The sequence below is a fragment of the Microtus oregoni genome, unplaced genomic scaffold (assembly GCF_018167655.1).
Source record: "Microtus oregoni isolate MIOR12 unplaced genomic scaffold, Mior012 000000F_ref0000247, whole genome shotgun sequence".
In the NCBI taxonomy this organism is placed as follows: domain Eukaryota; kingdom Metazoa; phylum Chordata; class Mammalia; order Rodentia; family Cricetidae; genus Microtus; species Microtus oregoni.
In genome coordinates, this window is record NW_024543059.1 from 43,703,982 (window position 1) to 43,837,475 (window position 133,494).

The 133,494-nt window shown below is 52.9% G+C and overlaps 13 protein-coding genes and 1 long non-coding RNA gene across 20 annotated transcripts in view; 5 read left to right on the top strand and 9 right to left on the bottom strand.

Moving 5' to 3' along the window:
* The first annotated feature begins 204 nt into the window (after positions 1–204).
* On the top strand, positions 205–26,988 carry Sult2b1 (sulfotransferase family 2B member 1). Its single transcript, XM_041649517.1, has 7 exons — positions 205–302; positions 17,631–17,773; positions 21,712–21,920; positions 22,412–22,538; positions 22,904–22,998; positions 25,597–25,777; positions 26,764–26,988. Exons 1-7 carry the CDS (start codon positions 241–243, stop codon positions 26,976–26,978), a joined length of 1,032 nt encoding a protein of 343 aa, XP_041505451.1. The 5' UTR covers positions 205–240; the 3' UTR covers positions 26,979–26,988.
* Positions 26,989–27,413: 425 nt separating this feature from the next.
* On the bottom strand, positions 27,414–36,719 carry Fam83e (family with sequence similarity 83 member E). Its single transcript, XM_041651156.1, has 5 exons — positions 35,317–36,719; positions 34,522–34,689; positions 34,181–34,305; positions 30,943–31,387; positions 27,414–28,069 (listed from the first exon to the last, which is right to left on the bottom strand). The coding sequence occupies exons 1-5, from the start codon at positions 35,782–35,784 to the stop codon at positions 27,827–27,829; spliced, it is 1,449 nt and encodes a 482-aa protein (XP_041507090.1). The 5' UTR covers positions 35,785–36,719; the 3' UTR covers positions 27,414–27,826.
* On the top strand, positions 32,442–33,291 carry Spaca4 (sperm acrosome associated 4). Its single transcript, XM_041651167.1, has one exon. It carries the CDS (start codon positions 32,683–32,685, stop codon positions 33,067–33,069), a length of 387 nt encoding a protein of 128 aa, XP_041507101.1. The 5' UTR covers positions 32,442–32,682; the 3' UTR covers positions 33,070–33,291.
* A 324-nt stretch (positions 36,720–37,043) lies between the features above and the next one.
* On the bottom strand, positions 37,044–39,859 carry Rpl18 (ribosomal protein L18). The gene is made up of 7 exons (XM_041666152.1): positions 39,787–39,859; positions 38,494–38,580; positions 38,277–38,384; positions 37,887–37,985; positions 37,552–37,675; positions 37,389–37,458; positions 37,044–37,158 (listed from the first exon to the last, which is right to left on the bottom strand). Exons 1-7 carry the CDS (start codon positions 39,787–39,789, stop codon positions 37,083–37,085), a joined length of 567 nt encoding a protein of 188 aa, XP_041522086.1. The 5' UTR covers positions 39,790–39,859; the 3' UTR covers positions 37,044–37,082.
* Positions 39,860–39,976: 117 nt separating this feature from the next.
* Positions 39,977–48,057, top strand: Sphk2 (sphingosine kinase 2). Of its 4 annotated transcripts, XM_041665864.1 has the most exons (7): positions 39,977–40,235; positions 41,645–41,795; positions 44,750–45,218; positions 45,770–45,919; positions 46,024–46,118; positions 46,202–46,317; positions 46,523–48,057. In XM_041665864.1, the coding sequence occupies exons 3-7, from the start codon at positions 44,813–44,815 to the stop codon at positions 47,601–47,603; spliced, it is 1,848 nt and encodes a 615-aa protein (XP_041521798.1). In that variant the 5' UTR covers positions 39,977–40,235; positions 41,645–41,795; positions 44,750–44,812; the 3' UTR covers positions 47,604–48,057. The 4 variants fall into 4 exon arrangements, with proteins under 4 accessions (XP_041521798.1, XP_041521866.1, XP_041521711.1 ...); XM_041665932.1 differs by lacking the exon at positions 41,645–41,795; XM_041665777.1 differs by lacking the exons at positions 39,977–40,235; positions 41,645–41,795 and adding an exon at positions 43,363–43,929.
* Positions 48,058–48,155: 98 nt separating this feature from the next.
* On the bottom strand, positions 48,156–52,815 carry LOC121457347 (D-box binding PAR bZIP transcription factor). The gene is made up of 4 exons (XM_041666052.1): positions 52,472–52,815; positions 51,253–51,663; positions 49,801–50,012; positions 48,156–48,653 (listed from the first exon to the last, which is right to left on the bottom strand). Exons 1-4 carry the CDS (start codon positions 52,608–52,610, stop codon positions 48,438–48,440), a joined length of 978 nt encoding a protein of 325 aa, XP_041521986.1. The 5' UTR covers positions 52,611–52,815; the 3' UTR covers positions 48,156–48,437.
* A 722-nt stretch (positions 52,816–53,537) lies between these two features.
* Ca11 (carbonic anhydrase 11) lies at positions 53,538–58,206 on the bottom strand. Of its 2 annotated transcripts, none has more exons than XM_041660448.1 (9): positions 57,709–58,206; positions 57,547–57,621; positions 56,687–56,829; positions 55,531–55,716; positions 55,230–55,325; positions 55,018–55,090; positions 54,522–54,676; positions 54,066–54,426; positions 53,538–53,736 (listed from the first exon to the last, which is right to left on the bottom strand). In XM_041660448.1, the coding sequence occupies exons 1-9, from the start codon at positions 57,773–57,775 to the stop codon at positions 53,711–53,713; spliced, it is 1,182 nt and encodes a 393-aa protein (XP_041516382.1). In that variant the 5' UTR covers positions 57,776–58,206; the 3' UTR covers positions 53,538–53,710. The 2 variants fall into 2 exon arrangements, with proteins under 2 accessions (XP_041516382.1, XP_041516391.1); XM_041660457.1 differs by having other exon boundaries at positions 54,261–54,426; positions 57,709–58,203.
* A 3,899-nt stretch (positions 58,207–62,105) lies between these two features.
* On the bottom strand, positions 62,106–70,075 carry Ntn5 (netrin 5). Its single transcript, XM_041658538.1, has 6 exons — positions 69,451–70,075; positions 65,340–65,528; positions 65,019–65,168; positions 64,684–64,737; positions 64,050–64,130; positions 62,106–62,480 (listed from the first exon to the last, which is right to left on the bottom strand). The coding sequence occupies exons 1-6, from the start codon at positions 70,073–70,075 to the stop codon at positions 62,119–62,121; spliced, it is 1,461 nt and encodes a 486-aa protein (XP_041514472.1). The 3' UTR covers positions 62,106–62,118.
* Positions 70,076–72,328: 2,253 nt separating this feature from the next.
* Positions 72,329–83,080, bottom strand: LOC121452407. Its single transcript, XR_005974848.1, has 4 exons — positions 82,957–83,080; positions 74,124–74,254; positions 72,545–72,597; positions 72,329–72,444 (listed from the first exon to the last, which is right to left on the bottom strand). It is a non-coding gene; the product is annotated as an uncharacterized LOC121452407 (long non-coding RNA).
* Positions 83,081–86,362: 3,282 nt separating this feature from the next.
* Positions 86,363–90,600, top strand: LOC121452406 (galactoside 2-alpha-L-fucosyltransferase Sec1). The gene has a single exon (XM_041658554.1). The coding sequence runs from the start codon at positions 88,743–88,745 to the stop codon at positions 89,592–89,594; it is 852 nt and encodes a 283-aa protein (XP_041514488.1). The 5' UTR covers positions 86,363–88,742; the 3' UTR covers positions 89,595–90,600.
* A 7,049-nt stretch (positions 90,601–97,649) lies between these two features.
* Positions 97,650–107,425, top strand: LOC121450863 (galactoside alpha-(1,2)-fucosyltransferase 2-like). Of its 2 annotated transcripts, XR_005974645.1 has the most exons (3): positions 97,650–97,761; positions 104,534–105,952; positions 106,349–107,425. XR_005974645.1 is itself a non-coding variant. In XM_041656214.1 (2 exons), exon 2 carries the CDS (start codon positions 104,536–104,538, stop codon positions 105,556–105,558), a length of 1,023 nt encoding a protein of 340 aa, XP_041512148.1. In that variant the 5' UTR covers positions 97,650–97,761; positions 104,534–104,535; the 3' UTR covers positions 105,559–107,425. The 2 variants fall into 2 exon arrangements, 1 of the variants encoding a protein (XP_041512148.1); XM_041656214.1 differs by having other exon boundaries at positions 104,534–107,425.
* Positions 107,426–110,868: 3,443 nt separating this feature from the next.
* On the bottom strand, positions 110,869–115,271 carry Mamstr (MEF2 activating motif and SAP domain containing transcriptional regulator). The gene is made up of 8 exons (XM_041657675.1): positions 115,223–115,271; positions 114,581–114,720; positions 113,056–113,240; positions 112,650–112,737; positions 112,271–112,465; positions 111,414–111,614; positions 111,268–111,322; positions 110,869–111,156 (listed from the first exon to the last, which is right to left on the bottom strand). The coding sequence occupies exons 3-8, from the start codon at positions 113,169–113,171 to the stop codon at positions 110,876–110,878; spliced, it is 936 nt and encodes a 311-aa protein (XP_041513609.1). The 5' UTR covers positions 113,172–113,240; positions 114,581–114,720; positions 115,223–115,271; the 3' UTR covers positions 110,869–110,875.
* A 2,815-nt stretch (positions 115,272–118,086) lies between these two features.
* On the bottom strand, positions 118,087–130,659 carry Rasip1 (Ras interacting protein 1). 2 transcript variants are annotated; one of them, XM_041650740.1, is made up of 12 exons: positions 130,579–130,659; positions 130,278–130,418; positions 129,105–129,766; positions 127,753–128,108; positions 124,015–124,668; positions 122,516–122,553; positions 122,186–122,337; positions 121,976–122,091; positions 120,568–120,811; positions 120,269–120,441; positions 118,902–119,049; positions 118,087–118,313 (listed from the first exon to the last, which is right to left on the bottom strand). In XM_041650740.1, exons 2-12 carry the CDS (start codon positions 130,412–130,414, stop codon positions 118,114–118,116), a joined length of 2,880 nt encoding a protein of 959 aa, XP_041506674.1. In that variant the 5' UTR covers positions 130,415–130,418; positions 130,579–130,659; the 3' UTR covers positions 118,087–118,113. The 2 variants fall into 2 exon arrangements, with proteins under 2 accessions (XP_041506674.1, XP_041507378.1); XM_041651444.1 differs by having other exon boundaries at positions 130,278–130,446; positions 130,579–130,623.
* A 285-nt stretch (positions 130,660–130,944) lies between these two features.
* Positions 130,945–133,494, bottom strand: part of Izumo1 (izumo sperm-egg fusion 1) — a 5,742-nt gene continuing 3,192 nt past the window's right edge. Inside the window, exons 5-10 of the mRNA XM_041675279.1 lie at positions 133,182–133,202; positions 132,784–132,864; positions 132,582–132,682; positions 132,101–132,254; positions 131,580–131,778; positions 130,945–131,140 (exon numbers count right to left, since the gene is read on the bottom strand). Coding sequence (XP_041531213.1) covers positions 130,945–131,140; positions 131,580–131,778; positions 132,101–132,254; positions 132,582–132,682; positions 132,784–132,864; positions 133,182–133,202 — 752 coding nt within the window. The remainder of the gene's footprint in view (positions 131,141–131,579; positions 131,779–132,100; positions 132,255–132,581; positions 132,683–132,783; positions 132,865–133,181; positions 133,203–133,494) is intronic.

The window sequence follows — 133,494 nt, forward strand, 5'->3', positions numbered from 1 at the left end:
GTACAGCCGGAAATCCCCACAGCTGGCCCTGGACTCCGGTCGCGTGGAGCCTCCACCCTCGCCTTGGGAGGGCACCAGCCTCTCCCTCCCTGCCGCCGGCAGGAGGCGTGGGCAGCAGCTGGGAGAACCGGCTGTGCCCCTCCCCTGGGCCGGCCTGGTAGGCACCTGGCACTGGCAGGCGCGGCAGACGCTGCGCACCTGGCCCCGACGCACGCCCGGCTAGCTCCTGCCCTGCCCGCCATGGATGGGCCACAGCCCCCGGCCCTGTGGGGCAAGTTCGAGAACAGTATCTCCGAAATTAGGTGAGGCGGCGTGCTTGCCAGGGCCTGGGGAGGGTGGGGTCAGGCCTTGGCCAGGGAGGGACCCTCACTGGATTCAGTCATGGGATGCCTCTCTCATGCTCCGTTTGTTCTGTCGTGGGACGGGGGCTGGGACCTTTGCTAACCTAAACTGGGTAAGGGGAACCGGGAGCCTGGTCTCCAGAAGCTTTGAAAGACCAAGGTTGATGGATCCTGCATCAGCTGGGGACTCTCAAAAAAAGCCCACTTCTCACGTGTGCCTACTCCATTTGGGAGACAACAGGGAGCATGGGATGCTCACGGAGGGGAAAATGGGTCTTGGACGCCAAGAGAACCCAGAGAGATTAGGGCCCACCTTGCTCCTCGTGTAGGGAGTGCACATAGTTCCTCTGTTCCTGGAGATGAGTCAAGCACTCAGAGAGTACCCACTTACCAGACGGAGAAATTGAGGCTGGTCGGGGAAGTGTCCTGATCACAGAGCCCCTTCTCCCGGAGCCTTTGTAACCGCTCCACACCCCTTCCCTTGGCTTCACTTCTTGGCTAAGCATGCCGAAAGACCAGAAAGGGCTCGCAGCCTCCTCAGATCACACAGTGAACTGCCGCCCTCATCACCAACTCTTTACACTCTTCCGCCCTCCCGGGACGCTCTGGTACCCTGGGATGCGTGTGGGGGTACGTGGCGGGGGCAGGAGGAGCAGCTAAGTCCTGTCCCCACCTTGGTTGCTTCACTTCCCCTGCCAGGGTGTGGAGAGGCATTAAGGGACCCAGACTCCGGGGTCCAGGTCGTTGAACCCTGATTGCTGTGTGACCTAGACAAGCTTGCTAGCATCCCTGGGGCCCTCAGCTTTGGTTCCACATTCTTCTCTGTGCTTCTCTTCAGCCCGACCTGGCGCTGTGCTTCTTCCTAGCCGGGTCACCGGGTCCCTGGAATGACTGTTCTCTGCAGTTGAATGTCGGTCACTTGCTCGCTCTCTCTCTCTCTGCACCTCAGTACCGACCGTCACTCTGGATATAGGCTTCAGTGCTTTCGGCTTTCCGTGTGTTCCCGTGTGTCTCCGGGGCTTGCTAGTCCCCACACCACACCCCGTCCCAGCCTGCCGACCCCAGTGGTCCCAGAGCTGCCTCACCCACCCTGACAGCCGCGGTGTGACTCCCTAGCATCCGGCCCCACCCCCACCCCGGCACTCTCCTCCTCTCCTACTACATTCCATTCACCCCACGACTTCAGGTTCCCTGGTCACACCCCACTCTTCCCTGCCCTAGTACCTTTGCACATCCAGTTTTTTGATTTTTTTTTCCTCTGTGGAGACTCCCAGAAACTTCATTTCTAAACCCCAAGTCCACCGCTGTCCCCTGCTTCAGTGTTTTCTATGGTTCCGCAGCACGCAGGGCAATGACCTCCAACGCTCTTTAAAGCTTAGAATTGTTCTGTTTAGAAGGAATTTCCTGCTCCAAAAAAAAAACTAATAGAAATCAGGACAGGATGGATCTGATTTGAGGTGGAGACAGGTATGCTCCCCACCCCCCCACCCCCACCCCCCTCGGCTCCCCACATCCCAGCTCTGCTCTCCCGGTGCATCTGAGCAAACTGAGCCCCTGTGCCTCTCCTCTCCCACCCCCATGCCCACAGCCCACCTCTGGGCCTGAGCACTTGGTCCTTCCTCTTCACTGGTAATCTCTGTGCTCCCTTTTACTGGTCAAACTGCTTGTCGGGGTTGAAGATGTAATTTTGGATTTCAGACCTCAGCTGTTTAGGGTTCCTGCAGGGGAGAGGGAGTGAGGGGTACACAGAACCCCGACTATCAGGGTCCTTCTTCAGATCTGTCCTGGGCACCATGACAGCCAGCCATGGCACAGGGAACTCGTGAGAACAGTGACCAGGAATGGATGAATGAATGAATGAATGAATGAACTGAAGAATGAGATTAGGAAACCTTTGATCTTGGGATGAGTCAGGACTACAGGAGGGGCCAGGCGTGGTGGGCAGAGGGCATCAACGGAATCCCATAGGGCAAAGAGCAGCACCTCATCCTACCACACGCCAGAGGCAACAAATGATTCCACTTTTAAGCCTCTTGAACAAGAACAGGTGAGCCATTATCTGTCCTAGATATGGGTCATGTGATGCAAACTGTCCAGGATTTAATCTGGACTAAAGGATAGCCGGCAAGATGCAGCCCTTGGACTGTTCTAGATAATGGCATTGGTCATTAGCGTGCCTTATATGGATGAAGCCTCACGGCCTCTTGTGGATCTGGGGGACCCTAAATGACAGAGCAAGCCTGGGGGCATGGCTCAGTGTGTGACGCTCTGGCCACCATCACCCTTGGCTACGGCGTGAGTTCAAGACCAGGCTAGGCCACATGAGGACCTTTTAAGAAAGGGGAGGAGGTGATAAGAGGACAGCGAAGTAGAAGGTGGGCAGGGAGCAGGTGGCAGGGAGCCCGGGTTTTTCATCCGCGCTAGCAGCCTATCTGCCCCTATCTGCAGTTGATCTTCCTGGTGAGCTGACCAGGTGAGAGGGAGTCAGATGAATGGCCGATCAGCATCCACCAAAGAGTTGAGAGCCTCAGCCTGAGAAAGTAAGAGGTCGCCAAAGGTCAGCTGGACATAATTAGTGTGAAGCCAAGATCTCAGTCACATAAAGCAAAATCTCTCCTTCCACAAATTTGGGTATAAGGAAGGTGGGGAGGAGGGACATAGAAGGTATGCGGTCCTCTGAAGCACAGAGGCTTAGTGAGCGCTACTGGGGAGTCCCTCACACCCTTGGGAGAAAGTCTAGGACCGAGAACCTGAGCCTCGGGCTCCTGTGCCTGCTTATAGAAAACTCCCCCCACCTGGTAATCTCTGTGGGTGCTTTGTCTTTTTCTGGTGAACATTGGGCCTCTCAGATGCTATTCAAGTCCCTACCATTGAGCCACACCACCAGCCTCCCACTGGGGGTTTCTACACAGGGGCTGGACCACCGAGCCACACCCCAACCCCTCACTGGGGATTCTAGGCAGGGGCTCTACCACTGAGCCACACCCCAGCCTTCTCTTTCCTTTACAAAATTTTTGTTATGTTTATTTCTTTCTTGTACACGTGTGTGGGCTTGTGACTGTCACTGCACACATATGGAGGTCAGAGGACAACTCTGTGGAGTTGGTTCTCTCCTTCCATCATGCTGGTCCCAGGGATGGAACGCAAGTCCTCAGAATGACAGCAAGGGCCTTTTTCCAGGGAGCCACTTCCCCATCTTTATTTTGGGACATAATCTTGCTAAGGTGTCCACACTGGCCTTGAACTTGGGATCCTCTTGCCCCTACCTCTTGAATAGTTGGGCTATCAGGCCTTCCAGGCAGCTTGTTTCTGTCTCTGGTTTTACAGTTCAACACTGGGGAGATTTCACAGATTTAACATGGAACACGGAGCTGGGTTTTCTGCTGGAGGCTCTCTTAGAAAGGTTTAAAGTATAAACACAACAGTGATGTCTGCCTGGGGCTTGAGCCAGCAGAGTAGAGGCCCTTTGGTAAGAAGCAAGAGATGCCCAGCACTCGGGAGGCAGAGGCAGACAGATCTCTGTGAGTTCGAGGCCAGCCTGGTCTACAACAGCTATTTCCAGGACAGGATCCAAAGCCACAGAGAAACCCTGTCTCAAAAAACCAACCAAACAAAAAAGAAAGAAAGAAAGAAAGAAAGGAAAAGAAAAGAAAAGAAGCAAGAGATGGCTGGGGGCTGGAGGCTGGAGGCTGGGGGCTGGAGGCTGGAGGCTGGGGGCTGGGAGCTGGGGGCTGGAGGCTGGAGGCTGGGGGCTGGCACCTTTGATCCCAGCATATGGGAGACAGAGGCAGGTGATTCTGTGAGTTTCAGGACAGCCAGAGCTACACAGAGAAACCCTGTTTCAAAAAATGAAAGAAAGAAAGGAAGGAAGAAAGGAAGGAAGAGTGAGCAGATATCTGTAGCCCATAAAGACCAAGGCAGTCCCCTCTGCCATGCCTCACTGTCCCTAGGGCGCACCAACAGGGCAGAAGCTGGGGAGTGGAAACTCCCAGTGTGTGTGGTCATTGTAGGAGGAAAGGTGGAATCAAGTGCTGAGACATCAAGGGGCATCCAACTAGCGGCAGGGAGATCTAAACCAGAAGCCTCAAGAGGGGACCAAGGCCAGCAAAGCAGGTGTGAGGAAAAAAAATCTTAAGACGAGCCGCTTCGCTGGTGCAAAGAAATCCAATCAGGTCAAATCAAACTGAATTAAAATGCCCATATTTTATTAAATGCAGCACTCTCGGGTGGCCGAGAGCATGGCAGGGGAGACAGAAAAGTAGGGAGCACGTGCAAAATCCGGGACCACATGTTCCTCTTCTGGGCACCCACTTAAATACCCCGGGGAGGGGTCAGGACCTGGCATGCTGGGATTTGGGGTCCAGGGGTCTGGAATGGATGCCAGGGGCTGGGGTGATGCTCCCAACTTAACATTACAGTAGGGACCAGGCATCCTGAGTTCAAAGGCCACCAGCCTTGCTGCCCAGAATAGATGGCCCAGAGGAGTTTCAGTGTCTATACAGTGGGTAACAGCTGGGGGATGAGATTGGTACCCATATGGAAGGGAACTGTCTGTTCCGAGGAGGGATTTGTGAGGGGAAGCGATTATTTGTTGTTTTTTTTCAAAGATTATTTATATTTTATGAATTTCTGTATATGTGTGTGTTTGTGTGCATGTGCCCAGGATTGTGGGCACCCATCAAGGCCAGAAGAGCCAGACTCACCATCTGTAGCTATAGCTGGTTAGGAGCTGCCAATGTGGGTCCTAGGAGTTAAGCCCCAATCTCCTGGATGAAGATTGGAGCAGGATGCAATTGCAGACACTGAGGCATCTCTCCAGCCCTAGGAGTTAAGCCCCAATCTCCTGGATGAAGACTGGAGCAGGATGCAATTGTAGACACCGAGGCATCTCTCCAGCCCTAGGAGTTAAGCCCCAATCTCCTGGATGAAGATTGGAGCAGGATGCAATTGTAGACACCGAGGCATCTCTCAAGCCCTAGGTCTTGGTTCTTGAGACAGGGTCTCACTCTGTAGCCCAGGCTAGCCTTGAATTCATAGCAGTCCTCCTGCCTCAGCCTCCTAAGCGCTGGGAAATAGCAGCATTTTTAGCTAGTTTGGAGATTTTGTTTTTCCTATTTCCTTTCCCAACTTCCAGTGAGTCCTTTTGAGCCAGGAAATGGAGGCAAGAGGAGAAAGAGAGACCAGGAGCGGCCTGAGAATGTGCTCTGCCATGCCTGAGTGCAAGGCCCTGCTCACAGGCTCATTCCTGGGTAACACAACCACCAACCTCCTCCTCCTGTTCTTTCTTCTTTTCCTTTCCTTTCTTTGTTTGAGACAGGGTTTCTCTCTGTATCTCTGGCTGTCCTGGAACTAGCTCTGTAAGACAGGCTGGCCTAGAACTCAGAGATCTGCCTGCCTCTGCTTCCTGATGGTGTGATTAAAAGCATGGCCACCTTGCCTGACTCTTTTCTTTTTTCTTTTTCTTTATTGTGTGGTGTGTGTGTGTGTGTGTGTGTGTGTGTGTGTGTGTGTGCTTCTGAATGTGATGCCCACCTGTCTGCTGGTCTATTTACCTGTGAATGTACAGGTGACAGTTGGAGGTTGGCAGCTTCTAATACTTTCTATATTGTTTATTTGTGTGTGTGTGTCCGTGTGTCCGTGTGTGTGTGTGTGTGTGTGCATACGCATTGCTGTGTTGGCGCAGGTGCCATAGGATGCCAGAAGAGGGCACTAGAGCCTTTGGAGTGGAGTTATAGGCAGTTGTCATCTGCCTGACATGAGTTCTGGGATCCAAACTTTTGGCCCTTGTAAGAGCACCAACTGCTTTTCACTGCTGAGCTGTCTCTCTAACTCCTCTACCTTGTTTTCTGAGACAAGGTCTCTTACACAAACGCTGGAGCTCTCCATTTTGTCTAGATTGATTGGTCAGAGAGTCCCAGGGGTCCGCTTTTCTCTGCCCTATCACAGCCCTGAGATACAGACAGACACACAGCACTGATCACACACACACACACACAGCACTGATCACACACACACACAGCACTGAGATACACACACACAACACTGAGATACACACACACAACACTGAGATACACACAGCACTGATCACACACACACACAGCACTGATCACACACACACACAGCACTGAGATACACACACACAGCACTGAGATACACACACACAGCACTGATCACACACACACACAGCACTGAGATACACACACACAACACTGAGATATACACACACAGCACTGATCACACACACACACAGCACTGATCACACACATACACAACACTGAGATACAGACACACAGCACTGATCACACACACACACACAGCACTGATCACACACATACACAACACTGAGATACAGACACACACATCACAGTGCCCAACTTCATATGGTGCTGAGACGCGAACTTAAGCGCGCCTGCTTGCACAGGCCATCCCCCCAGCTGGAACCTTCTTCCTGATTTCTGCTGTGTTAGGTGGCATGGAACCCAGGCCTTTGTGCACATTACTACCACTGAGGCACACCTAGCCCCCAACCCCAGTCCCCACACTGGGGGATTCTAGACTGGGGCTCCACCACTGAGGCACACCCAGCCCCCCACCCCAGTCCCCACACTGGGGGATTCTAGGCAGGGGCTCTACCACTGAACCACACCCTATACCCCACTGGAGGATTCTAGACAGGGACATTGCCACTGAGTCCTGCCTTCAGCCTTCCAACAACACCTCACTTATCCAGATACAGCATGAGCCCAGGTAAATGTTTCCTCAACGATGCCACAGCTACAAACCAGTGGAGGAGGAGGCACACACCGGGGTCTCAGTGTGTGGGAAGTGAAGGCTGTAAGCCTGAGGCTAGCCTGGGCTACAGAGTGAGACCCTGTCTTACACAAAAACAACAAACCACACTATTAAGTAGAGTTACTTCTTTCCCACACTCAGCCTGAGAGCTGTGGTTTGTGTTTTCTCTGTCTAGTAACCGCTCAGGCAGCTGCTCTGCCTGGGGAGAGATCCATTTGCATTTCGATCCCATCCCTGTCACGGCTGACAAGTTGGCTAGCAGGCCCTGGCTGTTCTCAGCCGGTTAACAGATCTTTCCCGGGTCAGAACTGACATTTCCTGAGTAACAGATGGGGAAGATGCAGAGCCGCAACCCCTGTCCCTGAGGTCACATTTCAAATACTCAGTAGCACACGTGGCTGGTGGCTGTGGCGTTAGACGGTACCTGGGTCTGCATGAGGCTCCGTGTAGTAAAGGCACACGATAGGGGTCTAATATATGGGGGTGCACAGCAGAGAGAGGTGGGAAGAGCCTCAGGCAAGAGGTCACTAGGAGACCTGGTGTGGCAGAGCGTGGAACATTTAGAGAACAGACTGAGCCGGTGAGAGCTGGTGGGGAGGAGGCCTTACAGGCCCTTCAGGGAGACAGGCCTGAGAGGACCTTGAGCAGGTATGTCTCCCAGCCTGTCCTCATCTCCCCAGTGGGCCAACAAGATGGGGGTATACCTCAAAACCTAAATTAGGTATTCTGTGGTCAGTCAGCTGCTGGAGATAAAAACGCCATTTAAAATTTAAAATTTTTTTGTTTTGAGTTTGACATGGTGGCACACACCTTTAGTCCAGCACTAGGGAGGCAGGGGGTAGGCAGATCTCTGAGTTCAGGGCCAGCCTGGTTTACAGAGTGAGTTTCAGGACAGCCAGAGCTGTTACACAGAGAAACCCTGTCTCAGAAAACAAACAAACAAACAAACAAATATTTGTTTTGTTTTTGAGACAGGGTCTATAGCCCAGGATGTCCTCAAATTCAAAGCAATCCTCCTACCTCAGTCTCCTGAGTATTGGGGTCACGGGCCTGTGTGGCCAGGTCCGTGGGTATTCCATTTTATGTCAGGACTGGAGCATTCTCACATTCTGGAATCTATACAGGTCCCGTCTGTGCTGGGGGTGACTTCATTTACATACCTAGGAAGCACCAACCATCTTTGCCTGAGCAAAACCAGCCAGATACCAGGGAATAGCTCCTAGGATGGGCTAGTCTCGCTCAGTCTGAGATGGAGAATATCAGAGCAGATAGGGCTTCTGTTTGTCAGAAATACTTTGTTGGGCATCATTCCTCAAAGTGAAAACGCTTTCTGAAGGACAAAGGTGTACAGTTTTATGTATATATTTATTTATTTTTATTCCATGTGTATGGGTGTTTCTTATGCATGTATGTCTGTCTACCACATGTACCTGGTGCCTACAGAGGGCATAAGACCCCACAGAACTGGACTTGTAGATGGTTGGGAGCCACCTTGTATGTATTGGGAATTGAACCTGGGTCCTCTGGTAAAGCAGCCAGTGTTCTTATCCACTGAGACATTTCTCCAGTCCCAGAAGACGGTGACAGGAGTGAGCAGGGTATTCTTTGCAAAGCATGAGATGAGGCTGGGGCATGACTCCATGGTAGAGCCCCTGCCTAGGGGCTGGGATGTGGCTCAGCAATGGGGCTCTGGTCTAACATGAACCAGGCCCTGTGTGCAATTCCATTTTGGGGCGGTGGATTGGGGGTGAGGTGAGATGGACCTCAAAGTCACCAAATAGCAAACACGGTGAGGAGTGAGAGAGGATATGAGTTTTACGGTCAGTGAGGCTGGGAGGAGCGAGAACTGGAGGAGAAGTCCTAGAGCAGCATAAAGTAAATGAGACACACACGTGTGCACATACACATATGCGCATGCACACATACATGCAAGCATACACATATGCACACGCACACACATACACACACATGCAAGCACACGCCCACACACATACGCAGGTGCGCACACACATATACACACACATGCACACACACATGCACAACGTCTTTCCTGAGGTTCACATGGTGATGACCTTGGCAGTTGCTCACTCATGAATAAATGGTTGCAGGCATATATGTGTGATCTACAGCTAGAAATACTTTATGACCTAAATAAACTGTTTTGGGTAGCACTGGGGATGACCCAGGACCCTTTGCATTCCAGGCCAATGCTCTGCTGTCAAACTGTGTTTCTCCCTTTCTTTTACTTTTTGGTTTTGTTTGTTTTTGTTTCTGAGGTAGGGTCTCTATGTGGAATAGGCTGACTGCCAGGCGGTGGTGGCGCACGCCTTTAATCCCAGCAGTCAGGAAGCAGAGGCAGGCGGATCTCCACGAGTTCAAGGCCAACCTGGTCTACAGAGCTAGTTCGAGGACAGGCCCCAAAAGCTACAGAGAAACCCTGTCTTGAAAAAAAAAAGAACAGGCTGCCTCTTCCTGCCAAGTGCTGTGTCACCACCAGACCCTTCCTTTTTCTGTTTTGAGACAGGGTCTCACTAACTTTCACAGGCTAGTCTTGTAATCAAATCCTCCTGCTTCAGCCTTTCAGGTGCTGGGGTGACGGGCCTGTCCCTCTAGACGCAGCTTCTCCAATGCTTTTTAATCTGAGCCATACACACCAGGACCTTTGACTCCCACGCAATTTACGCTGCGGATAACTAGAGTTCAGTTTGTTTCCCAGCTTTTTTTGGTTTTTTTTTTTGGGGGGGGGGTGTTTTTTTTTTGTTTTTTTGTTTTTTTTTTTTTTGAGACAGGGTTTCTCTGTAGCTTTGGTGCCTGTCCTGGAACTAGCTCTTGTAGATCAGGCTGGCCTCGAACTCCCAGAGATCCTCCTGCCTCTGCTTCCCGAGTGCTAGGATTAAAGGCGTGCGCCACCATCCCAGCTTTTTTAAAGCCAATGTTTTAGTGTAGTAAGTTTCAGAAATGTAAAGAATCAGCAGAGGGTACTGTCAAGATGCAAGCATGCCCAACCCCGCACGGCAGTGCACACCTTTAATCCCAGCATTCAGGAGGCAGAGAAGGTGGACCCTTGAGTTCAAGGCCAGCCCAGTCTACAGAACGAGTTCCAGGACAGTCAAGGCTACACAGAGAAACCCTGTCCCGGGGTGGAGGTGGCGGGGAGGGGGGGGGGGATGGAAGCATGTCTTTGTGAGGGGCTGGGTGCTAGACTTTACTGAGCGCTCATTTCCTCCCTCCTGGCTTCCGATTCTTCAGTGCTGCCGACAACACCTTGTGTCTTTCACTGGTTCTTGCTCAAGGTCTGTGTGTTCAGGGGTGGGGGACAAGTTTGTTCATCTAACAGAGACGATGAGTTCTGCCCCCGACCCTGCTGTTCCTGGTTCTTCAGGGAGGAACACCATCCCAGCTTCCTTATTAGTGGGGAAGCTGCGCTGAAAGAAGGAAACACACAAAGAAAACAGTCACTAAGTAGTAAGTGACGGCAGGGGCAGTAAACAAGGCGGAGACCCAGTGATGCGCCTGGGCTGGAGCCAGCGCGCATCACAGTGATGCTGGGAACGAAGCTCCCAGCGAGCCCAAGTCAGAGTCGACTCAGTAGATTTCCCCTGGCTCTGGCTACGCGTGAGTCATTCTGCCGAGTGGAGTTAGGGACGCTGGCACAGATGCACTCCGTGCCGCGGCCAGCGTGGAGGTGAGCATGGATGTGAGGAAGGGCATCCTGGAGGCACAGTCTGGGCGGCTGGACTGCTGTAAACACTGGCCATGATGTGACTGGAGCTGGCTCAGGCTGGGGGACTCTGAGGAGCTGACCCCAACGTGAGTCAGCAGAACAGCCTGGCGTCTGTGACAGTGGGGGCTGGCTGAGCGGGGGCTACAGCCCCGCAGCTGTGACAGTGGGGGCTGGCTGAGCAGGGCTACAGCCTGCCAGACACCCGAGTCCTCACGTGGCTCCTTCTGAGACCCCCACAGCGCATTCCTCAGAGGGGCGCCCCGACCTCCTGTGACCAAACTGGAAATGTCCTGTTCCAGAGCTCCCCATCTGAGATTAATCCCTTCTCCTCCCCTCCTCCTCTTCCTCCTTCTCACCTTCTTCCTTCCTCTCTCACTCCCTTTATCATGAGACATGGTCCGAATATGTAGCCCAGGCTGATCTCAAACTTGCAATCCTCCTGTCTCAGACCCACATGCCGTCACTTTCTGATGTTGATAATGCTGCCATCTGGAGCTGGCTGGATCAATCCTGTCATTAGAATTCAGTACTCTCTGAGCCCCGTCCCTTGCCCAGGGCTCATGGACTATGGATGGAAGAACAGACACCCCAGGGAAGGAGCCTGCTCACATGTCCCCCAGCAGTGGGGTAGTAGCATGGGTGTACTATCTTGTGAGATGTCTTCTCAAACATCCTGGGTAGACAGAGAGTCACCGGCCATCACTGTAATAGCGGAGCTTGCGTTATCTGAATGAGACTCGTAAAAGATGGAATCACAGCTGGGCTGTGGTGACACACGCCTTTAATCGCAGCACTCGGGAGGCAGAGGCAGGTGGATCTCTATGAGTCTGAGGCCAGCCTGGTCTCCAGAGTGAGTTCTAGAACAGCCAGGGCTGTTACACAGAAAAGCCCTATCTTGAATCACCGCCCTGCCTCTTACCTCCCCTCCCCCACCCCAGTAAAAAGAGAATCACAGGCTGAGTTGGCAAAGCACTTTCCCGGCACACATGAGGTCCTGGGTTCCATGCCAGCACCACATAGGCCTGGTGTGATGGTGACACCCGGAATCCCACCACTAAGGGCCTACAGTGGAAGGATTGCCAGGAATCTGAGTCAAGCCTGGGATACTTGGGCGAGCCTTGTCTCAAGAAACAAAACGACAGTAATACAGTAAAGTCAATGAAGGGGAGTTCTGTCACCCTCCAGAGATGTGACATGAGTTGGCCTCTGGAGACTCCCAAAGCCCCTCCAACAGCTGGGGCTGTCCCCTGACCCCTGCTTATCTGAGGATGTCTCTGTGCTTGCTTCCCGTTCCTGTCCTGGCACAATGTCCACACACACAGTCCCAGCTGGAAGTCACATAAAAGTGGTGGAGAGCCAGGTGTATGCAGAGCACTGTCCCGCTCTGTGGCTTCCAGGCTGATGGACGACTCCCCGCAAACCTTAGCACCACAGAGGCCCCTTCTCGTCTCCCGCTGCTGCTTCTGTGTGTGTGTGTGTGTGTGTGTGTGTGAACATGAAAGCCAGAGGTTAGTCTTGGCCGTCAGAGGTGTCACCCACTATGTACTTATTTCGAGTGTGTGTGTGTGGTGTGTGTGGGCGTGTGTGTAGAGTGGCATGTGCTCACAACTCAGGTTGTTAGGCCTGGCAGGGAGTGGCTTTACCTGCTGAGCAATCCTGCCAGATGCATCTGCCTTCTTTTGACAGGGTCCCTGGCTGATCCTAAAGATGGTCGTTTAGAGCAGGCTGGTTGGCCAGCGGGCTCTAGGGGTCCACTGTCCCCATTGTGCTGGACTGCAGGCCACCCACCAAGGCTTCCATGTCAAGGTTGGGAAACAAGCCCAAGTTCACGTGCTTCTGTGGCAAGCATTACCAAGTGTTTGTTTCTCTTGGATAAGCACCCGCGAGAAGCAATGTGCTTTGCCACCTGGATTGTTGCAATACTTCATTCAGGTTTATTAACTATAAGATAACATTGATCAGCTCGTGGGACCGACATGGTGGTGGGGTTGGGTACAGGTCTGACCAGGGCATCTCTGAACACTCTGGGTCCATTTTGTGTCTCCCTGACTTATGGAATTCAAATCTGTCCGCCCTCCATGGCTGTGTGTCATTAGCCAGGTTGCTCCACCTCTCTGAGCCTCCATTGTCTCCTCTTTGGGTCAGGGATCATCAGAGACCTCGTGGTGTTGCTGGAGCTCTCTCCACTGCTGGCAGCGCAGGGAGTATTTTGGAGACATTAACCAAAACAGACTGACCAAAAATAAACAGTCGTTGAGGCTGGAGAGTTGGCTCAGAGGGTAAGAGCGCTGGCTGCTCTTGCAGAGAACCCAGGTTTGGTTCTCAGCGCACACGTGGTGGCTTACATCTGTCTGTAGCTTCAGTTCAGGGGCTCTGGGGCCCTCTAGTGGCCACTGCTGGCACGGCACGTGGTGTACAGACACATATAACATAAATAAATTAATCTAAAGACAGTTCTTTCACTTTTGAAAGCCCCTGGACAATGAAGATAGTCAGAATATGCAGTGTGACTACCTTCACTCAGGAAATCTGAAGCCCCAAGCACCCTAGAATCCTAACCTATTTTAGTGCTGGCCTGACACCATGGGAGAAGGTTGCGTGCCTGAACTCATAGAACCCAGCGACAGACAAAATATGGGGAACAAAAATATTGGGTGAAATATCTTTGCGGCTGTGAGAGTGTGCGGGACACATCTGGAACTGGAGTTTAGACTCAGGTCTCTTCCAATGCACGCGCGCGCGTGTGTGTGCGTGCGTGTGTGTATGTGTGTGTGTGCAACTATTTCAAAAGACAAAGTCTCAAGCCGGGCGATGGTGGCGCACACCTTTAATCCCAGCACTCGGGAGGCAGAGGTAGGCGGATCTCTGTGAGTTCGAGACCAGCCTGGTCTACAGAGCTAGTTCCAGGACAGGCTCCAAAGCCACAGAGAAACCCTGTCTCGAAAAACCAAAAAAAAAAAAAAAAAAAAAAAAGACAAAGTCTCCAGGTGACATCTGTGAACCCTGTGTTTAGGGTAAGATGAGGCAATATTCAGCTTCATCTGGGTGAACTGAAACAGTTCAGAGGGACTCGTGTGTAGGCTTGGGGGCGCAACTGGCTGAAGGATGCATGTGTGTCCAGCCCATTGTCTACATGTGTCCTCCAGGGTGAGGTTCAGTGAGAACATGCATATTTCACACAGGGAGGTAAGAGTCTGGAGAGGAATGGAAGGTAAGGGGAACCCCACTGCAGGGTTGACTCGGAATGTGGGGCCACAGAGTTGATGGCACAGAGGGACAGGGCAGATGGGATGCCGTGTGGAGCCTTGTAATGACGTGGCTACGCCTTTCAGTAAGACAGGTGCTGCGGTGTGAGCAGGGAAGGGCAGAGCTGGTCCTCGGTGGGTCCTCTCCTGCTGGTGGAAAGAAATCACCGTGGGGGCCTTAGTGGAGACTGGGATGTAAAAATAGGTGATTTCAGCAGTGGAGGCTTTAGGTGATGGTGTCTCTTCTTCCTTCCACGCATCTCCTGACAGGGAGGCCTGTGCAAACTCAGCCTTTCTTCTCTCCCCGCCCAAGGGGCTGAGCTGACGGCCTTCAGAGGTCCCGTCCTCATCACTTTCAGTGCTAAGGTGGAGACCGCCTGCGGGTATTGGCACCAGAAATGAGAAAACCACAAGATCAAGATGTAGAATCCAAAGAGGCTGCGTGAGCCTAGGAGCCAGAGCTGGTGGGAAGGTGGGGATGAGGAGGAGGGCATGGGAAGACTGTGGAGGAGAGTGCAGGAGAATCTGAGTTCCAGTTCCTGGCTGGCAAAGTCTCTTCAGCCTCCAGGGCTGGAGGCACCGACAAGGGAGGGGACGCAGATGTCTGGGACTGTCCTTCACTTGGTCAGTCCTTCCTTCAGCCGTTCGTTCGTTTGCTCTCCCAGTCAGTCAGCTGTTTGTGCATTTTCTCATTCACTCATTCTCCCGCTTGTCCCTTCGTCCCTCCATCCCTGTACCAGCCATCCACTGTCTCCCTCACACACTCATTCGGTCACACGTATCTGAGCCAGAAGCCCTGGGCCCTTGCTGCTTGGCCCCTCAGGACGTGAGCTGCATTCAGAGAGTTTTGTTTCTGTTTTATCAGTGGAGTGGTGGTCCAGGTGTCCACTTTAATTTACTTACTCATCCGGGAATCATTTCAGGGTGCCTAAGGGAACAAGATTCTCCCCTGGAAGGTGACTCAGTTTCCCTCCCCTATAATGGGAAAGAAACAACTCTCAAGGAGCTGCTGAGATTAAAGACTAAATCATACCTGGGGCTACAAAGTGTCTCTCAAGAACCCGGTACTTAAGATACACAAGCCCTTATAATCCTCAGTAGGGTGGGAGGCTTGAAGCAGTGATTACTGCTGTCTGCTGATGACAGTTGAGGAAACTGAGGCTCAGGCAGCAAGGCGGGTTAGGCATAGCCTTGGGCAGGCATACAGCAACTAGTCTGCCTGGTAACTGGTGATATCACACATTCTACCCTCAGGCTCGACCTATGGGAAACCGATGACCTCACCTAGCAGATGAAGTAGCCGAGGAGTCTCCACCTCACTGCAGGCACACTGCACCGCAGGCTGGCTGCTGCACTGTTGCAGAAAGTGATGGTTTTAGTGCAGGTTTATAGGAGCTGAGCTTCCAACCAGGCTACCAGACCGCACACTGACCACTTCAGCCTCCTGCGGTTCTCTATTTAACCGACTTCGATAGCGCACTTTCTCTGAGCTATACAGAGGCTTGCGCTCCTTATAAAATACTACAAGGTGGCAGTTATGTGTATATATATATATATATTATATAATTTATAATATCTATCTATATATAGAGAGAGATATATCCCAAGACAGAGCGACCCACAGTGTGGACTCCTGAATGTGTTACCCTCCATGTTTCTGGGTTTCATCTATGTGTTCAGGACCAAACTCTCACCATCAACACCATCATCATTGCTGTTGCTGTTCTAGGGATGGGACCCAGGGCCTTGCCATGCCCACCCCTCATTGGGGGCTTCCAGCGGGAGCTCTGTTACTGAGCCCTACCCCTCACTGGGGAGTTTACATTCCAAACGTTCTTCTTTCTTTCTAAGATGTATTTTGTTGCATTCATCTATGTGTGTGTCTGTGTGTCTGTGTGGGTACCACGTTGGCCAGAAGGGGGCATCAGAAGGTATCAGAAACATTAACTATTTGTGCGCTGGCTTATGTGGGTCCCGGAATCAGAACTTGGCTTCTCTGAAACAGCTGTGAGTACTTCTAACCACTGAGCCAAAAGGTCTCCAGTCCCTTTTTTGAGGGGAAGGCAGGGAGATTTAAGGCAAGGTCATCTGTGTAGCCCTGGCTGCCCTAGAACTCACTCTGTAGACCAGGCTGGCCTTGAACTCAGAGATCTACCTGCCTGTACTTCCTGAGCACTGGGACTAACCGTGTGAACCACCGCTGCCTGGCAGCTTCTTACTTTTTGAGACTGAATTTCCCTGTGCTTTTGGAGTTGAACTTCAGCTTTCTGTTCTCACGTCTCAGCCTCCTTTGTCTTGGGAATGAACGGCTTGATCCACTGGTCACTCAAAGAGAGCTGGGTGTTTGAAGAGTATTTGGTGATACCCACAGTTCTGGCCATCCTAACCTCCCTGGGTCTCCTGTCCCTTCCATACTGACAGGGACAGAGATGGGGGACCCGCAACGGTAACATGCAGAATTTTAGTGGGACACGCATGGCATGCAGTTGCTACACAGAAGTGGAGTGTGGAAATTGCTCCCTGAGATAGAGTGACATGAAACCAGTGACAGAAACTGGACCTTGTAATCCATGTCTGAGCATGCTCAGTCCAGTCAGGACCTTGTAATCCATGTCTGAGCTTGCTTAGTCCTGCCATCAAGAGTCTGAAGCAGATACAGCCAAACACTGTTCTTATGAACTTTTAGTGGGAACTGTTCTCCAAAACAAAGCAATATGCTGTGGTCTCTTTTCCCCAGGAAACATGAATCCAAGGGTTGTAGCTCAGCGGCAGGACAGTGGGCTACTATGCCAGCTCCATCAGTATTAACTCATTACACAAAACCTATGTCCTAGATGAGCCTGGTGGCCCAGATCTGTCATCCTAGGAATTTAGGAGGCTGAGACACAAGAATCAAAAGTTCAAGACTATCCAGAACAGCTCAGTGAGACCCTGTCTCCAACAAATTAATAGAGGGCTGTGGGCATGGCTCAGTGGTAGAGCCCCTACCTAGAATCCTCCAGTGGGGCTAGGGCATGGCGTGGTGGTAGAGCCCCTACCTAGAATCCTCCAGTGGGGCTAGGGCATGGCGTGGTGGTAGGACACTTCCTGCACCATTCTGGAAGCCCGGGTTCAGTTCTTTCTTTGGAAAGTCAGTTCTGTGGCTGCATAAATGTGTCACGGCTTTAGAAAAAGCAGCCAGATCACTTTAGCTTCTCGGTGAGTCATGGGGGCTTTTCTCATGGGCTCTGCAGCACGCAGCACGGGCAGGGCACCTGCCACCTTTATAAGATGGCCTGGTGACACGGTGTCACCTTCCAGGGTTGGGAACACTGAGCTCCACTCACGGATAGGAAGCACTCTGCCTCCTGCCAGCTGCCCGGCTTTGGGCAAACCACTCCCACCCTCTGTGCCCATGAAGATGATAAACATGACATTGTGGGGTGGCTGTGGCTCAGAGAAAGGGCTCTCCTCAGCAGGGTGTCAGTGGAGGGGCCCTCAACTTGCCCCCTCCTTGCTCTCCCTCACGTGTGCCTTCCTCTCTCGCAGCCAGAAGCTGCAGGGGGAATATTTCCGGTACAAAGGCATTCCCTTCCCCGTCGGCATGTACTCACCCGAGAGCCTCAGCCTGGCAGAGAACACTGACAACGTGCGGGATGAGGACATTTTCATTGTCACCTACCCCAAATCAGGTACGTAAGCTTGGGCTCAGGGGAGAAGTGGGGAGGGAAGGAGCCCGCAACCTCTTCTGGAAGCACCATCCTGGGCACTGCCCACTAACTCTCTGTTACAGGCAGACTCCAAAGACCTGGCCAACTCCCTTCTCCTCCAGGGCTGCAACCGTCTCCCCAGACCTCCCCCATCTCCTCAACCCCCACAGCACTGAGTGTCCCCAGACCTCCCCTGTCCCCTCAGCTCTACAGCACTGAGTGTCCCCAGACCTCCCCTGTCCCCTCAGATCTACAGCACTGAGTGTCCCCAGACCTTCCCTGTCTCCTCAGATACTGTGTGGTCTGGTGAGTACCGTGTTTTTGTTGAGACAGGTTTTCATGTAGCCCACGCTAGCCTTGAACTCCTGGTGTCTTAGGTTCTGGGAGGCAGATGTGTGCCTCCAGATGGAATCTCTGCTTTCTCACTGGGAGGCTTTCCTGAATTTTCCAAGAGCTTTGTCCGCATTGAACATTGTTGTGCTCTGTGAGCCTGAACCATGCCTGCTGCCTAATGTGCTGGTGGGGATGTTCTTCCTCTCCACGTCATTCTGAACTCACAGATAAGGAAAGTCAGTGTTCTCAAGACAGTTTTTCTGTGTAACAGCCCTAGCTGTCCTGGAACTCACTCTGTAGACCAGGCTGGCCTCGAACTCACAGAGATCCACCTGCCTCTGCCTCCCGAGCGCTGGGATTAAAGGTGTGCACCACCACCCAGTTTGTTCTTTTCTTTGTGTGATAAAAAAAACACCTTGATGTGGGCTGGAGAGATGGCTCAGTGGTTAAGAGCATTGCCTGATCTTGCAATGGTCCTGAGTTCAATTCCCAGCAACCACATGGGGGCTCACAACCATCTGAAATGAGGTCTGGTGCTCTCTTCTGGCCTACATGAACACAGAATAATATATATATATATATATATATATATATATATATATAATATAAAATATATATTTAAAAAAAAAACACCTTGATGTTGAGATGGCTCAGTGGTTCACACTTCCAGGCCACACAGTACATCAGGAAGGGAAATCAGACCAGGAATCAGGAGGGACCTGAAGCAGAACCAAGCAGGACACTGCTTTCCAGCTCCTTATAGATCCCAGGACCCCTTGCCTGGGAGTGGGTTGGGCCCTTCTACATCAAGAATATGCCCACCCCAACATTCAGGAGACAGGGCAGGTGAGTCTGAGGCCAGCTTGGTCTAGTAACAAATTCCGGGCCAGCAAGAGCTAAATAAATAAATAATGAAAGGCCTCACAGACATGCCCCTGACGCAGTGCCCAGCGGAGACTTGGGTAACTCTGGACTGTGCAGACAGCTGCAGCTAACTAGAAGAGCTGGGTCGGGTCAAGCGGTGCACATCTGTGATCCCAGCAAAGCTACAGACTGGATTTAAAGTCAGCCTGAGGCACACAAGAGCAAGCCTTACAAAACCATCCTCAGAGAAATAAACCGGACCCAGAAGAGATCACATGAGGCCCTTAAAGTAGCCATGCTTGGACGGAGAAACTGAGGCAGAGACCAGGTATGGGGTGGCGTGAGGTGAGAAAGGAGGGCATTATTTAGTGATGGGGCCGACTTTTGCGAACAATGTGGTTGCATGTATGCTGCCAACCGGAAATGGTTAGGATGGTGAGGTCTGCGTCGTGTGTATTCTAACACAAAGAAGAGGGAAACTTGCCAGCATAGACTTTAATAGAGAAGCTCCAGACGCAGGAGTAACCCCCACTGTCTGCAAGAAAAGGGAACCCCAGGCAGCGGTAAATTGGAGAATGGGACTTCCCTGCTCCTCTCTCCGGATTCAGTTTCACTGGAGAGGTGGAGGATTCTTGTCATTTCATTGTATTTTCCCTGCGCTAGTGACGAGGCGCAGAAGAGGGCAGCCACCGAGAACAATGTCGGATAATTTATGTTCCTCTGGCGCCCCCTGCTGGTGCGTGAGAACTGGGCCGGCTCGCTAGGGAGCGCCTTCTCTGCCCAGGCGCCCAAGACCCTTGAAGGTTGATGGTGGAAGAGACTGGGCTCCTGGGCAGGGACAGGGACTGGTTGACGTGACATTCAGATAGATGAGATAAGCTGGGCCTGGTGGAACTGGCCTGCTGTCTTTGCTAGGCCAGGGTCTGTTTTATTTTCGTTTGGGGGTTTGGTTTTTTTGGGTTTTGTTTTGGGTTTTTCGAGATAGGGTTTCTTGAAAGCTTTCGAGAAAGGTTTCAAGCTCTTGTCTTGAAACAACTATAACAAAATTAATTAGTTAAGGAAATGAAGATGATGAAATGGCTCAGCGGGTAAATTCACTTGCCACCAAGGCTGCTAACCTGAATGTGAGTCCCAAGACCCACATAAAAGCCAAGCATGATAGGAGGCTTGTGCCTATAAGTTCAGTGCTGAGGGTAGAGACAGATTCTGGGTGCTCCATGGCCAGCCAGTTTAGGGGAGATGTTGAAGTCCATTTTAGTAGGAGACCCTTTCTTTTTTTTTTTAAATATTTTTATTTATTTATTATGTATACAATATTCTGTCTGTATGTCTGCCTGCAGGCCAGAAGAGGGCATCAGATCTCATTATAGATGGCTGTGAGCCACCATGTGGTTGCTGGGAATTGAACTCAGGACCTCTGGAAGAGCAGTCAGTGCTCTTAACCTCTGAGCCATCTCTCCAGCCCCGAGACCCTTTCTTAAACAATAAAGCAGAGTTATAGAAGAGATAATGTTTTCCTCCAACCTCCATACATTCAGAAGTGGGCATGCAGGCACCACACACACATGCACGCACTACACATAGGCACACACACATGCACACACACACAGGCACACATGCACGCACACACACAGGCACACACACACAGGCACACATGCACACACACACACAAGCACACACGCACACACACACAGGCACACAGGGAGGCAGTCAACTCGGAAGGCAGAGCTTGCATGCAGTATGCAGCTTGGTGACTGAATGCAGGGTTCCTCCCTGTCCGCTAGGCTGCAGCATGTCCTGCAGGGAGGCAGAAGTCAGTGAGGGGAAGGAATACACATTGAGGTAGCAGTGTCCACTCCCAAGAAGCCCAGGATCTCCGTAAGCGGCCAGCACAGGGACAGTCATAGCTCTCCTAGGACTGGAGGTTCAGGGCTATGTTTGCTTTTATTTTATATATATGGATGTTGTAGACACATGTATGTGCACAATGTGTGTGCAGTGCCCACAGAGGCCTGAAGAGGGTGTCACATCCCTTGGAACTGGAGTTACCAGTGGTTGTGAGCTGCCATCTGGGTGCTGGGAATTGAATCTGAGTCCTTTGCAAGGGCATCCTAAGCCATTTCTCCAGCCCCCTCATCTTCACTGGTGTTCTGTTGCTGTGAGAGACACCATGACCACTGCATCTCTTATAAAGGAAAGCATTAAATTGGGACTGGCTTACGGCTTCAGAGGCTTCATCCATTATTCTCATGACAGGGAGCAGAGTGGCGTGCAGGCAGACGTGGTAGCTGAGAGTTCTCCATCTGGAATCTCAGGCGGCAGGAAGAGAGAGAGCCTCTGGGCCTGACTTGAACCCCTGAAACTTCAAAGCCCACCCCTAATGATACACTTCCTCCATCAAGGCCACTCCCTGGTGACCGAACATTCAAATCTATGAACCTATGGGGGCCATTCTTAATTAACCACCACACCCCTGGGGTTTTGTTTTGAGACAGGGTTTCACACTACAATTCAGACTGGCCTCAGATTCAAAGTGGTCTTCTAACTTAGCCTCCAGAGTGCTGGAATGACAGCCCTGTCCAGCGTCTGGCCAGGCTGTTCCCTGCCTTGCCTCCTGCTTTCTTAGGTACCTTCAAACCCAGTGCCCCCATTGGGAACATGGTTCTGTTCCCACTCCTTGCCATCCTTTCTGCTCCCAGCTAACCTCTCTGTTCTCCCGGTAGGTACCAACTGGATGATTGAGATCCTCTGCTTAATTTTGAAAGATGGGGACCCCTCGTGGATCCGTTCTGAGCCCATTTGGCAACGTGCACCCTGGTGCGAGACCATCATAAGTGCCTTCAGTCTCCCAGACCGGCCCAGCCCCCGCCTCATGAGCTCCCACCTCCCCATTCAACTCTTCACCAAGGCGGCCTTCAGCTCCAAGGCCAAGGTGAGGTGGGCAGAGGGGGTGAGGCAGGGAGACTAATCCTGAGAAGCTTCATGGTGAATACACTCTTGACATGTGGCCCTGGGAGTCTGCCTTTTAAAGGGGAGCAGACTCTAGGCCAGATGTGGTCATATGTGCCTGTCACCCCAACACTTGAGAAACTGAATCAGGAGAGTGGTCATGATTTCCAGGGCACCCTAGGCTACAGAATGATGCCACTGCCTCCCCAGCAGCATGTCCCATGTCCTCATCCTGACTCTCAGGCCTTCCTTCTCCCTGCTTTGTTTCCAGAAACCAAACTGGCTCAGAAACAGGCCCTCCCTCCTTCTAATGTGATTGGAGGAGGCTTGGTCCCTAAGAATGGGCTGGGCTGAGCCCACTCCACCTTGAGTGTGTCCTGCCTGCAGGGTCAGAAGAGGGGGAGGAAGGCAGGCCGCCTGGGGGCAGGTCCCACCATACCTGACACCTTCTCCCCTCCTCGCCATCTTACACAGGTGATCTACTTGGGCCGGAACCCCCGGGACGTCGTGGTGTCTCTTTATTATTACTCTAAGATTGCAGGGCAATTGAAGGACCCTGGGACGCCTGACCAGTTCCTTCAGGATTTCCTCAAAGGAGAAGGTGAGGACTGGGAAGGGAAGAGAGATGGGAAGAGACAAAAATGGGAGAGGCAGAGATGGGAAGAGACAGAGATGGGGGAGACAGAGATGGGGAGAGACAGAGATGGGGAGGCAGAGATGGGGAGAGACAGAGATGGGGGAGGCAGAGATGGGAGAGATCAAGGAGAGCAGAGATGGAGATAGAGACCAGGTAGACAGACTAACCGGAGCAGACGTCTGGGTGGTAGCAGGAGGAACTGCACAGACAAGAGCTGGGGGAGGGGGGTCTCTGACCCTGGCTGAAAGGCCTTGGGTAGCCGGCACAGGTGGCCCGTGCAGCCTGGTCCTGAGAGCCCTGTGACCCTCACACCCCTCTACCCTCTGCAGTGCAGTTTGGCTCCTGGTTTGACCACATCAAGGGCTGGATCCGGATGCAGAGCCATGAGAACTTCCTGTTTATCACCTACGAAGAGCTGCAGCAGGTTCGTCTGGTGTATGCCCCTGGCACCTCTCCCTCGCCACACGCTCATGGATGCCCGCCAACCTCCTATCAGGCCTTGTCCTGGGGAAACAAAACTGATGGTGGTCTGGAGATGGGAAGTGGGGAACTCTAGGCAGATAGGGCTCTTCAGCTCACGATCAGATAGGTTGGACAACCTATGGTGGTCTGGAGATGGGACATAAGTAACTATAGGCAGATAGGGCCTGTCAACTCACGATCAGATAGGAGGGACACACAGCAGCAGATGGACAAGCGGCCAGGAGAGTCTGCAGCCAGAGCAGCCAGTGCAAAGGACCTGGGGAAGCGCCCCTCCCCCTCACTCTCTCCCCTCCACCACACTAAATCTCAGTAGCTCAAGTGTCTGAGGATGACCTTGAACTTCTAATTCTTCTGTTTCCAATGCCTGAGGTTACGGAAGTACCCCCCTGCCTGGCTCCTGCAGTGCTGGGGACAACCCAGGCTTCTAGCAGCAAACTCTCTCTTTTATTTATTTTTCCAGACAGGGTCTCTCTGTGTAGCCCTGGCTGTTCTGGAACTCACTCTGTAGACCAGGCTGGCCTCTGTCTCCAGATCTCCCTGACTCAACCTCCCCCAAGTGCTGGTATTACAGGCATATTCCATAACTGTCACCTTTTTCAGTTCTGAGGATTGAACCCAGGGCCTTGTATATGCTGGGCAAGTAACAAATGAGTCGTAACTCAAAATCCTTGCTGGGAAATTCTAGGCAAGGATTTTTTAATTTTAAATGAAGTTTCATTAAGGTTCCCAGGCTGGCCTTGAACTTTCAATCCTCCTCGGTCTCCAGAGTGACTGAGGTGACAGGCTTGTGTCACCAGGTCTAGCTTCCAGAGACACTTATGGTAGTTACAACCTTAGATTCTCAGTGACAGGGCAGCTCGGAGCACAGCCCGGAGGAGTGTGCCTGGCCCTGGTGTGCTGCGCCTACCCCAAGCCTGCCCAGCCCTGGGTCAGCCTGTGGAGTGTGAACAGCTAAGCTAGGTCAGGGTAAGGGCACGTGGGGCTGAGTCAAAGGCCTGGGTAAGGGCACGTGGGAATGGCCACCAGGAGAGCCAACCAGCACCTGCCACCTACTGCTAAGCACCAGTGAGAATCTGTGCACGGCTGCTCCCAGAGACCGGGCGGAGAAACCCAGGAAAGACTCACCCACTGGAGCCTGTCCCCAGCACTCAGGAGGCAGAGGCAGCAGAGCGAGTTCCAGGACAGCCAGGGCTACACAGAGAAACCCTGTCTTGGAAAAAAAACAAACAAAGAACAAACAACAACAAACAAAAAAAGAGTTGGCAAGTTGACTCAAAGGGTAAAGTCGCTTGCTACCAGGCCTGACGACCTGAGTTCAGTCCCCAGATGTGGAGAGAACTGACCTCTGCCATGTTTCCTCTGACTTGCACATGCACAGTGCACACACATGAATGTAATAAAAAATTTACATATATATGTACATATTCACTTAAAATAGCAGTAGACCACCAATTTTGAGCTGTGGAAATCATAATTCTTTAGGTTCACCCTGGGAAGTCCTCACGGCCATTCAGAGGAGGGCATGAGCTTTAGCACTCTGGAGAGTCAGGCATTTGCAGAAGACACACAGCAATTCCCCGCAGCCCCCATAATTTTTCCATCCCGATACTTTCTCCTGAGAAAGCTTTCGGCGCCATGTCTCCCTCCCTTCATCCAATCAAGTTTTAGTCTCCAAACCAAAAACTGGGCCACAGAGTGGAGCGCAGCTTCGGGGACTCTGCAAGGGTACGGCGCCGTCCACATGTGTGTTTCTGGGACAGGCCTGTGGCTCAGAGAACAAAGGCTTATGAAAGAGAAATTGACCTGGAAAAGCTGGCCGTGGGGCTATGCAGCCACCAGCTATGCCGAGCACCGTATGCCATGGCTAGGAGGTTGAGAGGACCGTGGAGCTTGGGGGGCTGAGTCTGAGTTTTGGGGTTATGTGACTTTGCGCAAGTATCTTCTATCTCTGGACCTCCGTTTGTCAACTAGGGTGTGACCTTTCTTGCAAATCTGACGGCAGGATCAGCACAAATGTGAACGAGGACTTGGGTCACAGTTTGGTTCCAGGGACTTGAGCCAAGTGTCATGAGGAAGGCAGCAATTGAATTTATCAGTGGCAAGGATTATCGAGAAATCTTGTGCTGAGCTGTGGAGGGGTGAAAGGTCGGGAGCGGCAGTGTGGGAAGCAGGGGCTCACACAAAACCACCCTGTCCTTGAAAACCAGGTCAGGGAGGACTCTGTCCCACGTACTGGGGAGCCACTGAATCAAGGGCGCCAGGGAAGTTGGCTGAAGTGAGGAGATGCCCCCCCCCCCGGCAGGCTGGGAGAGGGGCTGCAGTACGGAGGATGAGATGTGGGCCAGGGTGGGGATATTGGGGACACAGAAATGAAGACATGGCAAAAGAAGGCAGGCGGGACAGGAATCTGGGCTGAGGCAGCCGGGGAAGGGGAGGCCCCAGAAAGGGGCAGAGCCGTCAGCTTCTGATGTAAACTTGGAAACCACTGGCCTCCCTACCCAAAGTGGCCCCCACTCCACTATTCTTTTTCCCACCCCAGGACCTGCGAGGCTCTGTGCAACGCGTCTGCGAGTTCCTGGGCCGGCCACTGGGTGAAGAGGCCCTGAGCTCTGTGGTGGCCCACTCAGCTTTCGGTGCCATGAAGGCCAATACAATGTCCAACTACACACTGTTGCCGGCCAGCCTGCTGGACCACCGCCAGGGGGCGTTCCTGCGCAAAGGTACCACTGGGCGCTTCTAGACAGTTCACAGCTTGGGGGGGGGGGGGAGGCTTCATTTTCCCGGATGCCGCACGGAGTGTACAGGGCCACCTAGACTAATAGTCTTCGCTCTTAGTAGGAGGTCTGGCATTCCAGGTGCCTGCCTGCCTGCTGACCTGCCTCCTTCTGGACGTCCGCATGAAATCAAACATCCTGAGGGCATTCAAAGCCAAGCTCCAACAGCGTGAGGCTGAAGTCGCAGGAACCTTTGTTTTAGTGCGGAATAATTCAAATTCAGTGTTTAGTCAGGCGTGGTGGTGCTTGCTGGTCAAACCAGCTATTCAGAGTTGGGGCCATTCTGGGCTGCTTCAGATTCTGTCTCCAAACAAAGCCGTGACAACACAGGATCCCCAGGTGGTCCAGGCCTGTCCCTGCCCCCCGGATCCTGCCGCCATGTGATTTCACAGCCTAAATCCCAAGAAATGAGTATCTCTAAGGTGTAGCAGCCCCCTTCGGGGAGACTCGGGGAGACTCCTGATCTCACCAGAGGCGACATGACTGACTTGCAATAAAGTCTACAAGCTGTTTGAAAGGCCCCTGTCTGCACAGGCAAGAGAGGGACCCCTAGTGGTCCCTGTGATAGCAGGAACCAGCACTCAGCATTACATGCTTGGGGTGGGGGGCACCTTGCTGAAGCAGCTTCCAGAGTGCCTGACTGGGGTGCTCTGGCCATCCAGGCACAAGAATGCTGGAGGCCATGTTGGGTGTCTGAGGGGTACTAGGGTGAGAGAGCCCTGTGCCAGCAGAGGCAACTCCCAGAGGAGGTGATGCAGGCTGAAAAGGGGGGGGTTTGGGTGCTAAGAGGGAAGCGAGTTCTGGGAAGAGATCTGGAAGGTCAGAGGTCAAAGGACAGGGCGGACAAGGGTCACCGAGGTGTAAAGGAAAGAGGCAGGTGTAGTTGGTCCTGAGGGGAGTTCTTCAGTGGTCCCTTCCTCTGTCCCCCCCAGGCATCAGTGGTGACTGGAAGAACCACTTCACTGTGGCACAGAGTGAGGCCTTCGACCGCGTCTACCGTGAGCAGATGAGAGGACAACCAAGCTTCCCCTGGGACATGTCCCCAGAGGCCACCAGCCCTGATGGTGACCCTGATCCTGAGCCCAGCCCTAGTCCTGGCTCTAACCCAGGACCCTCTGATGACCCCAACGCAGAAGCCTCACAATAAAGTTGACACTCTGATTGTCCCTTCCTACTTGCTGCATTTTCGGAGGACAGCAGGGTGGGGGGGAGCGGGAGAGGAGAGTTGGGGGGAGGGGAGAGTGGGGGTGGAATACAGAGGACGGGGTCACGCACCGGAAAGGATGCAGAGGAGCTGCAGAGGCTCAGTGTGACTCACTTCTCATCCCAGTGCTTGGGAGGCAGAGGCAGTAGGATTGCAAATTCATGTCCAGCCTGGGTTACTCAGGGACCAAAACAGCACAAAGCGGGTGGGGGAAGACTGCACTGAGCATGAACGCAACAGGGACGCCAGGCTGGGCCTGACCGGAGGGAGGGGAGTTGGGGAGAAACCCTGGGTTTCAAGAAGAACTGGGGAGGATGTTGTCTGGAGTTGGGAAGTGGGGGGGGGGGGGGTGGAAACCATGGCGATTCATGTCTGTGTTCTCAGAGTTTAATCTGATCAGAAATAGAGAACGCTCTGCTACTCCCCATCGGCTCCCACAAAACATTCCAGACATACCCAATGTCTCAGTGTCCCCAGACTTTCTGGGTCCCTCCCCCCTAAACTCAGTCACTGCGAACATTCCTCTCCTGGACTCGGTTTACCCTCTGCTCCACACACGGGTGTGGGTGCTTCTCTGGGGTTGCCGCACGGTCCGGTCCTCCCTACAACAGTGGTGCAGCCAGGCCTGTCTCTAAGCAGTCCAGTGGAAGACCGGCTACTCTGGAACCTTCTGCCCGAGCCCTTAGCTCTGCTGAGTTCACCCAGTTCGAGAGTAATTAAGACCAATCCCTTCCACTGCCCAGCTCCCAGGCCAGTCTGGTAGGGTCTCTGAGCTGACCCACGTCTGGCCATCAGCGTCGCTTTCCAGGGCCTGAGCCAGAGGCCCAGTCTGAGGTAGCATTGCTTCCCAACCGCCTTTGGGCTGGAGATAAGTACCGCAGATGGCGGGCTGGAATCCCGGGGAGGGGGCCACTCCAGGGCTGTGACCGGGCTAGTGGGTGAGAATCCATCTCACCCCTGGGTCCCCCTCCAGCGCCCCTCTGCCTCATCAGGGCCCTGGCTGGAGTGTCCTTGTGGCCCCAGGACTTCTTGAGCTGTGAAGGGAAAAAAAAAATCTGGTGAGCAGTTTCTGGGGCTCAGGGGTCGGTGCTAGCCTGGTGTGCACAGGGCCTGTGTTTGGTTCTTGGCGCCACATAAATCAGGCACCACAGGCACACCATTGTATGGGCACTCAGGATGTAGAGGAAGGAGGATCAGAAGCTCAAGACCAACCTGGACCACGTGAAACCCTGTCAAAATAAGGAGGCAAGGTGGACGGTGGTGACACACGCATGCCTTTAATCCCAGCACTCAGGAGCAGAGGCAGGTGGATCTCTGTGAGTTTGAGACCAGCCTGTTCTACAAGAGCTAGTTCCAGGACAGCCAGGGCTGTTACACAGTGAAATCCTGTCTTGAAAAACAAAACAAAACAAAAAACAAATAAAAATAAAAATAAAACGTTCAGCATGGCAGCACCCATGGAAGTGGTGGTGTGTACGGACTCTGCGGTGCAGCTCTGGAGCTGCGTGGTGTGGGAGCTTCCTTCAGCACCCAACCTGCTCACCTACCACGGCGGACAAGCGGGGTCGCGGGGCCTGGCGCTGCTCAATGGCGAATACCTGCTCACCAGCAGGTAAGGCAAGAACTACATCTGTGCCTGGGAGCTGCAGCGCAAGGACCAGCTCCAACAGAAAATCATTGTCTGACCACAGCATCCAATGGCCTGTTTGTCCTGGCAGGAATTGCCGAGAGCATCTACCTGTGGGAGGCACCCAAGATGGCTCCTAGCTCCACCTACCACTGTCACCGATGGCGGTACTTCACCCACCAAGTCATCCTTGGTTCTCAAGTAGTGCAGACCAGCCTTGAACTCACTGTGTGGCCCTTGAGTTCCTCCTCCTCGTCACCACTTCAGTCCTGGCTCTCTCTTCACACCATCTCCCTACTGGCCCTTATCAGGGTGTCCCTGCGTAGCCCTGGCTGCCCTCAGACTCCCTAGTGCTGGAATTAAAGGTGTGTGCTGCCCACCCCCACCTCCCCCCAAAAAAATATAAATAAATAAAAGTAAGGAGGCCAGAGGCTGGAGAAGACTCAGAAGGTAAAATGCTTGTTGCAGAACCATGAGGCCTGGGCCTGGGCCCCCAGTGCTCACATAAAAGCTGGGGCTACCAGCTAAGCATCGGTAACCTTAGCACTGGAAGGAAGACGAGTGGCCCCAAAGCTTCCTGGCTGCTCTCTCTGTCTGTGCAGTCACAGACGCTGTCTTAAAAACATCGTGGAGGGGGCTGGAGAGATGGCTCAGTGGTTAAGAGCATTTCCTGCTCTTCCAAAGGTCCTGAGTTCAATTCCCAGCAACCACATGGTGGCTCACAACCATCTGTAATAAGGTCTGGTGCTCTCTTCTGGCCTTCTGCATACACACAGATAGACTATTGTATACATAATAAATAATAAATATTTAAAAAAAAAAAAAAAAAAAAAAAAAAAAAAAAACATCGTGGAGGGCTGGAGAGATGGCCCAGTGGTTAAGAGCATTGCTGCTCTTCCAAAGGTCCTGAGTTCAATTTCCGGCAACCACATGGTGGCTCACAACCATCTGTAATGGGGTCTAGTGCCCTCTTCTGGCCTGCAGGCATACACACAGACAGAATATTGTATGCATAATAAATAAATATTTAAAAAAAAAATCGTGGAGTGGAGCACACCTCTAATCCCAGCAGACGGATCTCCATGAGTTCGAGGCCAACCTGGTCTACAGAGGGAGTTCCAAGACAGTCAGGAAAACCTTGCCTCAAAACAACAACAATAAACAATAATGATAATAATGTGAAGAGTGACAGAGGAAGACCTCCAGCGGCAACATCTGGCCTCGACAGGCACACACAGTGAGCTTGCCTGCACACACAGGAAGCACACACCGCACACGTGCATAAGAGGAAAATTGAGCTGGGTAGTGGTGGTGCACACCTTTAATCCCAGCACTCAGGAGGCAGAGCTAGGAGGATCTCTGTGAGTTCGAGGCCAACCTGGTCTACAGGGGGAGTTCCAGGACAGGCTCCAAAGCTACAGAAAAACCCTGTCTCGGAAAACAAAAAATAAAAAAAAAGGGGGGGGGGAATGTTAGGAGCAAAGATCTTGGGGTAAGAGAAGACCTGGAACCCCAGACCCACATAGGATGCCTCTCGCCTTGTATCTGTGGAAGAACAGGAAGCAGCTGTGCCATCTTGGGGCCAAATATTTGTCAAGGGAGGGGAACCTCAGCAGAGGCAGGCAAGGACCTTGGCCTGCCCACTCCCTTTCCTCTGGCTTCACTGACAGAAGTAATTCTGCTCAATTTCCAGGGAGCAGATGGGGAAACTGAGGCCGGCAGGGGTTAGCTCACTGAGGGACGTAAGCCCACCTGCTTGCATCCTGGGGGAGGCTGTTTGTCTCCCTCCATGGCTCTGTTCTTCTATGCAACAACCTGTCTCACAGTGAGAGAAACTGAGGCTCAGAGGCAAAACCATTTCTAGCCCAGGGTTAACCAAGCAGCCCAGTGGATCCCCACTCTCCACGTACAGCTGCCGGAGGATCCTCAGTTCCCCTGATCCCCTCCTTTTCCCCAACACCCCAGGGACTACAATCTAGAAAGTGAACATGTCCCACTGGGAGGCAGAGCTGAGGTCCAAGCCCTCTCAGGTGCCTCAGTCTCTCCATCTGTGAAGTGGGTAGATTAAGTTAGCCCCACTTAGCCAGGCATGATGCAGTTCCCCTGACCCCCTGTCATCCCATTGGGGGAAAGTGGAGGCCAGAGAATTGGTTCAAGGCCAGAGACTCTAAGACTCTCGTTCAAAAAGAAAACTTGCTTCTTGCTTTGGGGTTCAGTGTTCAAACAGGGCCTCCCTCTCTCTCTGTCTGCCTCAGTCCTTATCAGGGGGGGGGGTCTCACCTCATTGTCACCATCACTGGAGCCAGAGAGCTGGGACAGGCGGCTGAGGTCCCACAAGGAGCGGCTGGGCCTGGTTGGGGGACCACTGGCTGTCCTGGTACGGTGGACACTCCTCAAGATGTCACTGAGAGCTGGCCCTGTGGTGGTGGAGGTCTCCTGTCTGTCCCCCTCAAAGATGTGACAGGCCGCCAGGCGGTGGGCCAAAGGCTTGTCAGACAGCAATGGGGCCACAGGGGCCACAGGACAGCGCAGGGCCACACGGTGTGGGCTTTGGGGCAGCCGTGGACCTTCAGAAGGGCTGAGCAAGGGGCTTCGAGCTGGTGCCGGTGGCAGTGGACTGGAGGCCGCATACAGGACTCGGAACTCCTGGCTAAAGGCATCTGCAATTTCTCCTGTGAGCAAGGTCACCAGGCCCCGATGCAGGCGTGAGTCACTCCACGTGAAGCTGGGGATGTAGGGTAACAGTCAGGATCTGTGCAGGGTGGCACCCACCCTAGTCCCCGGCCACTGTGACCTTAAGTCACGATCTCACAGGCCCTAGCCTCTCTGGTGAGTAGGACAAGAAATATCCACCCTGCTGTTTGTCACAACCAACCTGGGGACAACAGGAGATAAGACACTTATACCACCAAGCTGGGCCTAGTAACAGCATCTGTAATCCCAGCACTGGGGGGTTGAGGCAGGGAGATCAGGAGTTTGTTACACAGTTCCAGAAAAGCCTGTGTTATGTGAGACTATCAAAGACAAACAAACAAGCCACAGGGTGTGTGGCACAGGCCTTTAAGCCTTTAATCCCAGCACAGGAGGCAGAGGCAGGCGGATCTCTGTGAGTTTAAGGCCAGCCTCTGCTACAAGAGTTAGTTCCAGGACAGGCTCTAAAGCTACAGAGAAACCCAGTCTTGAAAAACCAAAACCAAACAAACAAACAACTAACAAACAAAAACAAAACAACAACAAAACCAAACAGTCAAACCTGGAAAGTCTTTATACGGATCACCTGAAGTCAGAAGAGCCTTCAGCATGGGCTCTGCTCTGTACCCAGGGATAGAAAGCTCGGTGCCTCAGTTTCTTTACCAGGAGATGGGGTTGGTCTTCTAATACCCAGGGAACTATTTGAATTTCCACAGGCTCCCCAGAAACGCTGCATTTATGTCCTAAGCATGTACACTGTGCACCAGGACCCAGGTAGCACGTCCGCCACACAGAGCAAGTGCCCTGCGTGGGCCTGCGGGTCGCATAGGGTGGCCCCTGCACTGCCCTCACCCTTCACAGATGTGACACAGCAGAGGTGTCTCTCGTTCGGGGGCCCTGCATGCATCAAGCACCCCACTGTGGCCTCAGTGCGCCACCATCACCGATAAAGCAAGATCGCCACGCGCAGGCCTGAGTGAGTTAGCATTACACAAGGGTCCTTCAAGCGTCCTTACCTTGGCAGGTGACAGTTCTGGGCCCTTCAGCCTGTGGTGGGACAGGCTATGACCCCTCCCCCACCTGCAGCAGTCAAGGAACCCTGAGGGTCTGTGAGGTCACTGAGTTCCATGGCCCAAAGGCTTGTGGAAAGGGGTGCTGGCCCATCTCCAACCCAAGGACTCGAGTTCCTGAGAGGGACACTTTGTATTGGGAACCAGGAACACTCCAAGTGCTGGCCCCCAAGGCCAGGACGAGGGTCAGGAGGTGCCATCCAGGAGGTCACGGGAGCCCCCGGCCTGGCTTGGGTGCTATCCACGCCGCCAGGCCATCATGGTCCTTGGCTGGCCACTGCTTCTGGTGTTGGTCCTGTGCCCAGGTGCGACAGGCATCAAGGACTGTGTCTTCTGTGAGCTGACTGACTCCACTCAGTGCCCAGGCACACCCATGCGCTGTGGGGACGACGAGGACTGCTTCATAGGCCGCGGAGTAGCGCAGGGTGTGGGGCCCATCATCAACAAAGGCTGCGTGCACTCCACTAGCTGTGGCCGCGAGGAGCCCATCAGCTACATGGGCCTCACTTACAGCCTTACCACCACCTGCTGCTCCGGCCACCTTTGCAATGGGGGTGCTGCTTCCGCCACGGGACCTGCCAGCCTGGCGCTGGGTCTGCAGCTGTTCCTGGGCCTGTTGCCGCGGCTTCAATACTGGCTGTGGTGACCCACAGGAACCGCCGGGCCTGGGGCTGTGCCCCGTGCCCTCACCTCCACCCCTTTCCCTCATTAAATGGCCAGAGGTGCCGTCTACCTCCTGTGGCCCTGACTTCCTCCATTCCAGGGCCCATGGGAGCCTGGCTGGCGTGCCCATTGTGTGGGCTGCGGCCTGTGACTCTCGCGACTCTGCCCTGCCCCGTTGGTCCTAAGATGCACGTTTTTTCATTTTGCCCGGGTGCTTCTTTGTGTCGGCGTCACCTTAGAGTTGGTGAAATACAGTACCAGTAATACCGGATGGGGTTTCAGAGTACTCTTTTGTTGGGCAGGGTGTTTTTCTGAGGTACAGTGTCTTGCATCCCAGGACAGCCTCCAATTCTCTACACAGTTGAGGGTGGCGATCTTCCTTCTCTTCAGCTATGTGCCACCACATCCAGGTCTGCAGCACTTAGGCCATGTGTTGGGCACTGCTCTGTCCTCTGGCAAAGCCAAGACGATAGTGACGCTGCAAAGCGCCGTGGTCTCAGGGCTGGAGGCTCAGCACCAAGAGGGAATGTACCAGGAATGCGTGCCCCCACCAGCAGTCAGGTGAATGTGGGCAGCTGTGTTTCAGCACCTTTCAAGAACAGTGGTTCCTGGATGGCAGGCACCTCATACCCTGGAGCACCTGGCCATGTCTGGGGGATGCTGATTGTCATGTTGAGAACGGGTAAGGGACACCTCTGACATCTGCTGGGTGGAGGCCAGGATGAGGCTCAGTATGCACATGGAAGGGGCCCTCAATAGTCTGATTCCTATCCTTTCATTCTGAAGGGAGGAAACTGAGGCAGAGAAGGGAGTAAGTTACCTGAAGACACACTGTTATAGCTAGCAGGGTTAGGATCTGAATCCAGACATCTGGCACCTAGAGTTCATGCCTCAGTTTCCCAAGTTGGGATTCAGCAGGCTAGAGAGATACTTCAGAAGGCCCTGAGTGTTCTCCGTAGCAGAACACTTCTCTAGGAAGGGCATATGGACCCATTTTAGAGATGAGCAGAAAGGGTACACCTCCTGCAACCCCTCCCCCATCACCTGAGCATGTTGAGGAAGGGCTGGGCACAGGGCATCATGAGGGGACACACCTGTAAGATCCCGAGATGACCCTGTCACCGTCCAGCAGCAGGAACTTCTCCCGCACGTGGCCGCTCACCTGCCTTCGCCTGCGACTCTGGAAGGTGTGGCCCTGCACCGTCCGGATGTCCAGATTCTGGAAAGGCAAACTCTATGATCCCATAGGGCCACTGATGCTAAGTCTTAGATTTGGGGATACCAAGCTCTGACTCAAGTATCCCTTTAGGACAGCCACCCCCTTCCCCAGTGACATGGGTTTCAGGTCTTAGGGAACCCCAGTGACTTAGGAACCCATGGAAAAGTCCCCCTCTGAGGGCTAGAGACATTTAGATGCCTCTGGCTTGGCCCCTACCTCAGTGGTCCAGGGGTTCACCCCTAGCTGCTGGGCTAGTGCCAAGAAGGCAGGCAGATACTCGCGGTCAAGCAGTAAATAGACAGGTAACCAGCGGCGTGTGGCAGCATCCATCATGTCTGTGAGCAGGTCAGGGTCGGTGAAGATGTCCATGACCACAGCCACTAACTAGGGTGGGGAAAGGAAGGGGCACACATGGGCTATGGAGACATGCTTCAAGACTTGGCTTCCTAGGGATGCTCAGGGGCTGCAGGGAGACACCCACGCACTCTCTCCTGCATGGAGTGTGAGTCAGGCAGCCCTTTTAGGAGACTCCTCTTCAAAAAGTTTCCAGCTCCAGGACAAGGCTGGGTGCTGGAGGTCAGGAAGGCTAGGCCACCAAGGCGTGCCTAGAGCTCGGCCTTGTAGGCAGGCGAGGTTGTGAGTCACCAGCCAGGTCAGTCAGTTTAAAGAGCACAAACTGAATCGTGAAAGGCTGTACATACTAACCTATGTAAACCACTTGGTATTGGAGTCAGGGAAACGCCAAGACTCCCTAAGAAATGGGGCTTCGGGGGGCTACAGAGTGGGGAACCACCCCCAGGGCTTTCCTGGAGGTTTGGTACAAAAAGGGGCAGACACCAAGTGGTCACAACTCAACTTCAGAAGCATGGACACCAGGTCTCAGTAAGAGGCCTCCAGGTCTGAAGGGAAAGGGATAAACCCTAGGTTCCAAGTCCATGGACCAGAGGAACTCAGGAACAGCCTTGCAAATTCCAGGAAGATATGGGGGACTGGCGATGCGATGACACCCACCTTGCAAGCAGCCTGGATCTCCTGGCGTACCAGCTCTTTAATAGGTGGCTGGCCCTCCCCTGGCGGCTGGGTATAGAGCTGAGCTCGGGTGATGCCCTTCCAGGCCGTGTCCTCAGGCCAACCCAGCCGCAGCACCGGTGCCGGCTCCTCAGACTGCCCGGGCCAGTAGGTCAGGCTGCCAATATCCCCATCCGTGATAGCAGTTCCTGGGCCTGCGCCACATGGCTCCTGGCTTGGTACTGTCCAGTCTTCAGCAGCTGCAGCCAGGGCCTGAGCCTCATCTGCACTCAGAAAGGGGGGCAGCTTCTCCTGCTGCACGCAGGCCCGGAAGGCCTCTTCCCCACTGCTCAGCAGTTCTTCAAGAGCTAGTCGCTGGCCCTCAGTGTACAAGCCAGGGCTGGCCTTGGTCAGGGCTGGCTCAGTCTCCAGCCCCTCTCCTTCCAGTGCGGCCAGCTGGGAGGCCGCCATTGGAGCCACACAGGATCTCAAGATCAAGAGGCCAGTTCTTGAAAGGTCTGGATGGCTTTTGGGGTATGAGCATCTGGGGTCTTGCGATACTGTGTAGCCACCCAGGGTAGTCCTGTCAACACCCAGTTCCCTGAAGGTGTCCCTAACTCAATTCCTGTGGACTGTCCATACTCCTTACACCATCTAAAATCCACGTGCCCAAGGGCCACCTGTCCCACTGTGCTACACTGAAGGGATGCCTCTGCCAATCTGCAGGACTACCTCTAATTTGGAGCCACAGTGGTCTAAGGTGACCTTTGGCCTGTCTGATTACCTGCCTGCCCTGGTAATTCTGGCTACTTGCCCAATCATTTCCAGGTAAATGGCTGTTTGCCTGTCCCTGGTCGTCCTACTGCCTATAACCCATAACTGGCGGCTCCAAGGCCTGTCACTTGGGCCGTCTATGGTGTATACCGAGTCTTCAGTGCTGCATAGCAGATCATGTTAACACCGGACGAGCCCACCAGCTCCCACAGGCTAATGACACTTCCCAGTTAGGTCCTCCATGGGGACAGGAATCCATGGTTCTCCCCCAGGCACTTGCCAGGCTCCTTCAGAGGACTTCCCAGGTTCAGGAGGTATGCCCCTGCCATGACCCCTAAGACTGGAGTGCTGTCTTCATCCTTTGACCCAGAACTTAGCCTGGGTATCTACCAGTCTCACGGTTTCCTGGCTGCACCCTACTTCCTGGACAGGAACCCTCTTCCACCCCATGTACCTTTCTGGCCTGGAGCTGGCATCACACAGCTCAGATGAACTGGAATAAGGCAGGTCTCCCCATCTGTGTGCGCTAGTCCTGCTGGGCCCCAAGGCCTAGGACCAGCTTAGAGCTGCCCTCCTCCTGTGCAGCTCTTCCGGGACTCCCCACCCAGCCGGGCGTTGTAGTCAGGACACAGCCCCTTGTGCAAACGCAGGGGAGGGCCTACTGGGCACCTCGCTCAGGGACTGGCCATTGTCTCACCAGCTTCCTGGGGAGTGCCTCACCTGTTCCCACGCCTCCCCCACACCCCAAGCACCAGGATCTCGGGAAAGACTAATCTTAGGAGGAAGCAGACACCTGATAGTCAGCATAGGCGGAGCTCTAACCACAGGCAGAGGCTGCACACTGCCCCTCCCCAGAGCTGGGCCTGTACTGACTGCCAATCAAATGTTCTGCCACCACTCACTGGTGGCTCTCAATTCATCCCACCCCATCCTAACTTAATGAACACACAGGACCATCAACATCCAAAGCCTTTTAATAACAGTAAGATCCAGGGTTAGTTTTTGTAGCCGCGGCTGGCCCTTCTGCCTCTGGCACGTTCAAACTTCCGGCCCTTGGAGCGGACATAGGGTCTGTGGGGAGAAGGTATGGGTCAGAGAAGCCCAGCCTACAGAGGCCAACAGGGCCTGTTCCTGTAATGCTGGGAACCTCTTCTGGGCTAGGAGAGCCTTCATGGGACCACATGCCAATCAAGAGTTTGGCACAGGCTCTGGGTAGCCCTTAGCTGTGACAACCCCCTACCAGCCACTGCAGCTAAAAGCTACACAGGGGACAAAGGCTGAGTCCTTAGCCTGATACTCACTTGGTATGGCTGTGTGGGGTTCCTGGGGCCTTGCCAAAATGCCGGTACACCTCTCGGCCCTTCCGAGGTCCTGGCCAGGGAAGGAGAGGTTAAGCAGAGACCAGGAACTCTTGACGACGGAAAGCTCCCCAAACCTTGGCACGCCAAAGCAGCCCTTACTTACCAGACAGGAGGACAGTGCCACGGCCCTTGGGAGACTCCAAGGCCAGCTGGTCAAAGGTGAGGATCTTACCCCCAGCCTTGAGGATGCGACTTCGGGCCCGGCTGCTCACCCGCAGTGCACACACCTGAGGGGGCAGACAACAGGAGCTGCGGAAACCATCACACACCCTCACACAGCAGACTCTTGATACCCAACTGCCAACACCCCCATGCTTTAGGGCTAAAGGGAATCCAAGCACCATACACAATGGTGAGGGAATGGCATGCTGCGAGCACCCACAGCAAAGCCTGAGTTTGGCTGGAGAGATGTTCTCTGGTTCCTCGCTGGTCATTTACCTTCAGTTTGGGCACATCGAGAATCCTCACGTCATCTGTGACCGTCCCCACAACCACAGCCGTCTTGTTTTCTCGACCGGGAAGCTTCATCTTTCGGATCTGAGAGGAGTAAACAGGTTAAGTCACTCTGAAGGCCTCACTAGAGGCCTGGGATCCCAGCTTTCTCTCCCTGCAGTCAGCACTGAACACAGACAGGAAGCCCCAGCAGTCAGCCAAGGCAGAGAAACGCCCAGGGAGAAAAGCACAAGTGACTGTCACTTGGGGCGGCAAAGCGGATCCCAAGCACAGAGTTCTTCACCCCTGCTGGCCTTGACCATACAGAGGGGGAGCCCTGTGATGTCTGGTGTCAAGCACCCACTCCAGACCCAATTCCCCTGCCCAGGTACTAACCATCCGGGACAGGGACAGAGGTGGCCGGTTGGTGCGACTCATGAATAACCTTTTCAGCACAACCTGATTGAAGGTGGAGTTGGTTCGCCTGGCCAGAAACCTGTACAGCTGGGGGTGGGGGGTGAGAAGAGCGATCACATGATGGCCACCCTCCAAACCCATCCCGTCCAACTTCTGGCCTACCCTCCCCTGATCCAATGGGCATCTGGAAGCTTACCTTGACCAGCAGCCGCAGGTAGATGTCCTGGCTCTTGGGCTCCTTGCGCCGAACCTTTCGGTCCTTGTTGTGGCGGATGTCAACACCCTGTGGGGAGGTCAAAGAATGCTATGGAGCCAATGCCTAACCCAGATAACTGCCCCACATCAAAACTTTTCTTTTCCAAGACAGGGCTGTCCTCGAGAGATCCGCCTGCCTCTGCCTCCCAAGTGCTCAGGTTAAAGGTGGGTGCCACCACTGCCTGGCTGCCCTTTACCTTTGATTGACTTACATAATGAAATTGTTACTTATCGTTCAGGCTATTCAGTCAACAAGTCAAACCCCAGGCCCACCACCAAGCAGTTTCAAATACTCATAAAAGTTCAAATCTCATCTTAGTGGTCCAGAGTAGCGAGACACAGCAATGGGCCTGGAATTACTGCCAGCAAGTTCCGCAAACAACAAAAAAATCCCAAAAGGACCCAGGGGGGATTAAAACTGGGGAGGACGGTGCTCCTACTTGACATCACCCACCCACGATATGGGATCATTCCTCCCAAACTCTCAAAACTCAGGGAAATCTGTCTTGGAATAAAACCTAAGATGTACAAAATGCTCAGTCTACCTAGCACACGCTTATCACATAAGATCCTGGGTTCTATGCCCAGTACGGGTGGGGGTTCAGATCCTCACAAGAATGCTCTCAAAACAGACCCCAAATCTGGAAAATAGTCAAAAGAAGCCAACAGTCCATTCTGGACACGGAAATATCTTTATGTACGACCAAGTGAGACTTTGTTATCTACTTCAAAACAGTCCTAGGAAGGCCAGATGCTGATTTTATCCCGCTCTTTGCCCAACAGTAGTTACTCAAATGCTAACAGCACGGTTTAACCTGCACCTTCGCGAACGTCTTCCCCACTCACAGGGCATGGACGGGATTACTACAGCCCCTTCCGCCCGAAAAGACAGCGGGCACTGTCCCTGTCCCAGTTAGCACAGCCCAGGCATGGAACACACAACTCCACTCTCCGTTGTGAGGAGGCCGGGGCAACGGGTCTGCCGTGAGTTCGAGGCCGGACTGGCTCCCTGGGAGCCTGGGCTACAGAGCAAAACTTCAGAAGAGCCTCGGAAGGCGCCCGTGGCCGGACGCCGCTGGCGGCGGCGCCACGTCACGGCCGGAGGCCCCTACCAATCCCCCGGCCTTGCTCGGCACTAGCAGCGGCCACCCGCACCCCTCCGGCGCGCTGCATCCCAGCTCCGCTGAGGATGGCAGCGGATGGGACAGCCGAGAGCGCCACTAGGCGAGCTCACCATGATGGCGCCTCCTGCACGGCCTGGTCCGGAAAGACAGAACTCCGCCGGAGTGGGCGGGGAAAGGGCTCCCTGCGGGACGCACTCGTGACGCACGCAGGACGCTCTACCCCGACGAGCGTATCTCTGTGGTGTATTGGTGACGTCACAGGGGCGCGACGTGTCGCTCTACCGCAACCTGGGTTTCTCTATGGTATAGTGGATGACCCATTACAGAGTCCCACAGAACCACCGAAGAGAAAACAATGCGACACCAGAGAAAAGGGCCGGCACGCAGAGAGCCTGTCTAGCCTGACCCAGTCCCTGTTCTCTGTATTCTTCAGGATAAAGGGACCCGAGAGCGAGAGATATGCTTGGAGTTAACAGGAGGAAGCTCGCGGTGACGCTCTGGCCGCAGGCCGACCGCTTCTCGGTGGCTCCCGGAGGACCGGGTGGGCTGTGTTTTCGAGGTGAGGCTTGTCCCGGCCTGAAGAAAAAGCTAATCTCACATTTCCGGAAATTTCCTTAAATCCGCAGCTGCCTTTCCCTTATGCTTAGTTTAATGGACGCAACTGAAGTTCAGGAAGCCCTACAAGGTCTCTAACCTGAGACTTTCTTCTGCAATTCAACCTATAGTTACCCCCACCCCATACGGGCTCAGCTTTTCCCCTGCCCCTAGTGGGCTCTTCCCCAATCTCTCCTTAGTTTCCTTCCTCAGAGAACGTATTTTTCTTTCTTTCTTTTTTTGTTTGTTTTCTCGACCAGTCAGTTTGAACTGGCGCAACATTTTCGATATACAAAGTATTTATGTGCAGAGAAGGCATGCGGAGCCTCGGCCGGGATCGGATCTGGGGTGGAAAGGCTGGATAACAGGCTCCTGAGGAGTGAACTGCCCCGGAGAGAAAGAGCTAGAGACCATGGCGGGGGTGGGGGGAGGGTGAGAAGGAGAAAAGCCCAGGGAATCCTCTGCCGAAGGAGAGATAGAGGAAAATTGGCAACTACTCAGACTAGGCTGGTTTTTGTTTTTGTTATTTTTTTTTTTTTAAGTCAAGGTTTCACAAAGCCGACCATTCTGGCTTGATTCAGTCGTTTTGCCTCAGCCTCCCTTGTAGCTGGTGTTATGCCCAAATCCGCGAAGTCCCCCAAAAGCCAACAGGGAGACCGAGTCCCATGTGTAAAAGAAAGAGCCTTTACTTTATACAAGTTTGCAAACTCAGTCTCTCCACATGTCCAACGTATTGGAATAAACGGAGAGCCCCAAACTCACTTAGAGTTGGGGTTTTATAGTAGTAAAGGTGGGGTGAGGGGTTTCCTCAGGTTCAGGGCCCCTGATTGGCTGACATCTGTCTAGGGGTGTCCTGGCAGGTGGTCCTATCTACAGCGGTTGGAAAGTTAGAAATTTCCTTTGGATGGTCTGTTTTTGGGTGGTGCTGGGTAATCTGAGTTTATCGTTCCTGCAACCAGGTATTGCTTCAGGGTAAACTGCTGACACCCAGGCCTCCATTAAACTTTTGGTGGCTGAGTCCTACCTACACTGGCAGATGATAATGGTTGGAAGCAAAGAACTTCCTTTGGGTGGTCTGTTTCTATTTAGCCTGTTATGGCTGGTTCCTACAGCTGGGACCACAGTTTTACAGCGCCTGACTCTGTTGTTTAAAATTATGACCTTGGGTAAGTCACTTTTCTATGTTTTTCCTCGTGATAATAATCCTAACAGGGTGTCTTCCCTGGTCGTGTCGGTCTCTAAGCATTCAGTCAACACTTTGTTCGCAGTGCTAGGTAGAATCAGTTACTGGAACTTGGGAGGACAAGGTGGGCTAGCTGGATGGGAGATGTTGGCTCTGGGACCCTGAGCCTGCAATGTACCCTTGGTCTTCAGAGCTGCAACCTGGGACTGTACAGTGAGAAGGCAGAAGTTTCCACCCAGACACTCCTGTGTAACCTCCTGTGCTGGGCTCAGGCCCTGCTGTGACAGAGCAGAGATCTGGCTGCCCACCTGACACCATGAATCCAAGGGGCAATGGAACCAGGTAAGGCTCTAGCTAGAGCCATGGTTCTCAATGTGTGGTCGCCCCTCCTGGACCGTTTCGCAGGGGTTGCATATCAGATATTTACATTACAATTTCTTTCTTTATTTTTTTTGGTTTTTTTTTTTTTTTTTTTTTTTTTGGTTTTTCGAGACAGAGTTTCTCTGTAGCTTTGGTGCCTGTCCTGGAACTAGCTCTTGTAGACCAGGCTGGCCTTGAACACACAGAGATCTTCTGGGATTAAAGGCGTGCACCACCACCGCCTGGCTACATTACAATTTCTGACAGCAAAATTACAGCTATCAAGTGGCAACAAAAATAATTTTGAGGGTTGGGGTCAGCACAGCATGAGGAACTGTACTAAAGGAACCACAGTGCCCCAGAGTCTCTATTATCCGCCTTAGACCTCCCCTCGGGCAGCGTGAGCAGCCCTCTTCTCTGACACAGTGAACTGAGGCTCTTCAGGGTGAGCGCAGGAGACTTTGTGAGCCAGCACTTCCCTTTTCTTGTTCCCTTTCTCTGCTGAGGTCTCAGCCCCTTCCCCTTTGGTCATGGTTTCTGCCATTGTTCTCAGAGCTCAGTGGTTGTGTCCCCAGTCCCCATTTCACTGGGGTCCGCCCCCCTCCTTAGCACTCATCTGGGGCTGTTGCTGCTGGGGATTGAATGCAGCATGTGGGAGGTGCATTTGGACAGGTGCACACACACACACACACACACACACACACGCACACACACGCTGTCGTCTCTCAAGTTCTGCCAGTCCCCAGCTGCTGTCCACTCTTTTGCTCTTTGCTTTCATTTCACCATGTCTTGCCTGTCTTTGTCAACATCTTTTTTCTTTCCCCTGGGCTTCCTTCGTCTCAGACTCTGGGCTTCCAAAGCTTTCTCCCTCCTGCCTCTCCGGGCTCTGTCTTGTCACATGGTGGTTTCCTGGGCAGATGTTAATCTCACTCTGCCTCCTCAATGTCTGGAGTCCAAGTAAAGAGGTTGTAAATTAATGAGCTTCCCCATTCTGGTTGTTATTCCAGAACTGTCTCCTATGGTTTGTTACTGTTACATTGTTACACAAGTTGTCACATAACTGTCACGTATGCGCAGCGAAGGCAGACTTACACTACATGCCTCGGCCTTAGCCTCCCAAGTACTAGAATTACAAGGTACCACCACACCAACCCCAATCTTAATGTTTTCATTTCTTTGTTTCTATCTCTGCTTTGCTGTGTCTCTCCCTGTTACCAACATTAACTAGAGTTGTTCTCTGCAGTGGAAGAACTCCTTCCCCACGCCCATTTTCTTTTTTTAAACTCTGTTGGGACAGGCCATTTTGACCTCAACAAAGATGGCGAGTTAAGCTTTGCCTCGAACCACGTCCTTACCTTTGCTGCGTGTGTGCCCTCAGTTATGATGGAGCCTCCTTGCTTGGCTGTAGCCCCTCCCGGTTTCCTCACTCGACCGGTCAGGTCTCGTCGCGTAGTTCCGGAGGCGGATGGCTCCGCCTCCCTGCTCTCTCATTAGTGCGGCTTAGACTGGCTGCGCAGGCATTGGCTGGGCGGGCGCACACCCTTCCCCCACCCCTAGATCTGATGGGGGCGGTAGTGCTGACTCTGGAGGGGCGGCCGGGAGGACACGGCGTGCGCGCAGGTTGTGGGGTTCCGGATGACCCTAGAGGGGCGGACACTCAGGCCCAGACGAAACACTTGGTGGGATCTGGAAACAAACCAGGGCCATGCCTGGGATAGAGACCCAGACCCGGGCCTGCGTTGCGGCCCTGGAGTAAGGGTACACACCAGGGACAGACGGAGCGGACAGCCGGGAACCTGTGGATGGAGGCCCAAATCTGGAGTCCCGGGAGGCCGAGACCCAACCCAGAATGGAGCATGTATAGGACTCTGTGCTGGTATCTGATTTGAGGGAGGTTTGAGGGCGGGGTAGATAACCTGGGCATTAAGAGAGCGGCCCAGGGCAGCGAGCGGACAGAAGTAGATCCCAAGAGACAGTGTCCATGGGGGCGTGTCCCAGGTGACGGGGTAAGATTGCCCAGAGGCGAGCAGTTAAGTGGTTGGACCTTCTGCACAGCAGAAGGGGCTCAGCCCTGGCTCCCACCCTCTTCTCGAAGAAAAGGCGGCTGACCAGCCAGGTTAGTGCTTCCCGACAAACCAGCTGGTGGCTGGCCACTCCCTTGGTCACTCCCATATGGCTGCCCTCTGACTGCTCTGGGTGTCATGCCCGTTCTCTCCTGTCTGTTGCTTTCTTCATTGGGGTGAGAAACTTTTAAGTGTCCTATTGGCCTGTGTTTCCTGCTTCTTAGAGTTGTCCCTTCCTTCTCTGTGCCTGTGTGTCTGCATGGTTCTCCACTCTCTACCTACAGTGACTCAGTGTGTGGGAAGGGACAGTGTCTTTCTGTTTCAGCCTATTTTTTCCTGTCTCTATCATGCAATTTCCCTCTGTGTCCTGTTCCCCTTCCCTCGAGCCCTTGCTATCACCCAGTATACCATGTATCTTACTTAGCCTTTGGCCACTTTTTTTTGGGGGGGGGGGGTCAAGACAGGGTTTCTCTGCGTATCCCTGGCTGTCCTGGAACTCGCTCTGTAGATCAGGCTGGCTGCTAATTCAGAGATCCGCCTGCCTCTGCCTCCTGAGGGCTGGGATTAAAGGCGTGCGCCACCATGGCCCTGCTCTTTCTTGTCTTCTGATTGGTGTGGGTTTTTTGTTGTTTCTCTGTGGGTGGGGTTGTTTCCGGAAATAAGGTGTCGCTGGCTGTTAACTAGTTGTTGCATACAGAGTCCTGAAAGATAGGTAAATGTGTCCATGCTTTCTGCCCTGCCTCATGTGGTCTCCCCATGCTCTTCTGAGTCTGTCTATGGTGCTCCCTTCCCATACTGTCTCCTTCTCACAGCCCCTCCCCACCTACGGTGAGGATGCAGGACTCTGACCATTGTCTTCCTCCCTCCCCACAGAGGCTGGACCAGAAGCTGACCACAAGCCAGGGGTCTAGAAGTGCTTGGGACAGGGCTGAAGTCATGGCCCCACCACCAGCACTGCCACTGGCTTCCAGTACTCCAATCCTGCACGGCGAGTTTGGTTCCTACCCAGCCCATGGCCCCCGGTTTGCTCTCACCCTTACAGTGCAAGCCCTGCACATACAGCGGCTGCGCCCAAAGCCAGAAGCCCGGCCCCGTAATGGCCTAGTCCCTCTGTCAGAGGTCTCAGGCTGTGGCACTCTGCAGAGCCGCAGTTCCTCAGACACTGCAGCCTACTTCTGTGTCTACACCTACCCACGGTGCCGGCGTGGGGGCCGATGCAGAGCTATTCGGACCTTCCGGGCTGATGGCGCAGCCACTTACGAGGAGAACCGTGCAGAGGCCCAGCGCTGGGCTACTGCCCTCATGTGTCTCCTTCGAGGAGTACCTCTGTCTGGGGAGCAGGGTGAGATGCGGGGCAAGAGTCACAAGGGGGTTTCTGTCTCTTTCCTTGTGTCGTTCTGGTCTTTCACAGAAGACTGAGGTCTTCTGCTCTAGGCTGTACTGTCTGACCCTCCCTGGACCACAGATGAGGGACAGCCTCCCAGGTGTGTGACGGGAGGCTGACTGGGGGTGGTGAGAGCTACCACACAGGTCTCCACAGGGAGGGCGCTTCCCAGCAGAGCCTTCCTCACCCAGGGCCCCACTTCCTGTGTGTGCCTCCCAGGCCCCAGAGCTTGTTAACAGGGCTGAGGGATCAAGGCTTCTTTCTCCACCTCCCACATATGAGCTCAAAGGGCACATAGTTGCTTTCACAACCAACCCTTTATCTCAGCACCAGTGAGAAACCTGGGCTGCCCACACCGGCCAGGTGACAGAAGGGAAACGCCCAGCAGGCCCTGGGCACCTGCCCTTGACTTATCAAGTCTCCTTGGGGTTCCTTTATCAAGAGGAGGAGCTCTGGTTTCTGGCCTCTGGCATGGTCAGCCCTTTCTTTCTCTCTTGCTATCTCCTTAGAAATCACCCCTGATCTGCTGCCCCGGAGGCCAAGGCTGCTTATATTGGTTAATCCTTTTGGGGGGCGGGGCCTGGCCTGGCAGCGCTGTATGGACCACGTGGTGCCCATGATCTCCGAGGCTGGACTGTCCTTTAACCTCATACAGACAGGTAGGGGCTTTGGGGTAGGGTGGGGAGGGATACTTTGGGATCTTCTGGAGGGGAGTGGCAGGATGAGGAGGCTTCTTGACTAACCCTTTTATTTGTCTACTTAGAACGACAGAACCATGCCCGTGAGCTGGTCCAGGGGTTGAGCCTCAGTGAGTGGGAAGGCATCGTCACTGTTTCTGGAGATGGGTTGCTTTATGAGGTAAAGCCACAAACACCCTAACCCTGCCCTGGGGGTAACCATAGAGGGTAACGAGGACCCAGGCAGCCCTATCCCAACCACAGGTGCTGAACGGACTCCTTGATCGTCCAGACTGGAAAGATGCCGTGCGGATGCCCATTGGGGTCCTCCCCTGCGGTTCTGGCAATGCCCTAGCTGGGGCGGTTAACCACCATGGCGGGTACGTTGACAGCTTCTGAGACAGCAGGGATACCTGCTGAAGAGAGGGATGAGTCTGGAGCTACAGGGTCCCGAGACATTTCAGCTTCCTGCCCCTCTTCCTGTTAGCGGGGATGGCTCCCTGGTGGGCACGGGCGTCCTTTTCCCTGGCTGTCACCCCCACCCCATTGCTCTTTCCCCTGTGACACCCATCTCTGGCCGTGAAGGTTTGAGCCTGCTGTCGGTGTTGACCTGCTGCTCAACTGCTCGCTGCTTCTCTGCCGCGGTGGCAGCAAGCCTCTGGACCTGCTCTCCGTCACACTAGCCTCAGGATCCCGCTGTTTTTCCTTCCTGTCAGTGGCCTGGGGATTCCTGTCAGATGTGGACATTCACAGCGAGCGTTTCAGGGCCCTGGGCAGTGCTCGATTCACACTGGGTGCAGTGTTAGGCCTGGCCACATTGCATACCTACCGTGGACGCCTCTCCTACCTCCCCGCTACTACAGAGCCAGCTTTGCCCATCCCAGGCCATAGCCTGCCTCGAGCCAAGTCAGAACTAGTCTTGGCCCCAGCCCCAGCTCCAGCTGCCACCCACTCGCCCCTACATCGTTCAGTGTCTGACCTGCCCCTGCCCCTGCCCCAACCTGCCTTGGCCTCCCCTGGCTCTCCTGAACCTCTACCTGGTCTTTCCCTCAATGGTGGTGGTCCAGAACTGACTGGAGACTGGGGGGGAGCTGGAGACGCACCTCTGTCCCCAGACCCACTGCTTCCTTCACCCCCCAATTCTCCCAAAACAGCTCAGCTTTCACCCATCAGTGAAGCACCCCCAGAAACGCCAGCATCCTCGGGGTCCCCGCCTCCCACCTCCAATACTCCAAAAGTCTCCACCTGGGGCCCATCTGACCACCTGCTCCCTCCCCTGGGCTCTCCACTGCCCCCAGACTGGGTGACAATAGAGGGCGAGTTTGTGCTCATGTTGGCCATCTTGCCCAGCCACCTCGGTGCAGACCTGGTGGCCGCCCCACATGCTCGATTTGATGACGGCGTGGTGCACCTGTGCTGGGTGCGCAGCGGCATTTCACGAGCTGCACTACTGCGTATTTTGCTGGCCATGGAGCACGGAAACCATTTCAGCCTGGGCTGCCCGCACCTGAGCTATGCTGCAGCTCGAGCTTTCCGCCTCGAGCCACTCACGCCTCGTGGCGTGCTCACTGTGGACGGGGAGCTAGTGGAGTACGGGCCAATGCAGGCGCAGGTACATCCCAGTCTCGCCACGCTGCTCACTGGGCCTGCGGGTCAAAAGCCGTAAACTTAAAGGAGCCTGAAATATTACAAGGTGGTGGGACCACAGTATCATAGGATATGGCCTGGCTTTTATAGGTAGAAGGGATACCAGGATTCACAGTAGCAGGGGTGGATACTGGTCCTGACCCTCAATTCCCAGAGGACCTAGCGGCTGAGGCTGGGGCCTGCCTTCTTTGCTGTCCAATGATGGGGCCTGGAATGTATGAGCTAGCAAGGCCTCAGCTCATTGGCCAGCCAGGGTTTCTTGCCTACTCGGTGCCTCCGTTTGACGGGCCAATCAGCCCTTGAGGGGCAGGTTCCCCCCCCCCCCAGGATTTGCACTAATGGCCCACCCCTTGCCGGTTGGGGGTGGGAAATTCACTTCTCATGTTGTATGTCTTGTGTGTCCCTGGTCTAAAAAGCAATTGAAAAGGTCTATGCAATAAAAGCGTCGCTCTCTTCGTCGCCCTTCCATCAGACGGTCCTTTCAGTGACATCTGTCCTTTACTCAACTTGCGTTGCCGCTGGCTTTGTACTCAGAGCCAGTAGCTGCTTTGTCCCCCACAAGAGCTGTCTCCTGGGTTCTCAAGATTTATTCAGGTTTGTGTTGACGGAGGCGGTTGGGTAGACAGGCTCCCCGAAGTGCTAAGAGCACACACAGGACCCTCCCCACCCCCACGAGGGAGGTGGGAGAAGGCTAGCTTTTTCTTAAAAATATAAATGTATTTGTCTGTATCATGACGTCCCTGGGGTCACCTAGCTGGCCAGACCATCGGCCACGGAACAAGGAGGGAGGAAGAGTGTCAGGTGCAAGTCTAAGTAAGGAATAGGGCACTGCCCAGGCAGGGTGGAAGGAGCCTCACAGTGTCCCATGCTGGGCCTGGTAGCGTGAAAGGACAGCGCGGTAATGGGACAGCTCCTGCCGCACAGCCACCACCTCCTGCCGCAATAGGGCATTCTCCTTCTCCAGGAAAGCTGCCCGCACCGATATCTGATTCTCTTTGAGTCTTCGTGCATCTCGAGATCTCTTGGCTGCCTCATTGTTCTTGTACCTTCGGCTCCAATACTTCTCATCCTGGGGACAGAGGAGTGGAAAGGCACTGAGATCCAACAAAGGAACAAGTGGCAGGTCTGGAAACACTCCCACAGCATAAGACCTAAATGTCTATGCTGGGATAGGTACCCAAGGTTCTGCTGTCTACTGCCCTACCTGCTAAGAGCAGATCCCTAGCAGAAAGTAAAACGCGAGATAGATTCCAGGCACACATACGTAAAAAAACAGACCTGGTCAATTCTCCACTGTGCAGAGCAAGCCTCCCACTTGACAAGGACCTATGGAAAGCTGGTTGCTATGGATGTTTGTTACCTAGCAACGAGACCTTCAGGGTCTAAGGGGCTTATCCCATGGAAGAGCACACTGCCCTACAACATCACCTTTCCAGACCCTGGTTGCTAAGAAAAGCTTGGTTAGCACCCCCTCCCCATGAGGTTTGATGTCCTGGTTGCCAAGGCAACCTCATCTCAGTAAGTAAATACGAGCTGTAAGTAGACCCAATGATCCGACCCAGTCTCTTTCCTTCTGCCCTTACTGATGGATGGGGGCTGTCTGCCCTCCCCTTTCTCCCTCCAGTAACTAACTGAAGGAAGAGCTGGAGGCTCATGCTTCCCCTGAGGATTATTCCAAGGGTCCTCCACCCAGCTTCCTAATTAAAGGTCCCAGCCTGCCAGGACTCATTCACATTCCCTAGCAACAGCTGAGCGCTGAAGAAGAAAGCACCACTTAAGAGGGAACTGGATGCTAGATGGCTATAATACAAGGTCGTGGCAAAGACGTGAGAGAAGCCTTCTTCGCTAGCAGAGACCCCAATAAGAGCAAAACCAGAACGTTAGGATTCATTTGCTGCTGAAACTCCCGCAAATTAGAACATGGCTGGTAACAGGTGACTTCCAGGCCCCAGGCTGCCAATGTCAGCCCCAGCCAGGCCAGCTGCTGAGAAGCTAATAGGAGGCTAAAGAAAGCTGTAGCAGGCAATGAGGTCTCTGATCCACATGGGGGTTCTAGGTCCGTGTGACTGGACTCCACAGTGACACCATCTCGGTGACTCTCAGGACAAAGCCTGTCCCTAGGAGCCTCATGAATCAGGTATGCCTATAGGGTTCTGAGACCTCATCCCAAAGAGAAGCTTCCTTCCTGATCAAGGCCATGCCTCACACCGGCTCACCTTCTGTTCCTCAGGCACCTGGACTTTCCTTGCCTTCTTCATGATTGGCTGAGGCTTCAGTTCCTCCTCTGAGAAGCGGTGTCTCCGAGGGTCAAAAGTCTCATGGCCTGGAATGCTTGACAGGGCAAGGTCAGCTGGATCAGGTTCAAAGGTCATTAGCACCTCCACGGAGTCTGGGTCCACAGGACTGGGTGTGTCCCTGGAGGTCAAGCCTGGAGAAATACACATCACTTGAGTTCCTGAGTATTCAGTTTGGGGACTGCTGTTTCAGAGGCACCCTCCATCTTAGAAACCGCTGGGCAGTTTCTGCACTTAACACAAAGCCTGCCGGTCAAGCATCAACCCTATGACAAAGACCCTCAGCCTCCATGAAAGTAATTCTACCTTTACGAGTAAGGCACAAACATCCCGTGAGTCTGCTAGCAGCTTCCAAAACCTCCAAACTTCAGATTCGGTATTAGCTTTGCTCCCACTCTCGTCTGAGTTCTACTTACTGAATCCTCTGTATGCTCAGAGTTTAAACCTGTTAGGCTCACTCCTAAGAGTGATGGAAAAGCAGAAGCTGCTCCGAGGTTCCAGGAGCTTGGCTTTAAAAAAAGCAGATGCCTGTGCCTTTAAGAACAGACAAGTCGGGGCCAAACGAGGACACCGGTTCAGGGCTGCATCACGTGTGGCCGACTGCTTCCCTTCTCTCCCCCCCACCCCACGCACCCTCACGTTCCCCGGCCCCGCCTCCTCGCGCGTGAGAGCGCGTGCGCACAGCAGGGAAGGAGGACTCACGTGGCGCGGGAATGTGCAGCAGTGTTTTGCCTGGAGGTCGGATCAGGGACAGGTGTACCCAGGCGTCCCACATCGAGACTCCTTGTCTTGATGGGGGGGGTCGCCTCCCCTCTTGTTCCTTTTGGTATCAGCTCCAACATCTCCAAGGATCCTACCTCCCCACCCCGCACTTAAGGGGGATCGCGGGGGAACCGGCTAACAAGCCCTTTGCCACAATTCTAAGATCCTAGGTGCCCGTCGCAGGAATATGGGGAGCTCCCTCTGGACAATACAGAATCGGGACCCCGACATTCTCTGCTTCAAGACTCTGAGAACCAGAATGCAACAACCTCAACTGGAAAGGAGGGGGTGGAGCCGGGAACCTAGCGCCCAGCTCTGGCCTGCTCCTATTTTAGGTGTCCTTTAAGTCCAGTCCTATCTCGTTTCCCAAAATCTGGACAGGGACTTTGAGACAGTCCGCTCCCCAGTTAACTAAGGTGTTCTGAGTTTCTAGTCTTGGCTCCAAGAGCATGAGGAAACTTAGTCCTAGAGAAAAATACATCCTCTCACTAGACAACCCTCTCGCATTTGGGGGCCCAGATGCCCTAATGGATCACGGCATCTCATCGGACAGACTTCTAAAACCATGGCGACGCCCGTCCCCTGCCCGCCAGCCCCGCCCCTTCACCGCACCTGCGCGGTGGCCGCCGGCGGCTCCCAGCGTAGCCCGCGCGGGGGCGTGCCCCGGCGACGAGCGGGGGGAAGAGGAGCCGCAAGAGCCGGGCCCCGGGGAGGGCGCGGGCGTGCGTGCCGGAGAGGGTACCGGCGACAGGGCCCCGGGGGGCGGCGGGCTCGGCGGGAGCCCGTGCTCCAGCAGGAAGGCGTCCAGGTCCACGTACTCCACGTCGCCGAAAGGCAAAGTGCGTTCCCACAGCAGCGGCGCAAAAAGACTCGGGCCAGCCGCCGGCCCTGAGCGCCCCCGCGGGGACCCACCGCCACCAACCGCCCCAGTCGGGGCATCGGCTGGGCCAGCCGTTTCCAGGCCCGGTGCCGGAACGGGAGCTGAGGGCAGAGTCGCCTTCCGCTCCTTTTCCTTCAGGAGACCTGTGGGTCAGGGAGAGACGGAATGGGATGGAGACACACAGGAGGAACCCCAAGTCACAGATGAAGTATAGAAACCCGCATGGCGAAAATACAAAGAAGTGAGGAGATGGGAGTCATAGGGCAAAGACCCAGAGAAGTGGGGACAAGGAGGGAAATGGGAACCCAGAAAGAGGAGGGGATATACAGACAGAGGATGGGGAGTCCCAGAGAGAGGGACAAGACGACAGGGACCCAAAGAGAGGAAAGAGGAAGTGTAGAGAGGATAATGTCAGAAAAAACCCAGAGACAAAAGATGCAAGTTTACAAAGAGGGATTTAGAGACAGGATGGGTGAAAGGTCGGGCAGGTGAGAGAGAAAAAGTAACAGCTCAGTAATTCCCCCACCGCTTGCACCCTCATCCCCTCCCCCACGCTCTTTTCGGGGCAGGAAGGGGCGCCACCGCTCAGGCACATTCCCAGTCTCTAGTCTCCACGTGACCCCGTGAGGCCCCGCCCAAGCCCGTGTCAGCACCGTGTGAGCATCCGACACACCCCCTCCCTTCCCCAGGACGCCAGGGGTCCAGACTCCGAGGCTAAGGGGAAGACAGAGGGGGCTGGCACCTAGATTGCGTCCTAATGGAGGAAGACTCTGGGGACTTGACTCTTGGGCCTTCCAGGTGTCAGATTTGGCCATGGACGCGGGGAGACTGAGATGGCTAAACACCTGAGTGACCGAATGAGGACTAGCAAAGACGAGATACCTAGCACACAGGTGCCACGAACCACCACCCCAACATTTGAGTCCTTAAGACAGTGAGACTAGAACTCACAGCTGGCCGGCTCTTTGGGCTTGCTGGTCCCCTGCAGAAGGCTCCGCAGCCCAAGCAACGCTCCCCCGCAAGGGGGGGCTCCGGCCGGGCCTCCCAACAGCAGGGGGCCCGGGGTCCTGTCGCTCAGAGGCCGCGCCATCGCCGGACACCTGCTCCCAGGTTCATGAGCTCATGGAGAGTCGACGATGATAGGCCAGTCACCTGCACACTCCTGCGGTTCGGGCGAGTGTGTCCCAGGGTCGGGAGCGAGTGGCGTGCAAGCCTCCAGTATCCGATCGCTGCAGATCCTAAGATCTCCGAGAGCCAGCCAGTCCTCTCTGCAGAAAGGTGCAACTCCCGAGTGTCCTGGGAGGATCCTATAGTCAGGGCGAGTGGGGGACCAAGCAGCCTCTTTGCAACTCAGAGTCCCCAAGAGACACCGGCGCGCGCTCCTTCTGTACCACTGGGCGAACCTCTGGCTCTTGAAAATTTTGCACTTCTCGCAAGGAAAGGCGCTTTGCAATCTGCACCCAGAGGTGTGCGCCCAGGGGCGGAGGAGGGGGGCAGGAGGAGGCGGCTGCCTTGAGGCGTGGCCAAAGCAAACTTCTTTCGCGGAAAAAAAAAAAAACCAAACCAAAACACCCGACGCCAGAGCGCGTGCCCCTCCTCTGGGCCCCCTCCCTCCTCTTGGACTGTGCACCCCAGCCTCGTGCCTCCCTCGGGCCTCAAGCAAGGGCCAATTACATCTCGAGCCCTTGAGACGCTCAGCCAATGAAGTGACGGGATCTGCCAAGACCCTGGAGGCGCGTGAGGGGTTCGAGCTTGTGAAGTTGCCTCTCCTTTTGGAAGGAGGCGGGACACTGACCTATATTTGGCCAATGAGAGGAGGCGCTGGGGGCGGGACCGTGACCCACTTCGAGCCAATGAGGCAGGAAGAAGGGGAAGCACATGGGCCTGCGCGTGCTGCCCGATTCGAGTGTGGGACAGGTGGGGGTGCCTCTTAAAGCAGCCGCGTGGACACGGGCTCGTTGCTTGAGGAAAAACGCAGAACACCAATTACAGCAGGTTAAAGCAGAAAGACGTGAGCTTCAGGAAAGATTTTTTTTAATACCCTGATATTTCTCAATCGCGACTGAAAATCAAACCACCGAGAAGCTGGACACATTCAGTCCCTTTAATAGCTTTGTTTTAGGGTGACTCCCCTTTCCTCGTGAGGAAGCTCAGAACAGGCGGGAGTAATCCTCTGTTGGGGGGGCGGTCTCAGCGACCATGAGGACCACCGTCCACTGCAAAAGAAGGCGTCGGCTTGTGGTGGGGAGTCTGAGCACATAAGGCTCTACCACAGTCTGGCTGCTAAAGGAGGCTGGAATAAACCAAACTGGGGGAAATAGCTCCTGGATCGGACCATTTAGGGAGGGAAGAGGGTCAGATGGGACGTGCAGATTAGGTTGTTGTACACGAAGGGGGGAAAAAAAAAAATGGGAGTCTGGACTGTACCATCGTACCCTGTTGAGAGGATTTCCGGGGGCAGTGAAGAAGACAGAGGGATTGTACCACGTTGACTTTGAGAAAGGGGATAGCCAAGACAAGACTCTAGCCATAAGTAGGGTCATACCATTTGTAAACAGGTGACTTGGACCGTACCATCTTGGAAAGTGCTGGTAGGCAGAGGGCATGGATGAGTATGTAATTGTACCACAAGGAAAACAGGTGTCTCGGTGGGGAGTAGGAGAAAGGACTGAGGAATGTGTCCCACAGATAGCCCTGGAATAATGCGGACTGTATCGAGGAGAGTACACATGAAGCATACCATGCAGGCGATAGTTGGGGCCTCGGCAGCGCCTCTCGGGGTGCCGGGGGTCCCTGTTGCCCCTCAAGGCTCTGTGGGCCAAGGGCTGCAGGGGCCGGCCATTACCGCTGAGGCTCTGGAAGATCTGGGATGGGGGGTTCTGGCTCAGGAGCCTCAGGGAGTGCATCTGCCTCAATAAGCGCAGGAAGACATGGGTGAGTGCGAAGGTCGGAGCCCAGGGAATGCAGTACTTAGGATGGGGCAGCATGCACACGTGGTCACCTGGAGGGAGGTGATATTGAGAGCCCTGTCGATGAGGATCCAGGTAACAGTCTCGGAGCACGGAGGGGTGCTGAGAGAGCCCTGATAGGTGATGAAGCCAAAGGAGTCTGGAAACAGGAGCTCCAGGCTCAGGTCTTGAAGAAAGTAGGCATCATCTGAGGGGATATCAAACCAGCATGAAAGGGTGTCCCCTGGGAACCCACCTGTGCACAAGCAATACATGGGGAGTTCGCTGTTTTGGTTGCAGTAGGAGATTGAACCTAGGCTTCAGGCATGCCAGGCAGGTACCACTGAGCCCTTCCCTGAGGGGTTCAAATCAGGATTCTATCACCACGCTCCATCTCCAGCCACTCTCTTCACTTCTTATCTTGACATTGGATCTTACTAAGTAGCCCAGACTGGCCTTGAACCCACTCTGCAGCCCAGATTGGCCTTGTCACCCTCCTTCCCCAGCCTCTCTCACAGCTGGGATTCCACCCCAAGCTTGGGGACTTACTCTTGTAGGAGATTCGGGTGATGGTGTCCCGGTTGAGGAGGCGACTGAGGAATGGGTTGGAGCTGCCAGCCACCTATGCAGGGGGCATGAGGCGAGGAGACAGCAGCCCAGGGCTCCCCAAAGGCCCACCACCCCAGAATAAGGAACCTAGCCTCCCAGCCTCCCTTGGCCCTCGCACCCTGGAAGCCAGTTGCCCATCTTGCCTCCCTCACATTGACAAAGAGGCTGAGAATAGCCAGGCCATTGGGGCCCCTTGAGGCGGCACTGAGATTCCCGTAGAGTTCTTGGTTGAAGTGGATTAGCTGCACCTGGGGGAGTAGGGGCATAAGGAGAAGGGGTCCTTAGCAGAGGAGTCGAGAGGATGGTTTCAACGCTAAGGCTTTTGGTGTTCAGAATTGCATTAGGGATAAGTACTTAGGGTGGGGACAGGTAGCCTTTGGTAGATGAATGAGGTAAAGATAAAAAAAAAATAGGGTGGCCTGGTGTGGAGGGTCATAGGTTAGAGGTCACCACCTCAGCAGAGAAGCCCTGGTGGTTGATCTGGTGTTCAGAGCCAGCCCCATCTCGAGATCCAAACAGCAGCCGAAGTTCACTGAGTCGGTGGCTATAAAGAAGAGGACCCCCAGACACGTTGACCACAGGGCGGGATGCAGGTAGGAAGGAGACGTGGCGGCCAGTGTTGTACAAGGTTCCCCGGAGCTGCAGGAGAGGCAGAAGCTATTGGGGACACAGAGAGAGATGGCTCCCCCCCATGCTCCACTCGTCCATTCCCTGAGTCCAACAATTTAATATTGATTAGGTAGAAGCCACTCCCCAGACTCAGACCATGTCTTCTACAGGTATTCAACACTGATGAATTAATTCGGTTAACAAGTACTGGACCAGGAGTACTATTTCAGGCTTGTAATCCTAGCCCCGAGGAAGCCGAGGCAGGAGGAGTGCCATGAGTTCAAGTCCAGACGAGGCTATAGAGTAAGTCTTTCCTCTTCCTTTCATTCATTCATTTATTTATTTTGTGTGTTTGTTTGTTTTGAGACAGGGTTTCTTTCTATAACAGCTCTGCCTGTCCTGGAACTTGGTTTGTAGACCAGGCTGGCCTCTAACTCACAGAGATCCTCCTGCCTCTGCCTCCTATGTAGCTAGGATGACATAGGAGTTGGGGCTTTAGTTTGAATAATGGATTACAGGCTATAGAGCAGAAGGCTAGACGAAGGACTGGGAGGACTGGATAAGGGCGGAAGATGGAGGGGCAGGAAATGAAAAGGACAGGAATGATTGTCATGAGCCTAGTGTGAAAGTAGATCTGAGGAACTGAGGGACAGACTAGAAAATGACTGAGGCTTTGGCCTTTCTTAAAGAAATGGTACCTAGGTGTGTGTAATATAGAAGATAGACTAAAGATGAGAAAACGGCACCTATAGTGTGGGTCCTGTGCACATCCGTGGGTTTAGCCTTTTCAAACGCTTGGCATGGGTTGCACTTTGTTTTCATCAGTTTTGGCAAACATGGGAAGTCGAGGAAACCAGTGGGAAATGGAAGAACAGGGGATCTGCAGAGAGTGAGGCGCCTCGCCTCTCTCCACCCAGCTGGTACCTTTTGTTCCCCACAGCTACCATCCGCCTCAGCACAGGCCCTCTGCTCAAACTCACCCCAATGCAAGGCTCCTTACCTTTTCTCCCCCGGTGCTGAGCCTGAGTGGGGGCAGAAAAGGGTCGTAAAGAACCCGCTTCAGCTCCACATCCACGGGGCTCTGCCGCTTTCCCACAGCGCATAGGCTCCAGGCAGCGTTCACCAGGCCCCAGAAGGGAGGCCCTGTGGGAACAGAAACAGACTGGATCCCGGTCAGGATCTGCTGTGCTGGACTGGGGCAGGGATAACCAACCCGTCTGAAGAAAGAGGGCAGAAATCTGAAGCTAAGAGAAAAGCACAGAAAAGCCAGAATCCTATTTCCTAAATGAATTTTGGAATCCTTTCCCAGAAGCTCCTAACTCCTCCATGTATTGTTCCCAACTTAAGGCTATGTAAAAACAGAACTACAACTCCCAATAGGCCTCAGAGGTGAAACCAACTAATTCATCTCCTGTCTGTCCCAATGCCCCATGGGAATTGTAGTTCTTTTAGTCTCCCAAGTCCCACAGCTGGATTAGAGTATTAGGGGAGAGTTGCAGAAGAGGGCTTGGAAGACACGGGTGAGGGGCGGGGCAGGGACGTGCGCTACCGCTACCGAGCCAGTGCTTTCAGCAGGAATAGGACCGGCCTCCGGCGGCAAACACCACCTCCATCTCTCCACCCCCACACTTTTCTTTCCTTGCACTCACTCCCACTCACTACTTGAAATGCGCATGTATAATGTCCCGTGGTGAGCCGCTGAGGTTCAGAGGCCGGGGCTCACTCCTGGGGGAAGAAAGAAGGGGCTGGGAGCGTTGGTCCTGTGGAAGATGAGAGGATCGAGGACCCAAAGTCTGGAGTCTGGGGAAAACAGCGCCTAGGAAAACGGGGTCGGGCTCCGGGTCTCCACCCTGTTTGCACCTGGCACGAAGTTTCCCTGGAGATTCTCCTTGTAGCTCCACCAGTCCTCGGGATCAGGTGCAGGTCCGATGTGAGCTAGGAAGAGAGCAGCCTGCATCCCTCTCCTAGGCACCCCACCCCGCTCCTCCCTTAGGGGCTACTGCCCGGACCCCCAGGTCTTACCTGCCGCTCCCAGTGCGGCCCAGAGTACCAGCGCTTGAGGGGCGCTCAGGCGAGCCGCACCCCCCATCCAAGAGGCCTCGGAGCGACCCTTTCCCAGCTCCCAGCCCCCTAGTTCTTCCCTTCCCTCCTCCTGGGACTTCCAGCCTGGCTGTCCCCAGCACGGGAGATCTAGCTCCCGAGATGCAGGGGCTAGGACCGCGCACCCCAGTGCCCGTTTGAAGCGCACTCCTCCGCCTGCCTGGGCCGGCGCCCTGCTCTCGTTCTATCTCCCAGAGCTGCGATCGGTCTCGCCGGCCCCGGGTCCCTGTTGGTGCCGATGCACACCCCCTCTTCGCTCTCATCCAGCGAACCCAGCCGCGCGCTCGCCGCGTGCACTCCCTCCGCCTCCTCCCTCACCCTGCCTGCTCTTCTTCCCTCGGTCCTCCTCCTCCCTGTTCGACTCAGCCTTCCTTTCTATCTCACCTCCTCCCTCGCCCGGTGCTGCCTCTCCCTTTCCATCTCCTCCTCCTCTTCCCACGTTCCCTCCCTATCCCCACCCCCATCACCTCTGATCCTGCTTCCCTCTTTCCCCACCCGCTTGCTCCCACTGGTTTGATATTTGACTGGGGGCCTCCGCAGTAAAAAGGGCCTCACCCGGGGACCCAGCCCTGGGAAGGGAGGAGCTGCAGCTGAGAGAGCCCGAGGCCCCCTGCTCCAGGTGCCAAGGCCAGAATGCCACTAGGCATTGGGGACCTGGAGTGCAGAAAGGCAGCTGGCCGGGAGGGGGAGGTAGAGGCTTAGGGGACTCGGTGTGAGGCGAAGGCTGGAGGCGAGCTGAGTGCTCAGAAAGGTGTGTGTGGGGGCGGGTGAGAGCAAGATGTCAGATAGGAGGGAGAGACAGAGAAAGAGAGACACAGAGAGACTTCATGTTCAGAACCAGGCAGGGGGGGGAAGACAAGTACGGAGACACATTAGAGTCATAGAGTCAGAGACATGCTTAGAGGAAAAAAAAATGATCAAGATGCCATGCAGAAAGATGAGATAGAGACAGAGAGACAAGAGCTCAGGCACACAGGGAAAGAGACAAAGACAGTAAACACACAGACCAAGCATGGCGGTTCCCACTTGTGACCCCAGCATTCAGGGGGTGAAGATTTGAAGCCAGCCTAGACTGCACAATAAGACCTTGCTTGTCTAAACAAAACAACTGGCAAGCCACAAAGAACGAGAACAAATGAGACACAGAAGGACAAAGAGGTGGGAAGAGGCAGGCACCAAGAGATAACTTTAGAAGTTGGAGTGGAGGTTCACGCCTTTAATCCCAACAATCAGAAGGCAGAGACAGGTGGATCTCTGAGTTTAAGTTCAGCCTGGTCTACAGAGCAAGTCCCAGGAGGCCAGGGTTACACAGAGAAACCCAGTCTTGAAAATGAAATTGAGACAAAGAAAGAAAGAAGAAAAACGAAAAGAAAAAGAAAAGAAATACATTAAAGTTTGAAGCAGAGTGACCCACCCATGGGATTAAAGGAGCCAGAAGGGCAGGCAAGAAGAGAGACAGAGCCAAACAGATACAAAGAAAGACATAGGGTGAGGCAGACACTAAGGGACGGATAGAAGGACCATTCCGGCAGGAAATGCAGGACAGAGATAAAAGACAGAAACATAGAAACAGACCTGGACATCAGGACCCTAAACATAGTTACTCATGCAGAGAGCAAAGACAAAGGCAGAGGCGAGGGCCAGTCACAGACCGAATGACTTGAGGAGGGCCTCTAGACAGAGGGGGGCAGGCAGGGAGACATGGAGGGCCTCTAGACAGAGGGGGGCAGGCAGGGAGACATGGTGGGCCTCTAGACAGAGGGGGGCAGGCAAGGAGACATGGTGAGTTGGAAAAGTTTATGGAGACCACCTGGGCCAGGTTTCAAAAAACAAAGGAAAAATGTAGACCAGGGCATGGGGAGCAAGCAGAACAAACATACCAGAAGCAGGAACACAGGCAGAAAGGCCCAGCTATGTCTTTCTCTCAGCCCCGAAGCTGTCCATAATGTGGGGTCAGCATCTGCCCGATTCCACAGGTGGAATGAGGAGCCAGCAAGGGTGTTATCTGCTGCAGTGTACTGACTAGCACTCACTCTGCTGCTAAAACGCCACAAACCCTGGGACCTAGAAGGCCTTATTTGACAAAGGGGTCTTAGCGTGTGTGATTAAAGTATTGTTTGTTTGTTTTCCCCATTATTGAGGATTGAACCCCAAGCTTTTATATAGGCTAGGCAAGCACTCTATAGGTGAGTCACGCCCCCAGCCCCTGGCTGCAGGAATTTTCGGCAGATGCTCTGCTGTTGCTCCAGACATAATAGGGGATTTTAGCATTCTGCAGATAAGGTCCATCTCCAGTCCTTTTGTAGCGTCCTTTTGATACAGTTTCTTAGTATGGAGTTCAGTGAGGCCTTGAACTCATTCTAGTTCAGAGAGATCTTGAACTTTCTGGCCTCCTGCCTCAATGTTCTGTGTGGCTGGGATGGCAATCCTGCACCACCTGAGTATTAACTTTTTTTTTATTTATTTACTTAACTTTATTATGTTTGTTGGTGTGAAGGTGTCAGATCTCATGGAACTGCATTTTCAGACAGTTGTGAGCTGCCATGTGGGTGCTGGGAATCGAACCCGGGTCCTCTGGAAGAGCAGTCAGTGCTCTTAAGCGCTGAGCCATCTCTCCAGCCCCCCACCTGAGTATTATTTGAGATATCACCCTTCATTATTATGATGGACCTGTCCTGGAACTCACTCTGTAGACCAGGCTAGCCTCAAACTTGGAGATCCACCTGCCTCTGCCTCCGAAATGCTGGGATTAAAAGTGTGAACCACTACCCGGCTAATACCTGTTTTCTTAAGCCATATAGTTTACTGTGAAAAATAGGTTTATGAGGCAAAGTATAGCCCAGGTTAGCCTCAAATCCCAACTCCAGCTCCTCCTGCCCCAGTTTTCCAAGTGCTGAGATTACAGGTGTGCACCATACCTGGCTTGGAATCTCTCTTCTGCCTTTAGTTGCTGGAGTTTTGCTGTTGTTTTGGAGAGAGGGTCTCATGTAGCCCAGACTGACCTCTAGTTCCTACTTGTAGCTCTCCAGTGCTGTGATGGTAGACTTTTACCAGCACTCCTGATTTTCAGCGGGGTAAGGGGGACCAAATCCAGGGACCCACGCATGCTAGGCAAGCACTCTATGAGTTGAGCTACAGGCCCAGCCCCAGTTTCTGAATCTTTCCAACCCCCCTCCCCTCCACCCCCCCTTCTAGGCTAGGTCCTCACAGAACAAATACAGGCTTCAGGAGATCCGCCCCCACCACCACCGCAGTGAAGTCAGTTGGCTATGCTTTGAGGTGGACAAGGGGCCTCCTTTGAGGTCTGGCGGCCACCTGTGCCACCTCCGTTATTGTGAACAGACAGGCAGGGCTGGCGCCTTGAGGGAGGGATGGGAAGGGTCTGGTCGGCAAGTGGCACAGATGTGGATTCCACGCCAATTTGCTTCGGCTGCTAGAAACAAAGTTTGAGTCACAAGAAACACATAAGGCTCCCTCTGAGCCACACTTTCATCCAGGCTCTTGGGTGGGAGGCATCACAGCCAGCGGCCCAATAGCTCCGAGGGTTCCCACAGCCCCTGTGAACTTCCTTAACTCTCTCTCCCTGCCTTCCACACCCAGCAAGGTCCTCCCCATCAGAGTACTCCAGGCCAGGGAGGCCTCTGGGTTTTCAAATAACTACAGGAAACTCATTTGGTGCTTGCTATGGGCCAGGCCCAGTCCAAATCCTTCATGTAGATAAATCGGTTTTATCTGCAAATAGCACTTGTTAGATAATCCTCGGGCTCCTAATCCTCCATCTGCCAAGGCTGAGATGTGTACCCCATGGCTCTACACCATATTTCAAGACCAGGTGATATTCAAGGTTTTTTCTTTTGCAGAGACTATCTTAATACCTATCAGAATACTAAAGTATCTGAATGCCAAACTTTCTAGATATATGAGACCACTGGGCACCTTTGTCAAATGTCTTGCCGTTCCCAGCCATACCTAGCCTATTGACTTTTGGTTAATCACGAAGCGACACGAATCCAACTAGCGCTCAGGGTCTCCACTGGAGTCCTTTCTAAGAGCGTTGGCCCCTTTCTCTCAGATAAATTATTTAGAACTTCCGCTGGGCAAATTTACTCAAGGCCTTCTTTATTCGCTTCCTAAAGAATATGGATCAGGGGTCTGTAGACACAATTCCACCGGACTTGAGGCTGTTCCGTGACAAGCCTTTGGCTAAACGTCGTGCGGAATGACGCCACGAGCGCCGCAGCTTCTGATTGGCTCTACAGAGAAGCGCCCACGTCGAGGTCGAGGCTCTGCCGACTCCCACCCCGCATGGCTTCTGGGGCGCTCGGGCTCAGCTTAGCGGCTGGGCCGGCTGGGTGTGGGAGGCCGCAGGCCGCGGCAGGCGCCACCGCGCTCCTTCTGCTGTAGGCGCCGCAGCAGCCGGGCCCAGTGTGACCTCCAGGGCAGCGCGAGGCCGTGGCGGTCCAGGACGAGGCGCGCAGGGTCGGGGCTGGCCGCAGCACTGCCCAGCAGCAGGTAGTCGACCCCCGGGCGCAGGCGCAGGCAGCCGCAGGCCAGGTCAGCGCGGGGCACCCAGGCCTCCTGTCCACCGCGGCGCACGGGCCAGGCGCGCTGCTTGTACACAGCCAGCACGTGCACAGCCAGGCGCCACCACTCAGGACCCACCGCCTCCGACGCTGAAACCTGTGCGTGCAGAACTGCGGGAAGACATCATGTCAGACAAGCGGGAGGGAGGCTGCCCCTGAGGGATGAGGTCAGGCCTGGTGGAGAAGACCCTACCGAATGGCGTAGGAAGAGGCAGGCAGGGTAGAGATTAGCGGTTCTCAGTCTGTGGAGTCTCGACTCCTTTAGGGTGGAACCCTTTCTCAGGAGTCTCTAAGACCATCGGAAAGCACAGATTTTTATATTATGATCCATAACAGTAGCAAAGTTACTGTTCGGAAGCAGCAACAAAAATAATTTTATGGTTGGGGGGCAGGGGGATCACCACAGCAGGAGGAACTGTATTAAAGAGTCCCAGCATTAGGAAGGTTGAGAACCACTCAATATATGAAGTAGAGGCCAGGATCAAAGCTGGGAAGGCGAGTGAGGTGGTCTAGGATGGTGGGCCCACGTCGAGGTCGAGGCTCTGCCGACTCCCACCCCGCATGGCTTCTGGGGCGCTCGGGCTCAGCTTAGCGGCTGGGCCGGCTGGGTGTGGGAGGCCGCAGGCCGCGGCAGGCGCCACCGCGCTCCTTCTGCTGTAGGCGCCGCAGCAGCCGGGCCCAGTGTGGTGTATGTGAGGGGGAGGGGAAGTCCACGATCAGGATCCTAAGGGCCCTTTGAAGTAGGGTTGTGGTTGAGAAAGATGAGGGAGGTGGAGGTTCAGGACTATGCTGCGAGTCAGGCACCGAGAGTTTGCTGAGAGCTTCTGATAATGCTGGCTAGAGCTTTTGGGACCGTGTTACTATTAACGGTAGCCTCAGGATTCCCTTGTTCTGGCAACGAGGTCACAGTGAAGTGTTGACGCTGGGCTAGGACTTACTCTGTAACCTAAACTAATCCAGAACTCATTGCAATCCTTCTGCCTCAGCCTTCTGAGAGCTGGCGACTTTGAGCCTGCACTGCTGTTCCTAGCTAAACCAGAGTATTAGTGGAACGCTGAGAAGGTCCCCAGGAGTGGAGGCCTCGGGAGAGATGGGTCTGGGGTGAATTGGGGGTCCAAAGGATGAACTGAGTGCCAAGGCCTGCGACTAGGTTAAGGTCTGTGGGTCAGTGCTCCTGAGAAGAGGCGGGAAGAAGTTCCACCTGAAAGGCTTGTGACAGGGAAGTCGGTTGATGATCCTGAGAGCAAAGGGGCCATGGTCCGGTACAGAAGGAAGTAACTGGGGTCGGTTTGTATCTCTTAGCTAGCCCTGACTCCTGAATGAGAGCTAAGTTCATGGGCCTCAGGACTGGGGACTGGTGTGCCCTCGTAGGAGAGGACGGGGCTCACGTCTGGAGCTGCAAGGAGGATAGGCAGAACAAGGGCCCTTTGTTCATCTAGGCCCCTCTTCCTCCAGCATTCCAGATGCCAGGCGGGCGACAGGAGAACACTGCAAGTGCCAGAGCATGGGGGACAAGGAGACACAGAAGGTAGGGGTTCCTCCCCACTGTCCCTCACCATTGTCTTCTGTTCTAGTACATCATGGCAAGGAAGAGTCCTTTGGGCTCTAACATTCTTTCCCATTTAAAATAAGAAAATGGCAGGGCGGGAAGAAAGCAGCCCCCTTTTCTCCATCACTTACCGTAATCCTGCTGGCAGTATCTCTGAAGGCTCATATGCACACTGGTGTCGGAAACATTGCAGTAGTTTTGACACTGTGGGTCTGGGGAGGGTCAGGCTCTCTGCAGTGGGCTCCATGGCCTGGCGCACAACCCTTCTCCCCACCCCATTTCCTCAGGCAGTTGGACTGTCTACACCTCAGTAAGGGCTGGAGGCCAGGCATGGTGGCACACACCTCTAATTCTAGCACTCAGGAGGCCAAGACAGGCCACTCTATGAGTTTGAGGTTAACCTGGTCTATAGACCAAGTTCTACCAGGGCTACCCAGAGAAACCCTATCTCAAAAAAAAAAAAAAAAAACAGAAAAATACACCGCTGGGTAGGGATAGCGCACACCTTTAATCCCAGCACTTGGGAGGCAGAGACAGGCAGATCTCTGTGAATTCAAGGCCAGCCTGGTCTACAAAGCAAGTTCCAGAACAGCCGGGACTGTTTCACAGAGAAACCCTGTCTCAAAAAACCAAGTGAAAAAAATAATAAAAATAAATGAATGAATGAATGAATGAATATTAAAAGGAGGGCTGGGTCCCTTCCGGCCCCGGGAAGCCCTTCCCAGATCCCCTTTGCTGCCCACAGTGCCTATGCCAGCCTCTTACCAGACCGAGACGCAACAGGGGTAGTTGCAAGGGCAGTTGTTGCCTCCAGAATTCCTGTCAGAGCAGAGGGGAAATTCAGTTTAATCTCTAGGAATCACCAGAAGGAATCCAGGCATGCCGACTCCAAAGGTGCACCCATCCTTTACCCTCCCCTTCCCTCTTAAGAACAAGGAGCCCAAAACCTTAGCCTTTTCCCCAAGGTTGAAGAGTCTGTAATGTAGTTTCAGACCCAGATTCTCTGAACAATCAGAGTTCATCCACTGACACCCAAAAGCCAAAGCCACAGTACAGTTGTCCCAGCTCAGTGTTTATGGGGTCAAGTGCTGTGGACTTACGTTGGCAGGGCATCCTGGGTGAGCGACTCTGCTGGTATCCAGGACCACAGTGACTGCATGTCAGGCCTGTGACCCCTAACTTGCAAAAGCACTGGCCACTGGTCTGGTTGCACATCCCTCCCGTTGCTCCAATTGGGTGGCACTGGCAGGCTTTGTGACAAAAGGAAGGAGCTATTTGGGACCAGTAGGCTCCCTACAGTCTGTGAACCATCCCCCAGACCTGAGCGGCTAGCCTCCTCCCTCACACCCACCTCTGTGTCTGCCAGTACAGAATCCTAGCGGTGTCCTTTCCCCTTTGGCTTGGCTTCCGGCCACACTCACCCCTGCATGCCTTGTGACTAGTGATGGGCTGGCTTGGGTCCCTCCAGAACCCTGGCTGGCAGTAGTGACAGTGCCGCCCAGCCGTGTGGTGGCGACACCGCTCACACACACCCCCACTACGGCCACCTGACAACCTGAATAGCTCGGAGTTGAATCGGCAGCGTCGGGCATGCTGGTTGCAGGAGCAGGCTGGGGATAAGATGATGTCAGAAACTGTCATACAGGCACATTAGGGCCAGGTCGACCTCCCGTCCCCAGCTTTCTCTCTACCATCCTGTTCTTGGAAAGAAGGTAGATCTGTGGTTTTAGAAACTGGCTTCGGCTCATTCCCAGGATGTCTTAATTCTCATGCTGAGCTGTGGCATTGGACTAGCCAGCCTGTGACCCTCCTGAGAGGCCATAGTGCTGAAAGAATGGGCTAGGTTGGGGAACCCCTGCCTCTGCATGAAGGGGACTACTCTATCCTGTAGCTCAGGATGACATTTGCTGTGTTTACATCCAAGGAGATTAAGATAAACATGCTCGGGGCTAGAGAGATGGCTCAGCGGTTAAGAGCACTGACTGCTCTTCCAGAGGACCCAGGTTCGATTCCCAGCACCCACATGGCAGCTCACAACTGTCTGAAAATGCAGTTCCATGAGATCTGACACCTTCACACCAATGAACTTAATAAAGTTAAATAAAAAAAGTTAAAAAAAAAAGATAAACATGCTCAACCTAGAACCCAGCATGGAGTGTGCGCTGAGCCTGTGGTGCTTCCATGCGCTAGGTACTATTTTCTGGTGTGTACCATCCTGGACACCACCATCCCATTTCATAGGTTAAATGACACACAGAGGTGGAGTCACCTGCTGGAGGCAGCACAGCCAGGAAGGAACAGAAGCAGCGTCTGGGCTTGTGCCCTAAGGGTTCCACAAAGCCCACAGATTGTTGATCACGTGTGTTTTCCTGGGAGCATTTTTCAGATTCGTGAAGGCAGTAACTATCAAACCCCGCTGCTCTGCAACCACCACAGCCAGCAGAGTAACGACCCGTGGGAAGCAAGAAAGTAGTTCAGTTCAACACGACTCAGTACTGGTGCTGGCTCAAGTTTTGAGAGTCTGACCCCGAGGAGTTTATTTTAGGCACAGTTAAGCACGACACAGTTTGGTGATGTTTCCTGGTGATAATGAACTCAATCCTGTGTGCACAACAAAGCTCAAGACATGACTACTTTGAAACTCTCTGTAAAGAACAAGTGACATCTTTCATAAAGATGGGTTCTGCAGACTGAAAACAATAAACAAGGGTCTGGGGGAGGACCTGGTGTGGTCTCAGCCACACAGATAGTGCAAAGGTCACCAGGATATTAACCAGGGCTGCTCCCAGCTTCTGGGTTATAACATGTGTAACAGGTTATCCCTCCCTCCCTTTGAAGGGACGACCCTGTGTTTAACATTCCTGGTTCTCTGGTGCTCATCTGTGAGCTCAAGGACCTTGGTATCTCACATACCCTACTGCTGATCAGAAACACTAGGAAACCTTTCATACATTTGTTTGGTTGGCTGCAGGAGAAACAGGGCCTCATGAAAACCAGGCTGGCCTAGAACTTACGCTCTTACTGCGTCCATCTCCTGAGTACTGGTATATAATAGAGTTTTTCCATGCCTGGCTAGTGCTTTTAGTTTTTTGAGACAGGGTTTCTCTGTGATGACCTGGCAGTCTAGAAACTCTCTCTGTAGACCAGGCTGGCCTCACACTCATAGAGATCCGCCAGCCTCTGCCTCCTGAGTGCATGGATTAAAGGCGTACACTACTAATGTCCGCTGCCTAGCTAGTTCTTAATCACGTAAATTGCTGGGCATGGTGGATCACTTTTAATCCCAGTATTCAGGAAGCAAAGGCAGGTGGGTCCTATGGGTTCGAGGCCAGCCTGCTCTACATATTGAGTTCCAGGCAGCTGAAGCTACATAGTGAGACACTGTCAAAAATGGGGGGAGGTGGGCTGAAGTGATGGCTCAGAGGTTAAGAGCACTGGCTGCTTTTTAGAGGTCCTGAGTTCAATTCGCAGTAACCACATGGAGGCTCAAAACCATCTATGATGAGATCTGATGCCCTCTTCTGGCCTGCAGGCATACATGCAAATAGAACATGGTATACATAATAAATAAATAAGTCTTTAAAAAAAACTGAAACAACAAAAGCCCACCCACATAAATTGAAGAATAATTCAGTCAGCATCACCAGGCCCAGGGATCGGTATGTGTAGCAGGAATTTCAGAGAGATATTAAATTAGAGTACCTGGGCCCTCTATGACAGGACCTGGATTTAGAGGCTGAGAGCCTGGGCTGGCAGCTCCCCTGGGGCAGAGCAGAGGGGCTATGTAGTAAAGGTAGAGACAGCTGCATGTCCTTGAGAGAGTGACACTCCTTCCCCCACCTCTGTTGCTCCCTGTTTAGTGAGGCTGCGTGCCCTCCCCAAGGGTTTAGATGGCTCTGCGTGGCAGTGCTGTTCCAGGACCTCTGTAGAGGCAGACATGACAGGTAGAGGACAGTGGAGCTGCCTCATCTGTAAAGCCACGGGAGTGTGTCACTGCTTTTCATCCAGGTCCCCAGGGCTGCACCTCTCTTAACTTGGGTAACTGTGATCATACTCAGGAATACAGCCTCCCTAGCACCCAGGCCCTATCCAAGCCCAGGATGGAGCCTGCCCCAGCCTCAGGACACGTGAGTCTCCCCTGCTGATTCCGGGGTGGTGGAGGGCAGAAGGCTGGAACTTGGCCTCCCTGAAAGGCTGAGGAATGTGTGCGTCTGTCTGCACCTGTCTGCCAGTGCATTGATCACCCACAAGGCTGAGGTACAGACAGGTGGAAACAGAGCGGACAGTGTGGCTGGAGGAATGGGGGTGACAGCGTCTAGGACAAGTCCCTCAGTTTTCTCAACTCTCCTTTCTGCCTGGGAGTGGTGTCCCAGGCAGCAGGTGCTCCCAAGTGAGGGATGAAGCTGTGCTCACTTTGTGCATCTGGCTCCCTGCTTCTCTGCAGCCCGCAGGATACTCTAGTCTCTGGGCACCTAGTATGATGGCGCCCTTGGGAGCTGAGCAGGAGGGGATCCATGCTCATACCTGGGACCTGTGTGACCTTGTGTAAGTGAATTGTGGTCACAATCTCTCCATGCAGACAGTGGTCCATCATAATGTTTTATAATTAAACATTTCTGTGCCGTGTCCCCTAGGAGTCAGGAGATGTATGTGCTTGGACCCTTGCCCGAACCCAGTGCCACACCAGGCCCTGGGATATGTTCTGCTCAGTACTGCTCTGGTGTCAGGTGACTGCTTGTGGAGCCCCTGACAGAGGGGTTCCTGTGTGTGTGTGTGTGTGTGTGTGTTTGCGTGCGTGGGTGTGGGTGGGTGTGTCTGCGCACATGTGTGTGTGGGGGTGGGTAGGTGTGTTTGTGGGTGTGTGTGTGAGGGGGTGGGTAGGTGTGTTTGTAGGTGTGTGAGGGGGTGGGTAGGTGTGTTTGTAGGTGTGTGTGTGAGGGGGTGGGTAGGTGTGTTTGTAGGTGTGTGTGTGAGGGGGTGGGTAGGTGTGTTTGTAGGTGTGTGTGTGAGGGGGTGGGTAGGTGTGTTTGTAGGTGTGTGAGGGGGTGGGTAGGTGTGTTTGTAGGTGTGTGAGGGGGTGGGTAGGTGTGTTTTGGAGGGTGGGGGTGGGTATGTGTGTTTGTGGGTGTGTGGGGGTGGTGGGTAGGTGTGTTTGTGGGTGTGTGAGGGGGTAGGTAGGTGTGTTTGTGGGTGGGGGTATGTGGGTGTGGGTGTGTGGGTGGATAGGTGTGTTTGTGGGTGGGGGTATGTGGGTGTGGGTGGGTAGGTGTGTTTGTGAATGTGTGTGGGGGGTGGGTAGGTGTGTTTGTGGGGGTGTGGGTGTGGGGGGTAGGTGTGTTTGTGTGGGGGGAGGTAGGTGTGTTTGTGTGTGTGGGGTGTATGTATCTGACATCCTTGGCCAATAAGGAAAGGGAACCAGGTCACCACACAGTGTGAGGCTGAGCAAAGCAAAGCAATTCTGAGGGGAGAGCACTCTGCATGCTTTGGGACAGGGGCGAATTGCTAGTTGTTCCAGGGGGCCAAGCGACTTACGCAAGCAAGCGTGAGGGTGCTGGGGTGTGGCAGGCCGCCAGGGCCAGTCTCGATGGGATGGACGGCAGCTCTCGCATCCTGGGCCAGTAGTGTGGTGGCGGCAGCGGCAGCGTGGGGGCTGGGCCTGGGCAGCACAGCGGGCTGCGTGGCCATGGCACTGGCAGCGGCCTCTTACCCCAGTGGTCACCAGCCCTGCCTGGCCCCCAAACTCCACACGGAGGTGGCTGACCACTATCTTGGCCTTGGGGCCTGGTGGGGAGCGAAAGGTAACCCTCTCGGGCCCCCCCAGAGCTCCAGTCCAGGCAGGCCTGCGCCATAGTGGCCTCCAGGGGCCTCCAGGGGCCCAGGCAGCAGAAATAACCAGGGCTGGAGGCCCTGGGGTGCAGAATCGCAGGGTGACAGATGTCAAGAGGAAGGGGCCATCCAGGTCCAGGGTCAGACTGCCGTTGCAGGGAGAGCCAGGGCTGGCTGCAGGGAGAGCACAGGTCTGAGGGCAGGGTGCTTCTACCCTGCGGGCCAGCCGGGTCACTGGTGGGAGGCAAAAGCGAGGGCGCCCTCCTGGATCATAGCATGGATCTGAGGTGGCCTGGCTAAGGAGAAGCCAGAGGACGAAGGCAATGGGCATGGCACCTGTAGACAGGTGGTAGATGGGGCCTCAGTCAGCCTCCACCCTGCTGAGGATCCCTGTGGGCCTGCGTCCCTTCCCGCCCTGCCTGAGCCCCCTCCCCAACTGCCTTGAAGCGAGGAAAATAGTTCCATCTGGGGAGAATTACTGTTTACATAACCCAGAGGGAAAAGAACGCAAGCAAAATCAAGAATTTTGCCTGAACTAATCCAGAGCTTAACACCCCAAAGTTATCCATCAGTGTCAAGGGGGTAGAGGCCCTGGGGAGAGGGTGAGGGGCAGATGAAGCAGCGGTACCAACAGATGTGAAAACCTAGAAGGGTGTGTCAAGGAAGAGATGGAGGGCATGGCTGGGGGAAAGCCAGATTGTAGGACAGAGGACAGACACCAGAATGGATAGTTGGATGGCATGAAACAAGGAGGACCTGGGGCTGAGAGGAAAGAGCAGGTCGGCTCAGAGACACTTGGGAAAGCCTGAGGACCGTGAGGAGCCTAAGAGGAAAGGGAGAGCCAGCCGGTGGTGCCCAATAGGAAATCAGAAGCGGAGACCAAGGCCTCGGCCCACGTAGATCAGAGTGGAAGCTTTTCCCACATGGGGTTCTAACTTTGTTCTCCACACCCTGTGCACGGAGAGGGATTATTGCCAAACAGCCCTGGCCTCTCTGCTGTCTACCCCAGCCCTTAACCCTTTCCCCCCCAGGTGTCCAGCCAGAGAACAGAGCTGAGGGAAGGATGGAGTACGGGGGCTGGAAACACGCAACACCTTGGAGCTGGAGAGCAGAAGCCTAAACTTCCGTTAGGACTCAGGGTTAGGACCCTGCAGTTAGATTTTTAGGGCCTTTCTGGGCAGGGATCCCACCTGCTACCCTGAATCTCAGGCATAGATCCAAATACCCACATTCCCCACAATGCTCAGGCCCTCAAAGCAGATGGGGGAGCTGATGTTGGGATCTAAATATGGGAGGAAAGACAAAAAGCAGGAAGTGGCATAAGGTGTGTGCCGGATGTCAGGGCACTTGGAAACCGGAAATCCAGAGTCCAGGAAGTGTTAGGACTAAGGGCTTCCACTTTCCCCACTGAGAACTGAAGACCTGGGGACTTCTCTGATCCTATGCATGAACCCTTACCTCTGAATCTGTAGCTGGGCTGAGAGCTACACAGACCTGTGCCCCACTGCCATTTATCAGACAGGATGCTTCCCCTGCCCATATCATAGGCCTGATCCCTACCCCAGGATTCTGGAGCCTTAGTGTAGAATTTGCCAGCTTCCCTAAGCCCTAGCCCCTCATGTAAGCACGTTTCTTGCTGGGTAATTTCCGAGTTCCACCTTCTGGTTCCTAACACCGTAAAGTATCAGGCTGTGAGTTCTCTTATGTTCTTGGGAGGCGGACAGAATCTAGCCCCAGCCCATCCGGGCCTACAGTTAGCCTTGCTGGACTGGTGGGATCTATAAGAAACCCTGCCTGCCTTCCCCACTTAGGCATGCATCTCCTACCCAGCTACTAGGGCCCAGCCATTGGTCAAACCTGCCTGAAGAAGAGAAGAGTGTCCTGCAGTCAGCTGTCCTCATAGTCTTCTGTAGGAGCGGCGCTGCGGTGGGCTCTCGGGAAGAACAAGCGTGGCTGTTCTCAGGCCAGGCTAGTGGGGGTTCTGGGCGGGAGCTCACAGCAGAGCCCGCAGAATGCAACTGCCCGCCCCAAACTCTGGCCAACAGCAGCCACGCTTTCCCCACAGGGACCCCTGCCAGCCACACCACCCGAGACTGCGTGGGACAGGAGCATTGTCGCCCCCAGCAGGCTTGCAGCCTGGTGGCCCTGGACACACTGGCTTAGAAGGATCCAGGCAGGTAGGAGGACAGCTGTCGGTGGGGGTCCTGAGATTGGGATCCTGGCCTGTTCCCACTTGCCCTATCCCCTCTTACCTCAGGAGTTTAGCTTGCCAGCCCCTTGCTTCTGGCTAAATTCCAGCAAGTGCCAGTCCTGCATCTTCCTGCCACGTGTGGGTTAGCTGGTGTTCAGGTCAGGCCGACTGCAGAGGAAGCGAGGCCAGGCTGTCTGCGAGGAGAGCGGTGAAAATGGGTCTCCAGCCTGGTAGAAGTGGGGAGGAAGAGAGGACAGCTGAAGTGCAATAGTGCAGCAGCTGATGTTCATGATGCTCACACAGTCGTCGTGTTCTGGGTACCGTGGCTTCCCTCTGGGCAAGGCACAGGTGTGTGCAGTTTCTCCTAGAGCCTTGGCCCTGTCAGGTCACCTACCAGACAGAAAGACAGGAAGCTAGTTTGTTCTGTAGACAATTAGATGTGGTTTGCTGAGTGGGAACAGGAGCTGGGACTTCAGAGCGATGGCCAGGAGAAGAGAGCCTTGTCCTGTCTGTTAGGACATTGGAAGAAAGTTGGAGTCTGCTGTCCGATCCTCCCCGACTGCCATGGTGAGTCCCTAAGTTGTCCCCAAAGGAACCATTACTCCTTACTTTGTTCTGGGTAGCCTGAGCTGGCGAGGTGATTGTCACCCAGAAGACATCCCCTGTGCCATGAATGAGAAAAGGAGCATTAGAAGCACAAGAGGGAGAGCCACACCTACCCAGGAAGTGGCGGGTCCCCAATTCAGAGGTGATATGGGGGCTCTCCAAATATGGGAACCTTAAGCCTCACAGGGCCTGACTTCAGGAGAGCTCAGGCCTTTGTGCCCACCACAGTGACTCTGGTGGAGGTTCAATATCACAGGCCTTAGTAAAGAAGCTGGGGAGGTCAGCCTCTAATCAGTCTGCCAGATGTGTTTTCTAGGTCTTGGGGCAAAACAGCCTCAAGAGGGCACTCTTGAGATAGCAAAACGAAGGCCAGGCCTTGCCTCAAGATGGCAGCAGCAGAGCCCTTCCCAAAGCAGCTGCATTTCCCAGGAAGTGCTTCAGAGGCCCCAAAGCTGCGCCCTCTCTGGAGCCCTGTGGCTTCTCCCTGACCCAGGTTCTCTGTCCGTGCTCTGCTCTGTGGTCCTGTGGCCGGACCGGAAGCTCCATTTTGAGTTGGGCAGAGAACCAGGAGATGTGAAAGAAAATGGTTGGGATAAATAAAAAGTTGTGTGTGTGAGGGGGCCTCAAGTAGATCACTGAAGGTGTTTCTAGCACACCTGCTGTGGATGCTGTGCGTGTCTTGTGGTCCAAGCTGGCTGACCTTGCTGGGGACCCAAGTTAAATGCCAAGAATGTTCACAGTTTCAAAAATGATCAAATTAATATTATGCCCGGATTATGGAGTTCCCCCAAAACCAACTAGGAGACCGAACCCTGTATGTAAAAGCAAAGAGCCTTTATTCTTACACAAGTTTGCAAACTCGGACTCTCCGTGTGTCCAACGTATTGGAGTGATCGGAGAGCCTGGAGCTCAGTTAGGGTTGAGTTTTTATAGTAACAGAGGTAGGGGTGAGGGATTTCTAAGGCTCAGGACCCCTGATTGGCTGACATTTGTCTAGGGGTGTCCTGGTGAAAAGCGATGGCTGTGTGCTGGCAGGTGATCCTATCTACAGTGGTTGGAACATTGGGAATTTCCTTTGGATGGTATGTTCCTGTGTGGTGCAGGCTTAGGGCTTTTCCTGGAACCCGGTGCTGCCTGCTATGGCAGCTGTGCAGCCTGGGCCCCACATGACCTGGGCCCCACGTGTGGTCAGGCTGCCCTGGGCCCCACATAACCTGAACCCCCCCCCCCCCATGTGTGGTCCGGATGCCCTGGGCCTCACATAACCGGAGCCCCACATGTGTGGTCAGGCTGCCCTGAGCCCCACATGACCTGAGCCCCACATGTGTGGTCAGGCTGCCTTGGGCTCCACATTCCCCCCTTTTCACAAGAACCAGGTGACAGGCATTTCAGCCTGTTTCGGGCAGGGAGCATGGGACAACATGTTCTTTTCTATAGTTACTTCGAACTGACACTGGGGCATTGTTATCAGGCCCCAGGAGGCTGAAAGGCTAGCCAAACTCAAGGAGAGAGTTCAGGCAATGGGGCATTCTTCAGAAGAATCTGGCTTTCAGACTCTATTGAAAAGACAGGGGGCACTCACATCAGCTGGACTGGTCCACGTCAGCTTCCAGGAAGTCCAGGGCTCCCAGTCATTTGGAGCAGGTTGTACTCAGCAACTGGTGCTTAGATGTGTCTGCCAGCCAAGTGGGAACCTATTGACACAAGTTTAAACTAGGAACAGAAGTTAAAATTTATGTACTTAAAGGAAAATAATACATTTGAAACTTTCAGGCCCATACTGAAATCCACATAATAGAAAAAAGCAGATAACGGGTATCTGTAAAACAGCAGGAATAAACTCATACCTTTGAGTCCTAGCTAAAACTACAGATTTTTTTTTTAAAGATTTATTTATTATGTACACAGTGTTCAGCCTCCATGCCTGCAGGCCAGAAGAGGGCACCAGATCTCCTTACAGATGATTATAAGCCCATGTGGTTGCTGGGAATTGAACTCAGGACCTCCTGAAGAGCAGTCAGTGCTCTTAACCTCTGAGCCATCTCTCCAGCCCAAAAAAACTACAGATTTTGGTTTGTATATTTTTCTATTGTCCAGACAGCCAGGTATGGATTGGTCAGAGATGTCCTTAGCCTGATGAGAAACATCTTAAAGTCTATACCTAGATGACAACCAAAATAAATGACCCAAACAGTAAGTAGTCATTGCTCTCTCAGCTTATCAGATATACCACAGAAGGGGAAAGGAATCAGAAACATTTTCTTGTTGGAGAAGGAAGTCTGCTTGTTCATTCCAGGCGCTCAGCCCTGAAATCATCACACAGAAACTGTATTAATTAAGTAATTGCTTGACCTATTAGCTCTAGCTTCTTATTGGCTAACTCTTACATCTGAATTTAATCCATTTCCATTAATCTGTGTATTGCCCCATGGCAGTGGCTTACTGGCAAAGTTCCGGCATCTGTCTCCTGCAGGCCTAATGGCTTCTCTCTTATTCAGCCATTCTTTCTTTCAGCATTCAGCCTAGCTTTTCCTGCCTACCTAAGTTCTGCCTTGCTATAGGTCCAAAGCAGTTTCTTTATTCATTAATGGTAATCATAGCACACAGAGGGGACTCCCACATCATCTCCCCTTTTCTGTTTAAATAAAAGAAAGCTTTTAATTTAACATAGCAAAATTACATATAACAGAAAAGGTATCAAACAAGAATTCAGTTACAATATTTATTTATTTTTATTTAAATTCATTTTATGTGCATTGGTGTGAAGGTATCAGGTGCCCTGGAACTGGAGTTACAGACAGTTGTTAGCTGCCATGTGGGTGCTGGGAATTGAACCCTGGTCCTCTGGAAGAACAGACAGTGCTTTTAACTGCTGAGCCATCTCTCCAGCCCCCAGTTACAATATTTATAGCTACTTTATCTTTTATCATAACTAAGGAAAACCATAACTATAAATTCTTCAACTCCATCAAAGACTCCAGAAGGATATAATATTTCCTAAGTAAACAGGAAGTACAGTGTTCGCAACTTCCGAACTCTAGAATTGACAGGGACATCTCGCTGTCTGGACAGTCACCCAGAGTTTTTCTGTACTGTTGGGACATCCATCTTCAGCCCACTGGCTTATAGTATCCAGCAGACTTTTCCATGAAGCAGGAAATTACAAAGACAGCTCCACCTGTATTGGCAGTTTGTCAGTCACTTTCTTCTGTGTCCTGCAGAGCGGGAGCGGCTGGTGGACTCTTTCATGAAGCAGGAACTCCGAAGGACCATCTCACCTTTAGGCAAGTTCATCAGTCATTGCAGTGTGGTCCTGCATGCCCAGTTTCTTGCCCACACGGCTAACCAACTCCTTAAGGAGCCTCTTTGATGCCCATCTTCCTCTTGAAATAGCTTGGTGCTGCCAGGAGCAGATGTGCCTCATTGCCATGAAAAGTCTTAAGTTGTTAAAACATTTTAAATGCCATATTCTGAAGGTCTCTGAAAGATTTGAAGAATACCTATCTGACTGAAATATATCTCTATACATCTAGAAAATCTAACTAACATGACTACAAGCTTGACTATTATAGATGAGTATATATTAACTTATATTTCTTTTTTATACATTTTTATTGATATTTATTGAGCTCTACATTTTTCTCTGCTCCCCTCCCTGCCTCTTCCCTCCCCCTTCAATTCTTCCCCAAGGTCCCCATGCTCCCAATTTACTCAGGAGATCTTGTCTTTTTCTACTTTTTACTTCCCATGTAGATTACATCTATGTATGTTTCTCTTAGTGTCCTCATTGTTGTCTAGGTTCTCTGGGATAGTGATTTGTGGGCTAGTTTTCTTTGCTTTATGTTTAAAAATCACCTATGAGTGAGTACATGTGATAATTGTCTTTCTGTGTCTGGGTTACCTCACTCGAAATAATGTTTTCTTGCTCCATCCATTTACCTGCAAAATTCAAGTTGTTGTTATTTTTTTCTTCTGTGTAGTACTCCATTGTGTAAATGTACCACATTTTCCTTATCCATTCTTCAATAGAGGGGCATTTAGGTTGTTTCCAGTTTCTGGCTATGACAAACAAAGCTGCTATGAACATAGTTGAGCACATGTCCTTGTGGCACTATTGAGCATCCTTTGGATATATACCCCAAAGTGGTATTACTGGGTCTTGAGGAAGGTTGTTTCCTAATTTTCTGAGAAATTGCCATACTGATATCCACAGAGGTTGTAGAAGCTTGCATTCCCACCAGCAATGTAGAAGTGTTCCCTTTTCCCCACAACCTCTCCAGCATAAGTTGTCATCAGTGTTTTTGATCTTGGCCATTCTTACAGGTGTAAGATGGAATCTCAGGGTTGTTTTGATTTGCATTTCTCTGATGACTAAGGATGCTGAACATTTCCTTAAGTGTCTTTCAGCCATTTTAGACTCCTCTGTTGAGAGTTCTCTGTTTAGGTTTGTACTCCATTTTTTTTTATTGGATTATGTGTTCTTTTGGTGTCCAATTTCTTGAGTTCTTTGTATATTTTGGAGATCAGCCCTCTCTCTGATGTGGGGTTAGTGAAGATCTTTTTTTTAATAATATTTATTTAGCTTTCTGACCTGTATTTGTGCCTTTAACAATGGTTTTCTACCTCTCTTTTTTTTAAGATTTATTTATTTATTATATAGACAGCATTCCTTCCATGTATGACCACATGCCAGAAGAGGACGCCAGATCTCATTACATATGGTTGTGAGCCACCATGTGGTTGCTGGGAATTGAACTCAGGACCTCTGGAAGAGCAGTCAGTGCTCTTAACCTCTGAGCCATCTCTCCAGCCCATTAGTGAAGATCTTTTCCCATTCTGTAGGCTGCTGTTTTGTCTTGTTGACTGTGTCCTTTGCTTTACAGAAGCTTTTCAGTTTCAGGAGGTCCCATTTATTAATTGTTCTTCTCAGTGTCTGTGCTCCAAATTGTACAAATATTAAAAGTCTTCCAAGTATGAAACAGGTGGAGATAAAACCAAAACTGGCATGGCGGCCATCATGCGGCTCAGGTTTGCTAGATTTTTGTCAAGCAGCTATGCTGGCTTCATGACTTTTGCCATTCCCATCAGATCTTAACTTATATTTCTTAATTATACATTATATTTCTTTAAAAAAATATTTATTTATTTATTATGTATACAATGTTCTGTCTGTGTGTATGCCTGTAGACCAGAAGAGGTCACCAGACCTCATTACAGATGGTTGTGAGCCACCATGTGGTTGCTGGGAATTGAACTTAGGACCTTTGGAAGAGCAGGCAATGCTCTTAACCTCTGAGCCATCTCTCCAGCCCTATACATTATATTTCTAAATGAGCTGGACAAACACAATACCTTAGTCAAGATCAGAAATATGCCAGGCGGGGCTGGAGAGATGGCTCAGTGGTTAAGAGCATTGCCTGCTCTTCCAAAGGTCCTGAGTTCAATTCCCAGCAACCACATGGTGGCTCACAACCATCTGTAATGAGGTCTGGTGACCTCTTCTGGCCTTCAGGCATACACGCAGAAAGAATATTGTATACATAATAAATAAATAAATAAATAAGAAATACGCCAGGCGGTGGTGGTGCACACCATTAATCCCAGCACTCACGAGGCAGATGCAGGTGGATCTCTGTGAGTTTGAGGCCAGCCTGGTCTACAGAGTGTGTTCCAGGACAGGCTCCAAAGCTACAGAGAAACCCTGTCTCAAAAAAACACAAAACAAAACAAAAAACCCAGAAATACGTATACATATAACAAAATTGACCTTAAATTTGTATCAATAAACCAAGATCCATACCAATGAAAATCTCTATAGCATATCCCCCTTTAAATGTAAGGAAGCATTAGCAAACAGTATTTGGGAATATGGGCATAGTTTTATCCAAACTTCTTCCTGCTGTTTATTGGGTGAAGTAATTTTGGGGGTGTTCATGGTGACCTCTCGGGGGGTCCAGATCTATCCAACCACATTAACCTGGAATGAATCCAGAGGTTCTCATTCTCTGTGAAAACAAAAGAAAAACCTCTTTTCCAAAACAACATATCCTTAGACCCAAATTTGCAAGTCATAATAACTTTATAATATTCATGCTTGTTTCAGTTAGCGGTCCATACAATGAAATGTCTCTCTGTACTTAGCTCTTTCACAGTCAAAAAATTCAAAGATAACACAATAATATACATAATCCAGACTCTGTGAATTTTCCATTTTTATGTGGCTTGTTTTTACTCTATTACTTTTTCTACAAGTTTAATATTTATTTTATTACCTTTACACCTTTAATCTATGACTATCTGGACTCTGTTTCTTTAAAGACTTTTTTTTTTTTAAATATTACCTTTTTTGTAACTCTCTATACTCATTTGATTCTCTCTTCCAAGCCTGCAAACATTTATCCAACACTGTGACACATTTAGGTTTTTTTTTTTTTACGTCTGATTCTGCCCTTATGAGTATCAGTAATTCTTTAATGTCCAAGAGTGCTTCTTAAAATACTAAGAGCCTCTTAAAGGCTTAAGCTGCGCCATTACTGGGGTATATACGGTACTTTCTGCTTGCCTTGCACAGCCCAGCATGGTGGAGCTGTTTGCTGCCTCTGAGAGCCATGTCCACAACCCCACTCTCAGGCACACAGCCAGTTCATGTCGCCATTCAGCAAGCAGCAGCAGTCTGCTCCCAAACCCCACTCAAAAGCTCTGTAGCCAGATCTCCTGCCTGAAAGAGTCAGAGTTCCCGCAGGCAGCATGGCCCAGAAATCTGGCATTTCAGAACTGCCACTTTCCTGCTGCCGCTGACTCAGGAAAACCTCTCTTCAAGGAGCTGCGGCACGCCACCAGCAAAATGCTGGCTGCAAGGAGCCCTGCTTAACTCTGTTCTTCTGTGTCTAAAATTACTTTTTAAGCTTTATCAGGTTTTAAGTGGATTTTAGTTTGCCACATTGGTGATGTGGGAGTCCCCTCTGTGTGCTGTGATAACCATTAATGAATAAAGAAACTGCTTTGGACCTATAGCAAGGTAGAACTTAGGTAGACAGGAAAGGCTAGGCTGAATGCTGGGAGAAAGAAAGGCAGAGTCAGAGATAGACCTTGAACCCCCTAGAGATGGATGCTGGAACTTTAGCTGGTAATACACAGATTAATGTGGCAATACACAGATTAATAGAAATGGATTAAATTCAGATGTAAGAGTTAGCCAATAAGAAGCTAGAGCTAATGGGCCAAGCAGTGATTTAATTAATACAGTTTCTGTGTGGTTATTTTGGGGCTGAGCAGCTGGGAACAAACAAGCAGCCTCTTCTTACATTTTCTATATCTTATACCGTTGTAACCTGTATTTACATTTTAAATCATTTTTGAGACCCTTAAAACTTTTGATCTTTTATATCCTCAGACCTTTATATATCTTAAAATACCTTTTTTTTTTAAATTAAGAGACCTAGTAGCTTTAGAGAAAGCAAGGCCTGATACATACATACATATATGTATATATATCTAACAAGTTGGCTATAGCTTTGTGGAAGGATTTGGATACCTGCTTTTGCTAAGCTGACAAAGTCATAGCTACCCTAGCCATTAGTACTATCAGACATCCCAGAAGGATAAATAAATTATATCTGAATACAGACCAAGCAGCTTCTGAATCTACTAAAAATAGCAGGGACCAGAGTTCATATGTTAGACCACAGTTAGCCATACACAGGTCTCCATAACATTGGAGGCAGAAGTATCTTAGCCAGGCCCATAAGGTGAATTTTTCTTTCCTGTGAAAGAGGGACATGGAAAAGTCTGACCTTATTTTGTCTAGGCAAAAGTTGTGCAATCAATTCTCCAATGTCCTGCTGTTTGCTCTCAGACTGGACCTGGTCTTGGCAACAGGTGTTGCACTGGGGCATCTCACCCAGTGGTCGGCATCATCATAATCCAGGTGGAGACCTCATGGTGTCCCATATTCTTCTCTGGAGACCTTGGGTCACTGCTAGGATCTGGAAGCCTCTGTCTGATAATAAGCTTTTTAATCATCATTTTAAATGCTATATTCTGCAGATCTCTGAAGTATGAGGGCTACCTAAGTATATCTGATTAGACAAATTTTGTTTCTAGTTACTTGTTTTTTTTTTAAAATATTTATTTTATTTTATTTATTTATTATGTATACAATATTCTGTCTGTGTGTATGCCTGCAGGCCAGAAGAGGGCACCAGACCTCATTACAGATGGTTGTGAGCCACCATGTGGTTGCTGGGAATTGAACTCAGGACCTTTGGAAGAGCAGGCAATGCTCTTAACCACTGAGCCATCTCTCCAGCCCCTCTAGTTACTTGTTTTAAGTTTGACTTTGAAAACATAGACAGGGGAGTGAATAAGGCTTGTCCCAGTAATTTATTATACCAGTACTTTAAGGATGACTGGCTATTATCTTGTATTTCCTAACAAAGTTAGCAGAGCTTTTATAAGACTAGAACTTTACATTTTGTCAGGTTTAGCCTTAAAAATAATGATTTTGAATTGAAGTTAATAAAGAAACTAAATTATTCATTCTGAGGGTAAAAAGAGAACAAGTTTGTGTCCAGCTGTTATGCTGTCTCCTGGGAAGGCAAGGAACAGGCCCCGGGTGAAATGGGAGCAGGGAGCCTAGGGGCAAGCATTGCCCTGACAAGTTCTAGGGCACCACAGCCAAGTGTTAATGCGGAGCCACCGAGCCACCGCCACCGGTTCCTTTGCCAGAGATAAGGCGGGCGCACCCTTTTTAGGGAGTAAGAACTTTCTCCAAGCAACCTGAGGGAATGGGAGCATTCTGAATGTCTGACCTTGGGAAAGGGACTTTGAAGTTTTATCCTTGGGGGGAGGAGGAATTTCCTCTTAGTATCATTGCAAAAATGACTCAGTTTATCCAAATAGGTTAAGCCCAACAAAGTTAGCAAAGCCAAGGAGGCTAAACATACATTTTTAAGCCTATATAGACCTTGAGCAAGGAAATGCATGCTTTAAACTGTTAGTTAATATTTTTTGGTTTGACCTATAATATAATTTCCCGTGATGTGATGATCCCCCCATTAGAAATTTTTTACCATTATTTTACAACTGCAGTTTTGCCGGTGTTAAGAATCTCAATTCAAGCATCTGACATGGAGGTGGTACTAGACTACTCCTGTACAACACCCCACGTGGTTACTCTCTCGTCATTGTGTCGGGGGCTCAGACTGACAGAGTGACAGAAGAAACTTTTAAATAAGCATGGGTCTATCAAAGGAAGAGCCATAATCCAACTCTAGAGCCAGATTTTCAATAAAGAACAGCATAAAACATTTTTAACATTTTATCAAAAAGTCATCTGAATTTCTACTAACTCAGATCCAGTAACCAGAGCTCAGAGATAAATTCTGAGGTCGAGCCCATAAATGTGGGTGGGAGACGACAAAAATATCCAAACCATTTCTGTCTCAGCTCCATGCTGCAACAAAACTACAGAGACAAACTTTTCAATAAAACAGGCATATATAATTTTCTTGAGAAACAGACAAAACCCTTTAATAAAACAAAACTTTTAAACCAGAATTAACCTAAAATGGTTAAATTTTTAACTTATATATTTTTTCATACCCTAACCAATAATAATTTGTAGCCAACCCCTCTAAATGATCACAGATGTTTATAACCCATTGGGTCTGAATGACCAAAGCAGCTCTGGTGGAGGGAAGTCTGGCTACAGAGTCACAGCACAGCCACCACAGTTTAACACCTATAGCCAGTGACTGTGACTCATTCAGCCTTGGCCAGGTTTGGCCAGAAGTCCAGGTGCACAGCACCCAAGGCAGGTCGAGGGAACCAATCCTCCAGCATGGGAGGGGGCAGGGTGACATGCAGCATGGGGGAAAAGATTGTTAACTTTTCCAGCTATAGCAATTGACCCCAGCTTCTCTTGTTCAGTGTTTGAAATCCTACTGGGGCACATTGGCCCCCTACAACTGTGGCTGGCGGCCTTGCTACATTGTAACAGCAGCCTGTGCTTATATCACAAACCTGTCAGCGTTGTACCTGCACTACAGGCCAGGGCTGGCTCCTTTCAGTGAAATATTTAAGGTGGGCAGAGGCTGTCTGTCTCATCCCTTTTAGGAAAATACACCCCTATGCTCACGACCCTATCTCTAAAGTCCTGGAAGTGATCCAACATCAAAGTCAAAGTAGTAGTGATTTGAGTCACATCAGTCTCGTAAGTCAGAAAGAGGATGCACAAAAGACAAAAACAAAACAGTACAGAGAACAAAACAGTCCTCCTGACGCCTGGAGGCAAAACTGTAAGGAAGACGACAGCCTCAAGCTGTTTTGCATGAGCATCTTCTGTGTCTTTCTACAGAAACCAGACAGATCAACTCATACAGAAGGGCCCTGGAGGCGTCTCCCCAGGTACCTACCTGTGATCTTTCTGCGTGTATACGTAGACCATCTACAGGTTCTCACAGATTCTGGGCCTATTTTGAAAGAGACACAAAAAGAAACGTATGCACCAGGGTTGCCGCTGGCAGAGGATGAGGAGGCAGTGAGGCGGACAGCAGCCCGAGAGGAGAGGAGCACAGTGCCACGGCCCGTGCCGGCCTGAGGAGCTCCCTCTGAAGCGTGGGAGGAGATGATGTGAGACGTGGATTTATGATATGAATTCATTTGAAAAGCCTCTTGGGGGTATGACTGTGATTTCTGATGAAACCAGGTTGGAATAATTTTCATGATATTTGTATATGTGTGCATATATGGGGTACTGTTGGATATGTTCCTGCTGCTGTACTTGAGTGAGTTCAACAGTGTGATGAGAAAAAGGAGAGAGGATTTCCTGCTGGGGATGGTCTAGAGCCAGGGCAGAATGAGAGGACTTCCTGCTGGGGATGGTCTAGAGCCAGGGCAGAAGGAGAGGACTTCCTGCTGGGGATAGTCTAGAGCCAGGGCAGAAGGAGAGGACTTCCTGCTGGAGATGTTCTAGAGCCAGGGAAGAAGGAGGAGGACTTCCTGCTGGGGATAGTCTAGAGCCAGGGCAGAAGGAGAGGACTTCCTGCTGGAGATGTTCTAGAGCCAGGGCAGAAGGAGAGGACTTCCTGCTGGGGATGTTCTAGAGCCAGGGCAGAAGGAGGAGGACTTCCTGCTGGAGATGTTCTAGAGCCAGGGAAGAAGGAGGAGGACTTCCTGCTGGGGATGGTCTAGAGCCAGGGCAGAAGGAGGGAGGACTTCCTGCTGGAGATGGTCTAGAGCCAGGGAAGAAGGAGGAGGACTTCCTGCTGGGGATGGTCTAGAGCCAGGGCAGAAGGAGGGAGGACTTCCTGCTGGAGATGGTCTAGAGCCAGGGAAGAAGGAGGAGGACTTCCTGCTGGGGATGGTCTAGAGCCAGGGCAGAAGGAGAGGACTTCCTGCTGGAGATGTTCTTGAGCCAGGGAAGAAGGAGGAGGACTTCCTGCTGGGGATGGTCTAGAGCCAGGGCAGAAGGAGGAGGACTTCCTGCTGGAGATGGTCTAGAGCCAGGGCAGAAGGAGAGGACTTCCTGCTGGAGATGTTCTAGAGCCATGGAAGAAGGAGGAGGACTTCCTGCTGGGGATGGTCTAGAGCCAGGGAAGAAGGAGGAGGACTTCCTGCTGGAGATGTTCTAGAGCCAGGGAAGAAGGAGGAGGACTTCCTGCTGGGGATGGTCTAGAGCCAGGGAAGAAGGAGGAGGACTTTCTGCTGGGGATGGTCTAGAGCCAGGGCAGAAGCCTCATGAAGGTCCTGGAGAAATGGGGAAATCAGTCATTCCTAAAGAGGATCAAGAAAAGATGAAAGAGATGTGTAAAATCAATCAGTTAATTTAATGGCAAGTGAGATGACTGCACCAAACAGATCTTTACCAGATGTGAGCTTAGAGGGGTACTTCTTCCACCTCCAGAGACAGCTATGGTTTTTTACCCCTTGTAGCCACAGAAGATATGTGTGTGTATTACATATGTGTATATGCATACATACATACACACACCTATATCTTCTCCATTATGGAAAAGAAGAGATTCTAGACCTCTATACAGCAGTACCAAATTGCATGCATAAAAGTTCTTTAAAAAGGAGCTGGAGAGATGTGACTCAGGAGTTAAGAGAGGGCACTGCGCTTCAGAGGACCCAAATATGACTCCATGCACCTGCAGTGAGCAGCTCACTGTCTGATGGAAGCATCACCTGAGATCCTGGCACCCATATACCCAAAGAGTTTGGGATGATTAGGCAGAAGCTCCATCCCCCTCTCTCCACCAGACTCTGCATCCTAAGAAAACCGGCCAAATAACAGCCCCTCCCCTCAGAAAGCCCATCAAGAGTTAGCCCTCTCCCCAAGGCTGCTCGAGACCATGTCTACTGGCTATTTAAGACCTGGCCCATAGATCTGCTGTGTGTGTCCTCCTTCCTGTTCTTCTTCTGCCTTCCCGAGGCCCACCTGGGAGCACTCTGCTTTGCATTGCCTTGTTTATTAGAGAGAGAGAGAGGGAGGGAGAGAGGGAGGGAGGGAGGAGAGAGAGAGAGAGAGAGAGAAACTGTATACACAAGAACACAGAAAACTTATCGGCTTACTGAAGGCTCCACAGGGCCGTGGTTCTGGTAGACTTGAGGATCCCAGAGAGCCCCTAAAATGTAATGCCCAGATCACAGAGTTCCCCCCCAAACCAACTAGGAGACCGAGTCCTGTATGTAAAAGCAAAGAGCCTTTATTCTTACACAAGTTTGCAAATTCGGACTCTCCGTGTGTCCAGCGTATTGGAGTGATCTGAGAGCCTGGAACTCAGTTAGGGTTGAGTTTTTATAGTAACAGAGGTAGGGGTGAGGGATTTCTAAGGCTCAGGACCCCTGATTGGCTGACATTTGTCTAGGGGTGTCCTGGTGAAAAGCGATGTCTGTGTGCTGGCAGATGATCCTATCTACAGTGGTTGGAACATTGGGAATTTCCTTTGGATGGTCTGTTCCTGTGTGGTGCAGGCTTAGGGCTTTTCCTGGAACCCGGTGCTGCCTGCTATGGCAGGTGTGCAGCCTGGGCCCCACATGACCTGAGCCCCCCATGTGTGGTCAGACTGCCCTGAGCCCCACATGGCCTGAGCCCCCATGTGTGGTCAGACTGCCCTGAGCCCCACATGGCCTGAGCCCCCATGTGTGGTCAGACTATCCTGAGCCCCACATGACCTGGGCCCCACGTGTGGTCAGGCTATCCTGAGCCCCACATGACCTGAGCCCCCCATGTGTGGTCAGGCTATCCTGAGCCCCACATGACCTGGGCCCCACGTGTGGTCAGGCTATCCTGAGCCCCACATGACCTGAGTCCCCCATGTGTGGTCAGACTGCCCTGAGCCCCACATGACCTGAGCCCCCATGTGTGGTCAGGCTATCCTGAGCCCCACATGACCTGAGCCCCCATGTGTGGTCAGGCTATCCTGAGCCCCACATGACCTGAGCCCCCATGTGTGGTCAGGCTGCCCTAAGCCCCACATGGCCTGAGCCCCCATGTGTGGTCCGGATGCCCTGGGCCTCACATGGCCTGAGCCCCCATGTGTGGTCAGGATGCCCTGGGCCTCATAGTTACTAATACAACAAGAGGCCCAGGGGTGCAGGAGTCGAGGGGCCGAGGCAGCTACTCAGCTCTGAAGCTTGTGCACAAAATCAATGAGAAAGCAGGTCACCGTGTGGTGGAGCAGACACCTACAGACTTTGAGGGGCCCTGGGAAGCTGGAGCTTGAGAAAGGAAGAGATGTCCTTCTGTCCTTAGAGTGGTGTGTTAGTTCGCTTTCTGCTGCTATGACATACAGCACGGCCAAACCTGGGGAGGAAAGAGTTTATTTCAGCTCATTATAGTCCATCATGAAGGAAGTCAGAGCAGGAACCTGGAGGCAGTGACTGAAGCAGAGACCACGGAGGAGTCCTGCCTGCTGGCTTGCTCTCGGTGGTTTGCTCTGCTTGCTTTCTCTACAATCCAGGAGCACCGGATTGGGGTGGCATTGCTCACAGTGGGGTTAATCAATAAAATGCCCCATAAACCTGCCTGCAGGCCATCTGATGGAAGCATGTTCTCAGTGGAGGAGGTATCCCGGGTAACCCCCCCACTCGTCCAGCTGACCACCACCGACAAACACTGACCAGCAGAGATGAGCACAGACAAGCCCAGTGGTGCCAAGGCAGAGCCTGCAGGTTAAAACACACGGTCTCCTTGGTCAGTCAGCAGTGGAGGGCAACAGATGGAGAAATGGAACCCTTAATACATTGCTACCACAGGGCCACATCTGAACTGGCAGTGCCACCCCAGACAGGTGCCCAAGGGAACAAAACAGGAACCACAAGGACTTTGTGAGTCAGGACACCATCGTCCATCACAGTCGGGGGATGGGAGTAACCCACACGTGCTAGTGGGGTGGTAGGCCACACATGGCCTTCCCACACCGCAGACCGTTGACAGCCACAGCGAGCGTGGCAGTTGGTGGCCAGTGCTACGTGGGTCCACAGACTAACCTCATGGCTAAGCAAGTCACAGAGACAAAAGCAGCTTCGTTGACTGTGGCATCAGGGTGGGAGATGAGCCTGTGTCTAGCCAGCTCTGAGCACACACTGGATGCTGACAAGGGTGGGTTCCGAGGTATGTAAATTATTTTTCAGTGAAATGGTTACCAGAAAATGGCCAAAAATACTAGTCCAGCTAGTACTGTAGAGTCTCAGGAACAGGAAGTAACACTGCCCATCCCTTGAGCTCTGGCCCAGAAACAGGTGTTGCATGCGACTGTTTCTGGCAGGTGCAGGGCCACCTAGGCCTAGGGAAGAAGGAACTCCAGGCAGCTTGAATCTGTGTTAGCACAGTGAGAGAATACAGTGTTGATGGGTACTGTGGCCAGTCTCTTCTTGCAGAAGAGATTACATGGAACAGTGAAGCCACGCCCGCACCTGACCCTATGCCTGGTCTCTGCCGCCCTAGGGCAGAGTTCTCGTCCCTCCCCCGTACTCTCCTGACCCACCAGCAGCTGGCATGTAGTGGAAGCACCCATTCCTTGTGGACTGGGCATGATGGGAAGATGTGAGAAATACAGCCATCAGCGGTGTTGATGTAGTCTAGGACCACAGGGGCCACCTGAAACCATGACAGTGCACAGCCCTATAGACGTTTTTCCATTTCCACAAATTCCCACAGAGCTCATAAATCAGGTTCAGTAAAAACAACTCAAGCAAAGTAGCTGAGCCAGTACTGGGGTAAAAGCTGCGGGGATGGATGTGAGCTCCCCGAGCTCAGCATACCCTGTGGCATGTCTAATAACACCTCTCTGGCATGTCACACCTCCATGATCACTGTCCCGGCCCGCCCTCTAGAGCCCTTAGGACCTGAGTAAGGATTCCCTGAGAGTAGCACTGCAGCTCTCTTCAGAGGAGTCTGCTCTCAGGAGTGGATTCTCTCCTGCCACCTAATGGTGTGCAGCCACCGCCCTCAGGACATCAGGCCTGCCTGGAAGGGTCTACCGGCTGAGTCACCTACTGGCCCGAGCACTGTGGTTCTAACAATGGCTGGGTAACAGCTAAGTAACAAAAGCTTGCAAAACTTCCAGCTTGATATGCTGGACCAAGGACGACTCATGAGGTGGGGGTGTCAAAAGAGCCCATCATCCTCAGTTTAAAACCTAAAGCATATAGATTGTTTATTTCTGGAATGTTCCATTTAATATTTCCAAACCACGCTTGATCCTGTTAAGTAATTAAAACTCTAGAAGGTCAAACTATGAATAAGGAAAAGCTACTGTATCACATTTAATTTTCATACACCCCCTGAGGTAGCTGTTAGGACCACAGAAATGGCTGTGATCAGGTAAGAGATGGTTTTAACCAGCTGTCTTCAGTGGTCAAGCCTAGTCAGGAGACAAAAAGATTCAGAGAGGTAGGGTACAGTACGCCCCATCCGCCCCATCACACTGCTAATTAAGGGTGGGGCTGGCCTCAGAAGCAGACAGGAACACTCCTGGAGGGGCTGTGCTCAAACTCCTGACTCCTGTCTTCTCTTACAGCTTTCCCAGGACTCAAGGCCACTTGTCCACCCCTCTCCACCTTCTACTTCCTTTTTGTGATCTTTGTGCTGTCCACCATCTTCTACTGCCACCGGCGCCTGGCTCTGGTGCCTGACCCCTGGGCCTCTTCAGCCCTTGTGGTCTTAGCCCCAAGAAACCTGCCCCAGGAGGGCATGTTCACCATCAATGCCAAAGGCCGCCTGGGGAACCAGATGGGCGAGTACGCCACCCTGTTCGCACTGGCCAGGATGAACGGAAAGCCCGCATTCATCCCCGCATCTATGCACAGCACCCTGGCGCCCATCTTCAGGATCAGCCTCCCGGTGCTGCACAGCGACACCGACAAGAAGATCCCATGGCACAACTACCACCTCAACGACTGGATGGAGGAGCGGTACCGCCACATCCCGGGACGCTATGTGCGCCTCACAGGGTACCCATGCTCCTGGACCTTCTACCACCACCTGCGCTCAGAGATCCTGCAGGAGTTCACCCTGCACGACCACGTGCGTGAGGAGGCCCAGGCCTTCCTGCGTGGCCTGCGGGTGAATGGGGTCCAGCCGAGTACGTTTGTGGGTGTCCATGTGCGCCGGGGGGACTATGTGCATGTCATGCCCAACGTTTGGAAGGGCGTGGTGGCTGACCGGGGTTACTTGGAACAGGCCCTGGACAGGTTCCGGGCACGCTATCGGTCTCCCATCTTTGTAGTCACCAGTGATGACATGGCCTGGTGCCGGAAGAGCATCAGTGTCTCCCGAGGGGATGTGTCGTTTGCTGGCAATGGCCTTCAGGGGTCCCCTGCCAGGGACATTGCACTGCTCATGCAATGCAACCACACTGTCATCACCGTGGGCACCTTTGGAATCTGGGCCGCCTATCTCACAGGTGGGGATACTGTTTACCTGGCTAACTTTACTCAGCCCAACTCCCCCTTCCACATTGTTTTCAAGCCACAAGCAGCCTACCTCCCCAACTGGGTAGGCATCGCTGCTGACCTGCCACAGGCCCAGCAGAGGAACCTTTAGTGGTGCCTCAACCTGGGCCCCCCAAGAGGCATTGGAGGCTGTTTTGTACCTACTCAGGTTGCCACGTGCAGTTCCAGCCCAGCCTTCTGTGTTTCTCAGTTTAGAGATTTGGGTCAGTGATGTCACCTCGCTGCCCTCCTGTGCTCCCTGAGTATGTGAGCTGCAGTCTCGAGTTACCTCAGCAGCGACAGGCACAGGTGACTGTTCCGCTGTGTCCACTGCAGGCCTAGCATGCTGCGTCTGGAAGTCTGGAATGCTTTCACCCGGAGGGCAGTGTCTTAGCTAGGGTTTCTGTGGCTGTGATGAGACACCAGGGCAGTAAACAGTCTGCAGAGGAAGGTGCCTATTTAAACTCATACTTCACAGTCCATCACTGAGGGCAGTCAGAGCAAGAACTCAACCGGCAGGACCCCGGGGCGGGAGCTGATGCAGAGGCCATGGAGGAATGCCACTACCTGCTTGCTCCTCATGGCTGAGCCCTCTGCCTTGGCTGACCCAGGACCGCCTGCCTGCACCGGCAGATCTGGTGGGAGTGGCTTTCCTGCTGATCCTCTCTCTTCAGAGAGCCTCAGCTCCTGTCAAGCTGACGTAAAGCTAGCCGGCAGAGCCAGCTTTGCGCTGTCCTTCCCGGTCACCCACCAGCATGTAGGGTCCTGGGGGCTGTTTGGTGGTGGTGCGGCTCCTGCCCAGGAGTTATGGGGCATGGCGCTTCCAGCCGGCATGACCTCATCAGGAAAGGGAAGTTGGAGGGGCAGGCCTGATGCAGGTGCCGGGTGGACAGCTGTGCGGATATTCAGTCACACTGAACTCCAGGCTGTGTTTGTGTTTGCGTTAACTAAATAAAATCAACCTTGGTTCAGGGGTGGAGTCAGCTCGTAGGCTGGAGCTGGCCACGGAGTCCAGAGTCCAGAGGAGCCAGAATGTGGAGAGAGATGCACAGGGAGGAGGGCTGGACTGGAGTTTCTTGCTTGCTTTTTGTTTGGGAATGAACGGAGAGACATGTCTCTTGCTGGGAAAAGAGGCCAAAAAGGAAGGTCAGCTGCTTGCTTCTCAGCCTCTCAGATCCAGCAGGTTTTCACCCCTACATCTGACTTCTGGTCTTTGTTGGTAAATAGACCTAGTTCAAACCTGTGTATCTCTCCAGTCTGAGTGGCCTGCAGGGCTCTGACTGCAGGGCTGTGGGCCACAGATGATAATTAAAACAGCAGTAGATTCGTGTGCAGTCACTAAGCCTACAGACAACCCCTCTGGTAGTGGGAAGAATCATGAAAGGGCACCCTGAGCAGCGGGGCCCAGGAGGAGCAGCAGGCGCTCCAAGGCACAGCTCTCCAGGAAGCCTGACCCTGGCCAGCCACAGCCCTGTCCTGCTGGAGCCTGGGCTTGAGGCTGCTCAGTGAGGCCTGTTGGGGCTGCCTGGTCTCTGTCTGCTTTCTGTTGCTGTCACCAAGTCTCTGCCTCATGCTGGTACACTAGGGCTGGGGCAAAGCAGAGCCCCAGACTCTTGTAATGCCACCACCTCACTGAGTTCTGTCTCCTCAGCCTAACCTGTGGCTTCTCTACAGTCATCTCCAGGGGGCTCGGCACACCCGAAAACATGGAGGTACTAGAATTTTTAATTCTCCTTTGCTTGCTCACACACACACACACACACACACACATGTTTTTTGTTTTGTTTTGTTTTGTTTTTTTCACAGAGTTTCTCTCTGTAGCCTTGGCTGTCCTGGAACTCACTCTGTAGACTTCAAACTGGCTTTGAACTCACAGAGATGCACCTGCCTCAGCCTCCTGAGTGCTGGGATAAAAGGCGGCACCACACCCAGCTGAAAGAGTCTTACCCTGTGGCACTGGCTGATCTTGAACTCAAGGTAATCCTCCTGCCTCAGCCTTCTGAGTGCCAGGATTGTAGTCAAGTGCTAACACACCCAGTTTCCACATGTCCTTGTAGAGACTCTAGTCGAGCTGGGTCAGAAAGACACACCACACCCTAGCACACACACACCCTAGAATACACACCCCAGCACATACACACCCCAGCACACACCACACCCCAGCCTTCCCCTAATCAGATTGCTTATCCTCCTCTTCTCAGAACCGCCCTGCCAGCTCCTTGCTCCCAGAGACTTCTGTGAGAACCTCCCAGCAGGCTGCAGGGGGCCCTTGGGGAAGCGCAGCTGTGTTTCCCACTGACCTGCACCCTCATGTTTAAGCTCTTCCCCTGAGACCACCTCCCTAGTGTTCTCTGTATCCACAGCCTATGGCTTCCTGTTGTCTTGAGAGGATTGAGTCCAGTTCAGAACTGGAGAGAGTGAACTTTTAGCATTTATCTTGACAGGGACAGTGGAGCTGTTCTTAGCCTCAGCCATGCTACTTTTCCCATGAGCTAGCTGTCCTGGGAAAATCACCTCATGTTCCTCACAGAGAGACTATATCAAAAAAGAAAGGGGGGTGGGGAGGAAGGAGGTAAGGGGCCAGAGGGGGAAGGAAGAAGAGGGAGGGAAAAGAGAGGGAAGGGGCAATAAATCCTGGTTGACCTTGCCCTCACTTCCTCGCCAGCACAAAGGTGTGGACACAGGACATTCTCAGCACACTTGCCTGCAGCACAAAGCCTCCAAGCCACCACAGCCCCTGGCTGGCAACCTGGTCACTTCCCTGCCCTGGTCTTTCGCATCAGGCCTGATGAGGGACAGATGTTGAGGTCTTTAGGAAACAAGTAGGTGGCCATGGGAGCCATGTGAAGGGCGCCCTACCCAGCTCCGTATTTGCTTGGCCTTGCTTGAACAGAGATACAAACAGCTTTTACTTTACAAAGCCCAAGCAGGGGCTGGTTGTCTGCCAACGGCAATAAGGGCCACATTCATCCAGCAAATATTTACCTGGCTCTTAAGTGGGTTGAAGACGCCCTAGTTCCTCAGCAGGGGAGAGGAAGGAAGCCAAATGAACCTACTCTGCCTAAGCTCAAGAGGGCCCAGCCCAGTGTCCACTCTTCCAACTCCTGTGATGAGACAATTTTCCTAGAAAACTGTCCCTGCAGCTGGGACTGGTGAAGAGCAGGTGATCCTCGGCCATCAGAACCACTGACTCCAGAGGCAGAGACCAACTTCTGAAAGGAAGCAGTTCTGCTTCCTGTTCTGCAGGCCTGAGTGCCCAGTTCACCTTACATCCCATCACACACTCGACCTCACCAGTGAATGATATGCATGCCAAGCGAGAGCCTCTTGTGCCCTGGCTGATGGCTACATGGAGAGTCTGCCATGGGCTTAGCTCTCAGAAGCCTTGACTTCCACCCTCAGCAACATACACCACACACACTAAAAGTTAACTTCCTGTTGGCCTTGGCTGAGCCCTGTCTTCAGTGATATCAAGTGATATGAGGGAATATTGGTGTGAGTCAGGCAGGGATGTGACCCTCGCTGTGCCAGAAGTGGTCAAAGCTTGGTAGGTTCTGCCAAGAAGACCCAAGAACTTTTGCTTATGTGACCTCAACTTCTGTGCCCATGGAGAGGTGGATTTGAGCTTTCTGAAATTGTTGCCAGGTGGTGGTGGTGGTGCACATCTTTAATCCTAGCACCCAGGTGACAGAGGCAGGGGGATCATTGTGAGTTCAAGACCAGTCTACAGAGAGATTTCCAGGACAGCTAGGGCTACACCATGAAACCCGAGAGAGGGGGCTGGAGAGATGGCTCAGAGGTTAAGAGCACTGACTGCTCTTCCAGAGGTCCTGAGTTCAATTCCCAGCAACCACATGGTGGCTCACAACCATCTGTAATGAGATCTGGTGCCCTCTTCTGGTCTGCAGCATATATGTAGGGAAAACGCTGTATACATAATAAATAAATCTTTAAAAAAGATAAAAAGAAAAGAGAGAGAGAGAGGAAGAAGAAGAAGAAATTGCTGTCTATCTGTTATTGCATCTGAGATAAACCTCATCCAGGTGGAGCCCTACCTGCTGGCTCATTCCAGGTGTTGAGCTCAATCAGACAAGGCTCTCCGTCCCTTCATCCTGCTGGAAGAGCAAAGGTTGTGATCCGACCCTGTGATCCACGTGTTCCAGAGTTACACTGTTAGTGCAGTGCTCTGCAGAGCCCAGCCAGGCTCTGCCTCTTGCTGTGTGTCCCACTGCACCCTTGTTAGCTTCGCGCTTCTGGAGCTGCGACTGCGCCCTGAGCGTGGGACCGGCCTAGGTAGAGGCACAAATGAAGTGATGTCCCGTAGAGATTCATAGAGATAGAAGGGGGCTGAGAAGAGATGGGGGAGGAGTTGCTCCATGGGCACACAAATTTTACAAGACAAGGTAGTTATGGAGGGCTGGCTGGACCAACAGTGTGAACACCACTCCGAGCAAACTGCACTCTTAGAAAACGACCCAGGAAACCAGACCTGGTGAAACATGGCTGCAATCTAAAATTGGTCAACAGAAGCAGGAGGATGGCCAAGAGTTCAAGGACTAAAAAGTGAGACCCTTGAGCCAGTGAGGTAGCTCAGTGGGAAAAGGTACTGACAACCTGAACTTAATCCCCGGGGCCTGTATGACAACGGGAGGCAACCGAGTCCCATATGACCTCTGACCTCCACTCAATACCACCTGATGCACATGCTCCCCTCCTTCCCACACACACAAAGGAGTGAGACTGCACTTGTCTCTTCATAACACCAGCAAAGCATACTGGTGGACGGAGCGCAATGCCCACACCACACAGGGAAGTCTTCCAACCCCTGGATTTGCAGCTGGGTGTTTTGTTTTCTTTCTCCTTCTCCTCCTCTTCCTTTTCTTTCTCCCCCAGCCCCGGTTCCCCAGCTCCTGTTCCCCAAGCTCCTGTTCCCCCAGCCCCGGTTCCCCAGCTCCTGTTCCCCCAGCCCCCGTTCCCTCAGCCCCTGTTCCCCCAGCCCCTGTTCCCCCAGCCCCTGTTTCCCCAGCTCCCGTTCCCCCAGCCCCCGTTCCCCCAGCACCTGTGTTCCCCCAGCTCCTGTTCCCCCAGCCCCGGTTCCCCAGCTCCTGTTCCCCCAGCCCCCGTTCCCCCAGCACCTGTGTTCCCCCAGCTCCTGTTCCCCCAGCCCCGGTTCCCAGCCCCTGTTCCCCAGCTCCTGTTCCTCCAGTTCCTGTTCCCCAGCTCCTGTTCCTCCAGTTCCTGTTCCCCTAGACCCTGTTCTACCAGTACCCTGTACCTGACTATCCATACTCCTCCTCGTCCTCGTCCTCATTCTCCTCATTCTCCTCCTCCTCCTTCTTCTCCTCTCCTTTCTTCCTTCTCCTCCTCCTCCTTCTCCTCCTCTCCCTCCTTCTCCTCCTCTCCCTTCCTCCTTCTCCTCCTCCTCCTTCTCCTCCTTCTCTTCTCCCTTCCTCCTCCTCCTCCTTCTCCTCCTCTCCCTCCTTCTCCTCCTCCTTCTCCTCCTCCTTCTCCTCCTTCTTCTCCTCTCCCTCCTCCTCCTCCTCCTCCTCCTCCTCCTCCTCCTCCTCCTTATCCTCCTTCTCCTCCTCTCCCTTCCTCCTTCTCCTCCCCCTCCTCCTTCTCCTCTCTCTCCTCCTCCTCTTCCTCCTTTATTTTCAGGCAGGCCTCAAACTCACAGCACTCCTGCCTCAGCCTCCTGGCTGGGATTTGCAGACAAAGCCATAGAGCCTGGCTGTCTATGTGGCTTTTGAAAAGTAGGTATGTGGGGGGAGGGGGAGATAACACACCTTTGGATCCCGGAGCTCAGAGTCAGCTTTGCACACTTGCTAAACACCTGGCTTTTTTTTTCTTCTCTCCATGGCATGAATGGATAGGAAAAATGGCCTTTTGTGTTTCAACTGCCCCACATTCTGGACTTGGCAGATGTTCTGGTGTCTACTCACAGCAACCTCATCCTTCTGTTGTCCCAAACCGAGGAGTGGGAGAAGAAAGGTAGCTTTGATGGGGACCTTTTATACCCGAGTTTTGTTTGTTTTCGATATGGTGGATTGAGCCCAATCTGGCATCCTAGACAGGCACAGTACCGTGCCATGCCCACATCCTTACTGGCGGATCCCAGGCACATGTTCTGCCACCTGAGCCAGGCTGCTGCCCTTTGCTTGACTTTTTATTTTATTATTATATTGTTTGTTTATTTATTTATTTAATTATTTTTCAAGACAGGGTTTCTCTGTAGCTTTGGAGCCTGTCCTGGAACTCCCTCTGTAGACCAGGCTGGCCTCGAACTCACAGAGATCCTCCTGTCTCTGCCTCCCGGGTGCTGGAATTAAAAGCGTGCACCACCACAGCCCAGCTGTGTTTATTCTTTAGTGTGTATGAATACTCGTGTGCATGTTCCTGTGTGTGCGCAGGCACATGTGGATACCACAAGTTAACATTTAGTGTCTTTTTCAGTTGCTGACTGTGCTGCTTAGTGTCATTGTCAGCCTGGCATAAGTTCAGAGTCATTTGGGAAGATGGAAGCTCAGTTGAGAGAATGTCCCACCAGATTAGCGTGGGCAGCTTGTAGTGCATTTTCTTTTTTTTAATATTTGTTTATTTATTATGTATATAATATTCTGTCTGTGTGTATGCCTGCAGGCCAGAAGAGGGCACCAGACCCTGTTACAGATGGTTGTGAGCCACCATGTGGTTGCTGGGAATTGAACTCAGGTCCTCGGAAGATCAGGCAATGCTCTTAACCTCTGAGCCATCTCTCCAGCCCCCTGTAGTGCATTTTCTTAGAGATTGATGTGGAATGGCCATGCTGGCTATTCTTGGTTGTCAACTCGACTATGTCTGGAATGGACTACATTCCAGAAATGGAGGGCGCACTTCCGATCTGGAAGAGGCAAGAAGTCAACACTCAGCCTCCTGGGACTGAGCAGCTACTAGATTCACAACTAGCCTTGTTGGACTGTAGCCTGTAACCCATTCTTGTGTGTGTGTGTGTGTGTGTGTGTGTGTGTGTGTGTAGAGAGAGAGAGAGATTGATTCATTCCATAAGTTCTGTGACTGTAACAGAACCCCGACTGATACAATGGCCCAGACCCCTGGGGGTGGTGATGCTTCTTGCCAGCTGATCTTGGATGATGTAAGAAAGCAGACTGAGTAATTCTGTCTCCAAACAAATAAACAGTAACTGAAACAAAGCGGAGCTGAGAAGAGTTGCTGTTTGTATCGCGTCGTTCTCCAAGCCCCAGCTTGCCTGGCTTCGCGTGGCTGTGTGACTCTGGGCAAGTTAACTTCTCTCTCTGGTGGCTGTGTGACTCTGGGCAAGTTAACTTCTCTCTCTGGTGGCTGTGTGACTCTGGGCAAGTTAACTTCTCTCTCTGGTGGCTGCGTGACTCTGGGCAAGTTAACTTCTCTCTCTGGTGGCTGTGTGACTCTGGGCAAGTTAACTTCTCTCTGGTGGCTGTGTGACTCTGGGCAAGTTAACTCCTCTCTCTGTACTTGGTTTCTCCTGTGCAAATAGAGCTCTTCAGAGGGCCTGCTATTAGGGCCAAGGTTGATGGTGCAGGCCTTTAATCTTAGCACTCAGGAAGCAGAGACAGGTAGATCTCTGAGTTCAAGGCCAGCAAGGGCAACACAAGTTCCAGGCAATCCAGGGCTACATAGTGAGACCCTGTCTCAAAACCAAACAAAGCGTGTCAGCCACAGGGGCTAAAAGTGTGGTGCACGAGGCCCTGGTTCAATTTCGTACGCACCAAAAACAGGGAAAACCCCAAAACCTTGTGTGCTGTTGGCTCTCAAGATAGGTCATTTGATAAAGTGCTCTCTAGGACAGCATTGAGGACTAGAGTTCAGTCCTGCACACATGCAGACAAATGGAGGAGGGCAGCCAGTGAGAGGGCTCCGCAGGTCCAAGCGCTCACGGCTCAAGCCAGAAGACCCCACATAGAAAGCCTGATGCCGGCCATTCCACTGTTGACTTGGGGGTCTGCAGTGCTGCAGGGGAAGGCAGGTACGCTAAACTCTCCCAACTCCTCTAACTGCCCCTCCTGCTGGCATCCTGCAGGCACCTGAGACAAAGCCAACTTCTCCTCTGGAAGCTTAGTCACACTGGTTCTAGGATGTCAGCTGGTCCACCCTGGGCGGGGTTTCTATCCAGGCCTATAGGAAGGCTCAGGAAACTCTGGCCCTGAAAGAAGGGGCAGGCTGGAAGGAACACTGAGCTACCTGCCTGCAGAGCCACCTCGTCATCCATTTGGAGGTCTTCTCTGTAACCACAGCCAGAAAAGGTGAGCACAGACCAGGGGGTTGGGGACAGGTTTCCCGTTCCCTCAACAAACCCTAGGGATCCAGAAAATGGACCGATTGGTCTCCGACCCACCCTAGGGCTCTCTGGGAGGAGAGGCCATTACTGGCAAACAGGATCCAGAACCTGGCTCTTCCAGACTCTGGATTCCCAGCCTGAGTTCCAGCTAGTTCCTTCAGCCCGAGCCCTCAGATCCTGAGTTCCAGCTTAGTTCCTTCAGCCCCCGAGCCCTCAGATCCTGAGTTCCAGCTAGTTCCTTCAGCCCCCGAGCCCTCAGATCCTGAGTTCCAGCTAGTTCCTTCAGCCCTCGAGCCCTCAGATCCTGAGTTCCAGCTAGTTCCTTCAGCCCCTGAGCCCTCAGATCCTGAGTTCCAGCTAGTTCCTTCAGCCCGAGCCCTCCAGATCCTGAATTCCAGCTAGTTCCTTCAGCCCCTGAGCCCTCAGATCCTGAGTTCCAGCTAGTTCCTTCAGCCCGAGCCCTCCAGATCCTGAGTTCCAGCTAGTTCCTTCAGCCCCTGAGCCCTCAGATCCTGAGTTCCAGCTAGTTCCTTCAGCCCCTGAGCCCTCCAGATCCTGAGTTCCCAGACCTTGGTTTTTCCAAACCCTAGGTCCCCCGGCCCCTGGTCCCCCAGCTCCTGGTTCCCCAGCTCCTCTTCCCCGGCTTCTGTACCCCCAGTTCCTGGTCCCCCGGTCCCTGGTCCCTGGTCCCCCAGCCCTTGGTCCCCAGCTTCTGTTCTACCAGCATCTGTACCCCCAGTTCCTTTTCCCCCGGTTCCTGTACCCCCAGTTCCTGGTCCAGCGGCCCCTGTTCCTCTAGATCCTGTTCCCCAGTTCCTGTTCTTCCAGATCCTGGTTCCCCAGCTCCTGTTCCCCCAGTTCCTGGTCCACCGGCCCCTATTCCCCCAGTTCCTGGTCCACCGGCCCCTATTCCCCCAGATCCTGTTCCCCAGCTCCTGGTTCCCTAGCTCCTGTTCTCCCAGCTCCTGTTCTCCCAGCTCCTGTTCTTCCAGCTCCTGTTCCCCCAGCTCCTGGTTCCCCAGCTTCTGTTCTTCCAGCCCCTATTCCCCTAGTTCCTGTTCCCCAGACCTTGTTCTCCCGGCTCTGGTTCCCCAGACCTCTCCACCAGTACCCCATTCCCTGACTTCCCGTACTCCCATGTTCGTTGGTTTCTCTCTTCACCTGCTCAGGTCCCTCCCTGCCGCTGACTCCAGGAACAATGTAGATGGAAGGCAGAGCTGGGCTCAGAGCAACCGGATTTTCCTGTTCCCATACCCATGGCTTCCACATCAGCCTAGGGAACCCTCAGAAACCTGTGGGTGCCCCCTGCCATGGGGGGACAGTAGGTCCCAGCTCAGTCCATCACAACACTCTGTGCCTGCTTGAGATTTCAGTTTGGCAGTTCTTTCATAAGATCCCCTGAGACCCTGAGAATCACAATGCCCTCGTTCTATGCAAGGGACCGAGCAGGCAGAGGGCAGTGCCAGCCACAGGAATGGCACTGATGGGGTGGGGCCAGGCATGAGGTCCTGCCTGTGGGGTGATGTGGAAGGTGTTGCGGGCAGGGCACTTTCTGGATGGAAAAGGTTGACCCAAAGGGGAGAGGAGAGGAAAGTGGAACAGCTTGTGTTTGTCATACTAGTACTCAAGAAACTGAGGCAGGGGGATTGCTGTAAGTCAGGTGTCAGCTTGGACGACACTGAAAATCCCTGATGAGGAAAGGAGTGAGGGAGAGAGGAAAGGAAGGTTTCCAGGGAACTGGAGAAGGATTGGAACCTCTCTGCCATACTGCACCCCTCTAACGGAAGGTCCTCAGGAGGCCTAGATGGAGGAAGGGAAAACCTGAACTCAACTTTTCTTCGTTAAACCCAGTGGCCCCCAGAGGTGTTGAAACAGTTGCAGAAACTGCGGCTGGGCTAGTGATAAACTTCCTGACCATGGAGAACAGAGGGGAAGTCTCCACTGCCACAGCCGCTCCGCTCCGGCTGGAGCCACAGCAGCTCTTTAGTCTCCTGTGGCCCCAGCACGCTCCCAGGTCCCCTCGCGGCCTTGGTCTTCTCACACTCATCCACGCTCCTCTCTTATCTTTTGGCCCATGGGTGCTATAAGTCTCAGCTCCATGATTTGTGATCCCTGAGCAGCTCTGGGGGGGTCTACCAGCAGGTAATCCCTCAGCCAACCAAATGCTGTCTGAAGCAGACAGGTGAAGGCCACGTAGCTTTGGCCACCACCCACATCTATTCCGCAAAGCTAGATAGAGACTTTACGGCAGGCTCCATGCTGCCCTTGTCCCCTGCAGCCTCCACACCCTCGCGTCCCTTCCTTAGGAATGGGAACCAGCACAGACACAGCGAACACGAACACGTTATTCCAAAACATCTTCCTCTCCTTTTTCTGACGAGCCAGTCAGGTTGTGTTCCTGTTTGCAGCAGGAGATGCAGAGCCCTCCGGTGGAAACTGGAGACAATAGTTTTGTTTTGAAGTGTGTTTTCCCATTACTTTCCCCCCATATGGTTGGTGCCAGGCCTGGCATCCCAGATGCTACAAAGGCCGAAAAGAAAGGGCAGAAGTTCAGAGCCAGGCTGGGTAATGGCATGAATTCAGGCTGGGCAGCTTAGTGAGACTGTCTCAAGAGAGTTCAAACTGCGGGTGCGGCTGCTCCAAGGTGTGGTGACGGGGAAGGTTTTTATTGTACACATGAAAGAGAGAATAGCCAGAGGCATCTGGAAGCGGCCAAACTGAACGGGTCCATGAGGGGAGTGGGCGGCAAAGAGTGAGAGAGGAAGAAAGAAGAGAGGGGGAGAGGAGAGGGCAAATGGATGAAGAGAGGTCCAGGAGTGACGTTGACTAGTTATGCAAGAGTCAGAGAAGCTGGGGAAGAGAATGCAGCTCAGGGGCTGGAGTGGTTGGGGAGGGCAGGGCGTGCCCATCAGAATGACTCTGTGGTGGCCAGCATCCGTTGTGATATGTGAAAAGGCTTCCATCCAGCTGGCCGTTCCTCCCAGGCTACAGACCTGCCACCAGTGGTGCCACTTACTCCAGGTAACCCGGGCACAGCAGCTAAGTAGAGAACTCCGTGATGCCCATTGGACAGTATGTGAGTCGAGAACCAAGAGTCATTGCTTTGCACATCTTCAGGACTGCTGGAGGCCTGGAGAGACTCCGCCTTGATCCTCCCTGCGGCTGCTCCCTCCAGGATCCCGGCCCTAGAACCGTGAGAGGCTAGACCTAACCTTTCGGCTAAGATACGGCACAGTGGTGAGCAGCCTTAGGGAGAGAGGCTTAGTGCTGTAGCTAGGAATTCAGAGTGGGGATTTTGTGTGAAGGGTGTCAGCATAAAGGGTAGCGTTTGTTAGACCAGCTGTGCACACTACCTTCTTGTTCACAAGGACCGAGAAAGCTATGGCTGAAATGGCAGAGTTAGTGGGGAATGAGAAGGTGGGGAAGGAAAACACGAGCTGGAGTCTAGGTTAAGAGGCTGGCTGAGGAGAGCTGACAGGGGCCGCGGGTGCTGAGTGAGCCTGGAACCATAGATGCCATTTGTCCCTTCTGACAGCGATGAGAAAGGTTCCGTGAGCAGAGGGGAAAGGAGCACCGGAATTTAGGGCCGTGGAGTTTCCTTTGGACCTGGCAACAAGCAAAAGTAAAAAAGGCCGGAAGAGTTGATTCAGTCTACTGTGGTGTCCCTGGCCTGTAACCTCGGCACTCGGGGCTGAGGAGCGTTAGTTAGTCTGGGCCATGGAATGAATTCAGTGCCGGTCCAAGCAACTTAGTAAGACGATCTCCAAGTTAAAACAGCAAGGCTGGGGGTGTAACTCAGGGGTAGAGCTCCTGCCTAGCGTCCCCCAGTGAGGCACTTGGGATGTAACTCGGGGGTAGAGCCCCTCCCTGCCTAGAGTCCCCCAGTGAGGCGGGGGTGTAACTCGGGGGTAGAGCCCTGCCTAGTGAGGCACTGGGCATGTGGCTCTCTGGTAGAGCAATTGCTAGGCATGCTGGCTGGTCACCCTGATTTCCATTTCTAGTACCACAGAAGGAAAAAGAACTTAGGAGGCAGAGACAGGCAGATCTCTGTGAGTACAAGGCCAACCTAGTCCAAAGAGTGAATTTCAGGATAGCCAGGGCTACATAGGGAACTCTATCTCAATGCCTCCCCCACCCAAAAGCAAACCAAAGCTCCCAGCAACCCTGCTGCCTCTGCCTCCTGAGCACGGAGGTGATGGACAAGCATCATCCCTCCTTGCCAGAGTTTCTTCTGGAGAATTACAACCAGGAGCGTTTTGGCTGCAGTCCTGTGCCAGCAGTCGGAGGTGCCTTTGTAACTGCGCACCTGCGCGAATGTAAAGCTCGGCCTCTTTACAAGCCGCTTGAGTCGATGCCAACATCCTCTTGACTGAGTCACTGGGCCAAAGCCTGTGGTCAGGATTGGAGGCCTCGGGCCAAGACAGCTGGAAATCTTTGTTTCTTCCCTGGAGTTGTACAAAGTCTCCTTTGGAGGCTTATGGCAGGCGCACTCCGTGTTGCAAACCGCACATCCTCTGAGATGTGGTGGTAAGACTTCTGAAGAACTTGGGGAGCCTTGAAGCTCTTGCACCTCCAAAATGTTCATCCCTGTCCTCAGGCCTGGGTCTCAGTGACTGGACACTGATTTAACTGGCACTAGTGTGAGTGTCCGCCACACCCTGGCTGCAGATGACAGAGGCCGCCATCCTCAACGGTTCTCCACCTGTGGGTCGCAACCCCTGTGGGAGTCAAACAACCCTTCCACAGGGGTTGCCTAAGACCAGCCAACAAACACAAATATTTACATTGTTTTTTTTAAAATATTTATTTATTCATTATGTATACAACTTTCTGTCTGTGTGTATGTCTGCAGGCCAGAAGGCACCAGACCTCATTACAGATGGTTGTGAGCCACCATGTGGTTGCTGGGAATTGAACTCAGGACCTTTGGAAGAGCAGGCAATGCTCTTAACCGCTGAGCCATCTCTCCAGTCCCAAATATTTACATTGTTATGATACATAATAGTAGCAAAATTAGTTATAAAGTAGCAACGAAAATAATTTTATAGTTGGGGGGGGTCACCACAAGGTGAGGAACTGTATTAAAGGGTTTCCTGCCTCTGAAGTGCTGAGATTGAAGGTGTGTCAGTGGGCATATTTTGCTGTTTTGGATTTATATGTGCGTGTGTGTGTGTGCGCATGTGTGTGCGCGTGTGTGCGTGTGTGTGCACACGTGTGTGCGTGCGTGCGTGTGCACCTCTGTTTGTGCAGTTCCTGCAGAGGCCAGTAGAGAACATCTGATCTCCTTGAGTTGGAATTACAGAGCTATGAGCTCCCTAATATGGGTGCTGGGAATTGAACTCCAGTCCTCTGCAAGAGCAGCAAGTGCATTTAAGCTCAGAGTCATCTAGTGACGCCCCTGTTTCTTTTGTTCTTGTTTTGTTTGTTTCTCTATAGCCCTGGCTGTCTGGGAACTCACTCTGTGGACCAAGCTGGCCTCTGCCTCTCCGGTTCTGGAATTAAATATGTGCACCCATCATACCTGGCTTTCTATTTGTTTAATTTTTTATTACATTTCTTTATTTGTAATTGTGAGGGAGGTGTTTGTTCTCTGTTCGTTTCCTCCTTCTACCACATGGGTCCTAGGGACCCAGTTCAGGTTGGGAGGCTGGCAGGGGTCACCTTTACCAACTTACCTATCTTGCGGCAATGCCATGGCCCCTTTTCTGTTTCACATTTGCACAGATTCAGTATCTGCAGCCTTTGGTTTGTCCCACAAGGCCCTAATTCACAAGCATTCTCTCTCCTGTTAAGCTACACCTTCAGTCTCTGACATGAATTCTAGGCACATGCTTCACTCTGGAGCTACATCCTTAGTCTCTGATTGGTGGATTCTAGATGCGCGCTCACTCTGGAGCTGCATCCTAACACTCTGATTGGTGGATTCTAGACACATGCTCACTCTGGAGCCGCATCCTCAGACTCTGACTGGTGGATTCTAGATACATGCTCATTTTGGAGCTGCATCCTCAGGCCTCTTTACTCTTACTTTGAGATAAGAACTCACTCATTACCCAGGCCTTTAACTAGCACCCTCTGGCTTCAGCCGTCCCAGTAGCTGGGATGCCAGGCTGCACCACTCTGCCAAGCGGAATCAACATCTCTATGGAACAGCAGAGGCTCCTGGGATAGAGCAGAGGATTCTCCCGGAGAGTCTCAGGTGATGTCGGGAAAGGAATGAGGGCCTACCCACAGTCATATGCATTCAGGCTTAAGCCCAGTGCACTGTTCCTTAGCCTAAAGCATCTACATAGGAGAGAAACATTCACTAATTACGGGCAACATTCTCAGAACATGCTAATTGTGCTGAAATTCTGAGACTGTGAAGCTTTGGACTCTGAAATGAGGGGACCCTTCCCCTTCCCATGTCCCTATAATATCCCTGATTTTGCTGGTATCTTTCTTTTTTTCATCTTGCCTCATTTGAACACTTGACACACACTCTCCCTCCAAAGAGGACTTTATATTGGCTCACTCTGTATGCCAGCGGTGGAGCAGGGCCACACACACAGTTCTTGGCTAGCCTGAGCTATAGCACGAAATCGTGTCTCTAACAAACCAAAAAGAAAACCAGGATGCACGCTGAGGCACAATCAAGGAGATAAACTGAATGAATGCCAAGTATTTATGCACACAGTGCCCACAATCACATCCTCCAGCTGCTCCCCAGCTAACCTGCCTGCTTTCCTTCCTGGCAGCCATGGTCAGCTCCCAGGTTCCTTTCTACTTTCCTCTGGCCCACTTCCTCATCTTTGTCTTCGTGACTTCCACCATCGTCCACCTCCAGCACAGAATTGTGAAGATTCAGTCCCCACCAGAGAAGCCCGCAGGAGAGCCAGCAGCCACAACAGTGCCAGGGAGCAGCCAGCCGCAGGGCATGTTCACCATCAATTCCATAGGCCGCCTGGGGAACCAGATGGGCGAGTACGCCACCCTGTTCGCACTGGCCAGGATGAACGGAAAGCCCGCATTCATCCCCGCATCCATGCACAGCACCCTGGCGCCCATCTTCAGGATCAGCCTCCCGGTGCTGCACAGCGACACCGACAAGAAGATCCCATGGCACAACTACCACCTCAACGACTGGATGGAGGAGCGGTACCGCCACATCCCGGGACGCTATGTGCGCCTCACAGGGTACCCGTGCTCCTGGACCTTCTACCACCACCTGCGCTCAGAGATCCTGCAGGAGTTCACCCTGCACGACCACGTGCGTGAGGAGGCCCAGGCCTTCCTGCGTGGCCTGCGGGTGAATGGGGTCCAGCCGAGTACGTTTGTGGGTGTCCATGTGCGCCGGGGGGACTATGTGCATGTCATGCCCAACGTTTGGAAGGGCGTGGTGGCTGACCGGGGTTACTTGGAACAGGCCCTGGACAGGTTCCGGGCACGCTATCGGTCTCCCATCTTTGTAGTCACCAGCAATGGCATGGCCTGGTGCAAGCAGAACATCGATGCCTCCCGAGGGGATGTGGTATTTGCTGGCAATGGTATTGAGGGTTCGCCAGCCAAGGACTTCGCACTCCTCACCCAGTGTAACCACACCATCATGACTATTGGGACCTTCGGGATTTGGGCTGCCTACCTGGCAGGTGGTGACACCATCTACCTAGCCAACTATACCCTTCCAGATTCTCCCTTCCTCAAAATTTTTAAGCCAGAGGCCGCCTTCCTACCTGAGTGGGTCGGCATCCCGGCAGACCTGTCCCCACTCCTTAAGCACTAACACAAGCCTGTCCTTGCTCCCGCTTCCATCTCTAAACAGGAGGAGCTACGTGTTGTGCTCTCAGGGGAAGAGCCTTCTCTCTGGACGAAGCGTGTCTTGGGTGGGCACCACCAGTTCCAGCATCCATTGACTAAACAGCTCAGACCCATTGGCAGGGACTACAGTGCCCGCTAACTGCCAGTGGTGCCAACTAACCGCTAGCAGTGCCATTACTGTGTTTTAGCGCAACTGTCTCAGGATGCAGGAAGGGTTGGCACATGGAGACCGTCACTTCTGGAGGCAGCAAGAGAAGGCCATTACCTCACCTTGGGTTCCTTCTGAAGTGAGACCAGTCCACACTTGTCTACTTTTTGTTACTAATAATGAAGTCCCTGAAGCTGGATTATTTATAAAGGTACAGTGAGTAGCTCATGGCAGTGGCAGTTCCGTGGTGGGACAGCGCGCCACTGTCAACAGTCACGTGGGAAGCGTGAGCAAGGAGGAGGAGTGGGCTTGCTCTTCTTATAGCAACCCAAGAACTAACTGGAGTCTACTGCTCACCCATTGAAGGGAGCCTTCAATGTCCTAAGGCCTTCCCGAGATCTGTTCAAATTGTATTTTTATTTCAGTTATGGGTATATGTGTGGGTGTGTGCGCGTGGGTGTGTGCGCGTGGGTGTGTGCGCGTGGGTGTGTGCGCGCGTGAGTGCGGTGCCTTCAGAAGCTAGAACTGGGTGTCGGATCCCCTGGGGCTGGAGCTACAGGCAGCTGGACCAGATGCTGAGAATTTCTCTCTGAACCTCTCTCCACAGCCCTTAACTCTACCTCACAAAGGTCCCAGCATCACCACTGTGAGGACCAAAGTCAAGTCCAATGGAAACCACCTCTGTAAGCACTCCAGCAGCTAACTGCCATGTCCCCTTGACAAGAATGGTGTCACTGTGCCCATGTGTCTCATTATGAGTCAAGGAGAAAGAGAATATGGGACTGGTTTAGCCTGGGATCCAAAGTCATGATCAGAAAGGAGAGGCCACCATAAGCCCACAGCATCCACCACGTTGCTTGTCCATCTGAGAACTCTGTGGGTGGGGCTCAGCTAAGGCACACGCCCACTCTGTGGCCCTAGCTTCTGGGAGACCTGTGTGTGCTACCATCTTGTCACACTTCAGGTGTGCGCACACACCATGATGTCCGTCTGACAATTAAAGAACACAACCTATGTAGCTGCCATTGTGAAAACAGCCAGAGTGATCTGGGGGAAGAGCCCTTGAAGCTTTTGGGGACAGCAGGAACCCCAAGGTGTCTCTCCAAACCCACTGCTAAACTGGTGCCGACATTGCGCATGGGAAGTGGCCTGGAGTGGGCAGTGGTGGCGCCTCTCCTTCGTCCTGGCACCAGGAGGATCTGAGGTTTGGAGGCCAGCCTGGTCTATTTTCTGAGGCCCTGTCTTCAAAAAGAAAATCCTCTATCTGAGCGTGGCGGTGCACACCTGTGACCCCAGTGTTAAGGAAGTGCGTACAGGAAGGTCAGGAGTTCAGAGCATCAGCTGCATGGGGGCCCAGGCCAGAGACAATGAGAACCCGGCTGGGCAGTGGTGGCACACACTTTTAGTCACAGCGCTCAGGCAGAGGTAGGTGGATCTCTGAGTTTGAGGCCAGCCTGGGCTACACAGAGAAACCCTATCTCAAAAAAACAAAACAAAGAAAACTGCAAAATCCAAAAGAAACAGAAACGTGCCTCCCCACAATCATATGGGGTTTGTTGGTTGGCTGGGTTTTTTTTATTTTTTTATTTTTTATTTTTATTTTTCGAGACAGGGTTTCTCTGTAGCTTTGGTGCCCGTCCCGGAACTAGCTCTTGTAGACCAGGCTGGTCTCGAACTCCCAGAGATCCGCCTGCCTCTGCCTCCCGAGTGCTGGGATTAAAGGCGTGAGCCACCACCGCCCGGCCTTTGTTTTTGTTTTTTGAGACAGGATCTCTATATAGCCCCGGCTGTACTGGAACTCACTATGTAGATCAGGCAGGACTTGAGCTCCACTGTGACAGGCAGAGGCAGGTTATCATGCCCAGCTCATTTCACATTCCTGAAAGGGATGAAATGGGCTTGAGCCATCGCTCCAGCCAGATGGGTGGGGCACAGGTGGAGCAACCTTTCATCCCAGGAAGCAGAAGCAGGCACGTGGACCTCTGTGAGTCCAGGCCAGCCGGGGCTAGGTAGAGACCCTGTCTCAAAATCAAAAGACAAACAGTGGGGCTGGAGAGATGGCTCAGCGGTTAAGAGCATTGCCTGCTCTTCCAAAGGTCCTGAGTTCAATTCCCAGCAACCACATGGTGGCTCACAACCATCTGTAATGAGGTCTGGTGCCCTCTTCTGGCCTGCAGACAAACACACAGAATATTGTATACTAAATAAATAAATATCAACAACAAAAAATTTTTTTTTAAAAAAAAAAGACAAACAGTGAAACAGAACGAACTACCACAGAGGTAGAGGAACTGCGCATGTGGAACACAATCAGCTTGGTCCTATCCATGGATGGACGGATCATTGGGGTGTGGATTCTACCTCCAAACACCTCAAGACAGAGCAGCTCTCTGTCCACTGGTTGACAGTCACATGGTTGTGTGACTAGAACCACATTTAAGATAAAAGACTATAAAAAAAAAAGATAAAAGGCTATGTGTGGTACATCTAATTTGAACGCTCTGGAAGCTGAAGCCTCACAAGGTTCAGTTTGAGCACAGCCTGGGCTACACTGGGAGATGCTGTCTCCTGGGAAGGAGGGGGAGGAGGAGGAGGAGGAGGAGGAGAAGGAAATGGAAGGAAACAAGATACCCTGTCCTCTAGGAAGATCAGGGACAGGGAGGCCCGGGGAGGGACTGAAGTAGGTGACACTGGGTCACAGTGATGAGGAGTGTTGATCTCAGCCAGGACCCACCCTAATCCTGCCCTAGCCTTCCAAATCTCCACCTTCCAGAGAATTCTGTAGTCATCCAACCCCACCTTGCTTGGGGCTCTGCAGGGCTGTGCCATGCTCTCCACCCAAGGATGACTGACTGAGGAGACATGGTGACAGCGGGCAGGAGACAGGAGGGATACTTGGTTGGAAATTGATGTCCTGGAGCCCAAGGCACCAGGGACAAGGGAATGGGTTACCCAGCAGACAGAGGGTAGCTGTGGCTGGGGAAGGAAAGGTGGGGAGAAGGGGGTGCTTCCTTTGCTGGAGGGTGGCTCGGAGTCAGAGAAGAGGACAGGTGGAGACTAAATGGGGGCTGAGGGCATGGCACAGAAAAGGACCTGAGCAGCCAGAGTTAGCCACAGACTGGCACGGAAATGAGTGCGTCAGATGCTGTCTCACAAAGCAAGAGCAAGGAAGGGGTCTGGAGAGACCTGGAGAGAGGGCTTGGCCATAGCAGGTGGCCCACAACTCCAGCTTCAGGGGAGTGACAGGTTCCTCGGGCTTCCAAGAACCTGAGCATGTTATAGTGTACATATACACAATAAAAATGTAAAAATACAAGGAACAAGAAGGAAAGCGTCTAGGGCCAGAAGAGGAAGCTCGTTACACCGCCTTGACCCTCCAGGGCTGAGAACTCGGCTGTCGGCTTTCAGCTTATCACAGGGCGCTCGAAGGCCAGCTCTGGCCATCTCCAGCCAGGGCCGGCCACAGACTTTCTCTTTACTCCCAGCACTCAACCTCACAGCAGCTTCTCCACACCTGGGCCCTTCACATCCCTCTTCCAGATGCTGTCTTCCAGGAAGTCCTCTTACTAGCGTCCCCTAACCCTTGGAGGTTCAGCTATTTTTCTGACCCCTGTTCCACCACCCAGGAAACCGTGGTCAATCACAACTCCATGATCCCACACGCCATAGCCACCAAAATGCCAGTCTGCTCTGGGAGTGCAATCACTGAGCTTTATGAAGTATAAAAAAAGCACAGGCTCTCACTGCCAGGCCCAAAAGACAGGCAGTCATCCACGTCTGGTGTCTGGTGGTCTCAAGTGTTCAGCTCCTCTCTCTCTCTCTCTCTCTCTCTCTCCCTCCCTCCCTCCCTCCCTCTCCCCCCCCCCCTCTCTCTCTCTCCCTCCCTCTCTCCTCTCTCTCTCTCTCTCTCTCTCTCTCTCTCTCTCTGACACAGAGTCTCATGTAGCCCAGGCTGGTCTTGAACTCTCTATAGTTGAACTTCTGATCTTGGGCTTCTGCTTCTCCTGCCTCAGCTCTTCATGTCCCTGAGTGCTAACTCCTGAACTCCAAGCTGAACATTTGTTCTTGGAAGTCCTGGGCTGCCACACAGGAAGTCTAGGGACCCAGTTGAGAGAGCATGTGGGGAAGAGCGCTGAGGTCTCGTGGAGAACAAGAAGGGTTCAGACATCCAGCTGGGCTCAGCCCTCTCCCCATCTCCACCACTGTGCCAACATGTCTGAATGAGCCATATTGAATGTCTTCACCCATCTGGGCATCGGGATGGCAACATTCCACTCTAACCCCTTGTGGAGCTGAGTGACTGCCCCGCAGAGCCCAGTGCACCATAGCCACCTGTTGTTAGGTTAGGAGTTGTTAATAAGCCCAAACACAGAAGCAAAGGCTCAGTCTCACCAGCTTAAACTCAAGGAGACCCGCAGTTTAATTCACCAGGCAGACGTCCTCAGGGCTGAGGTGAACCCGAGGTCACATTCTAGCTCCTCTTTGGCCACCTGGCTCCTGGAAGCCCTTCAACAAACCATGAGAGCTGGGTATGGTGGCTCACATCTCTAATCTCAGGGGTCAGAAGGTTAAAGCAGGAGGATTGTCACAAGTTAGAGGCCAGTCTGTACTACCATAGCAAGACTTTCTCTCAAAAAAACAACAACAAAAAAAAAAACCCCAAGAAAGCTAGGTATAGTCACAACACTCATAGGTTCAAGGTCATAGGGAGTTCACAGTCACCTCCCACTAGGAGATTCTGATTCCCTCACCTCTATCTAGAACTCAGGGGTCTGCCTTCTTCTACTCCCCTGCCCCATCCTTTCCTGAATCCAAACAGCACAAACTTTCACCTCCCCAGATGACAGGCAGCCACCAGCATCTGGAGGAAGTGACACACACACCCTGCAGGGCTCTGAAGAAGCAGGAAGCTTGTTTGCACTGGGCAGTAGCAAAGGAATTCCCACCCTTAACTGCACAGATGGGGGTGGGGGGTGGGGTGTCACACAGAGGCCAGGTAGGCAGGTCCAGGCATTTGACAAATCAGCAGCAGTGGGCCAGGAGGGGATAAGGGCATTTTAAGTCTTGAGTGCTCTGTAGTTGGAGGGTCTTTGTGGGGGCAGATGACCTCTCCTGGGAAACCCCAAGGTCCTTCTCATGCATCTGGAAGCAGTTCCCAAAGACGGTTGCCACTGGGGTCAGATAAGTCCGCAGAGAAGATGCTGGGCCCTGGAGGCCCAGAGTCCAGCGGTGGACCGCCACTCAAGGCCTCCAGCCAGTCCAAGGAATCTGTAAGTGCCTTTGGAGAAGGGGACAGGGAGCTTGTGGGGGATGGGAGTGAAGAAGAAAAAACGGAAGAGAAGCCATCCGAGTCCGGGGAGGGAGACAGCACGTCAAACGAGCCCGGGAAGTCCAAGGGGATGGGAGGCAGCAGGTCTGCAAGAGGAGGGTGAGTTTAGGGGGGCACTGTTCCCAGCCCACTCCTCCCTTGGGCCCAGGAATTCCCAAGTTCAGCTCCTCCCCTAAATTCGGGAACTCTGCTCCTACCATCTGGCTCCACTTGGTCTTCCAGGATGTCATCGATGTCCCGATTCGGAAGCAGCTGTGGATGAGCACACGCTCTGTGACCCTGGGTCCTGCTTAGGTACACAGCCCAGTCCCTGAGCACGCCCCAGCCTCGCATCCCCTTCCACCTGAGCCCTATGGATCGCTTCCTGCAGCTCCTCCTCCAGAGTCAGGCTGGCTGGAGAAGATGTTGGAAAGGGAGTTGGAAGAGCCGGAGCCGAAGCTGGAGCGGGCGCCTGAACCGGCGCGGGAGCCGGAGCTGGAGCAGCGCCCAGGGGATCCGCAACTTCAGAAAACGGCAGCCTATGAGTCGTTGCACTTGTCTTTACCTAGAACCAGGAAAGGTGGGAGTTCCCTAAATCCGGTACATCGGGCGTGGCTCTGCCCGCCCTAACACAATCAATCCTTCCTTAGTTTCACCCCAATACTTTGTATTTTTTTTTAACATTTTTATGTGTGTGTGCATGTATGTGTACAATCAGCGGGAACTTTCAGAGCTGGTTCATAGCTCCCACCTTATGGGTCTCGGGGATAGAATTCAAAAAGTCAAGCTTGGCAGCAAACACTCTTACTCCCTAAAGCGGCTTTCAGGCTCCGCTCCTATCCTTTCAGTGGCTTCTCTCCCTTAAACCACGCCCACCAGGTTCTAACTACAGCCTCCGAGCAACCAGTGGTTGGCCACGCTCCCAAACGTAGCGGCTCGCTTGTTAGGTTCCGTCCCCAGCCGCGAGGTGGTGGCACACACTCTCGGGGGCAGAGGCAGGTGGATCTCTGTGAGTTCGAGTGAGTTCCAGGACCGCCAGGGCTACATAGAGAAACCCTGTCTAGAAAAGCAAACAAAAACAAAAACAAAAACAAAAAAAGACCCGCTCCCAAGTGTAAGTCACGCCTCCTTGCCAACACGTCATTGGCTGCTCTTTTCCAAGGTCTCGCCCTATTCCTCTTTCTCTTCTCTTGATTGGTGCGCACACAGCCCCGCCCTCACCGTGCCGGGCCGCCGGGTACGTCCCAGAGCCTTAGGCCTAAGACGCGGCCAGGGAGCCGCAGCCTCTTTGTCCTCACGCCGGGGCTTCTGCCGTTCTCTGGGCGGGGCGCCACCGCGCATGCGCTCCAGGAGCATCGACTTGGTCCCGGAGACTGGGAGTCCCCGTAGGCGCAGCTGCTGCCGAAGCTCTGAGACCTAAGGGGCGGGGACAGGGAGAGGAGGTGCTGGGCGGGCTCTGGGGTACAATAACTAGGAAACTAAGAGGAGCCAGAATCCTGACCGACTGCCCTAAGGCACGGGCCATGGGTCTGTGAGGTCTGGGTCCAGCCCTGAGGAAGAGATGACACTGGGACCCTGGGACACTGCATACTAAACCCACCGTCAGCTCTTCCAATTTAAGGGTCTGAAGTTCCAGCTTGTGTGAAGGGGGTGAGGGCCTGGAGTTTCCTGGTGAGGAGGGCTTCATCCTAGCGACCGGCGTGAGAGGGTGAGGAAAGATTAGGGCAGATGGAAAAATGTATTTAGGGACCTTAAAACCTGGGGCTTCGGAGGCTGCAGGAAAATGAGGAATTCTGGGTCTCCTGTGGAGCAAACACAGGGCTGGGTTTGTGGGTGTGGGAGCTGTGCACCGGGATGTCTCCAGAGCAGGGCTGGGAGCTTGCACAGCTGGGGGCTCAGGGGGAGAGGGTTTCAGGGCAGGCTCCTCTCCCTTGCACTTTGGGTTTGAGGGAGGAGGATGGGGTCTGAGTTTCTGGGCCCCTGGAGAATAAAACTGAAAGTCGTACCGAGGGTGTGGCCTCTGTGAGTTTTTCTCCTCCCACAGTGATGGCCCTGGGGGTCCCAGGGTTGAGCCCTCTGCTTGGAGATCTTCCCTAGGCCCTTGTCTTCGTTCTGGAGGCATGTACAGGTGATATGTCAAATTCCCCCTGACCTTGGGCTCCTTCCAGTGTTGGGAGTTCTTGGAAGATTCCTGAAAGAGCAAGTCAGGCCAGGTTTGGTGGTTTGGTGGCCCACCATCCCTGTCATCCCAGCATCAGGAAGGCCGGGGAAGGATGAAGAGTTCAAAGCCAGTCATGGCATATAGTGAGCTTGTCCCAAAAACAAAGAGAAAAGCAGGGATGATGCTTCAGCTTGGTCCACCTTCCGGGCCCCTGAAATGTGTAGTGTCAGCTTAGCCACGCCCCAAAGACAGTGTCGTGCCTAGGAGAATCACGGCTAGACTGTCGTGGGCACTCGCCTTAGGAGAATCAAGGCTACACTGTCGTGGGCACTCGCCTTAGGAGAATCACGGCTACACTGTCATGGGCATTCACCCTAGGAGAATCACGGCTACACTGTCGTGGGCAATCACCTTAGGAGAATCACGGCTACACTGTCGTGGGCACTCGCCTTAGGAGAATCACGGCTACACTGTCATGGGCATTCACCCTAGGAGAATCACGGCTACACTGTCGTGGGCACTCGCCTTAGGAGAATCACGGCTACACTGTCGTGGGCATTCACCCTAGGAGAATCACGGCTACACTGTCGTGGGCACTCGCCTTAGGAGAATCACGGCTACACTGTCATGGGCATTCACCCTAGGAGAATCACGGCTACACTGTCGTGGGCACTCACCTTAGGAGAATCACGGCTACACTGTCGTGGGCATTCACCCTAGGAGAATCATGGCTACACTGTCATGGGCATTCACCCTAGGAGAATCACGGCTACACTGTCGTGGGCACTCGCCTTAGGAGAATCACGGCTACACTGTCGTGGGCATTCACCCTAGGAGAATCACGGCTACACTGTCGTGGGCATTCACCCTAGGAGAATCACGGCTACACTGTCGTGGGCATTCACCCTAGGAGAATCATGGCTACACTGTCGTGGGCATTCACCCTAGGAGAATCACGGCTACACTGTCTTGGGCACTCGCCTTAGGAGAATCACGGCTACACTGTCGTGGGCATTCACCCTAGGAGAATCACGGCTACACTGTCGTGGGCATTCACCCTAGGAGAATCACGGCTACACTGTCGTGGGCATTCACCCTAGGAGAATCACGGCTACACTGTCGTGGGCATTCACCCTAGGAGAATCACGGCTACACTGTCGTGGGCACTCGCCTTAGGAGAATCACGGCTACACTGTCGTGGGCATTCACCCTAGGAGAATCACGGCTACACTGTCGTGGGCACTCGCCTTAGGAGAATCACGGCTACACTGTCGTGGGCATTCACCCTAGGAGAATCACGGCTACACTGTCGTGGGCATTCACCCTGGCTAGACTATCATGGGCACTCGCCCTCCACTGTCCAAACTCACCTTCTTTGGAGACCTCCAAGGACAATATGCTGGTTCAGGGGAAAAGACGCCAGGGCTGACAACGAAAGAAGCGGGAGCAGGGGGCAAAGCCGGAGCCAGAGCTGGGCCTGAGGCTGAGATCCATGGATCTGAATCAGAGGCTGAAAAGATAGTGGAGGACCCTGACTGGACCAGCAGACTGCAGGCCAGTTAGGATGGAGAGGGCCAGCCTAGAGCAAGAAGCCTAGCCCAAGTTGTCCAGCTGGGTTCCTGGACGCCTGAGGACCCAGATTTCCACATTTTCGAGAAGGGAAGAGAGTTTTGTCCTCAGCAGGAGGTCTGTTTGCTTTGGATCACAGCAATCTAGAAGTGTGTTCCTGGGACAGAACCAGGTGATGCCTGTACCCCGTGATTCCAAGGAAATGAACAAGCCAAAAAACTATATTCAGACGATTGAGTGTGGGAGAGGCTGGGATACCTAACACCACCAAGAAAGATTAGGGCATCTGGGGTGGGAAAATTGGGGAGAACTCAAGGGGTGGGGTGGCCCAGCTGACTCCAGAGTTCTCAGAAAGTGACAGACAGGGATTTCACTGTTTGGGGGCAGGCATGGTCCTTGGGTACTGAGGCCACCATCCCTTCCCTTTGGGGGCCCCCACTTACTACAGTCTTGATTCCGTCTGTGGATCCGAAGCTGCAGGACTGTGTGGAAGGAAGCGAGAGGTGGGACAAGGAAGGCAGGAAGGGAGTGTCCAGAGCCTGGCTTGGCTGATGGGTGGGAGCTACAGTTGTTGGCGGACACACGTGCCCAGCCCCTTCACACTCTCAGGGCGGGTGGGCGGGCAGCCTGTTCCCTCTCCCTTCCCAGGGCCTCTTGCTTGCTCCTGCCAGCAAAGCATCTTGGGTCAGAGCCACTCCTGAGGCTGTAAGCCAGCCAGCCTGCAACCAGGAGGTAGCCATGCTCCTGGCTCCACCTGCCACTTCAGGAGTCTGTGCCCACCCTGGTACAGTCGTCATCTTGCCAGGCTGACCCACCAACACCTCACTTCCTTTCATCCATGCACCCCTTTCTGTGTTGCCCTGGCATTCCACACGGCCAGCACCCCGCAAACCTACCCCCGAAACTCAAATCTCCCTGGACTCTAGCTTTGCACAGATGCTGCTTTCATGATTTTCCACCCTGGCTTCCTCTTCGCTGGCATGTATCCACACGAATGCTACTCACTCAAGCCTTGACCCTCTGTTTTGGAGCAAAGATTACCCAGTGCACATGTCTGCCTCTCTCTGAGTGTTCAGAGCTGTTTGGTTTGGCCACAGATCATGACTAATAACACTTTCAAGGCTTGATACTCTTGGTCCCCAGCCACGCATCCACGACACTCGGGTCGGTTTAAGTCCTTTGCAGCACATGCAGCCTTGGGTGTCCCCACCTGCGGCTTAGCGGGCCATGTGCTCGCCCACTTTACTCCATAACATGCATAACCTTGTGAGCTTCATGGGTCCCTCCAGCCACCCAAGGGGAGTGTCGCCGGGACCCTGGGCCCTGGATTCAGGACCCCTCCCCACATGCTCTTAGACAAGCAACCTCTCACCAGAGCGGAACTTGGAACGGATGATTTGGGAGCGCTGGGAGGAGGCTGCCAGGGTCATTGCCAAAGCTGGGGTGGAAACCTGGACAAAGAGGAAGGCAGGGCCGCCGGACAGCAGGGTCAGAGTGGATGGCAGAAGGTTGCCGTTCGGGGGGAAATGTGGGAGACAATAACTGATTCAAGACAGAAGTGAGTACTGAGCAAACTTCTGGGCAGGGTAGGGTCTTCCATACCCAGGTCTAGGAAAGGACAACTAGGCCCTGAGCCTCTGAAAGGAGGGCTGGGACCCAGACCCATGGTGTGAGAGACCAGGGCTAGGGTTTGGACCCCTAGGACAGAAGGTGGAGTACTAAGGCCTGGAGTTCTGGGCTTGAGGGAGTTCTTGCTCATGGACTACTGTGTCTGAAGAGGGGGCCTGGAGCCCTGAGTCTGAAGCAAGAGGGCTGGGGTCTCAGCTCCTGGACCTTGGTGGTAGAGGAAGGAAGAGTCATGGACTCCTGCATCCTAAGGAGAGCATTGGAATCTGGACCTCTGGGTCTTTGAGAGTGCAGGAAGCAGTCGTCTGGACTCTGAATCCTGAAGGAAAAGGAGGTTAAGGACTAGAACTCCATGCTCTTAGGGACAAAATCCAAGATTCTGGGTCAACAGGGAATCAGAGAGGCTAACGGGTGTCTGGACAATGCAGGGGTTCCTGCAACAGACACCTAAAACAGAATGGGTTCAATGTCATGCACCAGGCTCCGTGGAAAAGGTATTCGGAGCAAAAAGGGGAACCAAAACGGTGAATGAAGGGTAATAAGGAGGGTCCCTATCTCCACCCCAGGGGCTTCTCACCAGGTGGGCTCCGCTCAGCTACTCAGCTGTGCCTTGAAGCGGGTGGAGTCTCCCGGACGGGCCTGGAGACCTCAGGCTCCGCCCACCAGCCTAGGGCCGCCCTCGACTCCCCTTCTGGGGCAAGTGAGAGGGTGGGGAGCAGGCCTTGGATGAGAAACCCTGTTAGGACCCGGAGAAGGGGCGGACACACACGTGGGGAGGACCAGGGCGGGCTCACATTCGAGGGTCCCCCTACTGTCTCCTCCCCCGCATCCTGGGCTGTTGGGTTGGGTGGGGCGGCCACAGGCGACAGACAGGAGCAGGTGCAGGGAGAGGGACCCGGCTGAGCAACAGCAACAGGTGGTCGCGTTCAGACCCCTCAGGCAGGTGCCACCTGTTGGGTTTTTTTTTTCTTTTCCTGACGCAGCAATAGGAATCAAATTCAGAGGAGGGGAAAGTTCAAACATGAGGCCCAGACCCCTGGTTCTAAGGAAGGAAAGGACAGGAGTCAGAGAGAAGGGCTGGTCCCTGGGTAAGGAGGAGGGCTGAGGTCTGCATTCTTGCATCTGATGGAAGAGGACTAGGACCCAAGGGCCTCTGAGGGTAAAGAGGTGCTGGGTGTGGGAATTCAGCAGTATGCACAGTAGGTAGACAGTTTCGGAAGGACTAGGGGAGAAGGCTAGAGTTGGATTGTGGGTAGGAGGGAGATGGCCTGTTCCGCCGGCAGTACACAGGGTCTGGTACTCGGCAGAGCACGGTCTGGGCTGCGTTCCGAGTTGTGTGGCAGGGTTCAGTGCTCCAGGGTCACATTTCGTGCTAGAGGGCAAGCTGAGGCCATTGCTAGAAATATCTCCCCAAACTCGGCTAACACCCAACGTTCCAAGCGCAGGCCCTGGCATCTTAAAAAAACATCTTCTCTAAAGCCTCCATGTCTTGACAAGCAAGGTCAATACCACAGATACTTTTATTACTTCTTGGCATTCACATCCCAAGCCCATCTTCCCACAGTCCTTTCGTCTACCAACCAGACAACTCAACCTCCCAGCGGTCTACGCGGGGAAAACTACAACTCCCAGAATGGTCTGCGCCCAGGCGGGCTCCCAAAAGAACCTATGCAGTTTCAAGCTTCGCGCGTTCCTTTGTCATTGGCTTTCAAGGCGACGCAGCCACCGGAGGTCCGTGGCGGTGATTGGCTGGCAGCTCCTGCTGCTCAAGATCCCAGAGGAGGCGACGGAGTCTGCGTAGTTCTCGGTGCAATGAGTCATCTGTTACCAGGCCCGTGAGGCGCAGGCGCGAGCTGCCCAGGGGCAGGATGAGAGGAGGGTGCGAAGAAAAACTTTCAAAGATATCCCCTGTGAGGGCGAGGAAGACCGAGTTAGAGATTCAGCATGGATGTGAGGTGGCCTAGCTCCTGAAGGAAAAAAACAAACAAACAAAATAAAACCCTGCAAATTCCAGCATCAAATGTGGTTCTCTGGGTCCCAAAGCATGATGGGAGTTGTAGTTAAGACTAGGAAAATAAAACAGGACCATTACCAGGCTGTGTAGTTGGGGCCCTGGAACCTTGAGGATGGGCGGGGAAATCTTGGAAGATTTCTTAGGTCAGAGGAGCCCAATTGCTATGTAAGCTGGGTTGGGGTTAGGTCTGTGGAGGGAAGGGGCTAGGGACTTAAGTCTAAGTAAAAAAATAATTAAATGCTTGAACTCTTAATGTACTGGGAATGGATCCTAGGGTAGTAAAGCCCCGCTGCTGTGTTATAAGCCCAGGCCCTAGTCTTTAAATCTTGAGAAGGTTTCTGGATAGAACAATTCTGGGTTCTAGGAAATGAAAGGGGCTGGATTCTCATCCAGAATCCTGGGTGAGAAAGAGGCTGGGGGCATGGACTCTAGGCCCCAAGAGAAGAAGACATCTCCAAGTTCGTTAGCCTATTTCTGCACACCTGTGTCCACAGCATCTCGCTCAGCAGGTGGCGGGTCCCAGGCTGGAGGTGCTCCACGACCAGGACCTAACTGGTAGTGGCTAAGGAGATGGTGGAGTTGAGCAGGCGTCAGGGTGGGGTAGTCAGTCCGTAGGCTGCTCCAGGACGCCTAGGGGAAGACCAGGTTAGAAGTGTATGGTCCCAGCTGGCCCGGAAGATCAGGCCTGACACCCCAGCTTCTTAGGCCAAGGCAAGAGGAGTCAAAGTGCAAGGCCAGTTTGGGCAACATAGTGAATCTATCTCTTAATTTTTTTTTTTAATTTACTATGTATACAATATTCTGTGTGTATGCCTGTAGGCCAGAAGAGGGCACCAGACCTCATTACAGATGGTTGTGAGCCACCATGTGGTTGCCGGGAATTGAACTCAGGACCTTTGGAAGAGCAGGCAATGCCCTTAACCGCTGAGCTATCTCTCCAGCCCCTCTATCTCTAATTTTAAAAGAAAAAGAGGTCTGGAGATGTAGGTTATGGTAGAGTGTTTTTGTAGCACGTGCAATGTCCTGGGTTCAACCCCCATACTGTAATAAGATATAAAGAAGTGAAATTAAGGGACTGGGATGAAGGCTCAGCAGATAAGAACACTGACTGCTCTTGCAGAGGACCCAGGTTCAATTCCCAGCACCCATGTGGTCTGTAACTCCAGTTCCAGAGGATCTATTTTCCTCTTCTGACATTCCAGAACATAGTACACATATATACATGTAGGCAAACATTCATACACATAAAGATAACTCTTTAAAAAAAAAGTGAAGGCCCAGTGTGGCTGTGAACACCTTTAATCCCAGCACTCAGAGGACAGAGGCAGGGGGATCGCTGTAGGTCAGCCTGGTCTACAGAGTAAATTCCAGGTCAACCAGAGCCACATAATAAGATCTTTAAAAACAAACAAACAAAAAAAACCCAAAGATTCTGTGATCTACCTGGTTAGCTTTCTCATCTACGAAAGTTGAACTAAAACCATCATTTGATAGATGGATGTATGCCCTTACTTCGAATGGGGTGTTTGTTACTGCTGTTACCAGAGATTCTGCTATGCAGTTCATACTCAGTGAACACTTAACCATCATCTTCCTCGGGCTCAAACCAGATTTGACTCACCACATCCAAGAGAAGGACCATGGGGAACTATTCCTAGCAAGCTCCACTAGCACTCAGACATTTTTGTCCAGCCATTCTCGATTCTGACTTCTGTAGCCACCAGTGGTCCATCACAATGTCTAATCTAGGGTTGGCTAAGACTTGGGGTCCCTAAGAGACTGAACAGAGAGGATGGCTGAGCTGCGCTGAAGAATCAAAAGTCACTTAGATAGAGCCATTAAGAGTCACCTTGAGCAGGGAGGTGCGGGGCACACATAGCAGGTTCACAGCAATGGAGAGTTTCCGGAAGAACTCGGTGGCAATGTCACCCAGCCCAGCCCCCTGCAGCCAATCCAAAACGAGATCCAAGTTGGTTCTAATTTGGACGGCTCGAGACCATTGATAGAAAGGTCGGCCTTGACCTGTGTAGGAAGGAATGAGAGGCCATGAATGGACCTACTTCACAGACAAAGTCTGACTGGAAACCAAGCTGCCAAAAGCTGAAGCTACCCAAAGCTATGCCTGGCTGCTCCCAGCCCAACCCTCACCTCGTTCCATCAGTGAGTTGAGAAGGGATGCATTGGAGAAAAAGAACAAGTAGCCAAAAGTCTGGGACACGAGGTCAGGGTGCAGCTCACACTGGCTGGTCAGTTCTAGAGCAGCCTGGAACACACCCAGGGTAGGTCTGAGTCCAGGTGGCATGGCCTCCAGCTCCGCACCAGGCCCTGGTAGCTCTGCCCCAGCGGTGAAAGGGTTACTGTCCAGGAGAGCTGGCAGTGTTGAATAAAGAGTCTGGGGAGACACAAAGGCAAAGAACTTCAGGGTGACAGTCAATGAAGACAATGGGAATGCCACCAAGGGCTTCTGGGAGTTGTAGTCCATTCTCCTTTCACCAGTCCCATGGGACTCCATGATCAAATCCCTACTTTGTAGATGGGTTTCTAGCAGGCGTAGGTCTCCTGGAACAATCTGTCCTGAGAAATGTTTTCAGGAAGTAGCTTAGATATTTTATGCATATCTCTCATGCATTATGGGGTTTGTAGTTCTCACAGAGATAGCTCAGGCAGGATAGAACACTAAACAAAAAATGACCTTTTTCAGTCAAAGAAACATTTGATCAGAATTTCCAAAAGAGATTAAAAGAATGGAGAACCCAGAAGTAGGAGCTGGGTGGCAGCTGGCCAGTGGAAAGTATGATCACACCAAGGACAGGAAATGAGGTCCGTGACAAAGAAGACCTAAGAGCAGACTTGGCAGAACATACAGGAAGTAAGCCTCAGAAGTAAGGGGTTCACAATCAAGACCACTGCAGCCTATGGATTGGACATTTTGGGAGATTCTTTCTTATTTTACAATAGGAACCAGGTATATCATGGTCAAAACTCTGATTAGTCCGATTAGCAATATTTTTTTTTTTTTGGTTTTGGTTTTTCAAATCAGGGTTTCTCTGTGGTTTTGGAGCCTGTCCTGGAACTAGCTCTTGTAGACCAGGCTGGTCTTGAACTCACAGAGATCCGCCTGCCTCTGCCTCCCGAGTGCTGGGATTAAAGGCGTGCGCCACCACCGCCCGGCACGATTAGCAATATTAAGGTCAAAGGTTAGAGGAAATCAAGCCCCACAAGAATACTTCCATGGACAAAAAAAAAAGGCCTATGCTCGGAAAAGGGACGTGAAGCCAGAGATGTAGGAAGTGATGTCAGCAAACATGCACACACGCATGCACGCCTGAAGAGTAAACTTCAAAAGCGTAAGCTTGACAAAGTAGTGATTGATAAAGGAGACAAATTACTCAGCTGGACAAGCACAGGAAACGAACCAGAAAGGAAGTGATGTCAGCCCAAACAGGAAGTAGTGTGTGACCAGAGCAAAGTGCTAGGGTAAGATGGAGTGACCCCAAGGAGAGAGGGGAGCAGTGTCAGAGCAGCACAATGTGAGTTCAACTGAGAGAACGCCCACCTTGGTGAGGTAGTAGACGGACTGCTGGAAGGTACACATGATGACCTCGTCCAGGAGGGCCAAGGCCTCGTCACACAGTTCCAAGTCATTGCAGAGCTGAGGGTCTGAGGACAGGCCTGGGGGCAAGAGCGGAACAGATGCTGGCTGCTGCAGCCTAGGGCTCCAGGCTCAGGGTACGACAGGCGGACAAAGTGGGGTGCCTGCGCTCACCCTCCTGGTCAGCCTCTTTCTCCATCTCCAGAACCTTCTCCTGAACGAAGCTCAGCAGCTCTGTGGTGTTGGCCATCCACAGTATGAGCGGCCGCAGCTCCACAGACACAGCCTCGGGAGTCAGGGGCTCCTCGGGAACGCCCTCTGGGTGGCTGAGGAAAGAGCAGGGATCCTGTGACTTGCTCAAACTTTAACATAAAGACCAAACTGCACAGCTTGGGTTTCCCGACTCGCAGGTGGCACAGAACTTGTACTAAGGCAGCATGGAGAACCAAGCGCTAGTCCCAACCCCGTGAGCCTCCAGGCCTGTGTGCCCCAGCTTTCTCTTACTTCTCTGGCTGCCGGTCTCCAATTTCTTTAATTTTTTCCTGTAGAACGGTAAGATAAGAAGCAATGTAAGGGGCTGGACTGAGGAGATCGGGACTGTACAACTGGCTTGCCTAAAAGCACCTTTTTTGAGCTGTGCGTGCTGCGTAGCTTTGCTGGTGTTTGCATATGTGTGGGTGCCTGCGTCTGTGTGGAGGCCTGAACTCGTTCACGCTGCTTGTCTTCCTTTCTCACTCTGCACTGTGCTGAAGCAGGGGCTCTCCCTTAATCTGGAACCTGCTAATTCCAGCTAGTCTAGCTAGCCAGCTTGTTCCGGGGATGCCATCTCTGCCTTCTGGCTATTGGGATTAAAGGGGTCACCATGTCTGCCCAGTTTTTACATGGGGTCTGGGATCTGAACTCTGGACCTGAGCCATCTTCCCAGTTTCACACACATAAAGCTTTTTTTTTTTTTAAAGACAGGGTCTCTTCACGTAGCACTGACTGACCTCCAACACAGCGCAATCCTCCTGCCTCTGCCTACCCCAAGGGCTAGAATTACAAGGATGTACCACCACATGCAGCTTCAGGCCTTTTTACTTTTATTTCAAGACAGTGACTCACTAGGTTGCCCAGACACTGGTCTTAAACGCTCTCTGTAACTCAGGCAGGCCTTGAACTTGCAATCCTCCTGCCTCAGCCTCTTCTGCAGAAGGAATGGACAGGTCTGTGTCACCGGGCATGGTTCTCTCATTCTAAGTCTAGAGTCACAGGTAACCTGCTTCATTTCCCTTCTGTTCAAACGGAGCTTCTTCTAACCTCTGAGAAAATCCCTGACCCTCTAGACCCTCATGCAACGAGGCCTTCCCTGCATCCTGGATTATTCCTTCCGGTCACTTCTGTGGTGCTGGTCCCACTAAGGGATCTACCTAGTTTGTTGTTACTGTTCCAAGCTCCAGGCCCAAAGGGTTGATCAAAGCAGTTCCCATACTTCTCATCCAATGGCACCTCCCCCACATCCCAGAATACTGTTCTCCATGATTCCACAGCTCCACAGCGGAGACTAAGGCCGAAAGATCTCAAGTTCAAGGTCAGCCTGGGCAACTTAGTGAAACCTTTTCTCAAAATAAAAACTAAAATGAGGGCTAGGGGTGTGGCTCAGCACTAGGGAGATGTCCCAGCCACAGAGCACCTGCCTGGCAGGCTATAGCATTGGGGCTTCGATCCCAGCACTACTAGATGAATCTGAAATCAAAGGTAGTTACTTCTCGAACCACAGTGGATGAGCCCATGGTTTTCACTATCAGTGCCATTAGCTCAATCCATCTCAAAGCATCATGGGGAAAATAGTTTCTTCTTGCTCAAGGCCTGCACGGTGCTAGTTGGTTGAAGTAGGAGGAATACTATGGAAAACTTAGAGGAAAGCAGGAATATGGCTGAAATGACCTGTGGAGCAGGTGGGTGGCTGCTGATGGACACAAAGGGGGCAACAGAAAGACCTGTGGGACAAGGGGTCTGCTCACCCAAACGGCCTCTTTGATGAGCCGGGCCAGGCGGCCCAGCAGGCGAGGCAGATGGCCCAGCTCCAGCTCCCTCGCCGAATGCTGTACACACAGCGCCAGCAGAGTGGCAGGCCCGAGTGGGGGCAGGTCCCCTGCGCCCGAAGCTGCAGCGCGTACGATCTCGCCCAGCAGCGCCTCTTCCTCTCGTGGTCTGAACCGAAGCACCGGCTCACGACCATCCAGGTAGGCGGCCAGAGCCTCTCCGCGCTCCTGCAGGCCACGGCCACACAGGCGACAGGAAAAAGCCCAGCCCGGTCCAGGTGGCGCGGCCCCGGGGCGCGCGGGCAGCCAAGGTGGCCGAGCGGGCCCTGAGCCCCCGGAGCGGGGGTCCTTGTACATAAACAGGAAATGCTCTCCCAGGCCCAATAGGTCTCCGGGATGCAGCTCGGCCTCGCGCAGCAGAAGGCAGCCGTTGTGCGTTACCGGGGCGCCCCGGGATGGGCGCACCATGGCCGGGGGCTCCGGGCCTGAGCGCACCGTGCAGTGTCGCGGCAGGATGTCTGGGGCATTGAGGAAGGTGTCCACATATGGAACTGGGGACCCGCCGCGGGACGATGAGGGCCCACCTCGGCCAAACACGTGCTGCTCTCGGGTCATCACGTACACCACGAAGTCCTAGAGGAAAGCAGTAAGTCCTGCTGTGAAGATAGGTGTGTCCAAACAGCATCCTTACCCACACTAGCTAGGCTCTCTCCGCTGCACCTCCTCTAAGAGAGATTTCCTGGATTTTCAAAGGATTCTTTTGAGCATCCCTTGCCCATGAATAACCTCTTCCGAAGACACTTTGTGGCTTCATCTGTTTTTGGGGGGGAGAGGATTTTTTTTTTGGGGGGGGGGCAGAGGCAGCGCCACAACATTCTTGTAGAGGTTAAAGGATAACTTGTGAATCAATGTTCTTCCACCGTGTGGGTTCCAGGGAGATAACCCGGGTCTTTAGGCTCGCCAGTGGGTGCTTTTACCTTTAGAGCTTTCTCTATCCTTAGCTCCACTCTTTAAAAACTACCCTTCAGCCGGGTGGTGGTGGCGCACGCCTTTAATCCCAGCACTCGGGAGGCAGAGACAGGCGGATCTCTGTGAGTTCTAGGCCAGCTTGGTCTACAGGAGCTAGTGCCAGGACAGGCTCCAAAGCTACAGAGAAACCCTGCCTCGAAAAACTAAAAAAAAAAAAAAAAAAAAAAAACAAAAAACTACCCTTCAGGGCGGCGGTGGCACAGGCTTTTAATCCCAGCACTCGGGAGACAGAGGCAGGTGGATCTCTGTGAGTTCGAGGCCAGCCTGTTCTACAAGAGCTAGTTCCAGGTCAGCTTCCAAAACTACAGGGAAACGCTGTCTCGAAAATCAAAACAAACAAACAAAATTACCCTTCAACGGGCTGGGGTTGCACGTGCCTTTAATCCCAGCACTTGGGAGGCAGAGGCAGGCGGATCTCTGTGAGTTCGAGAACAGCCTGGTCTACAAGAACTAGTTCCAGGACAGGCTCCAAAACCACAGAGAAACCCTGTATGGAAAAACCAAAAAGAAAAAGGAAAAAAAAAAAAAAGAACTAGTTCCAGGACAGCTAGGGTTGTTACACAGAGAAACTCTGTCTCCAAAAAAAAAAAAATAGATATCTAGATGGATGGATAGATAGATAGAGGGGGCTGGAGAGATGGCTCAGTGGTTAAGAGCATTGCCTGCTCTTCCAAAGGTTCTGAGTTCAATTCCCAGCAACCACATGGTGGCTCACAACCATCTGTAATGAGGTCTGGTGCCCTCTTCTGGCCTGCAGATATACATATAGATAGACTATTGTATACATAATAAATAAATAAATATAAAAAAAAGAAAACATGTCAGGTATGGCAGCACACAATTGTCTCAGTGGTCGGGAATTTGAGGCAGAAAGAATGGAAGGAAAAAAAGAAAAAAAAGATAGATAGATAAAAATGACCCTTCACAGGCTGGAGAGACAGCTCACCTGTTAAGAGCACTGGCTGCTCTTCCAGATGACCTAGGTTCAACTCCCTGCACCCACATGGCAGCTCACACCTGTCTGTAACCCGAATTCAGAGGATCTGACCCTCACAGCAACACACATAAAATAATTCTACTGGCTCAAAGAGGCTTACAAAGAGACCCTTCTCCAGTAAATTGTCTTCTCAGCTCTTCTGAATGGACTGTGTTGTTCCCACAGTGGAGTCTTAGTACCATCCAGCTGCATGAACTCAGGGGCTTCTAGAGCCATCCTACCCCGTTCCTAAAGTGGTCTGTCCCATCACCCTCGAGGAGCTGGCTTTCCAGGAGCTCGGCATCTCTCCTCCCAGAGTCCCACTTCTGCTTTCCTTTCTAACAGCTTCTCTCGAACTTGTCCCTAGCAAGCGGTAGATGTCTCTGTAGAAACAACCCATGACCAAGAGGACACCACTACCTCTAGCCAAGGAAGGTGCACTTCCGAGAAGATCTCTCTTCACTGGGCTTTCATTTACTCCCATTCAGTGACGGACTCACTCCCAAGCAAACACATGTCTGCCATGGACTCATCCGCAGCCCCTTTCTCAGGATGGAGTTCAAAGGTTCTCCCTGTCCACTCACAGAAGCTCTCAATAGTCCTCTCCCAATGTAGGTATCTCCAGAGGCCTCCACAGAGATGGTGAGAGAGGCTCCAAAGAGGGCTCCCTTCTTACAGTGTGTCTTATTTCATCCACCGAATGGAAAGATAAGTTGCAGAAGACCCTCCTCTTAAAGTGGACTCTCATCTCCATCTTTAGAAATGGATGTACCATTTGACCTCCTTCTTAAAATAAACCTACCACTCATGTTCTAGTGGCTGGCACTCAAATATGTAAGGCATAGAAACATGGCCTGATCTGGGCAGTAGGCACACACCTTTAATCCCAGCACTCGGGAGACAGAGGCAGGCGGATCTCTGTGAGTTTGAGGCCAGCCTGGTCTATAGAGCGAGTTCCAGGACAGTTAGGGCTGTTACACAGAGAAATCCTGTCTCGAAAAACAAAACAAAAAAATAATAAAAGAAAGAAAGAACGTAACGACCATAGCCTGGATGGTGTGGGTGTCATGCCAACTACTCAGGGGGCTGAAGCAGGGAGGGTCGTGAATTCCAGCTCCTGTCTCTAAGTTAAAGGCTGCAAGAATGGTTCAGCAGTATGCCACCTGCCTAGCACCAACCAGGGAAGGCTTGGGGACTTTGTTCAGAGATAGAACAAAGGCTCTATCTCTAGCAGGTGCAAGGTTCAATCCCTCAATACTGCAAAAATAAAACTACACACAGGTTTCGGTGTCTCTATCAACAAGGGGCCGGACGGGGTCCATGTGAACCTTTATGAATAAATTAGCCTATTTCCCCCATCACAACCAAGACCAACCAAGACCCTAGGTAGCAAAGATTTCCCTGACATAGGACACACTTTCCTTCAAGAAGCGGATGTTTGTGAGGGATGTCCTTTTGACAATAGACTGGCCTTTGACCAAGACCGTGTTTTCTTTCACTTCTGAATGAAGGGAAACATTCGCTCTACCCTTTGAACAGGATCTTTGTATCTGACCTCCACCTCAGCTCCTACCACGCTATTTCCTACCTGGAAACCTTGTGGGGTCTGTCATTATACCAGAGAGGGCCTCAACCCAATGCATTCTTAGTAGTGTGGTTTTGTTGGCCTGCCATGTCTGGTGTGGCTCCTGAGTAGGGGAGCCAGTGCTGACCTGAGCATCCTGGTAGCCCTGGAGCAGAAGGAAGTAGGGACGGTTGCTGGGTGCCTGAATGAGGCACTGAGTCAACTGATCCAAGTCTCCAGGGTCTGTTGGTACCATCTGGGTGTCAGCTGCCCCTGGAGCCATGCTAAGTGCCTGCTGTCTGCGTTCCTGCTGCCGTCGCCGCCGCCCCTGCAGACTCAGCTCAGACACACTGCGACGCAGGGACAGATTTTCAGATCGCTCTTTGCCTCCGGACCCAGTAGGGGTCCCGGATCCTGACCCTGGACCAGGACTGGCCAGAGCTGCCCCACCAGATGCAGCCCGAGAGCGATTCTTCTGTGTTCTCCAAGACGGGGCATTTGTGCCTAAGGGGAAATGAAAAACAGGTTGGAGTGGTCAGCTTAGAAATTCATCCCTTTAACAAGCATTTAGGGAGCAACTACTGTGTGTCAGAGACTGGTCTAGGCACCAGCAGTGAAGGCGGTCCTCAGGAAGCTGGGAACAAAACAACCACCTTCCTAACAACGTCTCCTAGAAGTTCCCTGTGGAAGGAGCTTAATGAACAGACATGTTTCCCGCTAAGCTGGTAAGAGCTGAGAAGTTGGAAACTTTGCTTGGGCATGGACACCAAAGACCAAAAACGTGTAGCTCACAATGCGTGCTCAGTAAAGGTTTTCGGTTTTTTGTGTTTGGTTTGGTTTGGTTGCTGGAGAAGGGATGACAATAATTTCCATTCTTTTGAGTGGTTGCTGTTCTTTTTACTTCTCTAATCTTTATTAAGCATGTGCCAAGCCATTTATATCATTATTACATTGAACCTTCACCTAGAACTTGAGATTAGAAATTAAAGAATGGATGGGCTAGGCATGGTGGTGTATCTGTATAATTACATCACTTGGGGCTGGAAGACCAAGCGTTCAAAGACATCCTGGGCTACATGGCAAAACGCTACCTTGGTAAAAATAAAATAAACTATGCTTCTGTATTTCCAAAAGGGAGAAAGAGAAAAGAGATCTCCTATAGTGAATGCCCTTGACCATGCCACCGCCCTTACAGACTCTGCCTGTAAGTCCGGCCCCAGAATATCACCACCCTTCCTCCCAGTACTTCCCATTCAAGCCAGGCTAGTCCAGTCTCTCCCTGTCCCACACCGCCTCCCGCACCTCCCAGAGGGACCCCTCCCCTGCCGTTTAGTCTACAGGCCCCGCCTCCTTACCCTCGAGCCACGCCCCCACACCCGCCCAGGGCCAAGTCTGTCATTCTACTGGTCCTGCCTCCTCACTCGTGCCCCGCCCCTCTAAATTGCCCCGCCCCGATCCCTCCGGGGCCCCGCCCCACGCGCCGTCCTTGTCCCCGCTAACCGTCTGCGTCCGCCGCCCCGAAGGCCTCCTGCTCCAGCCGCCGCGCCTCCTCGCGGCCGCGCAACTCGAAGCGCCGCGCCCAGCCCGGCCGCGCGCGCCACAGGTCCTGCACCAGCAGGGGGCGCTCGGCATCGGCCAGTACGCGCAGGTGCTCCGCACGCCACTCGCCGCCGCCCACGCCCGCCGCGGGCCGGCCCAGCGCGTCGCAGAGCGCGTAGGCGTCCACGCAGCCGCCGTCGCCCGCTCCGCGGCCGCCCGCCAGCCCGTAGCGCTCCAGCGCCTCGGCCACCAGCTCGCGCGCTGTGGAACGCTCCGTGGCCAGCACACTCTTGTAGTTGGCACCCGACGCCAGCCCCGCAGCGAAGATCTTGAGCACGCCCGGGGGCACCGCGGCGCGCGTGGGCAACGGCGGCTCCGGTGCTACACCCGCCGCCAGTTCAGGCAGCTTCTTCTCGCTGGCCCAGCGCTGCGCACCCCCGGGCGTTCCAGGGCCCCCGGCACCGCCTGCCCCCGAGCCCCGGAACAGCTGCGAGATACGCTTGGCGCGGCTGCCGGAGGCGCCCCCTGCCGCCTTCACCGCGCCCACGCGCCTCAGCTCCACGTGAGGCGGCGGCGGCGGCAGGGGCTCGCTGCTGCGGCTCCCCGTGTCGGAGGACGAGGACCTGAGGAGGAAGAAGTGGGCAGGGAGGACACAGAAGAACGAGACAGAGGACAGCCAGAGTCCAGCCCAGAGCAAGTGACCCCGAGAGAGGGGCCGAAGAAACAGAGAAACCGAGAAAGGGGGAGAGACAGAAACTCAGAGACAAAGACCCAAAGAGAAAGGGACACAAACAGGAGTCGGGGGTGGGGGCCAAAATCCAAGGGTGGGGTGGGAAGAATGGAGGTAAGAGAGATAAGTAATTAGTTAAAAAAGATATAATCCATGGTAGGAAATTCCAAGGCAAACAGAAGGAAGGGAAATGAATCAAATCCCTGTGCTCATCCGGCCTGGCCCCATGTCTTGGCCCAGCTCTGCCCTCCCTGCTCCTAGATATCACTGTGTTCCACTACCACCCCCCACTTGGCTTGTCTATTTAGGACAGGAACCATTTGCCCACCTTTGTAGGGTCCCTGGCATAGCTCAGTGCTTAACAGGGACAGAGGGCAAGCATGCCACAGAGGTTGGCCACTTACTTGACAGAGGCAGCGCTGGGCCAGCGCCGCCCCAGTTTGGCCAGCTGCTTCCTTGGGGAATTGATCCACAGGCCCACTGGGAGATGGAGTTTCCCAAAGCGGGGGCTTCCGCCCTCCTTTCGTTCACCAGATAGCATGGCCCTAAGGGAAGAGGGTAAGGCCCCAAGTCCTGAAGCCACAGCCATGGGAGGATGGGGAGGACCGGAAGAGAGAATGAGTTCTGGCCCCTGGATCTCAAGGAGGTTGAAGGGTAGAACAATGAACTCCTAGGTCCCTGGATGGGTCATTGCTGGGCTCTTACCCTGCTTCGGGTCCTGTAGCACCCGGAGGCCCTGGTGCCGTTGGCCTCCGTTAAGTCCCAATCCCTCTGAAAAGGGTTTCCTCTGCCCCAGCTCCCAGCACTGGGTGGGGGACAGGAAAAGGCAAGAGGAAACCCGGCAGGAAGAGCGGGGAGGGGGCGTCCTGTGAGGAGACCAGGCCTGGGGGAGGAGATGGGGCAGGGCTGGCCCTGGCCTATGCCTTGATTCTGGGCCCACCATTCTTGAGCTCCCTACAGAGGGAAGACCCATGTTCCAACTAATCCCCGCTCAGACAGGGGTGCATCCAGGCCAGAAGTCAGGACCAATCCCCAAGAGTAAGTCAGATACTGAGACAACAGGTCAAATCTTTATTGGCTTTCTGATTCCCCCTTTTCCTCTGTTTCCTCAACGATACTCTCAGCAAACGGTGATTCTACCGGTAGGGCCGGCTCCAGCTGGAAAGAGGGCGGCTCCAACTCGGATGACTTGTAATCCGTTGGTAAGGACGTGATGTCCAAACTTGAGGCCTTCGATTTCGCTCTAGCTTTCTTAAAGTACAGTGTCCTGGGACAGGACATGGGTGCATAGAACTGCGTTAGCACATGGGTCGAGTGGAGTCACTATTCCCTAAGACCCCCACAAACCTAACCTAGCGCTTTCTTTATACAAGCCTTGTCGTCCTAAGTGAACCCCAAAGGAAGGTGCCCAGTAGCTTCCTGTCCTCGATCAGCTCTGATTGTAGAAAGTCCCGTCCTCCACCCAAGACCTGCCCCCTCCAGATTGCTCTACTCCATAAGGCCCTGTCCTTTCACTTAAGTCCCATCCATCCAAGCCCTTGTCCACACCCTGCTATTCAATCTCCTCTTCTTAGCCAAGACTACACACCTCTGCCCGAATCCTGCGTCTCCCTTCAAGTCCCACTAGTACCCTAACTCTAAGCTATGCCCCCCTCCCAAAGCTCCTCTTGTCCCACCCTCTCCCAGTTTCCCAATGGACAGCTCACGAGGCAATGACGCTGGCCACCAGAACCACGAAGCCAAGGACCAACAGTATTAAGAGTCTGTGTTTCAGATTTCTCTCTGGTTTCGGGTGATGCGTAATTATGGGCTCCGGGTTCTCTGCAGTCACCTGGCCAGGGGCCTCCACCTCCTGGGTTATGATGTTTGTTGCCGGTTTTTCCTCAAATGTCCTTTGAGGCAATACTGACAGAGGAGAGCCAAAGGGCAGTCCTGGCAGCAGCTGGTAAAGGCAAGCCCGCCCCATAACCCTAGCCCTCTTTAGAGGCTGGGTGCACCCCAGTAAATCCAATTAAGGTAAGGAAACCCCTCAGGTAGGAAGGAAGCCACATCTCCATCACCAGAAAACACACCCCCTAAGGGAAGCCTCACCCCTTAGGGCAGCCCCTGGATATAAGCAAAGCCTCCCAGGAGGCCAGGCCCATAAGAAATGAGGTCCTAGTGGTGAGGTGACACCTCCAGAGATTCTCCTATCTTGAATGTCACTTTTCCAACACCCCACACTGACCTATGACACGAAAGTGGATAATAGTGGCAGGACCCGCATTGATGGTTCCCAGCTCACAGCGGTAGTAGCCGGCATCCTCTGGGCCCACCATCGACTTGGTCAGGTAGGGATCTTTCCCCTTGGACAGCAAGGTCTCAGAATTGTTCCCCCAAACCTAGACCCAAGTTCAAGGGGTCACAGAGGCCTGGGGAACTGGGGGACTGGGGCAGTAGAGGGGTGAGAAGGTCCCGGGGCCTTGGTGCAGGGGAGGCAAGAATCGGGATTATTGATTTCCCTAATCCTGACAAGAGGCATCATAGACGCCCACACGTCCGTGGTGGCGTGGTTAGGACAGGAAAGTCCCTGGTTAGGGCATGGGATCTCTCTGGGATCAGTAGAGGACACCTCAAACAGGCCATGAGGGTCAGGTTCAGGGCAGGGGACTGGCTCACACAAATCTAAAGACTTAGGGTCAAGGGTCACAGGAGCTGGATGTCCCCACCTTGTAGAAACTGTAATCCGTAAGTCCCTCAGAAGCATGATGCCAACTGAGCTGGCAGTCCAGGACCATGTCTTCCAAGAGATGCACCTCTATCCGGCGCTCTATGCAAAAAGAGAGGGCTGCAGCTACTTCTGAGGGAGTACTTCTGCGGCTTCCTCTCTGCTAGTCCCCATCCCTCTCACATGCTGGGTGATGAGCTCACCCCCACAATCCATGGATTTCCGACAAGTGTGGACCTGCTTCTCGCACCTATTACACCAGACCAGAGTCTGCAACATCGTGCCTGAAGGGCGAAGGTTAAAGTTGTATTCTCCCACTAAGAGGTGGGGCTAAAAGGAGAATTTGGCAAGGTCAAGGGCTGGGGCGGTTGCAGGCCACAAGGGTCTAGGTTGTAAAGGCCACCTAACTCCGCCCCTACTGAGAAGCTCAGGAAAGAAAGCAACTAGAACTCCACCCACTACCTAAGAAATCCAAGCTGGAGAGCAAATCCTGGAGGTCCAGGGGTAGCTCAAAAGGAGGAGAGTCACAATCCCCCATCCTGGGGGCAGGGAGGGAGGGGCTCATCGGGCAAGAGAAACTGAGGGCGCAGATTGGACTCACCGCATTGGTTGGGACAATAAACTGCCTCCGAAGGGGGAAGGGAGGGAGGGAAAGAGAAAAACAAGCAGGTTTGTTGTGGATTTCAGAACTGAGTCTCACATACCCCAAGGTGGTCTCAAACGTCATTTTATCTTTTTCCTCCACTCTTCAAATCCCGTGAGTACCGGCTCTTTCAATCTCAACACAGAGCCCAAGGCTGCCTCAAATATGGCTATCCACCTGCCTCAGCCTCCCCAGTGCTGGGATTTCAGGCTTTGCTACCAAGCCCCGGAGGATCATATTTCTTTCTAAATTAATGGGAGCGGATGCTGAA

Excerpts from the sequence above, each read along its gene's own strand:
- Sult2b1 (XM_041649517.1), top strand. The coding sequence starts at position 241 with ATGGATGGGCCACAGCCCCCGGCCCTGTGGGGCAAGTTCGAGAACAGT. Across the intron at positions 21,921-22,411 it reads CCTTCAGCTCCAAGGCCAAG|GTGATCTACTTGGGCCGGAA; the intron begins GTGAGGTGGGCA and ends CATCTTACACAG. Across the intron at positions 25,778-26,763 it reads GGGGGCGTTCCTGCGCAAAG|GCATCAGTGGTGACTGGAAG; the intron begins GTACCACTGGGC and ends TGTCCCCCCCAG.
- Spaca4 (XM_041651167.1), top strand. The coding sequence starts at position 32,683 with ATGGTCCTTGGCTGGCCACTGCTTCTGGTGTTGGTCCTGTGCCCAGGT.
- Fam83e (XM_041651156.1), bottom strand. The coding sequence starts at position 35,784 with ATGGCGGCCTCCCAGCTGGCCGCACTGGAAGGAGAGGGGCTGGAGACT. Across the intron at positions 34,690-35,316 it reads AGATCCAGGCTGCTTGCAAG|TTAGTGGCTGTGGTCATGGA; the intron begins GTGGGTGTCATC and ends TCCCCACCCTAG. Across the intron at positions 31,388-34,180 it reads GTCATCTCGGGATCTTACAG|CTTCACGTGGAGTGACTCAC; the intron begins GTGTGTCCCCTC and ends CTACATCCCCAG.
- Rpl18 (XM_041666152.1), bottom strand. Across the intron at positions 37,986-38,276 it reads CTCTGTCCCTGTCCCGGATG|ATCCGAAAGATGAAGCTTCC; the intron begins GTTAGTACCTGG and ends TACTCCTCTCAG. Across the intron at positions 37,459-37,551 it reads TGGCACTGTCCTCCTGTCTG|GACCTCGGAAGGGCCGAGAG; the intron begins GTAAGTAAGGGC and ends TTCCCTGGCCAG.
- Sphk2 (XM_041665864.1), top strand. The coding sequence starts at position 44,813 with ATGGCCCCACCACCAGCACTGCCACTGGCTTCCAGTACTCCAATCCTG. Across the intron at positions 45,219-45,769 it reads ACCTCTGTCTGGGGAGCAGG|AAATCACCCCTGATCTGCTG; the intron begins GTGAGATGCGGG and ends CTATCTCCTTAG. Across the intron at positions 46,119-46,201 it reads GAGATGGGTTGCTTTATGAG|GTGCTGAACGGACTCCTTGA; the intron begins GTAAAGCCACAA and ends TCCCAACCACAG.
- LOC121457347 (XM_041666052.1), bottom strand. The coding sequence starts at position 52,610 with ATGGCGCGGCCTCTGAGCGACAGGACCCCGGGCCCCCTGCTGTTGGGA. Across the intron at positions 51,664-52,471 it reads GCCCAAAGAGCCGGCCAGCT|GTCTCCTGAAGGAAAAGGAG; the intron begins GTGAGTTCTAGT and ends CCTGACCCACAG. Across the intron at positions 48,654-49,800 it reads AGGTGCCTGAGGAACAGAAG|GATGAGAAGTATTGGAGCCG; the intron begins GTGAGCCGGTGT and ends CTCTGTCCCCAG.
- Ca11 (XM_041660448.1), bottom strand. The coding sequence starts at position 57,775 with ATGGGGGGTGCGGCTCGCCTGAGCGCCCCTCAAGCGCTGGTACTCTGG. Across the intron at positions 55,326-55,530 it reads ACCAGGGCTTCTCTGCTGAG|GTGCAGCTAATCCACTTCAA; the intron begins GTGGTGACCTCT and ends CTACTCCCCCAG. Across the intron at positions 54,427-54,521 it reads TCAATATCACCTCCCTCCAG|ATGCACTCCCTGAGGCTCCT; the intron begins GTGACCACGTGT and ends TTATTGAGGCAG.
- Ntn5 (XM_041658538.1), bottom strand. The coding sequence starts at position 70,075 with ATGCCCATTGCCTTCGTCCTCTGGCTTCTCCTTAGCCAGGCCACCTCA. Across the intron at positions 65,169-65,339 it reads TAGTCACAAGGCATGCAGGG|CCTGCCAGTGCCACCCAATT; the intron begins GTGAGTGTGGCC and ends TTTGTCACAAAG. Across the intron at positions 64,738-65,018 it reads ACCCAGGATGCCCTGCCAAC|GAATTCTGGAGGCAACAACT; the intron begins GTAAGTCCACAG and ends CTGCTCTGACAG.
- LOC121452406 (XM_041658554.1), top strand. The coding sequence starts at position 88,743 with ATGTTCACCATCAATGCCAAAGGCCGCCTGGGGAACCAGATGGGCGAG.
- LOC121450863 (XM_041656214.1), top strand. The coding sequence starts at position 104,536 with ATGGTCAGCTCCCAGGTTCCTTTCTACTTTCCTCTGGCCCACTTCCTC.
- Mamstr (XM_041657675.1), bottom strand. The coding sequence starts at position 113,171 with ATGCCTCCAGAACGAAGACAAGGGCCTAGGGAAGATCTCCAAGCAGAG. Across the intron at positions 112,738-113,055 it reads TCACAGAGGCCACACCCTCG|GATGAAGCCCTCCTCACCAG; the intron begins GTACGACTTTCA and ends GCCGGTCGCTAG. Across the intron at positions 111,615-112,270 it reads GTACCCGGCGGCCCGGCACG|GTAAAGACAAGTGCAACGAC; the intron begins GTGAGGGCGGGG and ends TCCTGGTTCTAG.
- Rasip1 (XM_041650740.1), bottom strand. The coding sequence starts at position 130,414 with ATGCTATCTGGTGAACGAAAGGAGGGCGGAAGCCCCCGCTTTGGGAAA. Across the intron at positions 120,812-121,975 it reads CCGTCTACTACCTCACCAAG|ACTCTTTATTCAACACTGCC; the intron begins GTGGGCGTTCTC and ends GTGTCTCCCCAG. Across the intron at positions 120,442-120,567 it reads CAACTCACTGATGGAACGAG|GTCAAGGCCGACCTTTCTAT; the intron begins GTGAGGGTTGGG and ends CTTCCTACACAG.